We start from the raw sequence: 101,318 nt of genomic DNA on the forward strand, positions 1-101,318 counted from the left end.
ATCTGCTTCTCCCCACTGCCTGCCACTCCCCCTGCTTGTTCTCTCTCTCGCTCTCTGACAAATAAATAAATAAAATCTTAAAAAGAAAAGAAACTGCCAACATGTCTTCTGGAATGGCTGTACTATTTTGTATTCCCACCAGTAATGAAAAGAGTTCTCGTTTCATGTCCTTACCAGCATTTGGTGGTGTCAGTGTTTTGGATTTAAGCCGTTCTGATGGGTGTGCTGTGGCATCTTGTGATTTCATTCTCCTTCTTTTTGAATTATAGCCTGTAAGTTTGGTACTGTAGAGATTCTGGGCCATCTGTCCTGCATCTTGGAGAAGGCGGAGATAATAAGGGCAACATTTGGACCTAAGAACTTAGACCCGAGTCACAGTGAATTCAAGTTAACTCTGAAAACACTACTCTTTTCTTTATACAATTTGCTTACATGGATTAATAAATTTCCCTCGTTACTTAAGGTAGTTTCAGTTAGGTTTCGAACATTTGCAGCAGCCAGGGGCCTGACTACATAGACACCTCTTGATTCTCCGGATGGATGTAGTATGCAGGATTTGGAGCCACACTGTCTAGGTTAGAATTGCATGCAGTTATGGGAAACTCACTTAAAATTTGTGTTTTGGATTCCTCATGTATAAAACTTGGATAATAATATCATAGGGTTAATACATGTAGAGAGCAGTGCTCAGGGTACAGTAAGTACTTAGTAACCAATAGCTATTGTGATGGCAATACCATTTTGATTATTTCACTGTCAGTCCTTTTGCAGAAGTAGGACAAGAAGACATAAAATCCAATTCCTGTTCACAGGTTTTGAAAGTGCTATAAAAAAAGATAGACACTGCAAATGTCACTGCAAGGGTATTTTTTTTTTTTTTTTTTTAACAAGAGCCAGTTTTCTTCATTTATCCTCTGGATGTTATCCCTTTCCTCAAGGATTTTTACCATATTTTTCTTCCCTGGAAGCAGCTATTTTCATCACTTTTCGTTGATTTTTTTTTGGGAGGGGTACTTACCTCCAAGGTTCTCAATACTGTTTTTGAACCTGTACTCTTTGATCCTTGTGTTAGGAATTGTTTACTTCCCACCACTGAAATTGAAGATCTCATTGTTTTTCCTTCCTTTACATTCATTGCTCATGTATATCTTTTTCTTTTCCCCACCTTTGAAATATAGCTTGTTAAAACTGAAGGGTCTAAGATTGTATGCTACTGGGAAGCTAGCAAGTTTGCCTGGCACAGTATGATAGATGCTAGTAGAACGAAGGAGGGTTTATTACACAGAGCAATGTAGCAGCGAGAGTACTGGCATCTCCGTACGGGTGCTCCCAGCCCCAGCCTCCACAGGGTGACACGGGAGGCCATGTGGCACCTGTATATCAGTGGGCGTGCTTTACAGGAGGGGAGCCCTGACTTCCGGGAACCCGAATCTTTTGTAATGGGCAGTAAGCAGGCCTGAGCTTTACTCCAGATAGAGTATCTTTATTATATTAGTAACCATTCCGCATATACTGCACAAGGAGATACAATCTCTGTCTTCCAAGGCTGATCGCCATACGAACATCCTTGAAAATACAGTCCAGAATAAAGGGCATTTCTCATGTCCTTGTTCAAAGGACATGAGAAATGCAAGAGCCATGGAGAATTTTGGTATTCTCACACATTTGTATTACAATACATTTGTACTACAATACATTTGTGTTATAATTATGGTTAGATCAGTATTTATGGTTCACATTATTAGGACCTTGTAAACATTTTTCACAGGTGAGCAATTTATTAAACTGTGATCATTTGGGGCGCCTGGGTGGCTCAGTGGTTTAAGCCGCTGCCTTCGGCTCAGGTCATGATCCCAGGGTCCTGGGATCGAGCCCCGCATCGGGCTCTCTGCTCCGCAGGGAGCCTGCTTCCTCCTCTCTCTCTGCCTGCCTCTGCCTACTTGTGATCTCTCTCTCTGTCAAATAAATAAAATAATAAAATCCTTAAAAAAAAAAACCAACTGTGATCATTTTCCCTTTCTTGCACAGCTTTTTGTTATTGCTGAAGATAATAATCTTTTTTTTTTAAGATTTATTTATTTATTTATTTATTTGACAGACAGAGATCACAAGTAGGCAGAGAGGCAGGCAGAGAGAGAGAGAGGAGGAAGCAGGCTGTCCGCAGAGCAGAGAGCCCGATGCGGGGCTCGATCCCAGAACCCTGGGATCATGACCTGAGCCGAAGGCAGAGGCTTTAACCCACTGAGCCACCCAGGCGCCCCTGGAGATAATAGTCTTATTTTATTTTTATTTTAAGTAGGCTCCATGCCCAATGTGGGGCTTGAGCTCATTACCATGAGACCAAGAGTCACATACTCTACTGACTGAGACAGCCAGGTGTCCCAATAGTCTTTTTTCATTTGTTTAGTGTTCTTTATATTTATCAATAATTCAAACCCCCAATTCTTCCCTAGTTGTCTAAATAAGCTTCAGATACTGAAGCTGAAAGGTTGCGCCCTATGCCTGGCATACAGCTTTTATCCCAGCCTCACACTTGACCATCATCTGTGAGGGGCCATTTTACCTCTTTCCTCACTGTTGGATAGTTGGCTTCCCCTCTTCCATGTGTTATCTTGGTTTACCACCCCATTTTGATGGTGCATGATTTCCAGAATCTTCCTGAGAAAGGGTTCATGAGAGGTAAATATTTTGAAACTCTGTACATGTGAAAATGTCTATTCTTCTGTTTCTAAAGTTTGAAGACATTGCTCGGTTCACTTTTTGTTTGCAGTTGTAACGATCAAGAAGATCATTGAAGACAAGTCAGATGCTTCCTTTTTTCTCCACTCTCACACCACTACTATGCTCGCAATGCTTCTGACACAAGCTGGGTGTCCTACAATTTAACTCAATTCTGACTTGTTCTCCCTGAAGGTTGTGTCCGATCCTGCAGTGTAAGGGCTCAATCCCAGAAGACTGCCTTTCCCCTTCCCCTTTAGATGCCAGTCCCAAGTCCCAAGTTGACACCTGTGCTTCAGAGTGTTCAGCCATAAACCGGAGGTTCCTGTGACCACCTCCTCACCTTTGATTCATTTGCTAGCACAGCTCACAGAACTCAGGAAAACAGTTTACTGCTTACCAGTTTATTATGAAAGGACATGGTGGGGACACCTGGATGGGTCAGTGGGTTAAAGTCTCTGCCTTCAGCTCAGGTCATGGGGTCCTGGGATCGAGCCCCACATCGGGCTCTCTGCTCAGCCGGGAGCCTGCTTCCCTTCCTCTCTTTCTGCCTGCCTCTCTGCCTACTTGTGATCTCTGTCAAATAAATAAACAAAATCTTAAAAAAAAAAAAAAAGAAAGGACATGGTGAATATACAGATGGAAGAGATGCATAGAGGACTGTGGGAAGGGGTACAGACATCCCACGCCCTCTCTAAACATGCTGCTCTCCCAGCAACCACCATGTCTTTGACCCAGAAGCTCTTCAACCCTCTACTTTTGGGATTTTTATGGAGGCTTCACCACATAGCCATGACCGATTAACTCCATTTCCAGCCCCTTCCCCCTCTCTGGAGAATGGGGGTGGGGCTAAAAATTCCAAGCTTCTAATCATGGCTTGGTCTTTCTGGCAACCAGTCCTCATCCAGGAGTCATCAGTACAGAAGACACTCCTGTCACCCAGGAAATTCTAAGGGATTTAGAAGCAAAAACCGGGGGCCAAATTCCCAGATACGGGAACAAAAGTTGCTCTTACCACTTACGAAATTACAAGGATTTTAAGAGCTCTGTGCCAGGAACCAGGGACAGAAGTCAACATACATATTTTCTATTATCTCATGCCAGTCTTATGTCTTCCTTTTTGAATGCTTGTAAGGTCTTCTGCCCCAGTGTCTGAAATTTCACTGCTATAAATTAGTATCCACAGGAAAGGTGTTGGCTACAATATGCTGTGTAACAAAATGACCTCAAAGCTCAATGGTCTATAAGCCTTTTTCTCTTACTCATGGGTCTCTGGGTAGACTGTGCCCAGGCCAGGGTCAGTCAGGTTTGTCAGAATGAGGCTTTGGTTTGAGTTCAGTTCTCTCCCATGTGCCTCCTCTCCCTACCTGGACCAGCGTGTATAATGTCTACTAACCTCCCATCGACCAAAGTAAGTCATGTGGCCACACCCAATTTGGAGTAAAGTTATTCCAACCACTGGAGTGAGAACACTGCACTGTTACATGAGGAAGGGTGTGGAGTGGATTGGAAACCATAATGCAATCTACCTCAGTACTGTTCTTCTTTGTGCTAGGTATTTGGCTCTCCTTGTCTGCAAATTTATGTCCCTCAGTGCTGAACATGTTCTTGGTTGATTTCCTTAATAATTTCTTTTCCATTTCTCTGTTCATCTCTCTGGCGCTCCTATTATTTGGATATTGAACCACTAAACTAAACAAGTACTTGAAATTTATCTTCTCTCTTATTTTCCATCTTTTATCTTTTTACTGTTCTAGAAGATTTCTTCAACTTTGAACTTTTCTATTTAGTTTTTATTTCTACTCTCATTTTTTTTAATGCTTTACATTTTTTTCTGAGTATTCTTTTCTTTATAGTATACAATAAGCCATATCCTTTAAAAATCTCTCTGGGGATACTAATGATAATACTTTTAAAGTTTTCTCTGTGTTTGTAGACTCTGTTGCCCTAAATACTTTTTCTCCAAATTGTTTTGGTCTATATATTTAAAAAGACTTTCCTCAGGTATCCAGGAATCTTTGGTGGTTTGTTTATATTTGTAAGAGACTAAAAAGCTGACTGGAGGCTCTCAGTGGGGCTTAGATAGAGTAGGGTTTCACTGAAGGGCTTTCTGTATAAGCTGTTTAAAGTTGGGGGACATCCCAACTTTGAATTTCTTTTTTTTTTTTTTTCCCAGTAAGCTCTGCATCTGAGGTGGGGTTCGAACTCATGACCTGGAGATCAAGAATGCTGCACTGACTGAGCCAGCCAGATGCCCCATATCTGGATATTTTAAAAAATCTCTTGAGATGGTTAAATTCCCAGGAACACTCTACTAATCTCTTGTCTAGAGGATTAGATCCTTCCTGTCTGCATTCTGGGAGCTGAGTGTTGGGGTTAGAGGGCTGGCGGTCTTTTTTTTTTTTTTTTTTTAAGCTTTTATTTATTTGTCAGAGAGAGCAAGAGTGAGCGCACAAGCAGGGGGAACAGCAGGCAGAAGGAGGAGAAGCAGGCTCCCCACAGGGCAGGGAGCCCGATGCCGCGTTCCATCCCAGGACCCCAGGATTATGACCCGAGCTGAAGGCAGACGCTTAACTGACTGAACCACTCAGATGTCCCACGGGCTGGGAGGTCTTGGCATTTGGTCTATGTGTTTGTTTAAAGCCCATTTTAGTGCTATTATTGTATTAGACAAACACCCAACAGAAATGGCAAATTCATCTGGGTATGTTGAGGAGAGTATAACTAAGAGCCTATTTATGAAGGAGTGGGCAGGGTATAAGGAAACCACGAGAAATAGTTTAGTACGATACCAGTTTGCTAGGGCTGCCACAACAAAGCACCATAGACGGGTGGCTGAAGCAGTAGTAAAGCAAATTTAGAAGTGAAGCAAATTTATTTTCTCACAGTCTGGAGTCTACTGAGTCTACTGAAATTTCACTGCTATAAATTAGTATCCACCGGAAAGGTGTTGGCTACAATGATGCTGTGTAACAAATGACCTCAAAGCTCGATGGTCTATAAGCCTTTTTCTCTTACTCATGGGTCTCTGGGTAGACTGTGCCCAGGCCAGGGTCAGTCAGGTTTGTCAGAGCGAGGCATATGGAGGCAAGATCAGCATAATGGACAGGGTGGTTTCCTTTGAGGTTTCTCTCCTTGGCTTATAGATGGTCATCTTTTCCCTGCAACTTCACAGTCTTCCCTCTGTATCTGTCCTAATTTACTTTTTTTTTCCTTTTAAAGATTTTACTGATTTATTTGACAGAGAGAGAGAGAGATCAAAAGTAGGCTGAGAGGCAGGCAGAGAGAGAGGAAGGGAAGCAGACTCCCGCTGAGCAGAGAGCCCGATGTGGGGCTCGATCCCAGGACCCTGGGATCACGACCTGAGCTGAAGGCAGAGGCTTTAACTCATTGAGCCACCCAGGCGTTCCCTAATCTACTTTTTCTCATAAGGATGTAGTCATTTGGTATATGGTCCACACTAATGGCCTCATTAAACTTAAGTATCTCTTTAAAAGACCCAAAATACACTTTACAGTTGGAGGTACTGAAGGTTAGGACTTCAATATTTTGGGATGACACAGACGAGATCGTGTAACAGGTACCTTGGGAGGTTGTAACAGTGGCTCTCCATTGCTACCCCCTAGGTCTCCAATGATGAGAGAAAGAGGCATTATCAGATGCCACAGACAGACTGGGACTGTGGAGACTGTTAGTTTACAAGAGGCAGCCAGCCGACCTGAACCCATCTGTGGGAACTGATATTCCAACCTCGGTTTCTTCTTTCCCTTGGATCTCCTGCGATACTCCCCAGTAGCCAAATCTAACTGGAAACCAGAGTATAGGGGAGTGTTGATGTGGTCAGCACTGGTCAGCTTCCCAGGACATACAGCAGGCTGGAGAAGGGTGCAAGGGGATCTGGAGGGGCAAATGAAAGATCTACGGGACAGTCAGTACCCCTCCTTCTGTGCATGCATGGTATCCTATTTACCTCCAAAGAGGAAAAACCTACAATATTTGGCAAGAGGGAGGGAAGGCATATTCAGAAGGGTGTGTGCAATTGGGGAGGGACTCTAGGATTCTGCTTCTGATATGGAATTCAAGGAATTATTTTAACCATTCCTTTTGACCCTTACTTTGAGATGTTTCTGGTCCCTACTCCTGACTGAACCTATGTGAGGACTTTTGTAGTGTAAATTGGATTTACTTTTAGCTACCTCCAAGACTCCCTGAGGATTTCATTTCCTAAGTTTTTACTACTCACCCATTTATTTTTAAAAAAAATTTATTTAGGGGCGCCTGGGTGGCTCAGTGGTTTAGGCTGCTGCCTTCAGCTCAGGTCATGATCTCAGGGTCCTGGGATCGAGTCCCACATTGGGCTCTCTGCTCAGCAGGGAGCCTGCTTCCCTCTCACTCTCTCTGCCTGCCTTTCTGCCTACTTGTGATCTCTCTCTGTCAAATAAATAAATAAAATCTTTTAAAAAAAATTTATTTAAATTTCAGGTAGCTAACATACAGTGTAGTATTAGTTTCTGCTGCACAAAGTAGTGATTCAACATTCCCATTCATCACCTGGTACTCATCACAGCAAGTGCCCTCCTTAATCCCCATCACCTATTTCCCCATCTCCCTACCCATCTCCTTTCCGCTAACCATCAGTGTGTTCTCTATAGTTGAGAGTCTGTTTCTTGGTCTCTTTCTCTATCTCCCTTTCCCCTTTGCTTGTTTGTTTTGTTTCTTTTTTTTTTAAATGATTTTATTTATTTATTTGAGAGAGAGAGATCACAAGCAGGCAGAGAGGCAGACGGAGAGAGACTGGGAGGGGGAAGCAGGCTCCCTGCTGAGCAGACAGCCCGATGCGGGGCTCGATCCCAGGACCCCGAGATCATGACCCGAGCCGAAGGCAGAGGCTCAACCCACTGAGCCACCCAGGTGCCCCCGTTTGTTTTGTTTCTTAAATCCCACATATGAGTGAAATCATATGGCATTTGTCTTTGACTGAGTTATTTCACCTAGCATAATACTCTCTAGTTTTATCCATATTATTGCAAGTGCCAAGATCTCATTCTTTTTAACGGCTGAGTAATATTCCTACACCCACACACATGCGCGTGCGCACGCGTGCACACACGTGCGCACACACACACACATCTTTGTCCATTCATCAATAAGTGGACATCTGAGCTGTTTCCATAATTTGGCTATTGTAAATAGCTGTAAATATTGTAAATATGCTGCCATAAACATAGGAGTGCATTAGTCCTTTGAATTAGTATTTTGTATTCTTTGGGTACATACATCCCACGCAATTGCTGGATTGTGGGATAGTTCTATTTTTAACTTTTTGAGGAACCTCCATACTGTTCTTCAGAGCTGTTGCACCAGACTGCATTCCCACCAACAGTGTAAGAGGGTTCGCCTTTCTCCACATCCTCACCAACACCTGTTGTTTGTGTTGTGATTTAGCCATTCTGGCAGGTGTGAGGTGACATCTCTTTGTAGTTTTGATTTGCGTTTCCCTGATGATGAATGATGTTGAGGATCTTCTCATGTGTCTGTTGGCCATCTGGATGTCTTCTTTAGAAAAATGTCTATTTGGGCCTTCTCCTCATTTTTAAATTGGATTATTTGTTTTAGGGTACCAAGTTGTATCAGTTCTTTATATATTTTGAATACTAACCTTTGATCAGATATATCATTTGCAAATATCTTTTCCCATTCGGTAGGTTGCCTTTTACTTTTGTTGATTGGTTTCTTTGCTGTGCAGGTTTTTATTATGATGCAGACCCATTAGTTTATCTTGTTTTTGTTGCCCTTGCCTCTGGGGACATATCTAAGAAAAGTTAGTACAACGGAGATCAGAGGTCAAAGGTCAACGGTCCAGTTAGTACAATGGAGGTCAAAGGTAAAAGAGGATACCGCCATGTTCTCTTCTAGGATTTGCATGGTTTCAGGTCTCACATTTAGGTCTCTGTTCCATTTTGAATTCATTTTTGTCTAGAATGTAAGAAAGTGGTCCAGTCTCACTGTTCTGCGTGGTGCTGTCCAGTGTTCCCAACACCATTTATTGAACAGACTGTCTTTTTCCCACTGGATATACTTTCCTGCCTTGTTGAAGATTAGTTAACCATATGATTGTGGGTTCATTTTTGGGTTTCTATTTTATTCCATTGATCTGTGTGTCCATTTTTGTGCCAGTACCAGTACGTGTTTCATTGTATATAATTTGAAGTCCAGAATCGTGATGCCTCCCACTTTGCTTTTCCTTTTCAATACTGCTTTGGCTATTTGGGGTCTTTTGTAGTTCCATTCATATTTTAAGACTGTTTGTTTTAGCTCTGTGAAAAATGCTTTTAATATTTTGATAGGGATTGTCAATGTGTAGACTGCTTTGGGTAGTGTAGACATTTTATCAATATTTGCTCTTCCAAACCTTGAACATGGAATATCTTTCCATTTCTTTGTGTCATCTTCAAATTAATCAGTGTTTTATAGTTTTCAGAGTATAGGTCTTTTATCTCTTTGTTTAGATTTATTTCTAGGTATCTTATTGTCTTTGGTGAAGTTGTAAATGGAATTGATTCCTTAATTTTTCTTTCTGTTGCTTCATTATTGGTGTATAGAAATGCAACAGGGGGCTCCTGGGTGGCTCAGTTATTTAAGCATCTGCCTTCAGCTCAGGTCATGATCCAGGGTACTGGGATTGAGCCCCACCGGCTGCGCCCTGCTCAGTGGGGAGCCTGCTTTTGCCTCTCCCTCTCCCCCTGCCTGTGCTCTCTCTCTCTCTCTCAAAATAAATAAAATCTTTCAAAAAAATCACTTTTACTGCTTTCATGTTTCCTGCCTTTATACTAGCACTTTTGATCTCTCCTTTCCAATCAGGGTACCCTTTAATATTTCTTGCATGGCTCGTTTAGTGGCCACAAACTCCTTTATTTTGTTTGTCTGGAAATTCTTTATCTCTCATTCTATTTTGAATGATAGCCTTGCTGAATAGAGTATTCTATTTTTTTTTTAAAACATCACAAATAAGGTTTTTTATTTGTCACCATTAAATGTCTGAATTTTAAACAGATTCCTGGACTGGTGGCTCATATCCATCATCAGTTCATTCAACTTGAGCACTGGTATCATCCCCAGTAGCTTTTACAGAACTACTACCTTCATCATGAAGCCCAATTCAAACTTGGGCTTCTTCAGCATTTTTACTTTTCTAACGAAGACATCATGGAGTGGATAAATAGACTTACAACCTTTTTCTGTATCTTTTCCAATGCTTGTGGAATCAATTTATTGACCACTACTTCCAAGTCATTTTTCTGAACTTCTTGGGTCATGATCTCCATCATCTTTTTCCGAAGTTCGCGGACCTGTTGGTGCTGGGCATAGGAGGTTTTCCAAATCTGATTATTGCGTTTTTTAGTAAAACCAACACAAAACAGATGAAGCAAATAACCTTTGGTAGTCTTGACATCAACATGAACTTCAATCATGGTCTGCCATTTTTTGACCATGGAGCACATTTTGTCCTGGGTAAGATCCATGCCATAGAAATTAGGCAGTTTTTGCCCTGAACATCCTCAGTAATTAGCTTGAATTTTCTAAATGCAACTTCATGATTCTGCAGATCAGCAAGGCTCACTTCAAAAACATGACCCTTGAGGCCATCAGATGCAATTTTGGTTCCTTGAGTTCTTATGACTAATGTTTTCCCAATATTTCTTATATTGAACACAGCTGGTGATTTCACCAATCTTTCTTAGAAAATGTATCAACCACTTTCTTCTTGGCTCCCTTTTTGCTGCCTTTCGTAAGGTGCTTGTTCTTGCCAACCGTCATGGCGCTGCTCAGGGTGGACAGAGTTTTCTTGACTGCAGATTTTTCTCCGTTCAGCACTGGAATATAGCACACCACTCCCTTCTGGTTTGCCAAATGTTTTTTTGGAAAATCTCTTGCTACCCTTATGGGTTTTTCCTTGTAAGTTAATGACTTCTTTTGTTTTGTTGCTTTTAAGATTTTGCAAATTTAATTACAGTATTTTAAAAAAAGATTTTATTTATTTATGACAGAGAGAGATAGTGAGAGAGGGAACACAAGCAAGGGTGGGGGGGGAGCTGGAGAGGGAGGCTCTCCGCTGAGCATGGAGCCCGATATGGGGCTCAATTCCCAGGACCCTGGGATCATGACCTGAGCCAAAGGCAGATGCTTAACCGACTAAGCCACCCAGGCACCCCATAATTGCAGTATTCCTTGGTGTGGGCCTTTTTTAATTGATTTTTTTAAAAAGATTTTATTTATTCATTTGACAGAGAGAGATATCACAAGTAGGCAGAGAGGCAGACAGAGAGAGTGAGAGGGAAGCAGGCTCCCCGCCGAGCAGAGAGCCCGATGTGGGACTCGATCCCAGGACCCCAAGACCATGACCCGAGCTGAAGGCAGAGGCTTAACTCAGTAAGCCACCCAGGCACCTCCTTTTATTGATTTTGATGGGAGCTCTCATTGCCTTCTGGATCTGGATGTCTGTTTTCCTCTCCAGATTAAGGAATTTTTCAGCTATTAGTTCTTCAAATAAATTTCCTGTCCCCTTTTCTCTTTTTCTTCTGGGGACCCTATAATACAAATATTATTACATTTGGTGGAGTCAGTCAATGAGTTTCCCAACTCTATTTTCATTTTGCATAATTCTCTCTTTTGTTCAGCTTCTTTGCTTTCCACTGCTTTGTCTTCTAGGTCCTTAATTCATTCCTCTGCTTCTTCCAGCCTTTTAGAAGCACGTTTCTAATCTCATGTATTGTACTCTTCATCTCTGGTTCTTTTTAAAAAATATATTATTTATTTATTAATTTGACACACAGAGATCACAAGTAGGCAGAGAAGCAGGCAGAGAGAGAGAGGAGGAAGCAGGCTCCCTGCTGAGCAGAGAGTCCGATGTGGGGCTCGATCCCAGGACCCTGAGATCATGACCTGAGTCAAAGGCAGAGGCTTTAACCCACTGAGCCACCCAGGTGCCCCCTCTGATTCTTTTTTAACTTTTCTTTATGGTAAGAATCACACTGATGTCTTCCATTCTTTTCTCAAGCCCAGTGAGTATCCTTATGACTGTTGTTTTAAATTCTAACGGGCATGTTATTTATATCTATTTCGTTTAGATCTTTGGCAGTGGCCTTATCTTGTTTACATCTGGGATAAATTTCTCTGACTTCTCATTTTGTCTAAGGCACCGCCTTCTTGTCTGTGTTCCAATTTAGGTCTCCTGCTCCTGACAGTAATGGCCTTATGAAGATGTCCCATAGTGTCCACAGCCTGGTGCTTCAGGAAGGGCCTCTGGTGTGTGTTGTGTGCACTCTGCTACTGTATTGTTTTGGCTGCTCTGTCCTTGAGGCCAGTCATCTGCAGAGGCTCTTTGCCTGCTGTGGGCAGTGTTTGGTACCTGGCTTGGATGTGGCGAGTTTTAATTAGGTGGGCTTTGGTCTGCTTGTGAAATGAGCCTCCACTGGAACTGAGGTCCTGCAACACTCTGGTCGGGAGATGTGATATAGGCTGGGCTTTGTTCTGGTCTTCTGGGGGAGAGGCCCCCCACAGTGGGACTCAGGCAACATGACTGAGAAGGGTGGTTCCACTGGAGTGCAAGGGGAAGGTGCTTGGTGTAAGCAAGTTAGGTGGTCAATATTGGTGCCACAGTGCTTCCTACGGGGGCTCTGTGTATATGCTGGGCGGGGAGGTGAGGTAGGGTGGGGAGGGAAATGGCACTAGCTGGCTCCTCTGTCCCTGGAGAGGTGTCTCCATGAACTCTGCCGCTCAGGGACACCTCCAAGGAGAGGGAGTATTCTCTCCACTATGTGCCCCGGCACTCTTCAGATCACTCTTTTCAAGCTGTCTGCCTTCCTTCGAGGAGCAGAATAGTGCCTATGGGCTCTATCCCAATCAATCGTGCTGACCTTGAAAACTCTAGGCTTTACGCCCTCCCAGTTGCAAGAACTCATGAAATTCAGCCCCTCTTGTTTTCCAAGCGAGGGGCGATCGGGGAAACCTTCTCTTTGTGCCATCTCGTGTGCTCCTCTCTCTTGCCCTTCTCCGTGACCACAGCTCCCGCCCCTCCACAGCAACCAGGATCCATTTTCTCTCCTGAACCTTGTCTCCATACTTCCTACCTTCTTCCATGCGGCTTCTTCTCTCCCTTTAGTTGTGAAGTTGGTCTGTTCGTCTTCAGGTCTATTTTTGGGGCATCAGGATGATTTGATAGTTCTGTAGTTCTATTCATGGGACAAGGCAAGATTAGGGTCCTCCTACTCTTGTCACCATCTCTGTCTCTGACAAATTATAGTGAAGTTGAATCTCAGTATGTATATATAATTAATAGAAAGATGTTGACAGATAATATACTTGAAGTGTTACATTTATTAAGCAAAAATAAATTATTTATTTTTAAGGATCAGGTTGTTTCTTGTAATGTTGCATGTGTTTTAAACCAATTCTCTTAAGATGTAAACCATCACATGTTTTATTACAATTGAATAAACTGTTAAAATTGCTATAGCATATCACACCTAAGCTCTCCAGTACAATTTTAAGCAAATATATATTGTAAAGAAAGAACCAGAAGCAGTCAAGGCAGCAAGACTGACTAAGCTAAAGCCTCTCTATCCTTTTTATTCCTCATTCCCTACAGGAGTTACTCTACCAAGTGAAGGAATTTCCCAGCTGCAATTTTGAGGCCACAAATGCAAGCTTAAATGATTGCTCTTGAGACTTCCACTTTTGCAGGCAATCATGTCCACATACATTACAAAAAAACCGTATGATTTTGTTATTTTAACACCAAACTGAATGGTGGACTGAAATCAACATGTGAAAGAAAGGCTCAAAGCTTGTTCCTCTTTTAACAGAGTAGTGTCATTCTAGTTTTACTGATGCATTAATTTTCATAAAGTGCAGCAACAAAATAAATAAAGTGAAAAAAGTTTTGAAGATTTATATACAACTCTGAGATTAAGATAAGTTACTGACTGTGTTCTTGCAAGACTTTTAACTCTGTGGAAGCTCACTGATCCAAGTAACATAATGATTCTTTTCCCCCCTTAGATCAATCTGCTGTGAAGGAGTATATGATAGCTTATAAAACAAGATTAGATTAAAAGGAAAATTTATGTGCTATAGACTAAATCCAGATACGGTCAGGTGCTGAGCATTATTTCTGGCTTCAAAATAGGAAGTATCTGTCTCACCATCTGGTTGGGGTATGAAAGGCATAGTTTGATGCTGCAGATTTTCCCAGTCCACATCACTGAAGAGAGGATGACGTCTCAGCTCTTAGGAAAAATATAAAACAGAGTATGATGACACCATTACCTAAGTAAGTACTGCTTCACACATATGTCTGTCTCTCTGCAACCATGTACTACCCATTGGCACACATGATGTCATTTTGTCTAACACTTGACACATGACAGGTGCTTGGTCTGTATTTGTCAAGTGAGTGAATGAATGGATTGCCTTATCTTTCTTCTCCGTACTCACTCCTAGATGTCATGATGTCACGGTTGTATCTCATTACCTTATGTCTCTCCCCTAGAGAGTAAGTTGTACAAGCACATGGATTTTAGTCTGGTTCATCCCTAGGGTACCTCCAGTACCACAACAACATTGCCTGGCACCTAGAAGTCACTCTATAGGATTTGTTAAATAAATAAATAAATAAACTGTTAATCTTATTAGAGGGAACACCTAGAAGCTGATACAAGTGACATATTGCTAAATCTCATTTTTCTAAATACCTTACACCCCATGGAAATCCATTTGGGGACATAACTCCTTCTTTGTGTCTATGTATACTTCATTACCAAAAGGATTTTAGGGCAGCTGACATTAAGCCTAATTTGAATCTAAATTAAAGCCAATGAGTTCTTCTAGTTTCAAGACTGGAGTTTAATATACACCTGCATTGGTAAAAAAACTATTGAAGGGTCACAAATATACCAAATTTATCTTATTTGAGACAATCTAGCAACTGATACATTTCTCAGTCAACAGTGGTATCAGAAATGAAGCAGTAAGAAATTTCAGAAGAGAGTTTTTATAAAAAAAATTTCCTGTATTGGTCAATGAATAACTTTATCAGGCTATTAAAAAACCCGAGACACTGACAAGATAAGATTGCTTTAAAGTACCTGTTTGAGATTAATAGAATTAATGAATATTAATTCAGTGAATGAATATCCTAACCCGATGTACTGAATTTTAATGCAGAATAAGGACAAATATATGAATGCAAAAGTAAACTGAAGAAATTTTTAACCAATTTAGCAGTCAGATTGTTTATAGTATTGTATTAGAACTCAGTATCATTATTACCATTCATCTTAAACAAATCAAGGATAAGAGTTTATTAACATAAAACCTTACCTTTCATTCCAGCTCTCTTTGCATTATCAATAGTTAAAAGTATTTCTACTGCATTTTGAGCATTATCAGATAACTTTTCTTCACCTTCAGGCCACGGGATATCTACAAATACAAATACCTTGTTAATCATTGTTCAAATATTACACAGAGATAAATACATCCATCTTAATGAAAAAGAATCACCTCTTTTCAGAATATTCTGGAATACTTGTTGTGGTGTTTCATCATTGAAAGGAGGAATTCCTGTTAGAAACTCAAACAAGCAAACTCCAAGTGCCCACCAGTCTACTGCAGGACCTAGAATTTAAGAGGGAGTAGTTGAACTTGTAAGCATTTTGTACAAATATTTCATCAACTAAAATGTTAATATATGGATATTTGGGCACAGTCAAGGCATTCATTTCCTAAGGTTTTCTTCTAGCTCCATGAGGTGCAAAAACCCAAATTATCTTTATTTCAGTAACATGGCAATTACTTTCCTTCTCTATTCTCCAAGAAGTTTAGATTAGTAATTATCACTAATTACTGGGTGTAGCTCAGTGGGTTAAGCTGCTGCCTTCGGCCTGGATCATGATCTCAGGGTCCTGGGATCAAGCCCCGCATGTGGCTCTCTGCTCAGCAGGAAGCCTGCTTCCCCCTCTCTCTCTGCCTGCCTCTCTGCCTACTTGTGATCTCTCTCTCTGTGTCAAATAAAGGAATAAAATCCTTAAAAAAGAAAAACACAGCTAGTCAAAGAAAAGTTAAAGCTATCTCTCCTTTGTCACTCACTAATGACCTCTGATATTCTGGATATTACTTGTTTTAAATCCTAAAACACAACAAAGAAATACATTTAATCTTAAGATTACTCTCTACGGACTCCTGGGTGGCTCAGTCAATTAAGCAGCTGCCTTCCGCTCAGGTCATGATCTCAGGGTCCTGGGATCGAGCCCCACATCAGGCTCCCTGCTCAGTGGAGAGCCTGCTTCTCCCTCTCCCTCTACCTGCCACTCCCCTTGCTTGTGCTCTCTGTCAAATAAATAAATAAAATCTTTTTTAAGAAAAAGATTACTCTCTAAAATAGAATACTTGTCAATTTCAAATGGAGGAGGATAATAACATTTAGATGATTTTGTACTCCACTAATTTCACATGGGTATGAAATGAAGTAGAATATTTATACTAATTGGAGGACAGCCTAGTTAACAAGGGAAAGCCTTAAAAACAGTGTTTTAATGTTTCCTTATTCCTTTCAAAAACAGAGAAGGACAAATTAGTTTAGCAAAAAATATTCACTTAAACTCTGGCTCGAAGAGGTAATTAGGAGGTAAATCTTAATAAATACATAAAACTGATTTCTAAATAAGATCTTTACTGGAAGCATCATCTATATGCAAAGATGTTTCAATCAATTATTTTAAACATGACCTTATAATCTGTTTTATACGTTTGCTTAGTTCTATGAAAAAGTATTTCCTAAGCAAAGCTTAATTTTAGTCAAAAAATATTAACTTCAAAATTAACTTAAAATAGGGATTCTAGTTTTGTACTAAATGGGTTTGAAAATTACTCTTTAAAATCAGTTTCATGGGGTGGCTCCATCAGTTAAACGTCTGCCTTTGTCTCAGGTCATGATCCCAGCAGCCCCATGTTGGGCTCCCTGCTCAGCGGGGAGTCTGCTTCTCCCTCTCCCTTTGCCTCTCTCCCCTGCTTGTGCTCTCTCTGCTTGCTCTCTCTCTCTCAAGTAAATTAAAATAAATAAATAAATAAATAAATAAACTGCTATAAAATCAGTTTCACAAAATTTATTACTGTGGTTAAGTAACTGCCACCATTTTTTTTTTTTAAAGATTTTATTTATTTATTTGACAGACAGAGATCACAAGTAGGCAGAGAGGCAGGTAGAGAGAGAGAGGGAAGCAGGCTCCCCACTGAGCAGAGAGCCCCATGCGGGGCTCGATCCCAGAACCCTGGGATTATGACCCGAGCAGAAGGCAGAGGTTTTAACCCACTGAGCCACCCAGGCGTCCCTACACCATTCCATTTTAAAACAAGTAGGAAATACAACAACATAGCCATGTGTAGCCACACTTTTTCTTTTTTTTCATAGTCTTAACAAACATAAACAACAAACTGTTTTAAGCATTTAACTCCCCCACTCATAAATATGAAAGTATGATAATTAAAATCTCAACTGCAACCAGATTAGCTTTTTCCTTACTTTAAATATTCTAATTACCTTTAACTATTTTTTTAGTCAGTTATAAATGGGTTTTAGATATTTCCTGATTGTAAATATGTCAGTGACGTATCTCTGTCCATTATTCATTTGTGGCAAGATACTCTTTTTTGATATTTTAAAAAATAATAAAGCAAGCTAGGTCTTTCACATTTGAAAGGCAACTTTTGAGAAACATTACCACTAACCAGTCTGTAAGGAAATTTTTTTTTCTATTTTACTTGTTGTGTATATTAAACTTTCTTTTCATTACACTAAAAAAAAAAAAAAAAAAAAAAAAAAAAAAAAAAAAAAAAAATAAAACAAGTAGGAAAGCACTGTAGAATCTGCCATTAGGAAAACAATCACATGCATTTAGAGCGTATCTTCATTGCAAGCCGTGTAATCCCATCTTCCCTAAGGAACACAGAATGTAAACAGTCTATACATTTCTATTTTTATAATAATCACTAAAAAAACCACACAAACCACCTCAGTTAGTAGACCTTTTAAGGAGCACTGAGAAAGAATAGATAGCATAACCAAATAACAGAAAAGTAGGGGAGAAGTCAGGAAAAAACACCTATCTTCATTATTTTACTCAGGTTAGAAATTAGAACCCTTTTCCCAGCTCAGCCAAAATATACTCATGTCAGAAACTCCCATGATTTCTCCATGGATATGTCACACATACCCATATATTTGAGTCAAAGTCTAATAAGATCACATATGATGATAAATTGTAGCAATTATAATACATGCCATTAGCCAGAAAAATAGAACAAACTTGTTTTACACGATCGGTTTTCTAATACAAAACCCCCATCTGTAATTTTTCCACTGATACTCTTATGCCTTTCTGTTTTCTAATAATAATGGGATTAAATGAGTAGGAAAATTAAAGCCCTCTTGTTGGTGCTCATTTTAATATTTTTTATTAAGCCTGTTTTTTGGGTTGCCAATAAAAAGGCTGTATCTTTACACTCTGACACTTTAAACGTTATTTTAAAAATGCTACATGCCTACATTTGTTTTCATAGAGGCTTTTTCATACATTCTCTCTGGATGTCCTGCTTAGACGACAGAATACAGTTCATTTTGTATTTCCTAAGATGAAAGGGAAAAAAATTTTTCATGCAATGTGATCTAGTTATACTTTGACCAGTTTAATTTGCTTTGCCGTATTACTTTATAGAGAAGCTCACTCACCAGAAGTCAGAAATCCTGCACAGTAAGAAAAGAGTAGTTAGGTACATTGTATTCAAGTCATGAGTTCATTCTTACATCATTCACCCAACTAGATCCTAAATATTATGCAAGACACAAGGGTCACAAAGATAAATAAGAAAGAGAGCTTTCTTCAAGAAGAGAACAACCTACTCCAGGAGAGACAAAACAGATAATTTCGACACAATGTTAAGAGAAAAGAAGTAAAAACCGCCTAAGAAGCCATGGGAAACTCTGGCGAGAGTTCCTAAGTAATTGGCAGCGGGGGAGGGGGAAGACCATGGAGGGCTCAGAGAAGTCTTAGCTGTCCTCAGCAAGATGTTTAGAAACAGAGAGGTGAATGTAAGAAACGAAGTTATTATAGAGACTGCCCTTGAGGCCTGGGATTTGGGAAAGAAGTATAAAGCAGTGATTTTTCTTTTTCAGTTATAAATTGCTTTGTACTGGGGCCCTTGATGGTTCAGTGGGTTAAGTGTCTGCCTCTTGATCTCAGCTCAGGTCTGGATCTCAAAGTTGTGAGTTCAAGCCCTGCATTGGGTTCCAAGCTGGGTGTGGAACCTACTTTAAAAAAAAATTGCTTTGTATTATTTGTTGTTTTAAGAATGGTGTATCAAATATTTTATAGAAAATGAAAATCTTAAAATAAATCACTAGATAGCTGAGATAACTAGATGTCCCATTAAAATAGAGGCAAGATCCTAAAAAGCAAATCTTTATACTTGAAGCTTACTTTTATACTGTATCCTAAGCAGAGAAAACATATGTTATAGGAAATGATCTGACAAACCTGTGACTTAGCAACAGAGACACTGTACAAAAATCAGTTAAGTGCCCAGAGGAACCTAGTTGCTTCGGCTGACAAAGGGGAATTTGAAATGTGTCTCAACACAATTAGAGATTATTAACAGTGTTTAGTGAGTGCTACCAAGGAATCCTTCTGGATTCTCTCGCCTTGAGAAATTTTCTTAAGCTTTTATAGTGGAGACAAATATAATAACATAGGTAAAATGACATATGCTTTAAACAGTTTCTAATGAAGTGACAGAGATGTGAACAACTACTTCTCCATAACTGACCAACGGATGCTCTGTGAAAAAGGTAACATTTGAACTGATGATGAGATGAGAAGAAATTTGATGGGAAGAGGGGAAGAGAATTGGGTTCTGGCTTTTTTCAACTAAGGCAAAATACTTGCACAAAATAAGGAAAACCTGAAAATAAATGTGTCTTAGAAGTGGAATGGGAATATAAGACCTACAAAGGGATTCTTTGAATCTGCCAGTGCCTCGATCGTAGACCACCCGGACTCCAGAACTATGTGTGCGACATACATTTTTGTTCTTTATAAAAGAAATAGAGATTCCTTGAGAGACAAGGCTGGTATAAGAGCTGAGAGCCTCCGATGCCGTGATCAGTAATCTGGATTTTATTTTGCAGGTAGGAAGGAGCCAACATGGTTTTCAAGGAGAGTAGAATGACTGACCACTTTATGTCTTAAGAGGGAAAATCTCGTGGCAGTGATTAGAGACAATAGGATGAAGTTGATGGCCCAGGAAGAGAGCTAGTAAATAATGAAAGGGAAAGAGGACGTTCTTACAGAGGATAGTGGCAGAGATGAAAAGATGAGGAGAAATCCTGCAGGGACAGAACCGACTGGATTTAAACGCCTGAAGGTAGGGGCAATGTCTGTGTCATCACAAAGATGGCAGATTTGAGAGAGCGAACGGAGGAAGAGCAAGCTGGACCCGTCCCATTTTGACATACAGCACTGAATCACCAGTGAAATGCTGAGTAGGTGCTTTTCCCATGTGTATGCAGCCTAGAGAAAGTCAGGAGTAGAGGCAGATATCTGGGGAGTATCGACAAGGGTCTGATGGCTGAAGTCATGGAAGAGATGAGATTAACTGGAAGCAGCGGTAGAGAAAAAAGGGAAAGGGCAGGATCACGAAGAATCCCCATATACCGAAGAGCTAAGGAGTTGGCAACAGAGGTAAAAGGAAGGAAGGAGACTGAGAAGAGGCTGGTAGATGTGATAAGAATGAAAGCATTGATGACTGTTAATAAAAAAGTGCCAGTTAGGGGCACCTGGCTGGCTCTGTTAATAGAGTATATGACTCTTGATCTTAGGGTTGTGAGTTCGAGCCCGATGTTGAGTGTAGAGATTACTTACAAATAGAAATCTTGAAAAAAAAAAAAGTGTCAGTTAAATGGTAGGTATAACAATCAGATTGCCAGGGCAAAAATAATTAGGCAAAGGAAAGAGGCAACCTTTGAGAAGTTAGGCAATGGGGAAAGACAAGAGTGAAAGTTTATTTGCAAGCTAAAGAGAAAAGGCAGCATAGAAATAAAAATAGAAGGGGTGTGTGTGTGTGCGCGCGCACACACGTGGGTGTGTGGGACGGAGGGGTGGGGTGAAGATGAGACAGTTGGATTACGGAAGGAGCCCCAAGAATAGGGAAGTAACTGACAAGATCAAGAAGATGACCACATTATGGACTGAATTATGTCTGCCTGAAAAGACATGTTCAAGTCTTGATCCTGAGGTCCTCTGAGTGTGCCATTTGGAAATATGGTCCCTGCAGAGGTCGCAAGGGAGTAGGGTGGGCCCCTAATCCAATATGGCTGGTGTCCTTATAAAACACAGCCACGTGACCATGGAGGCAGGGGGAATGCAACATGCTGGTTCAAGTGAGGCCCCTGCAAGCCAAGAGTTGCTCGCAAACCAGAAGAAGCTGAAGGGCAAGGTCGTTGCCCTACATGTTTCAGAGGGAGCATGGTCCTGTCAACACCTTGGTGCCAGACTTCCGGCTTCCAGACCTGTCAGGCAATCAATTCCTGTTGCTTTGAACCATCCAGTTTGTGGCACTTGATGATGTAGCCCTAGGAGACCAATCCAGTTCACTTCAGACGGCTGGAGGGGAAACCAATCCAGTTCACTTCAGACGGCAGGAGGGGAAAATTCTTCGGAGAGAGAAAGGGGAATAGAGAGGCTAGGTAGAAATGCCATCCTGGTCTTCCTCTGCTGCATCCCGAAGATGGCTCATTTCTGGCTTGACCCTTGAGGTGAGGGGATAAGTGAGGGCGAGCTCTAAACAGGAATGCGCTGCTGCAGACTGAACAGAAGTTCTTGTTTGACTTTGTATTCCCGAGCCAAAGCTGGTGAGATGTTTTGAACTAAGATAGCAGAGCCGCTGGACGGTAGGGCTGCTCGGGGTCACTGAGACTGAGCGGGAATGCAAAGGACAAATGGCTGCATGTCTTCTTTTGCCATAAGAAATGCCATATTTATGAGAAAAACAGTATCACACGAGTTCCTTTTCTTTTACTCTCTACAGGTAATCCAAATACCAAAGAAATTTAGAACAATTTTATCTCAAAAGAAAATGTAGTGATAGAGAACACCTCAGAAACTTAAAGACATGGAAACCTTACCATGGGCCCTGGCCAGTAAGAGCTCAGGTGCAAGGTAGTCTGGGGTTCCAAGAATCCGCCCATCATCCATGGGGGCCGCCCCTCGCCTCACACTCTTCGGAGTTCGATACGGAGTTCCTGATTTGACCTGTTTCGGGGTCTGCTAATTTAAACATAGTTTACAATAAATATCTTCTTTCCTCTTCCAGTGAACAGAAATGCTAAAAACAAAAGCAAAGCTTGGCTGCTGGGTATAAAAGACCTATGCAAATTCCTGATTGGTTTTGAAAACGGACTCATTACTAACATTTCGAACATTCTTGATATCTGGTGAAATGAAATAGCTTAGATAAAACTAATTATTTCAGTAACATCTAGATATGCAAGAAAGAATGAAGAAATCTGTAAGAAAAATTTCTTTCTCCATAGCATGGACTAATACGAACTTCAGAGTGGTCACTAAGGGATGATGTTGTGGCTTACAAATGATTGAATTATTGGGACAACACATCAGCTGGTAAATATAAATAACTTCTTGTGCTAATTGGTATTTAAGTTTTAAAAATATTCTCTGGTCTTACAAGGATTCTGCGAGACAAGCAGATGTAAGCATATTCTACAGAGAGATAAGAAACAGGCTCCGAGGAAAAGGGACTTCTATGTCACTCAGTAACTTCTGAATAGAAAATCCCAACTCTTGTGACCCTAAACTGGGGTTTGTACTTTCAATTTTATGTTGCCTCTCCAAAAAAAAAGGGAAAAAAATGAAACTTTGGGTTTATGAAGATAAAGGTTTAGAAAATAAAAACAATATAAGATTTGAAATATCTATTTTCCAACTATTTTCTATAAAGAAAAGAGATAATCTATGAAAGTCCTTAGAAGGGACTAAAGATAGAGTTAACTTTAATATTGTATTTTAGAGTTGCTATTTTCAAGTGAAAAATATGTCACTGTAAATATGTAAATATGTGATTGAAAATATGTGAAAGTCTAGGGTCCTCCGAGTGGCTCAGTCAGTTAAGTGGCTGCCTTCAGCTCAGGTCATGAACCTGGGATCCTGGGATCAAGCCCCGCATCGGGATCCCTACTCAGTGGGGAATCTGTTCCTCCTCTCCCTCTGCCCCTCCCTGCTGCTTGTACATGCATGTGCTCTCCCAAATAAATAAATAAAATCTTAAAAAAAGCAAAGAAAATATGTGCAAGTCTAGAGCGCAAATGAAGAAGGTGCTATAGTTAAAAATAATAAATTGCTACCAGCTTTACCTTTCTGCAGCAAAACCTCCAACAATCCAACGATTCCCAACCAGCAGAACAGAAAATCTCAGATAGTCTAGGTAAGAGGTAAGTATCTGGCCTTCATAGTTTATTGTCATAAAATCAACAACAAAGTGTTAGAAAGGGGCGCCTGGGTGGCTCAGTGGGTTAAGTGTCTGCCTTCGGCTCAGGTCATGATCCCAGGGTCCTGGGATGAAGCCCCGCATCAGGCTCCCTGCTCAATGAGGAGCCTGGTTCTCCCTCTCTCACTCCCCTTGCTTGTGCTTATTCTCTCTCTCTCTCTGTCAAATAAATAAATAAACTTTTTAAAAAAACAAAACCAAACAAAGTGTTAAAAAGTTGGAACATACCTGATACGGCATATAGGATGCTCCTTTTTGATTAGGGGTTATAGCCATGGGATATGAACCGCTATAAACGCAGGAAATATCCATTGCATCTAAAGAGGTAATGCTCATTTTGGATGGTTCTGAGTTATTGGATGCATTGATATGACTGTTAAAACTTCGAAAAGCTACAGCATTTCTTTTAGATAAGGTTAATGTTTTCAGCACCTCTGAAGACGGAGCTAACATTTTTTGGTTACTGTCTTGGACAACAGGATTCTCATCGCCTTTTGGCAAGGTATTTTCTTGCCAGTTGGGTGATACGGTAAGTAGGTCCTCAATGTTTGATTCTTCAAAAGAGGATTCTTTGATGCTTTTATCTGGTTCCAAGGACTGCCTTTCTAATGAACTCTCCATGATAGAAATTCCAGGAAAAGATGAATCGGAGTCCACACACATACTTTTAGAAGCTCTCTCATCATCGGAACATAGAAAACTAGAACTTGAGAGGTCTTTCTTATTCTTGTCACAATCCTCATCCAGTTCACACAGAAGGTTTTTTGCTATCATTGGGATGGGTGATTTTTCTGGGGTTTGTGGTTTCTCAGTGAAAGGACTGACCATGTTCTCCTCATCGGCACAGTCACCTTGCTGACCTCCGCACACTGATAGATTCAGGTCTTGGACTTCCATTGTTAAGCCTGTCCTTTGGTTTATATAACCATCGTTCATTTCATTTCCAGACTTACGCTCTATACAGTTTTTTTTATTCTGTATGATGGTCTGACAAGGACTAGAGTCAACTAACTCAAAAGTTCTTTTACAACTTCTTCTCCCAAGGGGCTCTGCAGTCCTATCACCAGGATCTACAGCCCACTGATCTGACTGGTGAAAACCCGACTGTGCTGTGTCAGTGGCCACATGAATATTATTTATATCCAGTTCTCTTGCTTGCCAAGAAACTTCCTCGGGGAAGCATTTTTTCGCCGGGTTTACACAAGAGCTTTCAGTCTCAGGAATGGTACTGCTGTTATGAATGGGAGAAAGGGCTAACTCAAGATCCTTTTTATTGAAACCTTGGGTCTCGATGGCCTTGGTTGATTTTGTACATGAAGGCTTTTCTGTTATATTCCAACTCAGCACTGTAGAGCCCAGTGCATTGTCACTTTCCTGAGAGGGAGGAAAAAACACTTTTTTAGTGTATAACACTGAGATTCTTGAACCTTTTAAAACCTCTGTTGACTTAGGTGGAATAAATGACCCCATAAACTACTACGCTACCTAGTCCCACTTTCCCCTGGAACAAAAGAACAATAACAGAGAATTAAAGAGCAATATAAACAATTAAAGCATGTTTTTATATATATTTTAAGTGAAACACTAGTATAGAATTCAAATAAACTAGTCTTTAATATGTCTTTTCATTATTTAATATGTATTTGTATAATATGTATTTGATATCCTAGAACACATATTTGATACACATTCTTTAAATAGGACAAATTAATAGGCAACATTTTCAGGCAAAATCAAGGGTAAGGCTATATTATGAATATATCTCTGCTTTGCAATAGGGGTATAGATGATTCTGTTTTGAATTACAAATGCACAGGACTTAAAATATAGTTAAAGGAAAATTATAGACAAAAATTTTGTTAATGTAAACAGGTACCACCTTGTACAAGTATAATAAAACCAAACTGATCAAGATGAAGCTAAATTATAATTTATGGTTAAAACCCCAAAACAACAGAAATTAAAATCCACTGTCAACAAGATGAAATGATGATGCATTAATGGCAAAACACCTTTTTTTTTTAATTAATTTGACAGAAAGGGACACAGTGAGAGAGGGAACACAAGCAGGGGGACTAAGAGAGGCTGTAAGCAGGCTTACAGCAGGCTGTAAAGCCGGCTTCTTGCTGAGCAAGGAGCCCGATATGGGGTTGGATCACAGGACCCTGGGATCATGACCTGAGCCGAAGGCAGATGCTTAACGACTGAGCCACCCAGTTGCCCCCAAAACACTTTTCTTAAAATCTGTTTGAATTCCAACTATCTGCAGGTGCTTTTCTGTGATCAGAGCTTTGTACAGAGTATCAAAAATTGGTGCACAGTAATCAGGATTTTTACATTATTCAGTAAGAGTGTGTCTTCAATAAACTCTAACCCTGCCTGTTTTTGGTATGTGAAAAATCAAACTTTATTAACTTACTTAGTAATAATAAGGAATGCTTAGTCATGAATTACAATAACAACAATCCCTAAATTACAACTCATAGATCTGCAGACAGAGATCATCCAGGGATAACGCCAGGGTTTAGAGGGTCGGGTCCATTCTCACTCCCTCATCATAACTTGAGAAGCACCACTATAATCCAATCATTGCATTCCCCCTGGATACAGAAGTAGTAGGGAGAAGGTAAGGGTGTGTATGGTTTGAAATATTATACAATATGCTTTCTTGAACAGGAGGGAGGTGAAATAACAGTATTAGGAAAGGAAATCTGTTTATCACGTAGCGTGTATTACCTGTAGAGCAGCCTATAAGAGAAGGAAAAAAGATAGAGAAACACTGCCTTGATTAAAAAATAATCTGATCTTACTTCTAGAACACAAATATCCAACAAGGAAGAAAATCATATTACTGAGAATAAGGAGTAAATACAACCCAAATTATTTACTCAAACAGAAGGTTTATTCTTTGTGTATTACCATTATTCTAACCTAACATTATTTTATCTGCACTCTATGAAGGAAACTTCATAATTTAAAACCTCAGTTCAAGGGCGCCTGGGTGGCTCAGTGGGTTAAGCCTCGGCCTTCGGCTCAGGTCATGATCTCAGGATTCTGGAATCAAGCTCCACATTGGGCTCTCTACTCAGCGGGAAGCCTGCTCCCCCCTCTCTCTCTGCGGGCCTCTCTGCCTACTTGTGATCTCTCTCTCTGTCAAATAAATAAATAAAATCTTAAAAAATAATAATAATAGGGGCGCCTGGGTGGCTCAGTGGGTTAAAGCCTCTGCCTTCAGCTCAGGTCATGATCCCAGAGTCCTGGGATCGAGCCCCACATCAGGCTCTCTGCTCTGCAGGGAGCCTGCTTCCTCCTCTCTCTCTGCCTGCCTCTCTGCCTAGTTGTGATTTCTCTCTGTCAAATAAATAAAAAAAATATATATATATATAAAAAATAATAATAATAAAAAAAAATAAAACTTCTGTTCCTCTCACCTGTAATACTTACCAGTTTTAATAGCTTAAAAAAGGCAAAAGCAAAATATATACTTAAGTAAAATAACTTTAAGTAACTCTATTCACTTAGCAAGCAAATGTCCTTAAATACTTTTAAAGGCACACATACATTACCTTGTGGTCTAAAAGTTATTTCTGATCTGAAAGAGTTATCATTCCATTAAATGAGAAACTGGAAGAATACAGTATAGAAGGAGGTAGTATAAGTTTTAAAATAATACTTTAAAAAAAAAGCACAATAAGCTAGTGTCTATGTCATGGTAGGGAATTAAAAAAAAAAAAAAAGACCATCTAGATGCCCAGAACCAAACGTTTTCTATCAATTTTCTGCAAGCTCACTATGTATTAATTACGAATAATTCTGCATTTGAATGCGAAATGAAATATTTAAAAATAATTTGACACAATATACAGGCAAATAAAGACTACCTTGACTGCCATTCATGAAACAGTTTCATTTCCTTACAGAATTTACATGGAAAAGTGTAAAGCGTCCCCACTGTAAATGTGACATACGAAACGCTCACCTGGCAGTCCTTCTCCCACGTGGGACTGCTGTGGCTCTCCGACTCCACACTGGATACGAAGGTGTGCGACTGGCTGCTGGTACTGGATGTAGCCAGCCTTCTCCTGGACTGCAGGAGATGAGACGTTAGGCACGTAATGGGCATCCCGGGATTGGAGGCAACTGTTTCAAGACCTGTAGGGACGAAAAGATATTGGAGCAATGTCACATTTTTCTGAGTTCCTCACTGAGCCTGAATCTTTCCAGATAATTAGGCAAAGTCTTAAGTATTGTACATCAGAGTTCTGTCTGTGCAAATATTAGCCAATCCGCAAGGACGGCTCAGATAAACACCCATACATACAAGTACTTTCATGGATGTTTAGGGGGAAAAAAAAAAAACAAACCTCAACATTCACAAGTGAAAATGAGGACAAAAAAGAACTAAGTTGTAATTAGGAGGAAATCCATTATCCACTTAGAAACTCTTCTTGATAAGAGAACATTATTGATATGCTATATCCAGATACGGTATAAGATTGGAATGTGACTAAATTTACTCAGTTCAATTTGTATTTAATGAAACCATTGCTTTAGGGGCACCTGCGTGGTGCAATCAGTTAAGGGTGTGACTCTTGGTTTCTGCTCAGGTCCTGATCTCAGGATTGTGAGATCGAGCCTCGTGTTGGGCTCCACACTTAGCACAGAGTCTTCTTGAGACGCTCTCTCCCTCTCTCTGACCCTCCCGCCTGTGCGCGCACTCTCTCTCTCAAATAAAAAACATAGCTTTATTCTAATGTTGAGGTTTATGTGCTCACAAGTATGAATTATCCACATCCATAAGGGATGTTTTATACTACTGGGTAAGACACGTAACAGTGAATTGCTAACAGCAAGCCAGGACAAGAAAGCAGCAGCACCTACACGATACATGTGTATCATATAATGATGCCAACAACTGTTGTTCCTGAACTTATGAGACACAACAGGCAATGATGCTTTTAGGAAAGATCAGAATATGTGCATATATAGATTTTCCATATATATAAAAATATATGTTTATCTTGTTTTTTCTTTCCCTAAAAGGGTGAACACATGACTTTAATTTCAAGTAAATTCCTATAATTTTTTGATTTAATGAATCTTGGAACTTAACTTATTTATTTATTTTAGTTTTTAATTTTTATTTATTTTTAAAATTTCTTTTCAGTGTTCCAGAATTCATTGTTTATGCACCACACCCAGTGCTCCATGCAATACGTGCCTTCCTTAATACCCACCACCAGGCTCACCCAACCTTCCACCTTTCTCCCCTCCAAAACCCTCAGTCAGTTCCTCAGAGTCCACAGTCTCTCATGGCCCATCTCCTCCTCCGATTTCCCCCAACTCTCTTCTCCTCTCATCTCCCCATGTCCTCTGTGTTATTCCTTATGCTCCACAAATAAGCAAAACCATATGATAATTGACTCTCTCTGCTTGACTTATTTCACTCAGCAAAATCTTGGAACTTTAAAACTAGAAATAGAATTTCAGTGGCCATCCAGAACAACGTTTTTTTGGTACATAAACCCTCTCAATGAAATTCCTGAAACTCATTGGACACTAACCTTGATATTTGACTAAAGCTTTTGAAAAAGCTGACTAAATGCTCAGCTTGCCTCCCCCTAGTAATATGGAAATTTGTTTCTACCCCAACGCCATGTGCATACTGTATATTGGCTAAAGAGTTTTTTCTGGATCAGTGATATGATCAGACCATTACTTTCTTTGGAAATTTTGTGTGTGTGTGTATTTGTGTGTGTTTTAAGATTTTATTTATTTATTTGATAGATAGAGATCATAAGCAGGGGCAGAGGGAGAAGCAGCTCCTTGCTGAGCAGGGAGCCCAATGCGGAACTCAATCCCAGGACCCTGACCTGAGCCAAAGGCAGATGCTTAACCATCTGAGCAACACAGGCGCCCTTCTTTGGAACTTTTGATGATTCCCTACAGTTTCTAGAGTCCCTGTAATGACACTTGATCCTTGCCCATCTACTTGCTAAGCTTCCTTTCCCCTTGCACATGCTTCCCATTCTCACATTACACATTTAGTCCCCACTGTCTGAAGATGGAATACTTCCAAGTGTCAGTGCCTTTGTTCATGCCTCTACCTGAATTGCCCTTTTCCAAGACACTTGGAGCTACTGCTGTATCTTTACTGAGAACCATTCCTGATTTTCCCAGTTAGCGTTTAACACTTTCTGTGCTGTATCACAGAATCCTTCTTATGACTTTATTGTAGAGGCTTTCTATTGTTATTCCTTTACACATGTAATCAACACAGAATTACAAGCTCTTCCGAGGCAAGGACCTCTCTTACTCATCTTGCTATCCACTGGGTGACCAGCACAGTGCCTTGCCCTGGTTGACTTCTGACTGGATTAAAAAAAAAAAAAATGACTAAGGGAGATGCAATTATTATTTCACTTAAGAGTAAGGCTATTAAAAAAAAAAAAAGAGTAAGGCTATAGTAACATCTGCATATTCTGTATTTTAGTAGTTTTGTATTTATCAAAGATATATATGTTTTTCAGCCATTTTGATTTCCACAGAAGTGATTTTAACAGAAGAATTAAGACTCAATGACTTTGGAAGAAAGGGTCAGTGGACAGAAAATTGTAGTTGCAATCAGGACTTGGCTTACTCACTTATTAGTGTATAACTAAACATTTTCAAACATTAGTTTTCTCATTTATAAGTGAGATATCCTGGCTATGTACAGATTTGAGGACCAAACTGAAAATGAGGTAGCATCTATGAAAACATGTAACACTAATTGCTCTTCAAAGCATCATTATTCACATTCCCAAGATGAAGAACGTCAAGTGCAGGGAACTAAATCATCCACCATTGCTAAATTATGAAAGGTGAAGTTAAGTGCTATCCAGATGTCCCATTGTCTTCCTCTACTACTTAACTTCTGTTTTTTATTGTGTCCTAATGAAAAATTTTATCTTTACTTCAACTATTTTATTTCAAAGTCTTTTGGAAATAATTTTATAAAGACAGACACAAAATATTATATATATATATATTCTCTACATAAAGATTTCTATAGACCCAGTACAATGAAACTTACCCAATGATCATTCTAATACCAAGCTAACTGAAGGATCTCTCATTAGCTAGGGATTTTTTTTTTTTTTAAGATTTTTTATTTATTTATTTGACAGAGAGAGATCACAAGTAGGCAGAGAGGCAGGCAGAGAGAGTGAGAGGGAAGCAGGCTCCCTGCCGAGCAGAGAGCCCGATGCGGGACTCGATCCCAAGACCCTGAGATCATGACCTGAGCTGAAGGCAGCGGCTTAATCCACTGAGCCACCCAGGCGCCCCTAGCTAGGGATTTTAATCGATTGACTGAAAGATCTAAGTCTTTAAGTCTTTAAGCACCAGCTTCGTTCAGTCAGTTGAGCATGTGACTCTTGATCTTGGGGTTGTAAATTCCAGGCCTATGTTAGGTATAGAGATTACTTAAAATAAAAATAAAATCTTTATTTAAAAAAAAAAAAAAGATCTGTAACAATCTGTGTCAAAAATGGCATTTACAAGAGGAAATATAGGAATGCCACAGATTGTTCATGTATTTGTATTTCATACACATACTAGAAATTTAAAAATTAAAAAACACTTTTTTCCTCAAAAGACACATAAATGGAATAAACTACTTTTTCTTTTATACTCACATGAATTTAGTAGTTTGCTAGAGTAAGGAGTAGTATCCTTGCGATCTACAGACATAGGACAACCTAGTCCTTGAGAAAGCTGCGATGTTTCAGATACATTGGTTGAAAGAATATTTGCCGAGTCTTTGTTTTTTTCTGCAACTGGTGTGTACTATTAAAGAGAGAAAAACAAAAACAAATGCTAAGATTTACCTCTACAAAAATACCACCTAAATACATAAACTGTTATACCACCTAACTAGATAATATTAAAGTAACTCAACATGCTTGATACTTAAATTTATTTTGAACATTTATTTAAAAAAAGGATTAAATTTTATTTTATTTTATTTTTTTTTTAAGATTTTATTTATTTATTTGACAGATAGAGATCACAAGTAGGGAGAGAGGCAGGCAGAGAGAGAGAGAGGAGGAAGCAGGCTCCCTGCCAAGCAGAGAGCCCGATGTGGGGCTCGATCCCAGGACTCTAGGATCATGACCTGAGCGAAAGGCAGAGGCTTTAACCCACTGAGCCACCCAGGCGCCCCTAAAAAAAGGATTAAATTTTAAATGGCAATCATGAAAGGGCATGTTATGTGACTTTTTTTTCTAATCAAGTACTTACAAATCCCAAAGAGCTGATGAGAGATAACACTTGTCCTGGTGTTCTTGAGTAATCTTGTCTAGGTTTAGCCATTGATGGTGTTGTAAGGATATCCATCATGTTGATGTCTGTGTATGGAAGGAAAAATATATGAAATTCTTCAAAAACTTCAATGTCATTGACTTACTAGTCGAAAATCATCTGTTCTGAACTTTGTCCTCCACATTATCTATAATACTGGCTTATGTAAGATGAACATATCCAGAGAAGCCACCATGCCACAGAATAAAAGTACACAACCAAGCAGAAAGAGAAAGACAAATAATGTATGATCTCTATTATTATGTAATCTTAAAAAACAACAAAACTAAGCTTACAGGTACAGAGAACAGACTGGTGGATGCCAAAAGCAAGGGTTGGGGACAGGAGAAATGGATGAAAGGGGTTAAAAAAAAAAAAAAGATAAATTTTTCCCTATTTAAAAAAAGCAACGGATTGAAATCATGAAATTTTGATAGAACAGAGTCTTGCTCTGGAATGAATAGAACATAGTGTAATGACCTAAATTAGGGAGTACTCAGTCACTAAACAAGAGTATTATCTAACTGGCAACAAAATAATTCTTGATAAATCAAACACTAGAAGAGGATGTGGTAAGAAAAATTAAGAAGGAATATTAGGAATATAAATTAAATTCCAACATCACAATCTATTTAAGGAATTAGTACAAATTATGGGCTCTCCTGTTAACTAACATGTGTAAGTATAGGTGAAGATAGAAATTGATACAGAACTTTGTAAAATAATTCAACATTCACCCATAAGGCACTGTTTTCTTTTCTTTTTTTTTTTTTAAGATTTTATTTATTTGACAGACAGAGATCACAAGTATGCACAGAGAGGCAGACAGAGAGGCAGGCAGAGAGAGAGGAGGGGAAGCAGGCTCCCTGATGAGCAGAGAGCTTGATGTGGGGCTCGATCCCAGGACCCTGGGATCATGACCTGAGCCGAAGGCAGAGGCTTAACCCACTGAGCCACCCAGGCGCCCCAAGGTACTGTTTTCTTTAGATATCAAAAATGGTGGGTGCTGGCTGGCTCAGGCAGTAGAGCATACGACTCCTGATCTCTGGGTCACGAATTAGAGCCCGACGTAGGTATAGAGATTACGTTAAAACTTTATATAATTTATTTATTTATTTACTTCAAGATTTTTTTTTTTATTTACTTCACAGAGAGAGAGACAGAGAGAGAATGCACAAGTAGGGGGAGTGGCAGGCAGGAGTAGTAGTGAGCAGGAAACCTTATTCGAGGCTCAAACCCAGGACCCTGGGATCATGACCTGAGCCGAAGGCAGATGCCCAACTGACTGAGCCACCCAGGCGCTCCTTAAAAAATAATTAAAAAAATAATCACACAACACCCCCCACAAACGGTAGGAAAAGTGTGATATTCTATGTGGTGTCAGACTTTCTTTAAAAAGGATTTTATTTTATTATTATTTTAAAATATTTTATTTTTTTGACAGAGAGAGAGAGAGAGTGAGAGAGGGAACACAAGCAGGGGGAATGGGAGAGGGAGAAGTAGGCCCCCTGTTGAGCAGGGAGACTGATGCAGGGCTGGATCCCAGGATCTTGGGACCATGACCTGAGCTGAAGACAGATGGCTAACAACTGAGCCACCCAGGCATCCCTAAAGATTTTATTTTTAATTAATCTCTACACTCAGTGTGGGAATTGAACTCACAACTCCAGGATCAGTATCCTCCACTATGTGGAACCACTATGAAAAACACAATAGAGGCTCCTCAAAAAATTAAAAATAGAATCACTATATGACCCAGGAATTCCACTACCGACTATATATAGATAAGAATTGAGAGCAGGGTCTATAAGAGAGATTTATACACTCATGTTCATTGCATAATTCACAGTAGTCAGGAGAAGCAACCCAAACGTCCACTAACACATAAATAGATAAAAAAAAGTGGCATATAGGGGCACTTGGGTGGCTCAGCGGGTTAAGCCTCTGTCTTCAGCTCAGGTCATGATCTCAGGGTCCTGGGATAGAGCCCCACATCGGGCTCTCTGCTCAGCAGGGAGCCTGCCTACCACAGCCATCTCTCTGCAGGCCTCTCTGCCTACTTGTGATCTCTCTCTCTGTCAAATAAATAAGTCTTTAAAAAAAAAAGCGGCATATATACATATAACGGAATGTTATTCAGCCTTTAAAAAGAAGGAAATTCTGTTACATGCTGTGATATGGATGAAACTTGAGGACATTATGCTAAGTGATATAAGTCAGTCACAAAATGACAAATAGCCTATAATTCTACTTATGTGAGGTACCTAAAGTAATCAAACTCACAGATACAGAAAAAAGAATTGTGGTTGCTGGGGCTGGGGGGAGGGGAACTTAGAATATAGCGTTTCAGTTTTGCAAGATGAAAAAGTTCTAGAGATCTGTTGCACAACAATGTAAATATAGTTAATACTACTGAACTGTATACTTTTAAAAAATGGTAAATTTTATATTACGGATTTCTTAATACTATCAAAAAAAGAGACAAAAACCAAATTTGGAATCTGTATACTTAAGATGTTTGTCATATTACTATTTATATTAATACAAATAGAGAATTATTTGGGAGGCAAATTTAATTCTTTTTTAAATTTTTATTATTTTGATTTTTCATGTAAGCTATCTACTACTCAGTGTGGGGATTGAACTCATGACCCCAAGATCAAGAGTTGCGTGTTCTACCAACTGAGCCAACCAGGTTCCCTATGGGAGCCAAATTTTAAATAAATTATCAGATAGGAGAAAAATAGAATAAAAAATGTTAAACTGTTGTATCACCATAACAAAATTTATCAGATTTATGACTTTTTCAATATCTTATCTGAAACCCAGGGGGTTAGATTTGTCTCACAATTTAAAAATGTTTAGATTTTAGAAAGGTAATGTGATGAGGGGCGCCTGGGTGGCTCAGTGGGTTAAAGCCTCTGCCTTCGGCTCAGGTCATGATCCCAGGGTCCTGGGATGGAGCCCCGCATTGGGCTCTCTGCTCTGCAGGGAGCCTGCTTCCTCCTCTCTCTCTGCCTGCCTCTCTGCCTAGTTGTGATTTCTCTCTGTCAATTAAATAAAATATTTAAAAAAATTAAAAAAAAAAGAAAGGTAATGTGATGAATATATAGTGATCTTTTTAGTTTTTTTTTTGTTTTTTTTTATTGAGATATGACACACAATTTTACCTTAGTTTCCGGTGCACAACCTAGTGATTCAACAACTCTATACGTTATACCATGTTCACCATAAGTGTAGCTACTATCTGTCACCATACAATACTATTACAATATTATTGTCTATATTCACTATCCTATACTTTTCATCCTCATGACTTACTCATTCCATAACTGGAATAATGTGGAATACAGATCCATAACTGTAATAATTCCATAGTGGAAGCCTATGTCTCCTACTCCCTTTCACCCATTTTGCCCTTTTGCCTTTTCTCTCCCACAATCATCAGTTTATTCTCTGTATTAATGGGTCTGTCTCCACTTTTTTTGTTTATCTGTTTTGGTTTTTAGGTTCCAGGATATAAGTGAAATCATCGGGTACTTGTCTTTCTGTATGACTTCTTTCATTTAGCATAGTATCTTCTAGGTCTGCCCGTGTTGTCACAAATGACAAGACCTCATTCTTTTTTTTTTTTTTTCCTTTTTTTAAAGATTTTATTTGTTTACTTGAGAGAGAGAGAGAGAGATCACAAGTAGGCAGAGAGGGAGGCAGAGAGAGGAGGGGAAGCAGGCTCCTTGCTGAGAAGAGAGCCTGATGTGGGGCTTGATCCCAGGACCCTAGGATCATGACCTGAGCCGAAGGCAGAGGCTTTAACCCACTGAGCCACCCAGGCACCCCAGACCTCATTCTTTTCTATGGCTGAGTAATATCCTAGTGTGTGTGTCTGCACACCACATCTTCTTTATCAATTCATCTATAGATGGACGCTTGGATTTCTTCCCTATCTTGGCTATTGGAAATACTGCTGTAATCAACATAAGGATGCACCTTATCTTTTCAAATTAGTACTTTTGTTTTCTTTGGGTAAATATCCAGTATACTGTATAGTAAGGAACATCTCTAGTGGCATCTCATCTAGCCATCTGTACTCAAATATTATTATTACTGCTGGGAAGAATCTGAGTAGTGAAATGGGACTAATAAAAACCATAAATAGCCCCCATCAGCTCAGGTCAAATTTTATCAAACTAAATGAAAATCCTTAGGTATTCAAAACTTTTGAAATGTGTACTTGAAAATAAAGAATTATAGGTGTGTATTTATTTTCAAATAATTATAATCCTGTGGTTTATAATTTATAAGCCCAATTTTGTGCTCTCCTGTTCATTTATTTCTATCTGCTACCATTTTAATAGATAAGTTAATATGCTACCAAGTCGGTAAGCTCTCAATCATAGAAACATCTCCATGTTTCTATGATAAACTGTTTCTATGATAAACTCAAGTAATTTCTAGTTTCTCCCTATTAGAAACAATGCTGCTATAAAATTTTATTCATATATTTTGTTCTCTTGAACCATTTTCTTAGAAAAATTCTAAGATAGACTAACTAGGTCAAAAAGAATTAAACTCTTTTGTTTCTTTTCTTAAATTCTTAATTTTATTTATTTATTTGAGAGTGAGAGCGAGAGCAAGAGCGAGAGAGGGAGTATGACAGGGGGATGGTCAAAGGGAGAAACAGACTCCCTGCTGAGTGAGGAGCCCGACAAAGGACTCTATCCCAGGACTCTAGGATCATGACCCCAGCTGAAGGCAGTTGCTTAACCAACTGAGCCACCCAGGCATCCTAAACTCTTTTGTTTCTTAAAACTCATTGGTAGATAACCTTTGGAAAGCACTGTGCTAATTTACAATGTTTCTGGAAAAACTAACTGTGGTTTTGCAGTCTCATTAATTTTAGATCTTCAGTTCTCTCTCCCTCTCTCTCTTTTTTCTTTTTTTGCCTAGTTTAACAGTGAAATGATTCATTTATTATTTTTTAAATTAGCATTTCTTTCATTACCAGGAGTGAAATTAATATGCTCCCCTATACGTGTGTGTGTGAATTGTGTTCAGTTTCTTTGCCCTTGTTTATCAAGGTCTTGGAGGTGGTTCTGTCAGTTTGAATAAGTTCTGTAGGTATCACTGTTTATCATTTTATAGTTAGTTTAGTCACTTCACTGATGTTTAATTGGTCAAACCGGTTTCAGTAGACATAAAGTTAGAAGAACAGAAATTCTGAATTCCTCTTTGAAGATCCAAAGAACTTTGAACGTCCTTGATGATTTAGGAATGATTATTTCCATTTCTCATCCTTTTTTTTCTCCCATTTTTCTTTTTCTTTTTTTTTTTTAAAGATTTTATTTATTTATTGACAGGCAGAGATCACAAGTAGGCAGAGAGGCAGGCAGAGAGAGAGAGAGGGGGAAGCAGGCTCCCCGCCAAGCAGAGAGCCTGACATGGGCCCAATCCTAGGACCCCGAGATCACAACCCCAGCCAAAGGCAGAGGCTTAACCCACTGAGCCACCCAGGTGCCCCTTTTTTTCATTTTTCATCTTCAATTGAAAGGAAATACCATTATACCTTTCTAGTCTTTTTTGGAACAAATAATCATCAAATTTTAGCATTATAAACGAACAAAATAGTGTAAGTTAACAGCAAGTAGTTGTTGGGTTTTTAAAAATGTACTTACCTGCTATTTTTCTTACCTCTATTCATAGTAACTTTGGAAAGGCCAAAATCTGTTAGTTTAATATGACCTTCATTAGAAATAAGCATGTTGTCTGGTTTCAAATCCCTGCACATACAAAAAACAAATAGTAGACAATTAAAAAAGAGCTAGTGTTGATGTAGAATTAGCAGGGGAAAACCCAGAAATTTCAGAAGACTCAAACTCTATTTATTTTCACTAAAACAAGGCACTTACTGTTGGCTTTGAGAGTGCAAAAAACAACTCTCAAAAGTAAACTATCTTCTGTATATTTGAACCAACGAGAAAGTTAACAGATCTAATACTAGATTATCTTTGGCATTATTCAGTAGATAGCCCATTATAACAAATAAACCTCATTAGATAAAATAAACTTCAGGCTATACCAAAATCAGACTTACCTCTTTCATGGAGGGTAAGATTACACCTTAATAGAAAAGAGCCACTTAGAACATGACTTCCTTTGCACAGATTATAACACCGCAAATCAGGTGGCATTATAAAATATAGCCCTTTTTATTTAAATAAATAAGTTTATTTTTTACGATTTTATTCATTTGAAAGAAAGAAAAAGAGAGAGAGAGAGATCGAACAGCAGGGGGAGCAACAGGCAGAGGGAGAGGGAGAAGCAGGCTCACTGAGCAGGGAACCTGATGCGGGGCTCAATCATAGAATACAGATATCATGACCTGAGCCAAAGGCAGACGCTTAACAACTGAGCCACCTAGCACCCCAAAATATAACACTTCTGTATGTATGGTAAGAGGGTGGAAAAAAGATTCAATATTCTTCACAACAAAATGGTGTACCCATGTTCAAAGCAACATATTCAAAGCACAGGGAGGGGAGATGAAACAAGAATTGATGGAATGTATACATTTTTTAAAAACTTAGTGCTTTTATTTACTCTTTAAAAAAGATTTTATTTGGGCGCCTGGGTGGCTCAGTGGGTTAAGCCGCTGCCTTCGGCTCAAGTCATGATCTCAGGGTCCTGGGATCGAGTCCTGCATCGGGCTCTCTGCTCAGCAGGGAGCCTGCTTCCCTCTCTCTCTCTGCCTGCCTCTCTGTCTACTTGTGATCTCTCTCTGTCAAATAAATAAATAAAATCTTAAAAAAAAAAAGATTTTATTTATTTATGAGAGAAAGAGAGAGAGAGCATGAGCAGGAGGAGGGGCAGAGGGAGAGGGAGAAGCAGACTCCCCACTGAGCTGGGAGCCTGATGTGGGGCTCGTTTCCAGGACCCTGGGATCATGACCTGAGCTGAAAGCAGATGCTTAACCCACTGAGTTACACAGGTGCCTCAAGTTGATGGAATTTTTAAACTCACACTAGTTACTACCAAACTTTATATGGGCAAATGCTTATGTAAATATTTCAAACTCAAATATTTAATATATAATTTGATTATCTGCGGTTTTAACTAATAGTTTGTAAAAGGCAAAAAAATTATGTTTAACTAATAGTTTGTAGAAAAGCCAGTCTTTACCTGTGGATGATTCCATGTCTGTGAAGATAGTCTAGAGCCAAGGCTACTTCAGAAATATATTTCACGGCCATTTCTTCATCAAAATAACCATATATATGTAGGAGAGACTTGACATCGCCACCAATAAGATATTCCATTACCTATCAAAAAGGAATACAAATGTTATAAAATAAAAACAGTATGATTTGATTACCTTAGAAACAATTTTTGAGTGTTATAGTTATCTATTTTTAGCATGGCTCTGTAACAGATACATTTTCTTTTTTTTTTTAAAGATTTTATTTATTTATTTGACAGACAGAGATCACAAGTAGGCAGAGAGGCAGGCAGAGGGAGAGGAGGAAGCAGGCTCCCTGCGGAGCAGAGAGCCCGATGCGGGGCTCGATCCCAGGACCCTGAGATCATGACCTGAGCCGAAGGCAGCGGCTTAATCCACTGAGCCACCCAGGCGCCCCCAGATACATTTTCTTGATCTACTCAGTACACATTAATACCAAGTTTGCTCATGTCGCCATATATATATATATTTTTTAAAGATTTTATTTGACACAGAGAGAGAGATCACAAGTAGGCAGAGAGACTGGCAGAGAGAGAGAAAGAGAGAGAGAGAGAGAGAGAAGCAGGCTCCCTGCTGAGCAGAGAGCCCGATGTGGGACTCGATCCCAGGACCCCGAGATCATGACCTGTGCCGAAGGCAGCGGCTTAACCCACTGAACCATCCAGGCGCCCTGCCATATATTTTTTTTAAATTGAATTTGAACTGCTTAATCTGAATAAAAATTCAGACGTACAGAAAGGTATAAGCACAGTCCCATGTACTCTTCATCTAGATCCACCCACTGTGTGCATTTTGCCCATTTGCTTTCTTCCTCTCCACATGTATGAATATAAAATACATGTTTGTTAATAATATAATTATATTACATAATAAACAAAGGAACATGATCATTAGCATAAATATCTTAAATGCATGATTTTTATTCAGACTAAACAGTTTCAAAGTGTGGCAACATTAACAAATGATATTTATAGCTTTAAAGTTTTTGCTAAATAACCGGAGAATAAAGTTGAAGAGATCATGACCTGTCATCACAAAATTCTTTGTCATGTATCTCCTAACAAGAATATTCTTACCTAACTACAGCATAATAAAATTCAAGGAATTTAACACTAACACTATTATCTAATTGATAGTCTGTATTCAAATTTCTCTGAGTATCTAAATAAATGTCCTTGATAAGATTTCTTACCACCCTGCCCTAGCCAGGACCTCCATGGCATTTAGTTATCATATCCCTTTAGTCTCCTTTAATCTGGGACAGATTTTTGCCTTGTTGAGGGGGGCAGTCTTTCCTGACATCTGATCATTTCCTCACTGTTCAATTCAGGTTTGCATTTTTGGCAGGAATTCTAGGTAAGTAATGTCGACTCGTTCTTAGAGACACTCTCACCAGATGAGACAACTACTGTCAGCATGCTCCGTTACTGGGCATGTTGACTTTGATCACTTAGTTCAGGTGGTGACTTCCAGATTTCTCCAATGAAGTACTTTTTTTTAACCCCCTGGTAATTAATAAGTAATGGAGGAAGTATGTTGAGTGTATGTAAATAACCTGTTTCCCAACAAATTTCAAGCACTGATCTTAGGTCATGTGACCACAGATGATTTCTTGTCTGACTCCAATATTGCTAGGTGGTTGCAAAGCTCTACGATTCCTTTTACATGCACTGTCATTATTCTTAAAAATCTGTATAGTTTTAAGGTATAAAACTGTATAGTTTTAAGGTATAAAATACTGCCTAGTAAGACCTTCATAAAACAAAGTCCTTTCTTTCCTCTTTAGGTCAGTAGTTTCCCTGGTATATCGAGATAGTCAGTTTTTGTTGATGATATCATTAAAACATTTACTAAGCCCCAAGTCTATGCTACACACTGTGCCAGCACTGGAAATATAAGCAAGAATAAAATGTCTCTTCACTGAAGAGTTTATATTTCAGTGGTAGGTAAATAAATAAGTAAACATACTGCATTTGAGCTCATAAGAATGTTTCTTATGTCCTCGTCAACAATAATTATTGATCCTTTTTCCTCTTTGTCAATCTAAGAACAAAAGGACTTGTTTAGATGTTTATTCACTTGTAGGGAGATTTTGGATCTTTACACTTTTTAAAAAAAGATTTTATTTTTAAGTAATCCCTACACCCAGTGTGGGGCTTGACCCCACAACCCCTAGATCAAGAATCACATGTTCCACTGACTGAGCCAGCCAGGTGCTCCTATTTTTGGTCTTTCATGTGTCTTTTGTGAATCACTTCTATTCTTTGCTCATTTTTCTACTCAGGTATTTAATTCTTTCTTATTGATGTATAAAATCTGTTTACATAGTAGTAAAATTAGACTTTTCTGTATTTTTCTGAACAATATTTTCTCCAGACTTGTTATTTGACTATGCAAATGGTATTTTGTATCAAAATGTTTTATTTTGTACTTAGTAAGACCTGTATCAATTCATGATTATAAAAATGTTCACATCAGTTTCCTTCTAATACTTTTTTTGGGAAAGATTTTATATTATTTATTGTTGAGAGCACATGAGAGAGAGAGAGAGTATGAACAGGGATAGGGGGAGAGGGAGAAGCAGACTCCCCACTGAGCAAGGAGACAGATGGGGCTCAATCCCAGGACCTTGGGATCATGACCTGAGTGGAAGGAAGACGCTTAACTGACTGAGTCATCCAGGTGCCCCCTTCTTCTGGTACTTCTTCTTCTTCTTCTTCTTTTTTTTTTTTAAGATTTTATTTATTTACTTGAGAGAGAGAGAGATCACAAGTAGGCAGAGAGGGAGGCAGAGAGAGAGGGGGAAGCAGGCCCTCTGCTGAGCAGAGAGCCTGATGCAGGGCTTGATCCCAGGAACCTGGGATCATGACCTGAGCTGAAGATAGAGGCTTAACCCACTGAGCCACCCAGGCGCCACTCCTTCTTCTAGTACTTTTATGGATTCCCTTTTTTAAGTAGAAATCTATGATACAAAAGGGGAACAAGTGACCCTAGCACCATCTCAAGTTTCATAACCAAGCAGAAATGATTTCAAGTGACTTCAAAAACCAGAATTTTGATACTATATCCCAAGGACAAAAAGAACAGGAAAAAAAAGTCCTAAATTGACTCTAGGTGTTTTAGTGTTAGTAAAACAATATTGATATTGTTATTTTGAAAATATTAAATATATAATGTTATAAGTTAAAGCAAACGTGGGGCACCTGGGTGGCTCAGTGGGTTAAAGCCTCTGCCTTCGGCTCAGGTCATGATCCCAGGGTCCTGGGATTGAGCCCCACATCGGGCTCTCTGCTCTGCAGGGAGCCTGCTTCCTCCTCTCTCTCTGCCTGCCTCTCTGCCTACTTGTGATTTCTGTCAAATAAATAAATAAAATATTTTTTTAAAAAAGCAAACAAGTAATTACATTAATGTTTTTAGGAACCTAGATTGTCAGGGTAAAAATAAATTGTTTCAAAATATTTTTATCTGTTATATATATTTTTTAAAAGATGCTGGGTAAAATTCCATGATTTCCCACTGAATTGGAAATTTCAGCATGAACTTATGTTATATTTGTTCTTTCTATAAAGATGTTATGGGGTGCCTGGGTGGCTCAGTCAGTTAAGTGGCCGACTCTCAGTTTCAGCTCAGGTCATGATCTCAGGGTCGTGAAATCGAGTTTGGTGTTGGGCTCTGTGCTGGGCATGGAGCCTGCTTAAGATTCTCTCTTTCCCTCTGCCCCTGTCCCCTCTAAAAAAAAGTTATAAAATACTTAAGTTACAGGGATGAAAAAAGTACAGCACAGGAAATATAGCCAATGACACTGCAATAACATTGGTGACAGATGGTAACTAGACTTATTGTGGGGCTCATTTCATAATGTATAAAAATATGGAATCACTATGATTTACACCTGAAACTAACAGGATATTGTTTTAATCCTTTAAGTCTTCCTGGTGCTCTCTAATGCCTTTACTACATACTGTTCTGTATGCCGTGTGTGATTAAATAGTCCCCTACCTTCTTTGGGAATGGAATATGTCAATGTTTCCTTCTTTTTCTATGAAGAGCCAGATAGTAAATATTTTAGGCTTTGCAAGCCATATGGTCTGTGTGGCAACTACCTCAATCTTCTGTTGTAGCCCAAGAGCAGCCATAGACAATAAGTAAACAAAGAATGTGGCTGTCCTCCAATAAGATGTATTTAGTCACTGAAATTCAAATTTCATATAGTTTTCACTTATCACAAAGTATTACTCTTCTTTCGATTTTTTTCAACATGTAAAAAATGCCAAAACTATTCTCAGCTCACAGGCTGTGCAGAAACAGTGGGCTAGATTTGGCTTACCACAGGCTTAAAAAAGTGGAAAGTTAATTATTCTTATAGTATTTGGTTTTCACCTTCTTACTGCTACTCTATTTTTTTCAACACTGTCAGACAGTGAATCGTCCTATAAAAAGTAGACCCACATCTCTGGGTTTCTTAGAACCTAGGGAGTCTCCTGAAGGGCTGCCCTTAATGTTATCCTGAGGGTGAATTCCCTCAATACAAATTTGTGTCTTTGCTTCAATATCCTTCCCCATAGTATTGCCAGATCTTGTCGCTTACAGAGAAGGTCATTACAACCAGCTACTACCATTCATGCTAAGCTATTCGTTGGAGTGTTGTTTATTTTATTTTTTGAGTGTTGTTTAGAATAGTCAAAGAACCCAAACCAACTCATTAATAGGGCATTTGTTATAAAAATTATGGAATTCCTTAATAAATCCATGTAATTCTGTGTAGCCATAAGAAAGGATGAGACCACCGTATAAAACAATAGTATAATATGATCATAGTTCATGTACTTAAAACTGTTTAAAAAAAGTTTTATTGATCCTGAATTAGTCCAAATGAAAAAAAAGTGCTCACCACTGTCCTAGAAAAACTTCTTATTCTCCAAAGTTTTCTAGTCTTCCCATTAAATCTTTGAAGCCACATTTAATGTCAGTCTAAATATACTCACAGATTTACTGAAAGACTAGAAATGGATTTAACCATCAGGTACCAAAAGAGTTTTAGACTCTATTTTTATAATCTATCCTGAATTTTCAGGTGTACAGCTTGAAGCTGGATATCATGTTCTGTTCAGTTTCAAGCTTTTGATATAGCAAAAAGTTAAAGTGTCCCACAGTTATGTTCCACAGACTTACAGAGAGCTTTAGCATATCAAGGATAAAGGGATTCCACTCCTGAAGGCAAATCAATTATGATGAAATGAACATCATCAACTCTTCCCTGGGTCTACAGTCTGCTGGCTTACACTGCAAGATTACAGACTTGCCAACCATGACTATCCCATAGAACAATTCCTTAAATCCTCACCCTACACACACACACACACACACACACATAATCTCTCTCTCTATTAGTTCTTTTTCTCCACAGAACCCTGGCCCATACACAGTTACAGGAACTTGGTCAAAGTCATAAAGCTAGTAAGTGCAAAAATTGTAATTCAAACCCAAGTACTCTAAACACAGAGACGGAATTCTTTTTTTAAAAAATATATATTTTTAAAGATTTATTTATTTATTTGACATAGAGGAAGAGGGAGAGAAAGCGCACAAGCAGGGTAGCAGCAGGCAGAGGGAGAGAGAGAAGCAGGTTCTCCATTGATCAGGGAGTATGATGCGGGGCTTGAACCCAGGACCCTGGGATCATGACCTGAGCCGAAGGCAGATGCTTAACCCACCAAGCCACCGACGCACACCTTAAAAATTTATTTTGGGGGCGACTGGGTGGCTCAGGGGGTTAAGCCTCTGCTTTTGGCTCAGGTTATGATCTCAGGGTCCTGGGATTGAGCCCCGCATCAGGCTCTCTGCTCAGCGGGGAGCCGCTTCCCCCTCTCTCTTTGCCTGTCTCTCCGCCTATTTGTGATCTCTCGCTCTCTCTCTGTGAAATAAATAAATAAATAATCTTAAGAAAATAATTTTTAAGTAATCTCTACACCCAATGAGGGGCTTGAATTCACAACCCTGAGATCAAGGGTTGGATGCTCTACTGGCTGAGCCAGCCAAATGCCACGCCTACCACTTCAACTGTATTCTTCATTCAATGAATTTGGTGATTGCTAAACGACGAAAAAAATGTAAAATTAATTACTTACCAAGTAGACATTGTTTGCTGACTGTAGTGAATAGTACAAATGGACAATGAAAGGACTTTTGCTTAGGGCTAAGGCATCCCTCTCAGCTTGTACCTGATGAGTCATATTTTTGTTGATCATATCTGCTTTTTTGACAACCTATGGTAGACAACATAACAATATAGTCATTTTAGTTTTTTTATTACAAAACTGTTCTCAGGTTTCAGAATCGCGTTTGTGAAAGCAAAACCAGAGAGAGAGAGAGAGAACATAGATGTCATCGCCCTCAGGAAACGGTCAGAAGAAGAACTAATATGGTAAACGGAACTAAAATTTCTTCAAGAGAACTGCTTATTTCAGCATCAAGTGGCATCACATCCCTTTTGAGAAGGAGAAAGAAGTAAACACATGCTCCCCCAGTGCCCTACATATTAGTAGAAAAATAGTTCCATCCTACTAGTCTTATAACAAATTCAAAGGTAGTAATGTTCCTAATAAGCCCCCAGATAATCAGGAACCTAGGCACAGATAATTAGGAGCTAATAAATTTTCTTTAACTTCTGATTCTTTGATGGGTGGGAATTGAATCAGAAAGAGGAAGAATATCGGAAGTTTGTTTGCCTAGGAAAAAAAACCTTAATAGTTAAAACTACTGAAAGTTAACAATCTCAAATGCAGTCTTACAGAAAATAACAAAGTACTCTTTTCAAGTTGCCAGGTAACTGGTACAGAAGCAAAACTGTAATATAATCTGTATTAAGATTGGAGCACTAAACTGAACAGTCAGTAACATTGAGATCAATTGTCAGAAAGATTAAAAGACACATTTCTTCCAAGGACTCATTAAGAGTAATAAAATCAATATTAATGTGTATAATTAATACACTATAAATTCCAGCCTTATATACTTTGCATAAGAAAACTGAGGGAAATTGACAAAGCCAGTCTACATGATTTTTTATATTTTTTACTTGATTTTACCTGTCATTCCACTAGATTGGAAGCTCTGTGAAGGCATGTTTGTTTTTGTGCAACACTGGACCCTAGACCCTACACACAAATGAGATACTCAACAAATATTCATCAAAAAAATGAATTGGTTTTTTTTTAAGATTTTAAAATTTTATTTATTTGACAGAGAGAGAGAGATCGCAAGTAGGCAGAGAGGCAGGCAGAGAGAGAGGAGGAAGCAGGCTCCCTGCTCCCAGGACCCTGAGATCATGATCTGAGCCGAAGGCAGCGGCTTAATCCACTGAGCCACCCAGGCGCCCCTGAATTGGTATTTTTATTTCGACAACTGATAATGACTGATTAGGAAATAGAGTAGAAAGAAAAGCAAAAAATTGATAGAACATATGAAGCAAGGAGAAATTAATTTCAATGGAGTGGGTCTCAAAGGTCAGGTAAGGTTTGAAGAGGAGCGAAGCGGTATGCGGCTTCATCCCAGGACTCTGGGATCAAGACCTGAGCGCTCAACTGACTGAGACACTTAGGCACCGTATGATTGCTTTCCTAAGAAGTTTGGACTTTAGCTTGCAAGCCACAGCCTAAGGAGTGGATGAAAAAACTAGCGATTCTACTTAGGGGTCTACTCCAATAGACTAGGTATGTAAATGAAGGTCTGATGAATCTCAAAAACACTGGTAAAAACAAAAACAAAAAACCCAGATGCAAAAGACTATATGTTGTAAGATTCCATTTACATGCAACGTAGACAAAAGGCAAATCTGTAGAAATAGAAAGTAGATTGCTGGTATCTTGGGGCCAGAGGTGTTAAGGGCAAGGTACTGAAGACAGGCAGTAGATATTTTTAGAGTGATGGATTTATTCTAAAATCAGATTACGGTGATAGTTACCCAAACTGTAATTTACCAGAAATTGACTTGTACTTTTAAGAAGGTAAGAGGTGGGAAAAGTGGGAGGGAGGACGATGAAAACAAAGAAAAAATGAAGTCCTGTATTTTGGTAGTCTTGGGAATGGGATGGAAGGGATGGTAAGAAGGAATATGAGATAGAATTGACAGGACTAGCTGAGGCACTGGTTATACAAATGAAGTAGAAGAAAGTTAAAGTGACTCAAGTTTCTGGCCTGAATGACAGCGATGAAGGTGATTTTCTTAAACGTAGAGAGGAAATACAGAAGATTCAGTGTTGAAGCCCTTAGGCGGAGAGGACTGTTCAAAGTCAGGCAAGTACAATTCCAAGATACCTGATAGATATTCACATAGCAAGGAAGGTGAAAATGCATCAGAACTCAGAGTGCTGGTTTCTTTCCTTTCTCGTGTTCACTCAATGCTGAAATTGAGAGTAATCCCAAACTATGGAGTGGGTGAGGACCAAGGGAGGCCAGGAGAGGCTAAAATACACTGAAAGCTCTTGAGGGTTTTCCTAGTGATATATGCTGCTGCAAGGATAAAGGAGTGACATGTTCTAACATGTTTCAGTTTAGTCTTTAAATAATTGTTTCAAATTTAATGTTTCCAACTTAATCCCGGTAAAGGTCGGGATGGTAAACATGATTCAGAAATCCTGGCGTCTCCTAAGCATTGGCGGAGTGAAAGGAAGGGCGGGGCAGAGGCGAGACACCCAGCCTGCCGGCGCTCAAGTCACCCCAAGTAAAAAGTCATGTCACAGCGCTCTATAGGCTCCTGCGGCCCTGGGGCCTGCCCAACTCGGAGGCAGGAAAGAGGGCCGAAGGTCCAGACTCTTTCCCTTTCTTTTCTCCCCGACTTCTTACCTTCACTGCGTACAACTTGCCGCCTTTCTGCCCGAGATACACCTTCCCAAAGGCGCCACGGCTAATGGGCTTCACTATGGTGAATTCCTCAATGGAGGGAGGTCTTGGCACTGGGATCCTATTCACGCACTCCCCTTTAACCGCGTCTCCTTCACTCTCCTTCTCGCTTCCCGCAGTGGGCTCCATCGTAAGCCAGCCCGGAGAGAAGCCTGCTGCATCAGCCAAGGCCCCTTTCCGAGCCACAACTCCCGCCAACTGAGTTCAAAGTAAGACCCCGCCCACGCACTCCGCCGTCAGTGACGCCACCGCGTTGTGGCGCTCGCTGCGCCGAGCCCAGCACAGCCCCGCCCCCAGCGCAGCCCCGCCCCTGTCATCTGTTTGCAGGCGCGGGCGGGGACCTTGGGAAATTCTCCAACCAACCACAGACTCTTCGAGGGCGGGGACCGCGGCCCAATCCCTTCATTTGTAATAATGGGGGAGGCACAGACAGTCTTTGGCCTACAAGAGAAAGGGTCTACTCGGACTAAAATCTCGATCGCAGAACTGAGGTTTCTTTTGACCTCCAATCGAGGTTGACGGGACCCTGCCCTCCTCTCACTTTTGCTTTGTTTGGTTTTGTTTGGTTTTCAGTCCTTCGCGACCTCGCACCCTGGCGGGAAATGAAAGCCAGTTCGGTCTGGCTAGTGCAAATCAGAGAATGTGGAGAAACTGGATGAGCAGGAAGCCGGTGGCTGGCCCTGTCATCCGACATACAAACACGATGTAACTTGCCGGCCTGAAGCGGATTAGAACCAACAGGAAGAATTTTCGATTTATTGTGGGGAAGATAAAGAGCCAAACTGTAGCAAAAGAGTTTATCGTACCTTACGGCCCCGTCGGAAAAGGAGAATATATTGGAAGGTTTGATAAATTCGGTGTACAAAGAAAGATTTAAGAGGGTCGATGCTGTCGCCCCTTAAAGAAAGAAATACAGCCAGAGAGCTTGGGGATCCCGCACTTGTATCATTCAACGTGAACATCAGCTACTTTAGGGGCCAGGGGACCTCAGCTGCGGTAGTAGATACGTCAGTCCGGGAAAAGAGAGGCGGCAGACGTAAGCCCCCGAGCATTGCCCACCTGCCCCGGAAGTACTGGTGCGTTGGAACCTTACCTTCCGGGGCAGATTGTCTGTCGTTGCAGCAGCTGTGAGAAGGGGAAGCCATTTTCTGTTTCTAGGAAGAGTAAGGGCTAAGGGGAGAGGGGAAAAGAAAAGGAAAGAAGGGCTCAGCACCTCCCCGCCGAGCCGTGGACAGAGGGGCACTTTCGGCAGGCTGGCGAGGTTGCTGAGAGCCCGGAGGAGATGTTTTCCCTGTCGAGTACGGTGCAGCCCCAGGTGAGTCTGGCATCGGTCCCTTTTTCCTCCCTTCTTGCCCGCGGCTGCTTGCCGTTTGCGTTTTGTAGAAGCTGTTTCTCGTTAGGGGTCCTTGAAGGGACGCGATCTACCCAAAGCGAGTCCTAGGATTAAGAAGGGATCAGCGGCTACGCTGAGAGTAGAAGGTGGACGCTGCAGCAGAGACCGATAATGATGGAGACCTTGGTTTATCGAGTTGATAGCGTGGGATTTTTACTAGAGAATCCATTAGGCATTGTTCAGCGCCGGACATTCTGGGGTGGGGGGTGCGGAGTGAGGATGGAAACGCCTTTGCCTTAGATGTAAAGGGAGGAAGTAATGTTTTCTATCTTATCACCTCTCCGGAGATTTACTGTTAACAACCCCAATACCCAATTCTTTCCTTTTTAAATGGAATTTAACTCAAACGTGTTGTAATAATTTGAGTACCACGAATGCTTGCTTGCTTGCTTTTTTTTCTTTCTTTCTTTCGGCCAGAAAAGACCAATAAACACATTTTTAAGTTATTGACTGCTTGCGTTACTATTTTTGTTTAGCCCCTGTCCCATTTTTTTCATAAAGCAAAAGATAGGGCAGAAAAAAAAATTCCCAGGGTTCTTAATTATCTTCTTTCAGGAGTAATCACTTGTGACAATGTGTTGTCCTTGGTTCAGTTAATCATCTTTTTTGGATGGCAACATTTTGATAGTTTTTTTTGTTTTGTTTTTTGTTTTTTTTTTTTGGAGTTCTCAGTTTTGCAAATACATTTTGGACATACTTAGATTTTAAAATAATTATAACACTTTTAAGTTTCAGCATATAATTACGTTCCTTTGTGTAACCCCACTCTCTTGGTTTTTTGTTTTGTTTGTTTGTTTTGTTTTTGGCTAGTACTGTCTGGGTAATTGAAAATGAAGTGGTTAGTTATTTATTGAGCATCAGTAATGTGCCTGTCAGGTGGAGAAAACAAATGTGGAATCTTGATGGACATATGAAGAAAAATGAAATGGGAGTTAGCTAGGTAAAGAGTGAATGGAAGTAAACAGTTATCCCAAGTATCTGCAAGGATATCTGTAGGTCCTGAGATAAGGAAGAGCTTAGCTGATTGGAGGAACAAAAATAAGGCCAGTGTGGCTAGAATGTACTGATTAAATGGTGTGATGACAGAAATGAGGTGGGGGAGAAGCAGTGAGGCAAATCATAGAGGAAGTTATAATAAGGTACCTTACCTAATTTTTTTTTTAAGATTTTGTATATTTATTTGAGAAAGAGTGAAAGAGTGGGGGAGGGACAGAGGAAGAAAGAGAAGCAGACACTTCCCTAAGCAGGGAGTTGAGTAGGGAGCCCGGCCATTGGAGGCAGGGCTTGATCCAATCCAGGGCTCCATCCCAAGATCCTGGGATCATGACCTGAGCTGAAGGCAGATGCTTAACTGTCTGCCTATCCAACTGAGCCACCCAAGCACCTCTAATAAGAAGGGACTTTGGATTTCATTTTAAGTGTATTGGGAACCATTGTTTGTTTGTTTTTTTTTCTTAAGATTTTATTTATTTGACAGAGAGAGATCACAAGTAGACAGAGAGGCAGGCAGAGAGAGAGAGGGAAGCAGGCTTGCTGCTGAGCAGAGAGCCCGATGCGGGACTCGATCCCAGGACCCTGAGATCATGACCTGAGCCGAAGGCAGCGGCTTAACCCACTGAGCCACCCAGGCGCCCCCCATTGGATGTTTTTAAGCACAGAATGCCATGATCAGATTTACATTTTCAGTAGATCACTCTGGCTTCTGTGGAGAATTAGAAGGGCAAGAGCGGAGGTGTTTTCTGTTAAGGATGTTATTGCAGTAATCCTGGAGGGGGATAATGCACCACTAAAGTGGGGACAATGGTTATGGAAAGAAGGGGATGAGTTAGGTTTTGTTTTTTGGTTTTTTGGGTTTTTTTTTAAAGAATTTTTATTTATTTGACAGAGAGAGCACAAGCAGGTGGAGTAGCAGGTAGAAGGAGAGAGAGAAGCAGGCTCCCTGCTGAGCAAGGAGCCAGATGTGGGCTCCATCCCAGCACCCTGGGTTCATGACCTGAGCTAAAGGCAGTCGCTTAACCAACTGAGGCACCCAGGCGCCCCACGAGTTAGGGGTTTTTGGGGTTTGTTTTGTTTTGTACAAGGAGTAGAATTTAATGAGAGATTGGATATGACGGATGATGGAAAGAAATGTTTCTGGTTTGATCAGCCAGATGCATGGAAATGTTATTTACCAATATGACAGTGTCCGTGTAACCAAACTCAAGGGTTTTGCCACTTGAGATGCATCAAGTTGAACACAACTCAAGGAACTGTTGAAAACAAAGGACTTTATTACTTCTTACAAGTAAGGGGACAGATGGCTCTCTGTGGGGTTAGTATAGGGAAGCTTTTATTCAGTGTGTTAGGAGGTGGGGCAGGGAGCACTTCCAGTCGGTCGCTCAGGCCCAGCGTGTCAGCATGCTAGTGCACACATTGTATGTTCGAAAAAATGGTGGGAAACTCAGCCTCTAGGGGATCTTGGCATTGTCATGTGCTAAAGGTAACTTCAGGACAGCTCAGAGGGGCTTCAGGGAGACCCACCTAGCAAGGGGCTCACATAAGGGGCTGTCAGGGAGACACACCTGGCAAGGGGCTCCCAGGTGAAACATCATGTCTCCTTGGCTGGAATTGTTAGTTCTATAAAACAAAACATATTCCTTCCCTGCCTTTGTCCCTTTCCTTCCTCTCTTCTGATAGCTTTCCACCCTCTTACTTGAGTAACTTCCTATTGCATTCTAGCTTACATCTGGAGGAATCCTACCAGTTGTTTGAAAAAGAAGTCTGACTTGGCCTGTTGGAAACAGTATTAAACCCTTTAAAACTGAAGTTCAAGAAGTTTGTATCAAGAAGACTCAATTTTAGGAGATTTGTCATCAGCTGGATGAAGAGTTAGTGCTGCATGATGTTGGTAGAGATGGTGAAGGTATTTTGTGTACCATAGGCAGGCTTAACTGGGCTCACAGAACCCTTACACATTTTATGCTGTGAAAGATGGTAAACATTTGTAATTCCTGGCTGCTTAATCAATGGAATATGCCTGAATTTAAACTGTGAAGTTAGGAAAGATACAAAAAGTGAACTTTTTCATTAAGAAGAGATCGAACCATCTTTTAGTAATTCTAAATCCATTTTTGAATGAGAAGAGCTATAACTAATTGAAATAAAGCTTTTCAAAGAAATAGGCAGAAAATACATATCTTAAAATAATTTTATTCCGGGGTGCCTGGGTGGCTCAGTGGGTTAAAGCCTCTGCCTTCGCTCAGGTCAGGGTCTCGGGGTCCTGGGATTGAGCCCCACGTCAGGATCTCTGCTCAGCAGGGAGCCTGCTTTCCTTCCTCTCTCTCTGCCTCCCTCTCTGCTTGCTTGTGATCTCTGTCTGTCAAATAAATAAATAAATAAATAAATTAAAAAAAAAAATAATTTTATTCCTGTAGTTTTAAAAGAGCTTATTGTTTGTTTCTCACCCTAAAAATAATACACGCTCACTGCCAAAAATGCTGAAAAGAGAAATACATATAAGAAAATAAAAATCCGCGGTGCCCGGATGGCTCAGTGGGTTAAGCCTCTGCCTTCGGCTGGGGTCATGATCTTAGGGTCCTGGGATCGAGCCCCACATCGGCTCTCTGCTCAGCGGGGAGCCTGCTTCCTCCTCTCTCTGCCTACCTTTGATCGATTTCTCTGTCAAAAAAAAAAAGAAAAGAAAAGAAAAATTCGGAGCACCTGGGTGGCTCACTTGGTTGGGTGACTGCCTTCGGCTGAGGTCATGATCCCAGGGTCTTGGGATCAAGCCCCACATTGGGCTCCTTGCTCAGCGGGGAGCCTGCTTCTCCCTCTGCCTGCTACTCTGCCTGCTTGTGCTCTCTCTCTCTCTGTCAAAAAAAAAAAAACAACTCCATAATTTCATTGTGCAGACATTGTATTTTAGAATATATTCCTTCATAATTCTTACCTCTATATAAATATGTGTATGCATACTTTTTTAAAAATCTAGTTTTACATTTAACAATTTTTTTTAAAGATTCTACAGAGAGAGATCACAAGTAGGCAGAGAGGCAGGCAGAGAGAGAGGGGGAAGCAGGCTTCCTGCTGGGCAGAGAGCCTGATGCGGCGGGAATCCCAGGACCCTGAGATCATGACCTGAGCTGAAGGCAGAGGCCTAACCCACTGAGCCACCCAGATGCCCCTACATTTAACAATTTTAAAAAATTTTACAACATATTGTGAATTTATTTCTGTTTCAGTAAAAGTCTAACTGGAATCTGGAGTCAGAGTATCTTGGTTAGAATCTTTGTTCATACACTTGACTTGTTGAGTGTGACTTTTAACATGCCACTAAACCTGTCTAAATTCTTGCTGTCTTTATCAATTAAATGAGAAGTAAAAAGTATTGTTTATGCCTGTTTTAAGGATTAAATGAGATACTATAAATGAAGCGCATAGTACAAAACCTGGCAGACAAGCATGCCCTGAAGATACTGTGGGTTTGGTTCAAGACTACCACAGTAAAGCAAGTATTACAATAACAAAAGTCAAATGAATTTTTGGATTTCTCAGTGCATCTAAAAGTTATGTTTGCACTATACTATGATCTATTAAAAAACAATGTAATACTTTAATTAAAAAATTGTTGAAAAATGCTAACCATCATCTATGCTTTTTTTTTTTTAAGATTTATTTATTTGACAGAGACACAGAGAGAGAGAGGGAACACAAGCATGGGGAGTGGAAGAGGGAGAAGCAGGCTTCCCGCCAAGCAGGGAGCCCAATGTGGGGTTCGATCCTAGGACCTGGAAGACGCTTAGTGACTGAGCCACCCAGGCACCCCTGTCCCTGTGCTTTTTTTTTTTTTTTTTTTTTAAGATTTTGTTTATTTGTCATAGAGAGAGGGAGAGAGAGCACAAGCCGGGGTAGAGGCAAGCTCCTTGCCGAGCAAAGAGCTGGATGTGGGATCATGACCTGAGTGGAAGGCAGACACTTAACCGAATGAGCCACCCAGGCGTCCTGTGCCCCTTTTATTTTTTTCCTCTAAAGATGTATTTTTAGAGATAGAGCGTACACACACACAAGGGAGCAGAGGGAGATGGAAAGGGAGAGAATCTCAAGCAGACTCCCTGCTGGGTGCAGAACCCCATACTGGGCTCCCATCTCTCGACCCTGAGATCCTGACCCGAGCAGAAATCAAGAGTTGGACACTTAACCTACCGAGCCATCCAGGCTCGCCTTATCATCTGTGCTTTCATAATCTTTTTGCTGATGGAGGGTCTTGCCTCACAATTGTTGGCTGATGACTGATCACCGTAGTGGTTGCTGAAGGTGGGAGGTGGCTGTGGCAATTTCTTAAAATAAGACAACACTGAAGTTTGCAATATCGATGGACTCTTCTTTCATGAATGATTTCTCTGTCAGATGTGATGCTATTTGATAGCATTTGACCCACAGTAGAACTTCTTCATTATTGAACTGAATCATCTCAAACCCTGTGTTTCCTTATCAACTCAGTTTATGTAATATTCCAAATTTTTTTTTTTTTGTCATTTCAATAGCCTTCACAGCATCTTCACCATGAGTACATTTCATCTCCAGAAACCACTTTCTTGGGGCACCTGGGTGGCTCAGTTCTGCCTTCGGTTCAGATCATGATCCCAGGGTCCTGGGATCGAGTCCCGCGTTGGGCTTCCTGCTCAGCGGGGAGCCTGCTTCTCCCTGCCCTTTTTCCTCTCCTCCCGGCTTGTGGCTTGTGTGCTCTCTCAATCGCATGCTCGCTCACACACACTCTCTCTCAAATAAATAAAATGTTAAAAAGAACCCACTTTCTTGGCTCATCCATAAGAAGCAACTCATCTGTGTTAGTGTGATCATGGAATTGCAGCGCTTCCCTCACATCTTCAGGGTCTGCTTCTAGTTCTCGCTGTTTCCACCACATTTACAGTTGCTTTCTCCAGTGAAATCTTGACCCCCTCAAAGTCAACCCGTGAGGTTTGGAATCCGTTTCTTCCAAACCCTGGTTAATGTTGATATTTTTACCCCTTCCTGTGAAAATGTTCTTAATGCCATCTGAAATGGTGAATCCTTTTCCAGAAGGTTTTCAGTTTACTTTGCCCAGATCCATCAGAAGAATCACACTCTATGGCAGCTGTAGTCTTTACAAAAAAATTTTTTTTTTTAAGATTTTCTTTATTTGACAGAGATCACAAGCAGGCAGAGAGGCAGGCAGAGAGAGAGGGGGAAGCAGGCTCCCCGCCGAGCAGAGAGCCCAATTAGGGGCTCGATCCCAGGACTCCAGGATCATGACCCGAGCTGAAGGCAGAGAGGCTTAACCCACTGAGCCACCCAGGCACCCCAAAATGTATTTCTTTTTTTTTTTTTTTTTTTTTTTTAAGATTTTATTTATTTATTTGACAGAGAGAGATCACAAGTAGGCAGAGAGGCAGGCAGAGAGAGAGAGAGAGGAGGAAGCAGGCTCCCTGCCGATCAGAGAGCCCGATGCGGGACTCGATCCCAGGACCCTGAGATCATGACCTGAGCCGAAGGCAGAGGCTTAAACCACTGAGCCACCCAGGCGCCCCCAAAATGTATTTCTTAAGTAATAAGACTTGAGAGTATAAATTGCTTCTGGCCCATGGGCTGTAGAATGAATGTTGTGTTAGCAGACGGAAAAGCAACATTAATCTGGTTGTACACATCCAGTAGAGCTCTTGGGTAATCAAGGACATTGGCAATGGGCAGTAATATTTTGAAAGGAATCATTTTTTTATGAGCAGCAGGTCTGGTTACAGGGGGCCTAGAGTATTGACTAAATCATATTCTAAATAAATGTGCTATCAACCAGGCTTTGTTTTTCCATTTATAGAGCAGAGGCAGCATAAATTTAATAGTTTTCCTTTTTTTTTTTTAAAGACAGAAAATGACTTTTTTTTTTTTTTTAAGATTTTATTTATTTGCCAGAGAGAGAGAGAGTACACACAAGCAGGCAGAGAGGCAGGCAGAGGCAGCGAGAGAAGCAGGCTCCCTGCCGAGCAAGGAGCCCCATGTGGGACTCAATCCCAGGTCCCTGGGATCAAGACCTGAGCCGAAGGCAGCGGCTTAACCAACTGAGCCAGGCGTCCTGATTTAATACTATTCTTAAGGGCCTGGGATTTTCAGAATGGTAAATAAGCATTGGTTTCAACTTAAAATCAGCTATACTGGTCCCTAACAAGAGAGTCAGCCTGTCTTTTGAAGCTTTGAAGCCAGGCATTAGACTTCTCTCTAGTTATGAAAGTTGTAGATGGCATCTTAGATTAGAAGGCTGTTTCTTGTACACTGAAAATCTGTTTAGTGTAGTTATTCATTAGTTATCTGTGTCATCTAGATATTCTGGATAATTTGCTGCAGCTTCTGTATTTGCTGCTTTACCTTGTGCTTTTACGGTACAGGGACGGCTTCTTAAACCTCATGAACCAACCTCTGCTAGCTTCAGAATGTTTCTGCAGCTTCTTCACCTCTCTCAGCCTTCATAGAGTTAATACAGTTAGGCCATTGCTCTCAGTTAAGCTTTGGCTTAGGGGAATGTTGTGGTTGGTTTGATCTTCTAGCCAGACTATGAAAACTTTCAGCAAGAAGGCCTCATTTTGCATTTTTATCATTTGTGTGTTCACTGTAATGGCACTTTTAATTTACTTCAAGAACTTTTCTTTTGCATGTACAACTTGGCAAAGTACAAGAGGCTTAGCTTTCAGGCTATCTTGGCTTTCGACATGCTTTCCTTACCAGGCTTAATCATATTTAAATTTCGATTGGAAGTGAGAGATGTGTGACTCTTCCTTTCATTTGAACACTTAGATGCCATTGTAGGGTTATTAATTGCCCTAATTTTGATGTTGTGTCTCAGCCAATGGGGAAGCCCAAGGAGAGGGAGAGAGATGGGAAGGACCCATTGGTGGAGCAGTCAGAAGACCCACAACAGTTACTGATTAAACTCAGTGTCTTACATAGGTGTGAGTCATGGCATCCCAAAACAATTACAGTATTAACATCAAAAATCACTAATCATAGGTAACCATAACAAACACAATAATAATAAAAAAGTTTGAAATAAGGTGAGAATTACCAAAATGTGACAGAGACGTGAAGTGAGCAAATGCTATTGGAAAAATGGTGCCGGAAGACTTGCTTGATGCAGTGTTACCACAAATCTCCAATTTATAAAAAAATGCAGTATTTGTGAAGTACAATAAAATGAGATATGCCTGGACGGTAAGAACCCATTTAATTTATTCATTTACTCAAGAAATATTTATTTGGCATCTACCGTGCGTTATTGTTGCACTGGGATACAGTATGAATAAAACAAAAATAAAATCTGAAGTATGTAAGTCATGTAAGTATTGTATAAAAACATTTTGTTACTGAAGACTGGGTTTGTCTCTTGGTGACTCTCAAGCCAAAAGATACAGCCAAGCCAAAGAATAGGAAAAGGAAAGATCTTGTAGCAAGTAAAGGAGAATACTAGGCCTCTTTCCCAGAGAAATGTTTCCCTGAATAACAAAATTGGGAAAGTTTTATGCTAAGGGTTTGTACATATTCATGCCGAGGCTTGTGGAATGGGGAATACATCATGGAATTGGGGCAAAAGTCTCCTTAAAGGGGCACCTGGGTGGCTCAGTGGGTTAAAGCCTCTGCCTTCGGCTTGGGTCATGATCCCAGGGTCCTGGGATCGAGCCCCACATCGGGCTCTCTGTTCTGCAGGGAGCCTGCTTCCTCCTCTCTCTCTGCCTGCCTCTCTGCCTAGTTGTGATTTCTCTCTGTACTATTAAAAAAAAAAAAAAAAAAAAAAAGCATTAAAAAAAAAAAAAAGTCGCCTTAAAGTGCCTGAGTCCAAGTCAGCGTCCCCCGGGGCCAGCAAGGGGGCCAGCAAGGGATAGAATCATTGGTTTTCTGCCTCCAATTTGTGAGGGCTAAAGGGATTTAGATCCTGAAAAGATAACTGGAGAAGATCAGTCTTCACTTTTGAACTCTCGGGATTTTACCATTTTACCGTGGATTTATTGCCCCTGACATGATTAGCCTTCTGGCCTGATAGTGGCTGTTTTACATTCTTCCCCCACTCCCCAAACAGTAAATTTTATGTGACATTAGACAACATTCCCCAGTTTCTCTCAGTTGTGACATGTAGATGGCGTTACATTGTTTTTGTGGTCACCCATGCTGAGCAAGGTTTTTCAATCTTCAAAACACTCGAAACTCAAAGGTTCTGCATTTCACATCAGTTCACAAGTCCCAGTGTATCTTCCCATTTATTGGAGTTGGCATAGATTCCCTTTTAGGTAGAAAGATAGAGACAAAACCATTTTCTTTAAAAACAGGTCAGTTCACAATTTCATTTATACCATAAAAATCAGATGGGAGCATGTTGTTAAGCTGTTTTATATTTTCTCACAAGGTGGCTGGGGGGCCTTATGTCAAGAAAGCTATGTCTGTCTTTGTCCAGGGACACCTAACTCTGTTAACAGTTTTACATTAAATAAGTACATAAATAAGGTAAAATAGAGTAGAAAAAAAAATCCCTTGCCACATCAAACTTAGATTTTAGTGGGAGACTGTGGTATATAATAAAAGGTAAATATTTGGTCTTTGTTCCCATTTCTTGTCATGAAGCTCCTAAAGCCCTTGGAATTTCCCCTGTGGTAGGAGTGTCTTATTCCTGAGGCACCCCTTTCGATCATCCTGTATTTATGCTTATGAGGTGACTTGGGATAGGATCTTTAGACAGCCTCAGGCCTGAGCTGGTCACCTAAGAGACCTAGTGATTAGAAGGTGGGAACTCTCAGCCCTAACTCCCCTAGCTTTTTGGAGAGGAGGGCTAGCCTGGGGATTGATCTCTTTAGAAACTCTTTTTTTTTTTTTTTATGATTTTATTTATTTATTTGACAGACAGAGATCACAAGTAGGCAGAGAGGCAGGCAGAGGGAGAGAGAGAAGCAGGCTCCCCACTGAGCAGAGAGCCCGATGCGGGGCTCGATCCCAGAACCCTGAGATCATGACCTGAGCTGAAGGCAGAGGCTTTAACCCACTGAGCCACCCAGGTGCCCCTCTTTAGAAACTCTTAAGCAGTGAGATTCAGTGCAAAGATTCACTATTCAGAAGGGTGATATACTCCACATCTTGGACCCTTCAGGCTGTACCTATTCATCTGGCTTCCTTGCTTCCTTCCTTCCTTCCCTCCTAACTATATTGCAGAAGATTTTAATTATTTATTTGAGAGAGCGTGAAAGCAGGAGTGATCACAGAGGAAGAGGGAGAAGCAGACTCTGCTAAGTGGAGAGCCTTATGTGGGACTCCATCCCAGGACCCTGAGATCATGACCCAAGCTGAAGGTGGATACTTAACCGACTGAGACACCCAAGCACTTCCCTTCTTTCCCTCCTTTCCTCTTCCCTTCCCTTTCCCTCTTTCCTTTCCTTCCTTCCTTACTCCCTCCCATTTTCTCCCTACCTCCTCCCCTCCTTTTCCCTTTGCTTCCCCTTCCTTCTTTTCTCCCTCCCTTCCTTCCTTCCTATGACCTACCTTTCTTCTTTTCTTCCTTAATAGACCGGTAAATGTAAAGTATATTCCTTAGTTCTGTAAGCTGTTCTAGCAAATTATCAGACCTGGGGAGGAGATTGAAGAAACCCCAGATTTATAGCTGGTAGATCAGAAGTATGAATGGCTTAGAACTTGTGACTGGTATCTGAAATTGAAACAGACCTGGGGGGCTGAGCCTTTAACTTGTGGGTTCTACACTAACACTGGGCAATTAGTTTGAGAATTAGATTGTTGGACAACCAGCTGGTGTCAGAATTGGTTGAGAGAGAAACGAGAAACAACGTATAGATAAATAAGTAGATTATGTATAAAGTGTGTTAGATACTAGAACTGTCAAGAAGAGAACATGGAGGGCGCCTGGGTGGCTCACTGGGTTAAGCCACTGCCTTTGGCTCAGGTCATGATCTCGGGGTCCTGGGATCGAGTCCTGCATCGGGCTCTCTGCTCAGCAGGGAGCCTGCTTCCCTCTCTCTGCCTGCCTCTCTATCTACTTGTGATCTCTCTCTGTCAAATAAATAAATAAAATCTTAAAAAAAAAAAAGAGAGAACATGGAGTAGTGAAAAGGGTAAGGGATATATTTTTAGGGGAAGGTTGTTGAAATTTTGAATAGGTTAGCTAGGGAAAAGACTCAAGAGAAGATGACATTTGAGTTAAAAACCAAAGTCAGAGAGCAAACTAGACAAAAGGGAATAAAACAATGCAAAGTCCTTGAGGTGAGAGCTTGCTAGGTGTTGTTCCAAGAACAGGAAGGAGGCCAGTATGGCTGAAGTAGAGAGAATGAAGTAGAGCATGGTGGTGGGTAAATTTGGAAAGGTAATAACCGTGGAGGGCTTTCTGTGTCGTAGTGCTTAGGACTTGTGCTTTTATTGTGAGTGAGAAGAGAAGCTGTTGGAGGGTTTTAAGCCAAGGAGTGATGAGATCTGACTTTGTTTTTAATAGAGCAGGTTCAGGGAGAGTAGTTAGGGCTGTTGCAAAAATCTATGTATAGATGATGGTGACTTAGAATAGGATGAGAACAGGATGATGCAGTGAGGAAGTTGAGAAGAATAAAATTCTGGATATATGCTTACTTTTTTTTTTTTAAGTCTGAAATATTTCATTTTGTGGTGGTATCATTTATTTAGCCCACTGTCTTAATGGTGGGCATTTCAACCTTCCACTGCTTTTTAAATGTTTTAATGAAAATTGTCATCCATGCATATACAAGCACTTCTCAGATTTTTTTCCGTAGAATAAACCACTAGGAAATAGATTAATGGGGAATAAAATATATATTTTTAATACTTTGGATTCATATAGCCAGACTACTGTCCTGGAAGAATTTACCTGGTTTTTTCTTACTAGCAATAAATCTGAGTATTTATATTTTTTAATATATAGTTCTGATGCACAGTGCATGTTTAACTTTTTACAAATCCCAGATCTTGACGATAAAAAGATTTTTTTCTGTTTTAATTCTGAAAAGCACACTACTTAATTTCAACTTTGATCTTCTTTTAGGTTACAGTTCCTCTGAGTCACCTCATCAATGCCTTCCATTCACCAAAAAGCACATCTGTTTCTGTCAGTGCGTCAGCTTCGCAAAACTCCCATCGAGATGTAGTTCCTGAGCATGAGGCTGCTGGCAGTGAGGTAATAGTTTTTACCCTGATTGTGTGAGAAACAGTATTTTTGATTTAGTATGTTGTAAACATGTCTGAAATGTCTCTCTGTGGTTAGGCACTTGTAACAAGGTCATTTCTGTCTTTAGCTTATCTCCTTTATGATTAAAGATGTCTAATTCTGGCTTTATTGTACCTAAAGAAAAGTTACTTTGTCTTTTTTTTTTTTTTTTAAGATTTTATTTATTTAGTTGACAGAGATCACAAGTAGGCAGAGAGGCAGGCAGGGGGTACAGGGTGGGAAGCAGGCTCTCTGCTGAACAGGGAGCCTGATGTAGGGCTCAATCCCAGAACCCTGGGATCATGACCTGAGCCGAAGGCAGAGGCTTAACCCACTGAGCCACCCAGGCACCCCTACTTTGTCTTATTCTTTAACATTTGTTAAAAATTTCATGTGGCGGTGGTGCGTGGCTGGCTCAGCTGGTAGTGCAGGTGACTCTTAATCCTCAGGGTTGTGAGTTTGAGCCCTATGTTGGGCATGGAGCCGACCTTGAAAATAAAATTCACGTGGACGTGTATTTGGTATTCACTTCCTAGATTACTAGTTGTGTGATACCATTTAGATATGTTGTATTGCTCCAGCAGTAGAAGTGAACCCACAATTAACTGACCAGAATTACCTCCCAAGTCTCAAGGAAGATAGAATAGTTAAGAAGTTCCCATCTACTGCCTTATGGGAGTGTTCAGCGTAATCGAAGTTAGAAGGTACCTGAAGGTGAAATACATACACTGTGAAACTACTTTCAGTGTTCCGAGGATTATAAAATTGGCGTTTCCTAGGATACAGGGAATTTGTAGCCTAGGAATCTTTGTGTTTACGAGGTTTATTAGTAAGATAGCTGCATGTAGCTCAGAATACATTTTTCATGGAAAACATTATAATTTCTAGTTAAAGTTCCTAAAAACCTCTTTAATCCATAAGTAACTTATGTTCCTGTTTGTAGTCCTGATATCAGGGGCTATGGCAAAGAACAGTAGAGGAGGAGTTGAAAAAGTGTTCACTTCTTGGGAGGGTTGGAGTCAGTCTTGGGATAAAATTTTAATTAGAAGAAAAGTTTGTCATCAGAGTCTTTAGGCTTTCCTTTTATAACATTTACCCAGTTCCTATTGCTTCTTTCTATAGGCAATCCATTGTCTTTTTTTTTTTTTTTAATATTTTTTATTTATTTATTTGACAGAGACCACAAGTAGGCAGAGAGGCAGGCAGAGAGGGAGTGGAAGCAGGCTCACTGTTGAGCAGAGAGCCTGATACGGGGCTCGATTCCAGGACCCTGAGACCATGACCTGAGCTGAAGGCAGAGGCTTAACCTACTGAGCCACCCAGGTGCCCTAGTCCATTGTCTTTCTACTGTGATGATAAGCCTCTCCCAAATTATAGTCCAAAAGAGCCTGCATGATGAAAATACATGTATCAAAATTGCTGCCCACAGCAATATTGTGTTACTTTTAGGAATTTTGGAAAATTCTGTATGGGTGGAAGAAATAAAATTCTTCTGTGATCCTGTTCCCCAGAGATAATGCTATTAACATTTTGTATTTACATGTCAAGTCTCTTTTTCTCTTACACTTTTTTTTTCTTTAAAGTAGGCTCCATGCCCAGCATGGAGCCCAGTGTGGGGCTTGAACTCATGACCATGACATGGAGACCCAAGCCAAGATCAAAAGTTGGATGCTTAACCAACTGAGCCACCGTGGCGCCCCTGTACTTTTTAAATTTTATGATTGGATTATTCTGTATATGCTGATTTAAATTCTGCTTTGTTCATTTAATAGTCTTCTTGGACTTTTATGCTATATATATATTTTAAAGATTTTATTTATGAGAGAGAGAAAGAGAGTGAGCAAGCGAGCGCACAAGCAGGGGGAGAGGGAAAGGGAGAGGGAGAATCCGACTTCCACCTGAGCAGAGAGGCTGACGCAGGACTCAATCCCCGGACCTGGGATCATGACATGACCTGAGCTGAAGGCAGATGCCTAACTGATTGGGGCACCCAGGAGTCCCCATTTCTATATTTTTAATGACTTCCAAGTGTTTATTGTGTGCTATCCCATTGTTGGATATTGTTCCCAGAATTTTGTTGCTGTAAACAACATCACTTTTACTGTCTGAGTTGCTAAGGACTATTTTGTTAAGTGAAATTGCTAGGTCAGGGCCTTGAAAAGTAACTAAACTCTAGAAGCTTTATTTTGAGCTTTTAAGAAATGGTCTCAGATAATAGAATCGGTATTCTTAAATTTTGATACACCCTCATTAGTCCTATTGTTTGCCTTTAGTGAGTGTTCTTTATTGCTTTATAGAACATTTTCTTTCTCCTTAAGCATCCTGCCTCATCTCTACTCTTACCTCCTTTGCTTTGTGGTGGCCTTGCTTTCATCAGTCAGGTCTTGCTTATCCAACTATCCACTCCACAATGTAATTTTATTTAATTAATTTATTTATTTAAAAGATTTTATTTATTTATTTGACAGATAGATGTCACAAGCAGGCAGAGAGGCAGGCAGAGAGAGAAGGGGAAGCAGGCTCCCTGATGAGCAGAGAGCCCGATGCGGGGCTCTATCCCAGGACCCTGGAATCATGACCTGAGCCAAAGGCAGAGGCTTTAACTCACTGAGCCACCCAGGCACCCCCACAATGTAATTTTAAAAACTTTCTTTCAACTTCCTTCAAAAGCTACTGACTTATTTTCCTTTTGTTTTCAGACTTCTTGAAATAGTAGTTTGAGCTTGTAACTGTACTTGCTAAACTTCTATTCTTACACTACATCTCATCATAGTTTGGCTTACTTTGTGCCATTTTACAGACTGACTTTGCCAAAGTTGTTGATTTCCTTTATGCTTAAGTACAGGCCTTTTTAAAAAGCCACATCTTTTTCAACTTCCCTTAGCATCTGATCTTGCTGAACATTTCCTACTTTCAGAATACTCCCTCGTATTGAGTGATGTTACATTGAGGATGGTTTTTCTCTGTTTTGCTGGCTTTTTTTGTTGTTGTTGTTGTTGCTGGCCCCTTAAATACTTGGTGTGCTTTGCATTTATTCTTGATCTGATTTTTGTTGTGCACATTCTCCCAGGTCATGTTACCCATTTTCCTGTATGTATATATGTAAATGTGTGTGTGTGTATAATATGCTGATAACTCCCAAATATAGCCCCAACCCTAAATTTACTTTAAATCTTTGAGGTCACGTATTAGTGCCTTGTTAAAATACCCTTCTGAAGGGGCACCTGGGTCCTGGGTGGCTCAGTGGATTAAAGCCTCTGCCTTTGGCTCAGGTCATGATCCCAGGATCCTGGGATCAAGCCCCACATCTGGCTCTCTGTTCAGCAGGGAGCCTGCTTCCTCCTCTCTCTCTGCCTGCCTCTCTGCCTACTTGTGATCTCTGTCTGTCAAATAAATAAAAATCTCAAAAAAAGAAAAAAGGTTGGGCATCTTGAGAAAAATGTGTTTAAAAAAAAACACAAACACCCCTCTGAAGAGAATTTCAGGGACCTCAAAATTAAGGTGTCCAAACTTGGCTATTCTCACCTTACACATTTGAACTTGCAGTGAGTTTGGCCCTTTCTATCAGTCTGGCTCCAACCAGGAGAGAGAAACCACATAGTTATAATGCTAAAAATAGTGTATTTTTTTTTAGTTTAACATTTTTAAAACTCTGTTTTTTTAAGGGATTGGAATAGCTAGGAATTGGCTAGTAATAAGTAAACTCTAAAAACACAGAGTACTAGCAGATTTAAGGAGTAGCTAATACTCTTAGGACTGAGATGGCGCAATGGCAGGGAGAGTTCTTCACCCACGGCTGAGGTCCTAACCTTATTGGAAGAGGGCATGGCCTTGGCTCATCGACTGGCTAAGTTGGTGGTGTCATGCTAGCTGCACTTGATGGCAATCTGTCATGCAGGGTAGCAGGAAAAGCTGTTCATGGGAACATGGGAACATGGGAAAAGCTGCTACTTGTTTACTATAGAAGCCACTGTTTACTGTAGAAGCCAAGTTTTGGAGAAGCTGTACAAGTGGCAGGCAGATGCTAGAAAAACCATGGGTGCTGCACGTAGGAGCCTGCTGAATGGGCACACCGGAACCAGACACAAAAACACTTTCCTCTTACAGTGTCTCCTGTGCTCTTTACTGACAAAGTTTACATTGTCCCAGCTGGCAAGGGAAAAATATTTAAAGAGCCCAGATCATTGTTCATGGAGCCAACAAAAAGGATGAAGAGGAGCTATGAGATAATAAATTGTTAACTAGAGTGCCCATCCAGAACCCTTCTTCCTCTCAGTCCTCTGTTGATTTTTCCAAATGTCTGTTGTCCATGATTTGTTATTTCTGTCTTTTGCTCGGGCTTGGTTCAGGCTCATACCATTTTTTCTCTTGTTCCATCAGCCTTTTTTCATCCAGTTTATTATCTTTGTCTTCTATTTTCTAGCTATAAAACAAAACTAATCAAATTAGCTATAGAATTAAATTCAGACAAGGCTCTTTATAATTTGACCTTAGCCTATCTAGTTCATTCTATCATCACTGTTCTTTGGACTACTTCTGAAACATTCCAGGTGCTTTGATGATATTTTGTTTGTCCCTTACCCCAAGGTTCTCATCATTTTGGAAATAAGGTGTTACCTCAGTGAAGCTGTATTTGGCTTTGGAAATTAGTTGCTCTCTGTTCTCTTATTTTTTTTTTAAAGATTTTACTTATTTATTTGAGAGAGAGAGATCACAAGTAGGCAGAGAGGCAGGCAGAGAGAGAGGGGGAAGCTCTCAGCAGGGAGCCCGACGCGGGGCTCTATTTCAGGACCCCGAGATCATGAACTGAGCCTAAGGCAGAGGCCCAACCCACTGAGCCACCCAGGTGCCCTCTCTTACCACTTTTTGTTTTAAATATCTCTATAATAGCAGTTATTATGTTGTATGATAATTGCTGTGCTTATATGTACCTTATCTCTTACATTTCAGGGACCTGACAACCAGTAAGTAAGGGAAGTAATTTTTAGTTAAGAATCTGCATTTTCCTTTTGAAATCTTTGTATTATAAATAGACGTTTTGGCTTCCCATTTTAAAAGATAGCTTTTGAGGGGCGCCTGGGTGGCCCCTTCGGCTAAGTGTCCAACTCTTGATTTCAGCTCAGGTTCTGATTTTATTTTTTTTATTATTTATTTTTATTTTTATTTTTTTTTGAAGATTTCATTTATTTATTTGATAGAGAGAGAGATCACAAGCAGGCAGAGAGGCAGGCAGAGAGAGAGGGGAAAGCAGGCTCCCCGCGGAGCAAAGAGCCGACATGGGGCTTGATCCCAGGACCCTGAGATCATGACCTGAGCCGAAGGCAGAGGCTTAACCCACTGAGTCACCCAGGCGCCCTGTCAGGTTCTGATTTTAGGGTCATGAGTTCAAGCCCTGCACTGGGCTCCATGTCAGACTCCATGCTGGGCGTGGAGCCTAATTAAAAAAATAATAATAAAGGATAACTTTTGAAAAGTAGCTTTTGAGTATTATAGTGCTGTTTTCACTGTAATGATACGCTTTATATTGTGTAGTTTTTAATAAAGAGCACTTTTAAATATTTTATTTCATCATACCTTTAACTATGCTTGTCTTGGTGTTTGGATGTCAGATGAGCAACATGTGATCTTTTCCATTGATCCCTACCATCTTGTTGTGAAGTTGGCAGGGCATGTTTCATAGGCATTTTACTAATGAGGCAGTTGATTCTGAGGATATGAATGACTTGTCATAAAGCTAGTAGTTGAGAAACTCCTGGACGTCGGTCCAGAACTATATAATCCATGGATCTAACTTCATTCATTTATTTTTGCGTGTGTGAAATTTTTATGACTCTAACTTCACATCAGTAATCAGAAGCTGATACTGTACTTGCTCTGTTTATTTTTGCTTCCCGTGCCAGAACTTCTGGCTGTCTGGGGCTAATTTTTATTTGTCTTTCATGTCTGCCTGACAGCTCCTGTGGACAAGAAAATCACTCACTTCTATTTGTAGTTACTTTAGAACTATTTTAATGTGAGTGTATTTTCTTCCCTGGTTTTCACACACTTTTTGAAAAATTTTTATTTATTTGACAAACAGAGGTCACAAGTAGGCAGAGAGGCAGGCGAGAGAGAGGAAGGGAAGCAGGCTCCCTGCTGAGCAGAGAGTGGATCCCAGGACCCCTGGGATCATGACTTGAGCCGAAGGTAGAGGCTTTAACCCACTGAGCCACCCAGGCACCCCCACACATTTTTTACTTTGTTCAATTTTCCTCTTTATTAGAAGTTAGGTATGGGTAATTTTAGAACCTCTCAGTTCAAAGTAGGATCTCAGCAGTGAGACCAGAGGAGTGAGATGTCCTTTGGTAACAGCATATCCCACCCCCCCTCCCTTTTTTAAATCAAACGTGCTTTTGTTTATGTACATAGAGACTGAAGGAAGCTTTAAAAGTCCATAACTTAGAGACACTATTGGGAATATATTTTTAACCTTTGTCAAATCTCATATGACTGACCTCCATAGAACCAGAAATATAAAAATATTTGCACCAGGAACGGTTGGGTGGCTTAGTTGGTTAAGTGTCTGCCTTCAGTTTGGGTCATGATCCCATGGTCTTGGGATCGAGTCCCATATCAGGCTCCTTGCTCTGCGAGGAGCCTGCTTCTCCCTCTGTCTGCTGTTCCCCCTGCTTTTGCTTTGTCTTCTCTGGCAAATAAATAACATCTTGTTAAAAATAAATATTCGCACCAATTTGTTTTTTGTTTTTTTTCCAGTTCAGTTTTTAAATATTAGAAAAAAAAAGACTTAATACCTTTGTTAGATTTTTTGAATCCATAATTTTTTAACTAATAAGAACTCTTTAAGTTAAATATCTTGGTATTAATTGCTGACTTGGTTGACTCACTCTTTTATAGCCTGTACTTAATTTAAGAGACCTTGGATTATCTGAATTAAAACTTGGACAGATTGATCAACTAGTAGACAGTCTACTTCCTGGATTTTGTAAAGGCAAGCATGTTTCTTCCCATTGGCATACATCTCATGTCTCTGCACAGTCCTTCTTTGAAAATAAATATGGTAAGTTGGTGTATTTTTTGTTCCATTATAAGTAAGCCATTATAGTTACTAAAAATTTAACAGAATTTATTTATGCTTACTGTGTGTTAGCTTCTTTCCTGAGTTCTGTTCCATTCCTTTCCTTTTTCCTTTTCTCTTTCTTTCCCTCTTTCCTTTCTTTTCTTTTTCTTAATTACCTTTCATATTGGAATAATTTTGGATTTACAGGAAAGTTGCAGAAATAGTACTGAGTTCCTGTATGTCCTTCACCTGGCTTCCTCTGATGTTAAGTGCCTGCTTAAACATGGTGCATTTGTCAAAACTAAGAAAATAATATTGGTACAGTACGTTTAACTAAACTATAGATTATATTTAGACTTTACCAAATGAAATTTAATCTTCCTAAATTACTGGTTTTTTCACACTAGGCTTCTTTATTTATCCCAAGATCTACTATAGCATAGTACATAGATTGTGGAATAGTGGAGTATTGTTTTAATTTTAGGTGACAAACTTTTATTGGATTCCAAGTACCATGCTAGTTTCTGAGAATACATTGAAGTAATAATCATAGTCCTTTTTTTAAAAGAATGTATATTTTCTTATTTCAGACTTGTAACAATCTGATGTTAAAATAAGTTGGTAGTTTGTAGAAGGGGTTTCACTTCATGAGTTTCTTTTTGGATGATGCTTAAACAATAAATGTTAGAACTTATCAAAATACTTTTTTCTTTTTTTATTTTTATTGATGGAAGAATAGATTTAAATAATCAGTATAAGCTATAATAGCCCAGGAACATGCAAGTTTAATTCATTTTGTGAAAAAGTTTTGATTGAAGTCATACTTTGTATAAACTTAATTCATTTACTAATTATTCTATTGCTTTTATTTTGTATATGGGTTGTAGTATAAGTAAAGAATTCAAGAATGAGAAAAATGAAGTTTTTGAGCTTGGGGGTTTGGACTAAAAATCTGCTTCTATTTTAATGTTACACTACTTCCTTCTTGAGAGAAGTCCTCAGACTGAGTGGTTAAGGGTGAGGAGTAGACTAGGATCAAACTCATTCTTGCCACTTAGTGGCTGTGGCATTTACTTTAGTCCCCCAAACTGCTGTTTTCTCATGTGAAGCCTGAGGAAAAACTTTTCACTTTGCAGTGAAATTTTTTTTTGCAGTGAAATTTTGCAGTGAAATTTTCTGAGGAAAAAATTTCACTTTGCAGGATCAAATGAAATAATCTAAATAGTTTATTTAGCCCATACTGTGTTATTTGACTCATAGTAAGTGTTGAGTGGAGTAAAATTTTTGTTACTCTCATTGCTGTGTAGTTTAGTAGTATTACTGTTGGTCTTCTGGTTGGCATATTTACATTTCCTTTTAAGGTTCCTTGCCAGCTGTTTTCTTGGCTTAGGCAGGCAGAAGTATTAGGACGGGGTTTGTTGATTCCTAGGAAAATCCCTGCATTCTATCAGGGGTATTGGGTTAGAGGAGAACCAGTTTCTATTGGTCCTGTTTACTTCTTCCTGAGGATCATGACTGTAAAATAGGATGGGACCCATTAGTCTACTGTGGGAATTCGAAGGACCACCAAAGATGATGGCTTCCAGCTATGGGAGGAACGGTCTTCGAACCCAGTGACCAGAAGCTTTGAGAGGGAAAGATGACTGCTTCTGGTTTACAGTGTTAAATCACATTATTTATTAGCATTTTTGAAATGGTCCCTAGGAAGTAGCAGTTTTTTATCTCTTTGTGTTCTTTACTAAAAGTAACTTTAGGTAAACACATGTGTCTTTTACCTTGTGGTTTGAATTTAATTTCTTTGGCAGCTGTAGTCATATATCAGATTAAAAAGATAATCTGTTGGACAACTGGTAGTAATGCGATGAAGAACTGTAATTAGATTAGCAGTATTTTTAAAAACTCCTAAAAGCAGAGCCATATGAACAAGTAAAAGGCTAAGCTCATACTTTTGCTATCTAATATTTGATATAATTATTATATTTTGTGACTTTTTTTTTAGCTTGGTAAATAGAAAATTTACTTTTCTCAATTTTCCTCCAGGTTACTTAGATATGTTTAGTACTTTACGTTCCTCTTGCTTATACAGACAACATTCAAGAACTCTTAAAAGTATTTGTTCAGATCTTCAGTGCTGGCCAGGTATGAAACAACAACTGCATTTATTTTGGAAAAAAAAAAAAAAAGATTTCTTTAACAGATTCTTATTTATCTTTCTTAATCATATTAATGTTTATAAACAGTCATTTATAGCTCATAGCTCATAGTAGAACTGATAGATTATTTGGAGTCAGTTAGTTGGGCATGTCCGATTTTTAGTTGGGAAAATACATAGTAGCTGAATTTTGAATGTGAGTGATAAGTGCCACAGTAAATCAAACTTTAGGGAATTTATCTACACCTTCAACATAATTAACTAAGCACGTTTGTTTACTTCCCCATATTCTTAAAATTTCATTTTTAAAAAATTGTTCCAATCAATTACAGGGACAGAAAAAAAATTTAAAGTGTAGGAAAAGTCAGGGCACAGCAGAGGGGTTTCATCAGTGGACCAGAAATTTTTTTTTTTTTTTTTTTGGACCAGAAATTTGAGAACTTTCTATAAGGTAAGAAATAGATGACATCACATTGATAGCAAAATCAAATATGCATGCATTTACATTTATTTAATACCAGACACTAGTGAAACCTGTTAGGTAACAGTGATAATTGTAGATGAAAAAGACATGTGTTACCTATTTTCATGGAACTTAGTGACACGAAAGAGGTGTGTGCTATTATTTCCAGTAGAAGTTAGGGAAAAAACCCATTTCCAAATCAGTAATAGTGGATGATTCGTGAACAGTTGAACTGAAAGATTGCCAAAAGTGGGCCAGCCCCAGAATAGATGGGGCTTGTAACTTTTACACCACGATTGGCAAAAGACTTGTTGGTAATAAGGGTGTGTAGAGAAGTCTGTCTCTGAAGATTCTGTGTGAGCATTAAGGCCAAGGAGAGAAATAATGGATTTGAATCATACACTAAATGTACCCTACTCGCTCATTATTAAGTCCATATTTTGTAGTATATGTATTTACCACCTAGCTAGTTTTGAGGAAGCCTATCTACAGTCCGTATTGATTACTGTATTCTCTTTGCAATTATAACTGGAACAGCAAGATCTTCACATGTTGAGGAAAACTTGTAGCATGAAAGAGAGATGCAATGTAGGGCACAAAGACCAGTAATGCCCTGAAGAAACGGTTAATGCAGAAGACAGAAGAATTCTTAAAGAAGGATAATACATTTTTATATATTCAGGGAAGACTTATAAAAACTGAGCATTTGTTAGGGAATAAGGAGAATCTTCATTTTTAGAAAGTTATAACCCGGGGTCAGGTTCTCAGATCATATAATACTGAAATCAAATAACAGAAAGGATAACTTTAAAAATTCTCAATTCTGTGGACATTTAAAGATACTTTTGTAAGTGTCTTGTGGCTGAAGGAAAGAGAAACAAATTAGAGACAATTAGTAATGAACCACAGTGAAAATCAACATCAAAATCTTTGACTTGAGGGCCAGCTGATGCTGAGGGCACTGTGTAATTTATTAGGAAGTAAGAAAGAAAATAAATCGATTAAACATTCATTTTGAGAATACTCTAAATAAATTAGAGAAATTAATATGTATAAAACAAATGAATACAAGAGAGTTTTACTTAGTTAAATGAAGAACAGATTTAAGAAAACAAGAAAATAGAACAGTCTAATTAAAAACACTGAGAAAATGTTAGAAGTAAAAAAAGTGATAACAGCCACATATAGGGAAGATTTAAAACTTTTAAGAGTGTGTATAAATAAAAATGTGTTGAAACAGTAATCCAAGTTATAAATGAACAACACTAACTCAAGAGATAACACAATAACTATGAAATTTGAAATATAATAGTGTCCCAGAGACACTTTGGCTCAGATGGTTTTTATGGTTTATGTTCTGTTTTCCAGGACCAAAATCAAGAAGAAGGTAGAATAGGCTTTGCTGTTTATTCCACGAGATTACTGATACTAAAATGTTATCGTAGAAAAGGATATAATAGATTGCAGTTTCACCTAGTAATGTAAATACAGAAATTGTAAATAAAATCTGAAAAAGGAAGTACAGAAATGTGCTTGAAAATATGAATAAGGAATATGAGTGATTTAATATTAGGAAGTATGTTAATTTATGTTCATAGATTAGAAAAGAATAATACTATTTCAATGTATGAAAAAGGCACGTGATAGATTTTAATTGTCACACTTCCTACAAAGTTGTCAAAAACTAGAATAGGAAGTTTAAAATTTATTAAGGAAATCTATTAGGATCTCATTAATATAGGAAATAAGATAGTAGTTTGTTTTTGTTGAGTAATTTGGAAGTTTTAAACAAAAAGGAGTTATAGAATTTTAAGGAAGGGACAAAATTATGATTGTTCTTTGTTTACTAGGTAATGTTTCCACAAAACTTAAAAAAATCAACTGAAAGGCTACTCTAGTATCATATAAGATAAATGCATAAAAATCAATATCTTTCTTATATTCTAGCAATAGGTTTTACTTATAGTTTCTTCCAAACCCATTTAATCTTTTATCCTCACAATATTCAACATAATGTATATACATGTATGTATGTGTATACACACATATATGTATACATACGTGTATGTACATATATGTATACGGATATGTACACAAATACATGTATATACATTATGTTGAATATTTGTATTAATATTCAATACAAATACTGTATTGAATGTAATATATAATATATATACATTGTGTATATGTATATATATATGCGCACCTGTGAAACTTCATGAAACGAAATAAAAGAGCTGGGTAAACTAAAATGAGAGAATACCATAATCCTCTTTGAAAGGACTCAGTACTATGATAGTTTTAATTTATGCCCAAATTTATTAATTCACTGCAACCTTGTTCAAAACCCTAAACACTTGCTATGAAAACCAAGAAGTTGATTTAAAACTTGACAGTAAAATAAAAAATAAACTTGGACATGAGAATCTTAATTTAATTATATCTTAATTTAATCTTAAATAAGTTCCAAATAGGTAAAGGTCTGAACAAAGTTAAAAGTCAGTAGACTCCGTTTTTTGTTTTTTTTTTTTTTGTTTTTTTTTTTGTTTTAAAGATTGTTTTATTTGGAGAGGGAGGGAGAGAGAGAGGAGGGGTAGAGGGAAAGGGAGAGGTAGAATCCCAAGCAGACCCCAAGCCCCGTGTGGAGCCTGATGCAGGGCTGGATCCCATAACCCCGAGACCAGGACCTGAGCCAAAACTAAGAGTTGGACAACGTAACTGACTGAGCCACCCGGGGGGCTTCTCTTAAAATCACAGTTTGGGGGTGAGGCTCTCTAATCAATACAGTGCAGAAGACACTAAAGATTAAAAGATAGGGCTATTTTAACCTTAATAGTTGCTGTATCAAAAGACAAAGACATTAAATATTTCAAATGTATGTGACTTACAGTTAGTTTACATAACATGCATCCTTTTTATACATGAAAATGGGAAAGGTTATGAGTGATGAATTAACTAAAGAAAAATATTGGATGAAAGTAAAAGTTTTTCAAAAATTTCCCCCGTTTCTAATCTGAAATGCAAATTAAAACAAGACACTGCTTTTTATCTATCAGATTTGTACAAATTAAAAAATTTATAGGGATGCCTGGGTGGCTCAGTTGGTTAAGCTCAGGTCGTGAACCCAGGGTCCTGGGATCGAGTTACGCATTGCACTCCTTGCTCAGTGGGGAGCCAGCTTCCCCTTCTGCCTGTCGCTTCCCCTGCTTGTGCTCTTTGACAAATAAAGTCTTAAAAAAATTTTTTTTTAATTAAAAATTTTTATTAATCGGTATTGGAACGAAGGTGGGGAAAAGGATACTCCTTTTCATTGGTGGTGTATAAATCAGTAACAGCCTTTTAGAGGGCAGTTTCTTAGGGTTAAATAATTCAGACCTCACGTTTCACTTTTAAGAATTTAGTCTACATGTGCTGAAAGGTGATATGTATAAGAATTTTAACTGAAGCATTCTTAGCAATAAGAAAACAGGAAACAGCTAATGTCCATAGTAGGAAAGTGGTTGAATATTCAAATCTGATAAATTGGGAAAATATTAACAGCCATTAAATTGAATGTAGTCTGATCTGTTCTAAAAAATGTCCACCATATATTGATTGTTCAGTGCAAGAAGATAATTGCAAAAAATTATGTATTATTTTTGTAGAAAGAGCATGTGTTTAAATACATAGAAATTTAGTCATGAAATTATTTTTCAAAGCTTTTATTCTTTTATTTTTCCTTTTTTTTGAATTAGGCTCTGTGCCCAGTGTGGAGCCCAATGCAAGCTTGAACTCAAAACCTTGAGATCAAGACTTGAGCTGAAATCAAGAGTCAGATGCTTAACTGACTGAGCCACCCAGGCGCCCCAGTCATGAAATTAAGAGTGGGCACTTCTGGGAAGTGGGATTGGGGTTTGAGGAATTAGACACTGACTTTTATTTGATATTATCAGTGGGTGTTTTTTTCTTTTCACATTTTAAAATTACCAAGAGACTCTAAAGTTATTTTATAGATTCAATCCATTTTAATGACTTTAGTTACCAGGGTAGTGAAGTGTCAGACAAAGAACTATGTTAAAAAGTGAGATAATAAGCTTAGGATGATGGGCTTGGTTGTCAGTTTTGAATGCTAGGTATTTTTCTTACAAGCATTTGCAACGAGAAGTAAATCTGATACTCTTCCGTTCAGTTTTCATACAGTCTCGGGGTTTTAAAACTTTGAAATCAAGAACTCGACGTTTACAGTCCACCTCTGAACGATTGGCAGAGACACAGCATATAGCACCATCATTTGTGAAGGTAATTAGACATTATTTTGTTGTTTGAAAAAGCAGTCTTTAAAATTATTAAAATGAGAACATTCAATATCTGACTTCTTTTACTGGTCAGTTGATTTTCTGAAGGATTAATAACCTGTGTAATCATTACACCTCCAACTCTCATGAGTGTCCCAGCATGTCTCTCCTTTGGCCTGTTAGCCATCTCCTTTTGTTTTTTGTCCCTACACACCCACCTGTGTGTTCTCTCTGTTAATGAGTAGCATCTGCCCAAGGTAGAAACCTGATGATCAACTTTGATTTGTTCATCTTTTCTCTCCTATCACATTCATTAATAACTAAGATCCTATCGATCTAGCCTCTTAAATATTTCTTAGATCTGTCTCTTTTCATCCCTAGTTCCACTGCAGAGATAGACGGTAACAGTTTCTTGCCTAAAGGACTCTAGTAAATCGTTCATTTAGTCTCTTGCCTTTATTTATTTATTTATTTATTTTTTCCTTTATTTATTTTTTTTTAAAGAATTTATTTGAGAGCAAGTGCATGGGAATGCATGCTGGTGGGAAGGGTAGCCGGAGAAAGAGAGAGAATCTCGGGCAGACTCTGCTGAGCGTGGAGCCTGACTGAACGTGAAGCTCAGCAGTGAGGCTTGATCTCATGACCTTGCTGTCATGACCTGAGTGGAGGTCGAGTTGGATGATTAACTGACTAAGCCTCCCAGGCACCCCTTTGTCTCCTGGTTACCTTTAGTCCAGCCTCCAGACTGCCACCAACCCACTATCTGTCTAAAATGTTTTAATGTAATAATTGTATTCCCCTGCTTTCTTGTCAGTTTCTTGCTGTAGTATCCATTTGGCCTCTGCCAACCATTTTTCTGTTCTCATCTTTAAATACGGCACCCCCTCTGAACCTCTACTCCGCTTGTTTCTTGGCATTTAAAGTCCTGTCATATAAGATCGCTTGCCGTTCCTGAGTGTTAAGGCCTGTTATTTCATGGCTCTGTCAGATTGTTTATGCTTTGTGTTCCCTGTGGTTTAGAAATCCTATTCTCTGTGATGCCTCTCTTGACTTCTAAGGTAGCATTTATTTTACCACCAGACCTAGAACCTCTTTTTTTTTTAAGATCTTCTTTATTTGAGAGAGGGAATGCATGTGACCAGAGGAGGTTCAAGGTAGGGGAGGGAAAGAGAGGAAAAAATCTTAAGCAGACTCTTTACTGAGCTCAGAGTCTGATGTTGGGCTTGATCCCATGACTCTGAGATGATGACCTGACCTAAAACCAAAAGTCGAATGCTTACCCGACTGAGCCACCCAGGTGCTCCCAGACCTAGAACTTCTAACATAATATCAAAATGATATCAAAAAATTAGTTATTTATCTCTCCCAAGTAGACTGAGGACATTCTTTCTGATCATGGGTTATTTATCTTTACATTTTCACAACTTACACAAGTCCAAGTTTGTAAAAAGTACTCAGTAAACATTTAATAAATTAATGAGGTTTTTCCTCTAGTAGAGATAAAGGAGTGTGAACATCAAACCATTGGAACCCTAAGTCCACATGCGACGTACTGTTTTCAGTGTACAGAGTTTCTTTCTTAATCGATTGATGGAAGTGTAAGTTCAAGGATTAGTTTCCTTGCCGTTGATTAAGTAATTTATTTTTGAGTCTTAGAATAATTCTTTTGATGGTCAACAAAAACTAGAAATTCTAGAATTTTTGAAAGGATTTTTTGGTAAGTGATCATTATATTATTGGGCAGTGTTATCTATATAGTAAGTCAGTACTGATGCCTTGTTTGTGTATATAGGGGTTCCTGTTGCGGGACAGGGGATCAGATGTTGAGAGTTTGGACAAACTCATGAAAACCAAAAATATACCTGAAGCTCACCAAGATGCATTTAAAACTGGTTTTGCAGAGGGTTTTCTGAAAGCTCAAGCCCTAACACAAAAAACCAATGGTAAGTTGATTAGACACCATCCATATTTGGGAATAATATCTAAAAGGAAGTCCTAGTCCTACCTTTAAGTGATTACACATATTTTTTCTAACACATATGCACCTTTTCATTGGTTATATTCCATTTGTAACTTAAGCTGTGTCAAAATGGAAATACCTGTTGACATTCTCCCTTTTCTCAAATGAGAACCAGAGTCAAGGACAGAAGCATGAGTGCCTTCGTGATGTTTTTGATAATAGGGTGCTGAAAGGAAATCATGGCAATTATACAAAAGAATGTCAGGTTCCAAAATTGCATTTGATGGAATATGGTTACCGTCAATAACCTAATTCTTGCTTTTCATCACGGTGTCATTTGTCATTGTTGTTATTTGATTTAAGTTTTTTTTTCTTTTCCTCCTCCAGATTCTCTGAGACGAACTCGTCTGATTCTCTTTGTTCTGCTGCTGTTTGGCATTTATGGACTCTTAAAAAATCCATTTTTATCTGGTAAAGTCTCTTTTTATTTATCTGACTTTTTTTTTTTTTAATCTTTTAAATACTCAATTTTTTTTCATAGTCTGCCTTAGGAGAGAAGAAGGATTTCCTGTTTTGTTTTTGTTTTTTAAAGATTTTATTTATTTATTTGACAGAGAGAAGAGATCATAAGGCAGAGAGGCAGGCAGAGAGAGAGGGGAAAGTAGGCTCCCTGCTTAGCAGAGAGCGTGATGTGGGGCTCGATCCCAGGACCCTGAGACCATGACTTGAGCTGAAGGCAAAGGCTTAATCCACTGAGCCACCCAGGCACCCCAGCATTTATTCTTCTGGTGTTTAGGCCTTTCTTTCCTAAGTCAACACTTCACAGATTGGGTCAGTTTGAGGTGGTTTTTTGCATTGAAGTAGAAACGTTTTAATCTGTTATGGTTACATGCCAACTGCATTATCAGGGCTCATTATATTTACATTGCTTTGTGGGTTACAAGAAAAGTTCTTTGGACACTGTACGAATTTCAAGTTTTATTTTGAGAAAATAATATTTTATTAATGTTCCAAGGATTATGTTAGAGCAAAAATGTTAGCTTAGCTTCTGTTAATTGTTGGTTTTCCAGACTTCTAGAAAGTTACACCTGTCCAATTATAAAATTTAAAAAACATGTAGAATAATTTTATAATAGCAATACAAAGTGAAATAGTCCCCTATTTCAAAGACACATTAATAAATTTATGAAAAATTTATATATAATACATAAATATATAAAAATTTGGGGTTCCTGGGTCACTCAGTTGGTTAAGCATCTGCCTTCAGTTCAGGTCATGATCTCAGGGTCCTGGGATCAAAGCGTCTGCTCCTTCCCCCACTTGTGTGCTTTCTCTCTCTCCCTCTCAAATAAATAAAATTAAAAAAAATATATATATATATATACGCACATATATATAAATTTAGTATACAATTAAGAATTGCCTTAAGCAGGGGCGCCTGGGTGGCTCAGTGGGTTAAGCCTCTGCCTTTAGCTCAGGTCATGGTCTCAGGGTCCTGGGATCGAGCCCCACATCGGGCTCTCCGCTCAGCGGGGAGCCTGCTTCCTCCTCTCTCTCTGCCTGCTGTTCTGCCTCCTTGTGATCTCTCTCTCTCTGTCAAATAAAAAAAAAAAAAAAAAAAAGAATTGCCTCAAGCGATTCTCGTAGTTCTCAGTTTGCCAGTCTAAAATGCAGTAATAATGCCCATCCTAAGTAGTTCCTGTTGCTTTCTCAGCTATTCAGTTTTTACCTCGTGTTTTCTATTGGTTACCTTGAGAGAAAAAACTGATAACAGTTAAAAGAATAATAGTTGGTCTGGATCAGGACTTCATCCCAGAACTTGCATGTTGCCCCATATATTTTAAGTTTTTTGTGGCATCAAACCTTAGATGAGATTTTAACATCCAGGAATATTCTTTTTTTTTTTTCCTTAAGATTTTATTTATTTGACAGAGAGTGAGTGCACACATGGGGAGCAGCAGACACAGGGAGAAGGAGGCTTCCCGTTGAGCAAGGAGCTGGATGTGGGGCTCAGTTTCAGGACCCTGAGGTCATGACCTGAGCTGAAGGCAGATGCTTAACCCACTGAGCCATCCAGGCGCCCCCAGAATATTCTTTTTATAGCTAGAGTCACATTCTTTTGTCTCCTTATTTTCAAAACACAACCAGTTAGGGACACCATATGATTGATATGGGAGGGGTGGGGTTAGTTCTGGCTATTATTTTTATGTTTCTTAATTTCTTATACTAAACAAAAATATATATCAAAATATGAAGTGCATTGCCTTATAATTTCTTATAAGGTTCAAGTGGTTTGGCTATAAATTTAATTTGCATAATTTATGAAGTCCCTCTGTGTAGATCCTTAAATAATAAACAATGTTGTGGGCTAAAACTGTTAGTGTCCAATGTAGAATTACTATATTACATTTGCTCTGCCAACTTGTGTATTCTTGGTATGTTAAGTGTTTTCAACAAAACTCTAGTTTTGCTTACTGATCTTTTTTTTTTTGCATCTAAATTTCTGTCTTAAAGACAATAGTTTTGTCTTTTTTTTTTCTTTTTTTTAAAGATTTTATTTATTTATTTGACAGACAGAGATCACAAGCAGGCAGAGGGGCAGGCAGAGAGAGAGAGGAGGAAGCAGGCTCCCCGCAGAGCAGAGAGCCCGATGTGGGGCTCGATCCCAGGACCCCGGGATCATGACCTGAGCCGAAGGCAGAGGCTTTAACCCACTGAGCCACCCAGGCGCCCCAGTTTTGTCTTTTTCTGAGGAAATTAGAAATTGCTCTATTTACTCACTTAATCTGTTCAGTAGGGAAGTTTAACCAAAGGGGAGAGGTTTTAAGAAAGTTTTGTAATAGTTCCCTGTAGTTGGTCTGAAGTATTTTACTGTCTTTCCAAGCTTTCACTTCTTTCTTAATGATGCCATTACTGATATATATCATCTGAGGGCAAGTAATAACAGTTGCTAGAGGAGGAGGCTGCATGAAAAGTGAAATACTCTCTTTTAAGGTTTACCCTTTTAAAAAAAAAATGCTAGTGCCAGTTTTTATGCTAGGTTTAAGGCAGTGTATTTCATGGTGTGCGTCCCTGACCAGTTGTATCAGGATAATTTAGAGTGATGGTTAAAAATGCAAACTCTCCTGTACCTTTTTCTAAATCTACAAACCAGAAGTTCTGGGCCATGGCCTGAGAACTTGCATTAGTACATTTCTCAAGTGATTTTTATGCAGAGTTGAGTTTGAGAATGATTGGTTTAAATTTCTCTTATTAGATATTATAGGAGAAGAGGGAAATAATTTTTCATTTTAATTGGAAGGTGTAAAGATGTCATTTTAGGGCCACCTGGGTGGCTCAGTCGTTAAGCATCTGCCTTTAGCTATGGTCATGATCCCAGAGTCCTGGGATCGAGCCAGTATCAGATACCCTGCTTGGCGGGAAGCCTGTTCCTCCTCTCCCATTCCCCCTGCTTGTTCTTTCTTTCGCCGTGTCTCTCTCTGTCAAATAAATAAATTAAATCTTTAAAAAAAAAATAAAGATGTCATTTTAATGTGAGTCATTTATTCCTTGAACATGGTCTAGAAATTTGGAAGATGTAGTTTCTTTACTTCACTATGAATTAATGTATGTAAACTTAGATATAGTTTTCTGTACTTTCTTACGTCTGAATAATAGGGTGGTTGAAATTTTATGAAACCATCAAATATATAAACAGTTATTTTTTTTCTCTTTAGTCCGCTTCCGGACAACAACAGGGCTTGACTCTGCGGTAGATCCCGTCCAGATGAAAAATGTCACCTTTGAACACGTTAAAGGAGTAAGTTAAAAAATTTACCCTACAGTCTTCAAATATTATCTAATTATATAAGGCCAATATTTGATTTTAAAGGTATAAAATAGAAAATATATATATTGGTCTCTACCTCCAGTTCAAGGCACTAAAACTCTTGTAATTCCCTAAATGCCAAGAGTACTAAGTGCATCTTTGCTTCTGCAGTTCGGTCTTTGATGCTGATGTCTGACACAGAGCTTCTAAATCCCTAGGAATTTCCTGGGCGATGGCACTGTCACTGGTACGAGGCCACTCTGGTGGGCTCCTGGGTGGGGCTGGACACTAGAAAAAACAAAGCCATGATTAGAACCTTGGAAGTTTTAGCTTCACTGTATATTCTCCAGCCTTCTTTTAGGTATTGGGACAGAAGAAATAAATCTCTGCTGTCATTTCTAACAGAGACTAAACCATGATACTACAAATAAGGAAATAATAGAGTATGTTCAAATGTGATGAAGTCTTATGGGAAAACTACGGAACGGTGTGAAGAAGATTGGGAGTTTTGAGAGAAAGATCACAGTTTTAAATGGGGATATTCAGTGTCTGATTGACTGAGAAGGTGACATTTGAGTGAAGATTTGAAGATGATGGAGTAAACCATGCATGTATTTTTTTTTTAAGATTTTATTTTTAAGTAATCTCTACACCCAACATGGGGCTCAGACTTAACCCAGAGATCGAGAATCACATGCTCTACTGACTGAGCCATGCAGGTGTGCCTAAACCATGTATGTAATTGAGCAAAGGACACTTCTAGCCGGAGGAAGAGAGAGAGAGCAAAGATCCTGAGAGTTAATGTGCCTGACTTGTTTGACCAGTCAAAAGGCCACTTTAATATGGAGTAGAATGAGAGCACCTACTCTTTCCACACTCTGTTCCCTCTCTATGCATAAATATTTTTCACAGCCTCGACTATTAGGGAATAAAGTATCAGGAGTCACTATGATAATTTTATACCAAGTAGTTCTTCCCTTCCATTGGCAATTTAAACAGCTGTGAACCCTGTTGGAATTGCGAAAAGAGAATAACTGAGGAAGAGGTTGGTGCGGTGAGTATTTGAAAACTGATTAGTGCAGAGGGCCCTGCCCATTTTAAGATGCGCAGTCAGCCTGCTCTACATTGAACCTGTGCTGAGACTATGGTCAGCGAGGCGTTCTTCCTTTCTCCCTGCAGTGTCTATACTTCAGTACTCAATAGGCTACACTTCTTTTGGAATGAGTCCAATTCTGATTATGAAGCTAAAGAAGACGTATTGATAATACTAGAAAGGGGTCATCACAAAATTTATAGATTATCACAAAGTTTTCTGTGCTAATCTAAACAAATACTATAATTACTGTTTAAATTTTATATTGCTATCTTCGCTATAGAATCTAAATTTGTATAGACCAATGTAATTTATAACATTTACCAAAATAGGTGGGTCAGTAGGTGGTACCTGTGATCAGTTTTACCGACTCTTAAAGAGCTAGTATAGGAATTTCATTTCCTTACCTAGAATTTCTGGTTATAGAGGAGTAATTTTATATATAATTGCCATAAAAATACTAATCAGGGCTTTTATACCTTAATTCATTGCCTTGATCCCTAAACTATATTCTTCTGTGTAGATTTTATATACCTCAGTTGGGAATTTTCTTGACACAAAATTTGGGCAGAGGAAATATAAGTTTAGTTTTTACCTTGACCAAATGTCTTTTGGCCTTCTTTTAGTATATGGATATCTTTGAATATTTAAAAAACGTATTTTAATAGATAAAGGGCCAGATATCTTTTTATTTCCGTAATTTTTTTTATTTTTTAGAGGGGACTTTTTTTTAAGATTTTTTTTTATTTATTTGAGAGAGCATGCCAGAGAGCACAAGCAGAGGGAGTGGCCGAGGGAGAGGGAGGAGCAGGCTCTCCACTGAGCAGAGAGCCTGATGTAGGGCTTGATCCCAGGACCCTGAGATCATGACCTGAGCCGAAGGTAGCCACTTTACTGACTGAGCCACCCAGATGCCCCCCAGATCTCTTTATAAACATAAATTTTGAAGCTTAGCATTCACACAAAACTGTACAAATCACAAATCTGTACCTTAGTAAGTTTTCACACCGAGAACTCAGTATATTATTGGCACCCAGCTCAAGAAATAAAATATTACCAGAAACTTCCTAGTGTCCCTTTCTTCCTACTGCAAGCGTATTGTTGTTCTGTCTCATAACATACATTAATTGGCCTGTATTTGAATTTTACATAAACAATACATGTAGTGTACATGGCTTCTTTCATTCAACATGATGTTTATGAGATCCATCCATGTTTTTACATGAAGCTTTTACTTCATTCATCCCCATTGCATAGTATTCTATGAATCACAATAGTGTGTGTTCTCCATTAGGTAGACATTGGGTTGTTTCTAGATTTGGCGTAAAGAGTGGTCTTGTGAATATTTTTTATGTTTCTTGGTGAATATATGTATGTATTTTTCCTAGGGGTGGACGGAACTTTACTTTAGAAATGTTAACTTGACAAACTTTTTATTAAATTTTAATAATTTAATCAGTATCTTTCGAAGACCATTCTAAGCCTTATTAAAAAACTCGTTTACTCTTTAACGATTGTATACTTCCTAGAGAAAGTCCTAGAAAATGAGCTAGGAATCAAAGAGAGTCATGAGTTTAATTCTAGATTTTTATAATGCCCTTCAGCCGAGATGTTTCATGTTTTAGTATACTTCTTGTTGGGTAGTTTCTTTTTATCCCTGACCAATGTACGTGAGTTCTTTTTTTCCCCACTGAGAACTACTTAAAGTTGTCTAATATAGTGTTGCAAATTGGCTGCAAACCTATTATTACACTAGTGTAATTTAAAATAAATACATAAAAGTACACACATAAATGTGCTTTTAATTTAAATTGATAGCTAACATTTTTAATGATGTCTGGTTTTGTTTTGTTTTCCTTGAAAAATTTAAGTCTGGAACACAAGGTCTATATTCTGTGGTAGAGCCAAGTCATGGTGGTTTCTCCTCTCTAAGGGTCTTTGCTTTCCAGTTCAGCATACTGCCGCCACTATTATTTAATATCTGGTCTTTTGCACTCATCTTTGATACCATTCTGGCTCTAGATACTTGTATTTGTTACTTCTTGTTGTATGCTAACTAATTTCTGACAGGCAGCTTTTTTTTCTTTTAAGATTTTATTTATTTGAGAGAGAGTGAGCAAGAGACAGCCAGGCTGGAAGAGGAGCAGACCTCCCCACTGAGCAGGAGCCCGATGCAGGAGTCGGTCCTGGGATCCTGAAATCATGACCTGGGCCAAAGGCAGACGCTTAACTGACTGAGCCACCTGGGCGGCCCTGATAGGCAGCTTTCTTAATCTTAAATCAGAGTTTTTAAAGTTGAGCTAATATTCTGCATGCCATCTTTGTTGACCAAATTGGGCTTTATTCTACGTGATTTCTGTATTGGGGGGAATAAATTGTTTTTTTTTTAAGATATTATTTATTTGAAAGAGAGATACACAGCGAGAGAATAAACACAAGCAGGCGGAGTGGGAGAGGGAGAAGCAGGTTTCCTGCTTGGCCCCATGCGGGGCTCGAACCCAAGATGCTGGGATCATGACCTCAGCCGAAGGCAGACGCTTAATGAATGAGCCACCTAGGCACCCCGGGATTAAATCGTCTAAACTTTTTTTTGCTACAACCATTTGCAATACAATATCCGTACACTGTAGCTTAATTTTAGCTTAATTTTAATCCGTACGCTAAAGCTTAATTTTAGCTTAATTATAGTTTCCATCCTTTGACATTTTAAGGAACTAAGTCATTTACGATCTAGTTGTAATTCCTTATAATGAAAATAATCTAATAGTTAATCACAAAGTAATGTTATAACTTAAACACACAGACTCCCTTTTCATTGATACATATTAAGCCCACATAATTTGCCCTGAAGCTTATAAACCAGGTCAAAAGTTCTGGATTTGAAACTTGTGAGTCTTTCTGTTTATGTCAAATGCCGCTGACACATTTAACCAGAGTTGTGAATATAAAGTCCTTGTTAACTGGGGAAACACTATTTTTCAAAAATTTAAGAAGTTAATATTTTTTTGTTGAGATATTTAAGGAGCCCGTTTAATTGGCAAAAAGAGTTGAGTGAAAACCCTTTTGTGTGTGCATTTGTAAGGGAGTCTTCTAGTTAATTTCCAGTTCAATTTATTATTTTCAAAGAGGGGGCCTTGATAATCTAATCATTATTTATAATCGTTTAATAAATTATGTCATTTTAGGTGGAAGAAGCTAAACAGGAATTACAGGAGGTTGTTGAATTCTTGAAAAATCCACAAAAATTTACTGTGCTTGGAGGTAAACTTCCAAAAGGTAAGGTCCCTTCCCTTTATCCATGACTTGACATTAAAAAAAAAAATACTATAATCCATTGATAATTTAATTTTTACCAACTTAAAAGCTTAAAGTTTAGTTCTTAATGGTTATTTTACAAATAAGTCTTCATTCTGAACATACCATTGTATAACCTGTTTTTGAGAGGAGGGGGATTTTGAATTTTATTACAATTTCAGATTTTAAATTGTGAGAATAGTGCAGAGAACTCTCTGTACTCTTAACCAAACCCAATAGTTTTTTAGGACTTTGTCTCATTTTCTCACTTCCTTAAATAAATGTATTTTTAAACTGTTTAAGAGTAAATTGTAGATATCATGCTCCTTTAACCCCAAGTACTTCGTTATGTATCTCCTAAAGTATAAGAATATTCTATTACATAACTCCAGTATAGTTATTAAAGTCAGGAAATTTCACACAGTTCCAGAACTAATTATGAAATTTAGTTATATTCAAATTTCTGCATTTCTCTTATTAATACCCTTTGTAGTGAGGTCCTCCCATCCCCCACCCCAAATCCAGGTTTAGGACTCAATCCAGGTTTATACATTTAGATTTTTCTTTAATCTTTTTTTAAAAACTATTTTAGAGAAAGAGGGAGGGAGAGCACGCAGTGGGGAGGGACAGAGGGAGAAAGAGAATGAGAATCTTCAAGCAGACGGATCATGACCTGAACCAGAATCAAGAGTTGCTGCCTAACTGACTGAGCCACCCAGGCACCCCTTGATTTTTCTTCAGTCTGAAAAAGTTGTTTAGCCTATTTATTTATTTATTTGAGAGAGAGAGAGAGAGAGTGAGCACATGCAAGTGCAGGAGCCGGACGGGGAGGGCAGAGGGAGAGAATCTGAAGCTGACTGTGCACTGAGTGTAGAGCCCCATGCAGGGATCAGTCTCACGACCCTATCATGAGGTGTCACATGTTTAACTGATTGAGCCACCCAGGCTCCCCTCCTCACTCTGTTATTGTGGGAGTGGGTGTGGATCTTTCATGACCTTAAAACATACTAATTTGTGGAATAGTCCTGTTTGTCTTTGACGTTTTCTCTTTTAATGACTGTTGTGATTTGTAAGTAGAAATATATGTTTAGTCTTATTTCCCATTTCTTGTAGTTTTATACTGATGATAGCAATATATTTCTCTTCCATTAATGAGACGACTTTTAGAGCCCACCTAAGGTTAGCAGCTGGTTGCCAGGAGAATCAACCATGTGATAAGAGGGCTGGAACTTTCCACAAATTAGTATGTATTCTTCGTCTTTTGGGATGAAGTCCGTAACTTATGGTATTTGATGCTATCTCTAGGTAGGTGGCATCAGAATTGACTGGAATGTTAGGGTGCCTAACTGGTGTTGGAGAATTATTTGTTGGTGTGAGGGAAAACCATCTGCTAGAATTGGGTACAAGATTGTAATGACTTTGTGGTGTCCTTGGACTATATGATCATGCTATGCTATAATCACTTACATTAAACTTTTACGGTTTCCAGTGGTTTGCGGTTTCCAGTGTTTTGTGGTTAAAATTAGCAGTGTGAGAGCTGGGCAAAATGTATGAAGAGGAAAGAGAGAAACATGCTTTCAGTTGTCGAATGAGTAAGTCAGAGGAGTAAAAGGCATAGGAAATACAGTCAGTGATACTGTAATAGTGTTGTATGGTGACAGAGGGTAGCTACACTTGTGAGCACAGCATAATGTTGAAACTTGTCAAATCACTCTGTTGTACACCTGAAACTAATGTAACTGTGTGTCAACTATACTCAGACATTTTTAATTAAAATAATAAAATCAGCACTGTGATGATCATCTTATCTCAAGGCTTTGCCTACATCCTTAATTATCTCTTTAGAATAAATTCTAGGTTTACTCATTTATTTATTCATTATTCTGGATTCTAATTCTAGAAATGGAATTGGTAAGTTAAAGGTGGCACTCATGTTTAAGGTTTGTTTCTAAACGGCCCACTATCTCTACTGACAGTGTTCAGCAATGTATAAAAGTGTTGGTATGGGGCGCCTGGGTGGCTCAGTGGATTAAGCCACTGCCTTCGGCTCGGGTCATGATCTCAGGGTCCTGGGATCGAGCCCCGCATTGGGCTCTCTGCTCTGCAGGGAGCCTGCTTCCTCCTCTCTCTCTGCCTGCCTCTCTGCCTACTTGTGATCTCTCTCTCTGTCAAATAAATAAATAAAATCTTTAAAAAAAAAAATAAAATAAAAGTGTTGGTATGAATCTCTGCTAACTTAGGATTCATTTATTAAAATCAGTACTATAACATCAGAAAGTTTAAAGTTTAAAGTCATAGAATAGTTAAACACTTTTCTTTCTAATCACAAGGGATATTTTATAAAATTGTGGGAAAATTCTCAGTTACAAAAATATATTCTACCATTTAAACCAGTTAAGAATGACAATAACATGGCAATACAAGGGGGTAGTCTTAAGGGTATTTTTCAACAACTTTCCTTTAAAAAGAGTTTTTTATGTTAAAATATAGCAGTAATACTGGGGTTTTTTTTTTGCCTTTTTAAATGAAAAATGAAAAGTGGAGACCAGAGAAATCTGTTATTCCAACTTATGAAAAGTACTGCTGTTAAGAAAGTTTTCGAACACAGGAAGAGTTACAAAGCTGTAGACATGAACTACTTTACCTCTGCGTACTTTGTTATGTGTCACCTAAGACTAGGGACATTATCCTAAAGAGAATAATTTATCCTACCAAATAAAATTGAATACTATTTCCTTAATATCTTGTACTCCGGAATTTTTTCAAATCTTCATCAGATGTCCAAATCAAATTTTCATCAGTTTCTTACATATGTGTTTTATGGAAGAACATGAAGTCAAGGGTTCATGTGCCACATTTGGTTGCTTAATCTTTTAACCTGTGTTTATGTGAATTTTATCGTACTTGTTCAATGACAGATAAGTTTATTATGTTCCATTCTTTCAAGATATGAATGGTAGAGGGAAATTAGTTTCGAAGAAGTTCCTGTAGTGAATCATTACCAGAGACATATGTTTTGCTTTGTTTCAAAATAATAGCCATGTGCTTTCCACCTCAAAACTATGTATGCATTAATTAATAACTATTTGTTTCATAGGCTCACGTCAGGTTTTACTTTCATTTTTTAAGTTGAATCAGTGAATTTGTTTTCTCTTTTAGGAATACTTTTAGTTGGACCACCAGGGACAGGAAAGACGCTTCTTGCTAGAGCTGTGGCTGGAGAAGCTGATGTTCCTTTTTATTACGCTTCTGGATCAGAATTTGATGAAATGTTTGTGGGTGTGGGAGCCAGCCGTATCAGAAATCTATTTAGTACGTTTTAATGTATTTTTCATACAATATGAAATTTTGTTAATTTTAGGGGAAGAGGGATTCTTACCCTTTATTTCCTATTCAATTATGATTGATAGCTGACCTCACCATTGTGGGGTTTTGGTTTTAGGTAATTTAATGTGTCATCTAAAACAGAACTGTACTTTCCCCCAATAGAGGAGCTAGAAGTGTTAGGTGAGGTTGGGGCCTGTTGAAAAGCTGGGTTTTCTTTTGTTGTCCTTTTTATCTTATTCATTAATTCCGTAGTATGTAATTAAGGAATAGTTAGCCTCAGATCTGATTGTGGCTTGTACAGTCAAAAGAATGAATACTTAGTTGTTTTTATTATGTATCATTTTGTATGGTACAGTTTTTTTCCTGAGGATACTGTTCTTAAATCAGTTTTAAAAGAAAGAGATCTCATTTTATGTACTTTCTCCTTAATGAATGTCTTTTATTGCCTTTGACAGTCTTACAGGTTTTTGATGCTTACGTGATTTTGTTCAAAAAACATTGATTTCATTAAACTTATTTGTATCTTTTTTCCTAGGGGAAGCAAAAGCAAATGCTCCCTGTGTTATATTTATTGATGAATTAGATTCTGTTGGTGGGAAGCGAATTGAGTCTCCAATGCATCCATATTCAAGGCAGACTATAAATCAGCTTCTTGCTGAAATGGATGGGTAATTGAATCTTCGTCTCTCTTTGGGATGTGGTAATATATTTGGGAACATTCGAGAAATAGCGGGGCATCTGGCTAAGTCAGTGGAGCATGCAGCTCTTCCTCTTGGAGTTGTGCATTTGAGCCCCACATCGGGTATAGAGATTACTTAAAAATAAAATCTCAAAAAAAAAAAAAAAGAAAGAGGAAAAACATGTAGGCAACAGAGTAGTCCCTGTGCATGAAGTCAAGACAAGCTGGATTCTCTGTATTGTGTTCTTTCCATTACTAATGGGGTGACTGAGGTATCAGCTCTTCTTAACTGGTGATCTCTGTACCTTTTTTCATTGATTGTAGCATGACAGGAAAGTGATGGTTCCTATTGAGAATACTAGTTTGGAGACTTAAAGAGTGTTTGCTTGTTCCTACAGTTTGTGACTCGATTTTGTGTTGTGGTAGATTAAAAGTTTGCATCAGGGGCTCCTGGGTGGCTCAGTGGATTAAGGTCTCTGCCTTGGGCTCAGGTCATGATCTCGGGATCCTGTGATCGAGCCCTGCATCGGGCTCTCTGCTCAGCAGGGAGCCTGCTTCCCCCTCTCTCTCTGCCCGCCTCTCGGCCTACTTGTGATCTCTCTGTCTGTCAAATAAATAAATCTTTTTTTTTTCCATTTTATTTATTTTTTCAGCGTAACAGTATTCATTCTAAATAAATAAATCTTAAAAAAAAATAAATAAAAGTTTGCATCAGTTGTTTTTTTTTTTTTTCTTAGTATTTATTTGACAGAGATCACAAGTAGGCAGAGAGGCAGGCAGAGAGAGAGGAAGAAGCAGGCTCCCTGAGGAGCAGAGAGCCGGATGCGGGGCTTGATCACAGGACCCTGGGATCATGACCCAAGCCGAAGGCAGAGGCCTTAACCCACTGAGCCACCCAGGCGCCCCTGCATCAGTTTTTAAAATATAAAGAGCAAGAGGTGGGGTTGCTTTGATAGAAGGAAGGACTTCTTAAAACCATGTATGACCTTTTGGAACCAAATGGGAAGTCTAGGAGCAAATAATTTGAATTGGTTAGCTTGAGAATAATTTTTCACAAATTAATCAAGTTCCCTAGCCTTTTCTGTCAGGTCATGTCTTCCTAAGTAGAACAAGTACTATGAAGGCATGTAATCATAGATGACTTTGTGATGTATTGTTAGCAGTTTTATTGAAGTGTACTAGCGTAATAACATTTGTTCTTTTTAAAAAATGATAGAGAATGTCTTATCACTTTGAGTATAAAAAGCGTCAGTCCCTTTTCTTTACTGTTACTAAGTTTAATGATAGTTTTGTGTAGAGCATATCTATATGTGTATTGTTTTAATTTTCAGTGAAATGTTATTTTTCTTCTTTTTTACTAGCTTTAAACCCAATGAAGGAGTTATCATAATAGGAGCCACAAACTTCCCAGAGGCATTAGATAAGTACGTATTAAAAGACTTTTTTTTTGACAAGTACCAATACGTACTGAAACGTAGATGAACTTTAAAAGAGAAGGAAACCCATCACCGAACATCACATATGATTCTGTTTATGTGAAATGTCTAGAATAAGTAAATCGGTAGCAACAGAAAGTAGATTAGTGGCTGCCAGAAGGAGGGAAGAATGGAGAGTGACTGTTGGTGGCTATGGGGTTTCTTTTTGGAGTGGGGGAATAAAAATATTTTTAAGTTAGAGTTCTCTGAGTATATTAAAAACCACTGGATTATCTACTTTGAAATCTGTGATGTGTGAATTAAATTCAGTAAAGTTGTTAAAAGAATCTTCTGACAACTTTATATCACAAAAGTTTGGGGGTGATGGGAGAACATTTTTAAAATAAAATTACAGTTTTAAATTTTTGATTTTGTCATAGAAGGTATTCATATTTTAATTTGATCTAATAGTTTTTTTTTAATCTTTGCCTAAGTCTGTGGTTTAACATTTTATACTTACAGCAGTTGTGATAGGAAGCTATCACAGTGTAACTCTCATAATAGACTGCTGTAGAATTATTGTTCCTTGATTGACTAGCTTGCATGTTTTTGTTTATGAGGGTTGCGTACCATCTATCTCCTATCAACCTTTGTTCTGCCTTCTGGTTATTGAAACTGTTACTTGAGCCATGTTTTAAAGGAGTTCTGTGAATATTTATATTCAGAATTCCAGTCCAGGGTGGAATAGGTGATGGGGATTAAGGAGCGCACTTGGGATGAACAGTGGGTGACGTGTGGACTTGTCGAATCACTGTATGGTACACCTGAAACGAACATAGCACTGTATGTTGGCTGTCCTGGAATTAAAATAAGAAACAAAACTCCATCCATGGTTTTTGTTGCCATTTGTTGCCATGGTTGCCATTATCTTTCCGTCTTGTCTTCAGAGTGTCCTATTTAACTTGACCTTCAGTACTCAGATTAATTTATATTTTCTTCTCATATTGTCCCTTTAGTGCCTTAATACGTCCTGGTCGTTTTGACATGCAAGTTACAGTTCCAAGACCAGATGTAAAAGGTCGAACAGAAATTTTGAAATGGTATCTCAATAAAATAAAGTTTGATCAGTGTAAGTCTAATTCTAGAAACAAACTTTATTATTATCTCTGTGTAATGGTAATATTTCATTCCACCCTATTTGTGGTCCTTACTTGATAAATGTCTCAGAAGGCCAGTTTTTTCTATGTCCTCTTTTCTCTCCATTTGTATTTCCTTTTTAAAAAGTTTATTTCTTGATAATTACATATGTAGGACATTCTGTCGTTTGAATCCCTAAAGGATGTTAAAGGATGTTTTCTTGGGGCTCCCGGGTGGCCTAGTTGGTTGAGTGGTTGCCTTTGGCTCAGGTTGTGAGGGTCCTGGGATCAAGCCCCGCCATCAGGCTTCCTGCTCAACAAGGGAGTCTTTTTGTCCCTCTCCTTCTGCTCCTGCTCATGTGCTCTTTCTTGCTTACTCTCTCGAAAATATTTAAAAATTTTAAAATTTAAAAATAAATCTAATTTTAAATTAATAATAAATTAGTTAATAATTTATTAAATAAATAAATAATAAGTAAATAATAAATTTAAAATGATTAGATATAAATAATTTTAAATGAAATTATAAATGAATAATTAGATACAAAACAATAAAATAAACAAAATAAATTTAGTGAATTTAATTAATTTAAATTTTTAAATTTTAAAAAATTCCTTTTTTAAAAAGAGAATGTTTTCTTGAGAGTTTTCAGATAGTACTTGCAGATAAATATAAGTGTTTTTAGATGAATGTAAAATATGAGATAGTAGAAAAAGCATATAAAATATCATTACTTTGGGCCCAAAAGAGGCAAACTGTAAAACAAGACATATGAAAATATTATGGACCCACTTGAGTAATAAATGCAGCTATTAAATTAAGCTGTAGTATTTTCAAGGATAGGTGAATCAATTCATAAAACTTGATATGTTGGGGCGCCTGGGTGGCTCAGTTGGTTAAGTGACTGCCTTCAGCTCAGGTCACAATCCTGGAGTCCCAGGATCGAGTCTCAAATCGGTCTCCCAGCTCCATGGGCAGTCTGCTTCTCCCTCTGACCTTCTTCCCTATCATGCTTTCTCTCACTCTCTCTCTCAAATGAAAATAAATAAAATTTTAAAATAAATAGGGACGCCTGGGTGGCTCGGTTGGTTGGGCAGCTGCCTTCGTCTCAGGTCATGATCCCAGAGTTCTGGGATCGAGTCCCACATCTGGCTCCTTGCTCGGCGGGGAGCCTGCTTCTCCCTCTGCCTCTGCCTGCCACTCTGTCTGCCTGTGTGCTCTCTCTCTCCCTCTCTCTCTCTCTGACAAATAAATAAAATCTTTAAAAAAAAATTTTTTTTAAATGAATAAAAACCTGATATTTCCTCTAATAAGGGGAGCTTTTATTAATGTACATATAATGCTAAATACTTACATATAAAGTATTTCAAGATGAAATTCAGAAAACAAAATGTTGTCTACGAGTATACATTCTCAGTTGTGCTTAGGCCAGTAACAGTTTAGGTCATAATTTGAAGGTTTATAAATCATGTCTGGCAACTCTGCATTTTTTTATTTTTCACAAAGTTACTTAAATTTAGAACTTTTGTGATGTGTCCCAGTGGGATTTTAATGATCTATTTAATGGCAATTTTGGTTTTCCTTTAGAAAAAGTAAGTTTATTTTGTAGTTACAGTGATATAAGTATTTCAAGTTCTAGTTCAGGATAGCTGTTTTCTTTTTTCTCTTGGAATATGAGTCATTTGTGAAGAGTCATTTTGGAATTTTAATATTGTGTTTATCTACATAGCTGTGGATCCAGAAATTATAGCTCGAGGTACTGTTGGCTTTTCTGGAGCAGAGTTGGAGAATCTTGTGAACCAGGCTGCATTAAAGGCAGCTGTTGATGGAAAAGAAATGGTTACCATGAAGGAACTAGAGTTTTCCAAAGATAAAATTCTAATGGGTAGGTTGTCTCTCTCTTTTCTTTTCCCTGTCTTACACTGTTCATTATGTTAGAGAATACATTCTTTTTGAGAAAAATGTTACAAGAAAGAAAGGTACAGGAGCAAGAAAATATTTACTCAAAAGTAGCCACACATTTGGGCCTCTTACAGAGCAAATACAGTTTATATGATTATACTGTTTGGGGGCAGGGGGTACACTGTTTACTCTTATCTGGTATTGCTGATAAAAGAATAATTGTACAGATAAAAGAAAAATTTTGCTAATTTTCAGTATTTGATTTTAAATCTTGAATTGGCTTCAGAACAATTTAGCTGTGACATTTCTTTAAATTTATTTTCTGGAAATAGAATTAAACTTTCCTGGTTGATAGTAAAGAGTAAGAGGACAGTTTGTTGTCAGTTCGCAAGTTATTTTGGTTTAAAATAACTTAATAACGATATTAAGTCATGTCACTCTTAGAATTACTTAAAGGCAAGTGGGTTTCATGCATCTAAATATGCCTTCCTAACGGAATAATTTTATTCAATAAATTTTTATCCTTAGGGCCTGAACGTCGAAGTGTGGAAATTGACAATAAAAACAAAACCATCACAGCGTATCATGAATCCGGTCATGCTATCATTGCATATTACACTAAGGACGCGATGCCTATCAACAAAGCTACAATCATGCCAAGAGGGCCAACACTTGGACATGTAAGTATCTTGTTTTTTTTCTTTTCTTTCAAATAACACTCTCCAAAAGCTTATGTAGGAAACTGTTGAGGAAAATAATTAAAAAGAAAATTCAACTAAGTTCTAAGTTTGCTGGTAACTTTCTTCTTTAATGTTCTGAACCATTGTGAGATCAGAGATACTCGTGAAACTTACCTGCTCATAAATACTAATAGTTAAAATATTATATATTTACACGATGAAATTTAAGTCTGGAATGACAAAGTATCATTCTTTTTTTTGTTGTTTTTTTTATTTCTTATTTTTTATAAACATATAATGTATTTTTATCCCCAACAAAATATCATTCTTAAATATGTCACTGCTTTTTTCCCTCCGCAAAGAAATTAGGTTAGTGGTTCGATAGTCTAAGATTTTTCTCGCTGAGTACAAGTTTCATTTTCTTATTTTTCTTTTTTTTTTTTTTAAAGATTTTATTTATTTATTTGAGAGACGGAGATCACAAGTAGGCAGAGAAACATGCAGAGGGAGAGGAGGAAGCAGGCTTCCCGGTGAGCAGAGAGCCTGATGCGGGGCTCGATCCCTGGACCCTGGGATTATGACCTGAGCCAAAGGCAGAGGCTTTAACCCACTGAGCCACCCAGGCGCCCCTTCTTATCTTTCTAACGGTAGACATTTTAAGCCTTTCTTTTTTGGCCCCTGGGTACAAATCCATCCTATTGCAGCATTATCCTATTGCAGGATTATATAGGTATGACACATAAAATGAACTTTTGCTTTATAAAGAATTTTTCTTCCTTTGCATAATGCCAGTTTTGTCATTAGTCGCCTGAGACCATCTCTCTACTAAATGTCTTTGAGCTGTCAGCATCATGACATTAAGTGCTATAGCAAGAGGCAGACGGTAATTCTGATCATTAATAGAAGCAATTCCAACTGTGTCTGGAGTTTTTCTTTGTTTCCAATTGTCCAGGTGTCCCTCTTGCCTGAGAATGACAGATGGAATGAAACTAGAGCTCAGCTGCTTGCACAGATGGATGTTAGTATGGGAGGAAGAGTGGCTGAGGAGCTTATATTTGGAACTGACCATATCACAACAGGTTGGCTGTAAAGAATGGCCTTAGTTCAGATTGTGCTTGCTGATTTAAAAATATTTTTAAATATTGAGTCTATGTATATTTTTAAATTTTAGGTGCTTCCAGTGATTTTGATAATGCAACCAAAATTGCAAAGCGGATGGTTACCAAATTTGGAATGAGTGAAAAGGTAATAGCTAATTTTACCCCCCCTCAATGTATCAAATGATGATTTGCCAAGTGTCTCCTTATGAGACAGTGTTCTTTTTTAATTCTTAAGACTTCATTTTTTTTATTGGAGAGAGCGAGCATGAGAGGGGGGATGGTCAGAGGGAGAAGAAGACTCCCGGCTGAGCAGGGAGCCCAGTCTTGATCCTAGGACTCCGGGACCGTGACCGGAGCTGAAGTCAGTCTCTTAACCCACTGAGCTACCCCAGGCACTGTAGGGGAGAGGGTTCTCATTATAAATTGGTAACATTTACTTTTCTCCTGTTTCATTCCGAGTAGATTTGTCACAGCTCATTCTAAACTAAACTTTTTTTTTTTTTTTTTTTTGAGTGCTAAACTATAGTATTCACTTTCCATTCTGGCTGCTTGGACAATAATAGTATGTCATGAATTAAGCAAATGATAAGATACTCTGTTTCTGTTCATATGACCTAAAACTTCTGTTTGCCGAGCTTGCTTACTTTACCCTTCCCACGTATTTCATTCTCCTACGTTATCACTGTGGCTTCACACAGCGCTTCTAATACACTACATTGTGGATTTCTGGATTTGGAATAGTAAGTAGCAAAGGTTTTCTAAGAAGGTACTCAGAACCATACTTAGGATTTTAAAGTTTCTCTCTTGTTCATACTTTTTAGTCTTAAACTTTCAGAAGAATGATGAAATTTCTATCCTGAATTTCTTTCTTTTTTTTTTTTTTTTTTTTTTTAGATTTTTATTTATTTGACAGAGAGAGATCACAAGTAGATAGAGAGGCAGGCAGAGAGAGAGAGAGAGGGAAGCAGGCTCCCTGCTGAGCAGAGAGGCCGATGCGGGACTCGATCCCAGGACCCTGAGATCATGACCTGAGCCGAAGGCAGCGGCTTAACCCACTGAGCCACCCAGGCGCCCCCTGAATTTCTTTCTTGCCCTTGATGAGGTTTCCCTAAGCATAGGATAGTACTTCCTCTGTTAACATTTTTAGTGGTTTGGTGTGTTTCTGTTCAATTTCTTTCTTTCTGTTTGTTTTAGCTTGGAGTTATGACCTACAGTGATACTGGGAAACTGAGTCCAGAAACTCAATCTGCTATTGAACAAGAAATTAGAATCCTTCTACGGGTAATAACTCTGGCTTTCTGTGCTTATTCATCTGTGTAGTCATTAATGTGCCTAAATAGTTAGGTGCTACCAGAAGATAATGGTTATCCCCTGTGTAGAACTGTCACTATACATAATCAAGAGAATGAGTGCACCATTGAAGCCATGATTTCAGTATGTGGTTGGGAGCCCCTGGTTATAGACTGAATCTTTATTTTATTCTGGCCGTAGGCTAGGAACAGTTAATATCAGTAATTACAAATATTCTACTTCATCTGTAAAACCATAGTGTTGTTAGAATAGGGGGGATATTTGATGATTTGAGTCTTAATTAGTTTTTCACTCCGACATCTATTTTATTCAACAAATATTAGTTGCTTTGTGCCTTGCTGTGTACATATGCTGAGAATGAAGCATAAAGGTCTTTGAAAACAAAAGTCTTTTTGATTGCAGGGTCCAGTACGGAATATGTGAGCGTCGATTCAGTGAAATGAGTTAGTAGGTTCTGTGGAATCTCCTTAAGGCACAGCAGATGCTTGGATTAGGGCAGTGAGAGGGGAAATTGAGAAAAGTGAATGCATTCAAGAGATGCTGATCTAGTGGAATTGAATGCCTTTCTGATGTTTGGGTGAGAGAGCAGCTAAATTAAGTAACAAAGCTGTGTTCTCGATTTCTGCCTGGTGCAGCCATCTAGCTGTGTGTGCTGTTGACTGAGAAAACACTGATGATGGCCTAAGGTGGGGAAGTGTGTAGATTATGAGCTGAGTTTTATACATACTGAATTTGAAGTGTTTTCTTTTTTTAAGGTTTCATTTGTTTATTTGAGAGAGAGCGAGAGAGCGTGAGCATAAAGTGGGGTGGGTGCGGGGCAGAGGGAGAAGCAGACTCCCGGTTGAGCAGGGAGCTTGATGTGGGGCTTGATCCCTGGACTCTGGGATCATGACCTGAGCCAAAGGCAGACACTTAACCAAGTGAGCCGCCCAGGTGCCCCCGAATTTGAGGTGTCTTAGTGAAGATTTCACGTTGGGAGGGATACATGGGTCTGGTGCTTAGTGCAGAGGTTGGATATGTGCATTCCATTTGGATGTACACGAAGGTGGGTCTTGGAATGGAAAAGACTGAGCTAAATGGCAGAAAGTCTAGTGAACGAGAACTGGAATTAGGGTTGTAGGTGGCAGAATGAAGGATGTTGAAGTCAGATGGTATTAACTTCAAAGGAATCATGCTTTATAGAAGAGGGTCATAAAGTAATAGTCCGTCAGCGGTGAGGGGAGCGAAGGTCCCCTCTTTACCCTGAAATATCTGGGATAGGCGTGAATCAGTAGCTGTCACTTGAGGGATTCGGAGTCTCCCCAGGAGCGCCAGGTTTTGATTAACTCGAGGTAAAAGCTTTAAAGTCATTAAGTTTATGAAAAGTTTATATGATGAAAAGTTTTAGAAGGTGTTTCGGAAGAGGAATTCTCTCTCCCTTGCCTGAATCTTCATTCTCTTTTTTACTGTTTGTGTTATTTTGAGTAAATTATCTCTTCTAGTATTAGAGCATTGGAAATACTTTCTTTGCTCTTAATACTTTTCTGAAATGTTAAGCTTTCGAGGGCGGTAGGTACTCTTGCCACTAGATGGCACACTTACATTGTTATTAAGGAAAATGATTAGCTAGTATACATTTTAGGTTCAAATGTATATGAAACTTAAAGATATAAAAACCTTATCATAGTCTTACTTGTTACAGTGTAAGGGTTTCATTCTAATGAAGTTTTTAAAGTTAATACTAATTTATCCTTGGTTATTAGTTTCAATATTCCATGACATATTTATAATACTTTATATGTTTTCTTTAATTTGATATTTCACTTGACCATAACAATTTTGTTCAGAATGTGTAACGATGTTTATTTTTAATACTTGTGTTATTTTTGTATGACGTATGCTTCTTGGTGTTGGTAAACTCATTTTACAGTGGTATAGTTGTCACTGACTGCAGGTAAGTTGTTAGCAAATAAGAGAATAGAAAAATAGATCTTTTCTGGCCATTTACAGTGAATAAACTGGTGAAATCTCAAAAGGCAAAAGAGCAAACCTGCCTTTCCTTTTTAACATGTATATTGAATAGAGAAATAGATTTCTTTGTTCACAGACCTTATTTAAAAATCAGGTAAGTATAATATATATTTAAATATCTTTAAGTATAGCTGCCCAAGTAGTCCTCACTTATCCATGTGATAGATTTTGGGTTAAAAATAGAACATTTGCAAGTATGAAACTAATCTTTGAGAACCAAGCTTGCCTTATCTATCAGTCAATCAATCAAGTAGGCTCCATGCTGGGTGTTTAAAAGCTCCATGCCTTAAGAGATTCTTAATCTCACAAAACAAACTGAGGGTTGCTGGGGGGAGGTGGGGGGAGGGATGGGGGGCTGGGTTATGGATATTGGGGAGGGTATGTGCTATGGTGAGCAGCTGTGAAATGTGTAAGCCTGATGATTCACAGACCTGTACCCCTGGGGCAAATAATACATTCTATGTTAATTTTTTTAAAAAAAAGCTTCATGCTTTTTTATCTTTTATAAATAGAAATGAATATAGTTCACATTTTTTAAGGCATATACTTTTTTTTTTCTTATTTATGGTTTTTGCTTCTACTACGTTTTCTGCCTCTTAGATACCTGCTTTTTTTCATTTCAGGACTCTTATGAACGAGCGAAACATATCTTGAAGACTCATGCAAAAGAGCATAAGAATCTAGCAGAAGCTTTACTAACCTATGAGACTTTGGATGCCAAAGAGATTCAAATTGTTCTTGAGGGAAAGAAATTGGAAGTGAGATGATAACTCTTAAAGTGGACGCATTGCTGGTTTTGCTGCAGGAATATATAAGTAGCATTTCGGTAGTCTCCTTTTGCGATGCTTTTCTCCGATTCTTGCCTTGGTATCACTCAAGGGTGTGAAACACTTTGTCTCTCTTTTGTCACATTTAATGTAATTCTGGTGATTCTCATGATGTCACCTATGGCAAATTATCAACCCATAGCAAATATGTTAAAGAAAATAAAGAACTATTAGGATTGGAAACAGCTTGTTTGAGAAATGTTAATCAGTTATTCAGTTGAAAATAAGTAATGATTTTATGGTTCGTTCCTCTACTAGATGTGAATAAAAATTGTGCCTTTAGGTCTTGGGAAGTACTTTTACTTGGCAACGTAAAATTATCGAAGGATTATCTTTGTTTTTAGATAGTACCATTTATCTTTGATGAAGAAATCCTGCCATTTGGCTCAAGTGAAGCATATTTCTTTATAGGTCAGTGGAAACTTCATAAACATGCACTTAAGTATTATGCTCCAGATTGTCCATATATAAAAAGTTCTGTTTTTGTCTATCTAAGAGAGAATTGTAAATGTACAGATTTAATCAAAATTTAAGTGATTACAACCTCTTAGAAATGCAGCTTACATTTTCATGGTCTTTTTTTTTTTTTTTTAACATCATCATTCTTACTAATGAAATTTATTTCAAAGCAGCAAATATTTTGTTAAATAAAAAGTGAGTAACTTCAAAATCTGAATAACTATATAATTATGCTTGGTATTGAAAGAAAGATTAACCCCAAATCTCAGTCCTTTCAACGTGAACTTTGAATTACGCTCCTGGTTATGCAAAGTCATGTTTGCTTTTCATTCAGATTTTGTGAACATGAACATGTTGTTACCGGATTTACAGATGACTTTATTTAACTGAATAGAGAATTATTTTAGAGCTCATTGTATTGGCTTTACAACCAGATTATATTCTTGAAGTGATTTTATTAAAATTACCTACAGTTTTCTAATAACTTTTAAGCTGTATATGGTCTTCATTGAAGAAGTTGATAGAGGGAGTTTGCTATACAGTATCTTGCCTTTTTTTTTTTTTGTAATTTTAAATTTTGATCTAATTCCAAACTTACAGAAATGTTACTTGAATAATACAAGGAACCCCCGTATACCCTTGCTCCAGATTCTTTGTCCCATTTTTTTAATTGCCCACTTCCCTTTCCCTTTTCTCTTCTCTTTCATGTCCCTCTCTCCTTCCTTCCTTCTCCCTGTGTGTTTACATGTCTTTGTGTGGATGCATGTTTTTATTTTTCCTAGGTACACTTCTGGGGTTGAAATTGCTGGGTCATGTAGTAAGTTTCAGTTTACCTTTTTATGGACCTGATGAAATTCATCATTCTCTCTATCTTCTGCAATATATTCTTAGAGTCTTTTTGATAAAGTCCTTCTGGTGTGAATGAAATAATACCTCGTGGATTTACATATGTTTATC

General features: G+C 38.7%; 2 protein-coding genes and 1 pseudogene across 5 annotated transcripts; 1 reads left to right on the forward strand and 2 right to left on the reverse strand.

Moving 5' to 3' along the window:
• Positions 1 to 9,763: 9,763 nt before the first annotated feature.
• On the reverse strand, positions 9,764 to 10,536 carry LOC123947145 (annotated as a pseudogene).
• A 3,108-nt stretch (positions 10,537 to 13,644) lies between these two features.
• MASTL (microtubule associated serine/threonine kinase like) lies at positions 13,645 to 47,990 on the reverse strand. 4 transcript variants are annotated; one of them, XM_046011083.1, is made up of 13 exons: positions 47,756 to 47,990; positions 45,040 to 45,177; positions 38,854 to 38,993; positions 37,366 to 37,454; positions 31,618 to 31,724; positions 31,014 to 31,164; positions 27,314 to 27,486; positions 23,563 to 24,708; positions 21,956 to 22,094; positions 18,506 to 18,520; positions 15,283 to 15,396; positions 15,100 to 15,201; positions 13,645 to 14,006 (listed from the first exon to the last, which is right to left on the reverse strand). In XM_046011083.1, the coding sequence occupies exons 1-13, from the start codon at positions 47,939 to 47,941 to the stop codon at positions 13,849 to 13,851; spliced, it is 2,658 nt and encodes an 885-aa protein (XP_045867039.1). In that variant the 5' UTR covers positions 47,942 to 47,990; the 3' UTR covers positions 13,645 to 13,848. The 4 variants fall into 4 exon arrangements, with proteins under 4 accessions (XP_045867039.1, XP_045867038.1, XP_045867041.1 ...); XM_046011082.1 differs by having other exon boundaries at positions 21,956 to 22,097; XM_046011085.1 differs by lacking the exon at positions 18,506 to 18,520.
• A 957-nt stretch (positions 47,991 to 48,947) lies between these two features.
• YME1L1 (YME1 like 1 ATPase) lies at positions 48,948 to 100,845 on the forward strand. Its single transcript, XM_046011086.1, has 19 exons — positions 48,948 to 49,127; positions 61,249 to 61,380; positions 68,305 to 68,467; positions 70,508 to 70,606; positions 75,254 to 75,363; positions 77,152 to 77,302; positions 77,707 to 77,790; positions 81,036 to 81,118; positions 85,406 to 85,496; positions 88,674 to 88,826; positions 89,377 to 89,509; positions 90,882 to 90,944; positions 91,952 to 92,064; positions 93,802 to 93,957; positions 94,503 to 94,654; positions 95,607 to 95,733; positions 95,826 to 95,899; positions 96,949 to 97,035; positions 99,699 to 100,845. Exons 1-19 carry the CDS (start codon positions 49,095 to 49,097, stop codon positions 99,840 to 99,842), a joined length of 2,148 nt encoding a protein of 715 aa, XP_045867042.1. The 5' UTR covers positions 48,948 to 49,094; the 3' UTR covers positions 99,843 to 100,845.
• The last annotated feature ends 473 nt before the right edge of the window (positions 100,846 to 101,318 follow it).

The sequence above is a fragment of the Meles meles genome, chromosome 7 (genome assembly GCF_922984935.1).
Source record: "Meles meles chromosome 7, mMelMel3.1 paternal haplotype, whole genome shotgun sequence".
Lineage (NCBI taxonomy): Eukaryota > Metazoa > Chordata > Mammalia > Carnivora > Mustelidae > Meles > Meles meles.

Coding starts and splice junctions, on each gene's coding strand:
- MASTL (XM_046011082.1), bottom strand. CDS start 47,941: ATGGAGCCCACTGCGGGAAGCGAGAAGGAGAGTGAAGGAGACGCGGTT. Junction 27,487..31,013: donor TAGCAAACTACTAAATTCAT/GTGAGTATAAAA, acceptor TCGTCCCTACAG/GTCTTGAAACAGTTGCCTCC. Junction 22,098..23,562: donor CATCCTATATGCCGTATCAG/GTATGTTCCAAC, acceptor TGTTTAAATTAG/CAGACCCCGAAACAGGTCAA.
- YME1L1 (XM_046011086.1), top strand. CDS start 49,095: ATGTTTTCCCTGTCGAGTACGGTGCAGCCCCAG. Junction 68,468..70,507: donor CTTCTTTGAAAATAAATATG/GTAAGTTGGTGT, acceptor ATTTTCCTCCAG/GTTACTTAGATATGTTTAGT. Junction 93,958..94,502: donor CAAAGATAAAATTCTAATGG/GTAGGTTGTCTC, acceptor TTTTATCCTTAG/GGCCTGAACGTCGAAGTGTG.